This window comes from Lolium perenne, chromosome 5 (genome assembly GCF_019359855.2).
Source record: "Lolium perenne isolate Kyuss_39 chromosome 5, Kyuss_2.0, whole genome shotgun sequence".
NCBI lineage: Eukaryota > Viridiplantae > Streptophyta > Magnoliopsida > Poales > Poaceae > Lolium > Lolium perenne.
In genome coordinates, this window is record NC_067248.2 from 448014 (window position 1) to 592192 (window position 144179).

The window sequence follows — 144179 nt, forward strand, 5'->3', positions numbered from 1 at the left end:
AATCTCTTCGACTAGGTGAAGCAGGAGGTGCGTCATAATATTGAAGAAGGATGGTGGGAACACCAACTCGAAACTGACAAGACATTGGACCACATCGTTCTGTAACCGTGGTAGAACTTCTGGATTGATTACCTTCTGAGAGATTGCATTGAGGAATGCACATAGCTTCACAATGGCTAATCGAACATTTTCCGGCAGGAGCCCCCTCAAAGCAATCGGAAGCAATTGCGTCATAATCACGTGGCAGTCGTGAGACTTTAGGTTTTGGAACTTTTTCTCCGCCATGTTTATTATTCCCTTTATATTGGACGAGAATCCAGACGGGACCTTCATACTGCTCAGGCATTCAAAAAAGATGACCTTCTCTTCTTTGGTCAGAGCGTAGCTGGCACGACCTTGAAACCATTCCGGATGCCGGTCATCAGGGTCTTTCAAACGTTGCTGGTCCTGCCGTGCTTCCTTTGTATCATTTATCTTCCCATACACGCCCAAGAAGCTTAGGAGGTTCACGCAAATATTCTTCGTAACATGCATCACGTCGATTGCAGAGCGGACTTCTAGGACTTTCCAATATTCTATCTCCCAGAATATAGATTTCTTCTTCCACATGGCTGCGTGCCCGTCAGCTCCCTTCGGAACTGATTGTCCGCCAGGACCCTTTCCAAAGATGACTTTCAAATCCTTGACCATATCAAATACCTCAGCACCAGTGCGTTCCGCAGGCTTCGGCCGGTGATCTGCCTTGCCGTTGTAATACTTGCCTTTCTTTCTTACTGGATGAATTTTCGGAAGAAATCGACGATGCCCAAGGTACACGTTCTTCTTACAATTTGGCAAATGTACACTTTCAGTCTCATGTAAGCAGTGCGTGCATGCATTGTATCCCTTATTTGATAGTCCCGAAAGGTTACTAAGAGCAGGCCAATCGTTGATGGTTACGAAAAGCAACGCTCGTAGGTCAAATTCCTCTTCTTTGTGCTCATCCCACACACGGACACCAGGTCTGCCCCACAGCTGTAAAAGTTCATCAACTAATGACCTTAGGTACACATCGATGTCATTGCCGGGTTGCTTCGGACCTTGGATGAGCACTGGCATCATAATGAACTTCCGCTTCATGCACAACCAAGGAGGAAGGTTGTAGATGCATAGAGTCACGGGCCAGGTGCTATGGCTGGAGCTCTGCTCGCCAAAAGGATTCATGCCATCTGTACTTAGACCAAATCTTATGTTCCTTGCGTCAGCTGCAAAATCTTTGAACTCTCTGTCGATCTTTCTCCATTGCGTTCCATCTGCGGGGTGTCTCAACTCCCCGTCCGACTTACGGTCCTCTTTGTGCCATCGCAACAACTTGGCATGCTCTTTGTTCCTGAACAGACGTTTCAACCGTGGTATTATAGGAGCATACCACATCACCTTGGCGGGAATCCTCTTCCTGGGTTTCTCGCCCTCAACATCGTCACCAGGGTCATCGCCTCTGATCTTATAACGCAATGCAGTGCATACCGGGCATTCATTCAAATTCTCGTATTCACCGCGGTAGAGGATGCAGTCGTTGATGCATGCATGTATCTTCAGAACCTCTAAACCTAGAGGGCAGACAACCTTCTTTGCTTCGTACGTACTGGCGGGCAACTCGTTATTCTTTGGAAACATATTCTTCAACATTTTCAGCAAGTTTTCAAATGCCGAGTCAGCTACACCTGCCTGTGCCTTCCATTTCAGCAAATCCAGTGTGCAGCCCAGCTTTTTCAGACCATCATCGCATCCGAGGTACAGCGACTTTACGCGATCCTCTAACATGCGATCCAAATTCTCCCTCTCCTTTTCAGTTTCGCAGCGTCTCCGTGCATCAGCAATGGTCCGACCAAGATCATCAACGGTCTCATCACGTGCCTCTTCTTCACCTTCACCTTCCCCTTCACCTTCAGCATCCTCCATGAAAGTATCACCGAAATGAGCAAGATAGCTTTCATAGATGAAATCATCCCCTTCTTCATCTTCTTCCATTATAACTCCTCTTTCTCCATGCTTGGTCCAACAATTATAGCTTGGCATGAAACCGTGCCGAAGCAGGTGCAGGTGAACTTCTCTTGAGGAAGAGTAACCCTTCTGATTCTTACAGTCAACACATGGACAGATAACAAAACCCTTCTGCTTGTTCGCATTAGCCACTACGAGGAAATCTTTCAAACCCGTAGTGAACTCGCCGGAGAGTCGGTTACCGTACATCCATTGCCGATTCATCTGCATTATTATAATAGTATAAAATATATAATTAACCATCATGCATTTGTTAAACTAACTAACTATAAACAATAGAAATTAAACAATAAACTACACACATGCATATTTTATCAATGACACATATGAAAGGTTCAACTTGCTAACCGCGATCGAGGAGGAAAAAATAAATGAGGAAGCTCAAGTGTGGCTCCGACACTTCATATCATGTTTGTTTCATGCTCTTGGGGCATTTCATCAAACACTTTGTGTGCATAAGAGGAGCCAAAAGCAAACCTAACACCCCCTTGTGAAGTTTGTGAAGAGAAGTGGCACCAAATAGCTAAGTGAGTGTGCTGAACTGGTATATATAGGGGAGGAGCTTTAGTCGCGGTTGGCCTGGCCAACCGCGACTAAAGGCCTTCGGGCACCTTTAGTCGCGGTTGGCCAGGCCAACCGCGACTAAAGCCCCTCACGTGCACCAGCTGGCCACCGAGCGCCCTGGGCCCAGGCCTTTGGTCGCGGTTCGCCTGCCGAACCGCGACTAAAGACTTCATTAGTCGCGGTTCCTACAGTTTCGTGACTAATGGGGCTGGACGGAAGCCTCTTTTTCTACCAGTGCTAGCTGTCACACACAGAGGACACAACTCATGTGCCCTGTTCACACACAACCAGCACACAACCTATGTGTGCTATTCACACTACAGCCTGCACACAACCTATGTATGTTGTGTGCTATTCACACTACAGCCTGCACACAACCTATGTATGCAGGTCACACCATGACAAGATTACATTTAGGCTAACATTTACCATATTGCTTATTTGTTTTTTAGAGGAAAGCTCCTATATTGTCCTATTATATTACTACAATTTAGATGGTCATTTCCTTGTAGAGTTGTTGCGGATTTTGCTAGAGATAGACTCCTAGGAAATCGCCACGGCGTGGACTGCAGACTCTTAGAGAAGGCATGCTGGAGTTCATATCTTGTCTGTAGAGAAGCAAATAAGGTAGCACATACTTGTGCGCGACATTCTCGTAGCCTTAGTGCTCCTGTAACTTGCTTCGATACATGTCGTGGTTTTCTGAATGAGCATGTTCATTTGGAAGTTGGTTGCCTTTGGAATAAAATCTAGGTTCAAAAAAAGGAGAGATAGGATCAAATGGAACGTTCAAAAGACCATACGGATGAGAAGAAAACGAATGTAATCACCTTGAAAAAGTTTATCTAATTCATTGTTCCCCTTTTAAAATATATGGCAATTATCTCATGAAATTTTAATCATTTTTATAATGTAAGTATGCATGATCGAAGTGTCTGTACCAAATTGTTTAACAAGAATAAATGTCATTTCCAGATGGTTTAATAACATCGCATATTCTCATGCTACTTTTGCAGACTTGTGCTTGAAACACTAACTCTAGTGCCACCTGCCATTTCTATTTTCCATAAACTACATCTATGGTGTCTTGAGATCGTTCAAAACCACGGAGATAGCTTCCGGCATGGAGCACCCATCACTCCACCGCCTGGGTGTGCACCGCTGCCACAGCGGTACAATCCCTTCAAGGGGTTCTATAATCTGACCTGTAATGCACAAAGCGAAAAAAAGGATAGTCATGATCTGTAACACCCCATTGCTACCGGAGATCGCCGGAGCGTGAGGAGGAGGATAATGCCGCTTGTGGAGAGCGGCCACCAGAGGAGATTGCTGCTTGTGGAGCGCCAAAACAACAACTTAATATGTATGTCTCCCCAACATACCATCCCTTGGCAGGCCTCACTATGAAGAGAGAGTCCAAGCCCATTGCGCCGTTAAAGATGTTGCCTCCTCGGAAATATGAATATAGTCTCTGCTTAGCTAAGTTTTCAAACTGATAGAAAGGAAGAATACAGGATAGTATCTGGTCTGCGCGACTTACAAAAGACAATGTACACACAGTACGGAGAGAGTGATTACCTGTTAAGCCAAACTCCCTTTCAAGATCAGGTGTGGTCAACATATCACGAATGAGCTAAAGCCCGGTGCATTCTCATCGATTAATGAGAAGCACCTTTCAGCAAATGATTTCTTAAAATTGGTGTCAATCAGAATGGTCAATGATTGGTAGGTGGCCCCAAATTCAGACAAATAACTTCCTTCGTAGATAGTGACTGATCACAATGCCCAAGGGCTAAGGGTATCATCATCTATTCTGTTCAGGCATGGGTAAACAATATTTACGGGGCAAAGATTAAATGTACAGTGCATCATTAGATCAAAATGTAAGAAGGGTCAACTTACTCTTAACAGTAGAATCCTGCCAACTGCCTTCTGAAAGTTTGTAGGGTGTGTACTGAACAAAAAGATTTATAAGATGCTGACCTATTCGAAGAATAAAGTGAAACAGGGAATTTGAGTCAGTCCATAACTCCACGTGAAGCACACAATATGTGAGATCAAAACACTAAAAACATCCAAAATAACCTTGATGCATGAACTCAAAGTTGTAAATATAGTGTATATGGAGCAGGTTCCATGTACATTTGTTGCTCCTTTGTGATATTGAAATTAAATATGCCATAATAGTAAATTTACACAACTGGAACTATGGGAAGCAAAAGAAAATGGCCTACCTGGAGGAGAGATAATCTTATCTAAGACTGAAGGAATCGTCATTTCTATTAAAACCCTTGTGGATGACACAGCGCCTGTAGCTTCCTTGTAAGCTACATCGATTTCCTCAATGCTGAAGAGCAAGTAAAGTTCCATACAGAAATGTAACAAGAATTAATACTGAAAAGGTGATTGCAGAACTCTACAAGCTTTTTCCTAAGGCTAGTCTACAACTCAGGCATCTCATATCATACTTTTAGCATGGCCATGCTATTTACTATCCTAAGTTACTAGCAAAAATATAGCTACTTCACCCTATAGATGTAAGTTAACAAATTGGAGTATCAAGTTGGCATGACAAGCAAGGAACAATAAATACAACAGAATTTGCTACTGAAGAGTGAATTAGGAGATCATTTTCCTTGCCCTACTTTACATGAACAGGACAGAGATTTAAAAAAATAGTGTCTCACGGATTTTTGCTTGTCCACAGTTATGCAGAAGAAAGATAAACACAGTTGAATAAAATATATGCACAAGTAGGAAATGTTCCCTAACTTAAGTACTTTTCAGATCCAATGTGTTCTGGGAGACCTTCACGGATGATGTTTGTGCAACAGTGAAACTGTGGCAGACTATCAGGTATCAATAGCAATAGTTATCTATGTTGTTGCCTGTTCCCCAGAAAACATACTTAGCAATCAATATTAGAAGTTAGTTATTGAAAGTCAATGTGTGCCATAGATAGCTTTGCATGTAAGAATTTTCATTTGCTATTTAGCATTGCTATGAATAGTCTGTTTCCCACAATCATGACTTCTTGTTACTTGAGAAAACTTTGGCATCAAAGCTAATGTACACAAGGATAATGGATAAAGTATACAAGAAAATAAACAAGGTTAATTATCAGCACATAATGCATGCACACAAATATGTAAGAATACTGCACACCACCAATGTAGTTCCTCTGTTTCAAGTCTACTGTATTGATACCTGGAGAAACTCCTCTAGAAGAGTATTGGCAGACAAAGATCCTTCAAAAGAAATCATTGGAGAACTTGCCGATCTTCGAGTGGTTCTGCTCCGTCTCCGGGCCAAGAAGCAGGTACCTGCCGTCGATGCACGGCGTGAACGACGAGGGACTCAGTGGCAGGAGCTTCAGCCCGTGCCTCTCCAGCTCTAGCTCCCTGAATCATCAGTAGCAGACAACAGTAGCATCAATTCTTCAGTACATAGGAGCGACAGAACAGCGCATTCATACAAAGTTCCAGAATGCAAATCTGAAGGAAATGGAGGGCGTGGTCGTAGAAAGGGGACGGCGATGGCTTACCGGCTGAGGGCGGGACGGAGGAGGCTGAGCAGGTACCTGCAGTGGGAGAAGCGGAAGCCGGGGAGAAGGCATTTTTTTTTTTGAACAAGGGGGAGAAGGCATTGGCGACAAGAATCTTTCGGGACGGATTTGGGTTTCAGTTTCAGTTTCAGTTCAGTTCAGGGTAGACAGTAATTTCAGCTGGCGCTACTAGGAAGACGGATTTTGGAAGTACGTGTGTCTCCTCTGGTATTTGCCTGAACAAGATGCCTGCCGGACGAGACTGAATAAGATTTCCAGTTCTCAGCCCTCCCCAAAATTGACTGATTGATTGGTCAAGCATTGCTGATCGGGTTCCCAGCAGAGAAGGGACACCTCACTGACTGATTGATTGACAAAGTTGTGACTGATTGTTTCATCCGCAAGATTACAAAGAGTGCAAGTGTAAAGAAGGCGTCCTTCAACATCTATCACAAGAAAAATACATCAAGTGGCACGGTGACACCTCACTAGATGAAAGGAACTCTTAACCTAACCTGCACTGGGATAGATCGGGACACGCCCAAGTACGCTGTACAGCTGGGAGTATGCCGCGCAGTAGGCGGCCGGTGCAAATAAACTTTTTAATAGTCAACTACTATATATGTGTTAATTAATCCCGTTCTGCTTCTGCACCTCAACAACTGGCCGTGTCACAACGCTCGGTTCCTTCTTAGCCCAAGACCGAGATAGTGCGTGCTCATTCGGTTCCCAAGGGCGTTGACGAGCCATTGCTTCATGCTGCAGCCCTCGATCTTCAGGTTCACTCTCTTGACATCGATCTCCTCCGAGCTGTTTAGATCCGTGATTCTTTGATCTTCCAAGATTCTTTACTTCGCGCTACTAATATATTCTTTTTATCGAAAAAAAAAGATTCTTTAGTTTTTCAAGCAAATAGGGAGGTTTTTTCCGGATTTCTATGGGAGCACACAACTGTCTCCGGCGAGTTGTTAGATCTGGCCTTGTGTCGCATAGTTGTGTGAGACTATCTGAACGTCGTTTTGTTTCTGGACTAAGAGACTGGGGTGCACCTTGTCGTGCCACCTCGCCGGTCATTTGCAGTCCAAATTTTGACATGCACGATGCCATTCTGCTGTTGAATTGTATAGAGTAGAGGCACGGTGTCAGCTGTTTGATACTTTGATCTTTAAGCGCGATCTAGCGAGGTCTATCTGGAAGGCTTGGGCGCCGCTGCGATGCAAGGTTGTGGCGTGGCTGTTCATCCGGGGGAGGGTTTGGACAGCTGATCGCCTTGCAAAGCGTGAGCTACCCCACAACGACAGTTGCGTCTTTTACAATTCGGCCGAGATGGATTCGAACCATCTTTGTATGGGATGCGCAGTTATAAATATAATATGGAGTTCTGTTCTGATGTGGGCTGACATGCAGAAAGTTATCCCTACGATTGATCTCCCTCAGTCCCTCTCCGTACCTGGTGGGAATAGGCTTCTTCAAGACTACAAGGTACAAACAAGAAGAGATTGAACACCCTAGTTATGTTGACAACTTGGAGTATCTGGCGCGAGAGGAACAAGAGGGTTTTTGACAATATATACAGACCCATTCAGTCAGTTATAGATCAGACTAAAACAGATGCAAAATTCTGGGCTGTTGCAAGCAAGGGCCGTTTTGTATTGCCAGCAGGTTGATTGAGGGGTGGTCTTTCTGTTGTAGCTACACCTCTTAGTGCAGGTTGTTGGTCGCCTGGTTTTTATTTCAAGATTTGGTTGAGGTCGTTTTAATCCTTTTGTAACTTCTCATGTACTTTGCCACTTTGTTGGCTTTCTCTTCTTCTTAATATACACATGCAGTTCTCCTGCATGGTTCGAAAAAAAAATATATATTAGTATACATTTTCTGCCCTGATTACATTTTGTGAAAAAACACTACCAGTTTGGCAAGCTATGTTCAACTCCTTCCTTGCCGCTTTTTGTGTTCCGAGCCAATCTTCACCACTTAATCTCCTTGCATGCAGTTGTGCAACCTGGGTTGTTGGATAGTGGTTGATTGCCCTGGACTGATAAGTACCACCCCCTCCGATCCATAATAAGTTTCGGGGCATTAGTTCAAATTTAGTGCCAAATTTGCCACTTTCTATTTGATCTTCTGTCTTAAGTTTCTCCAAGCTCAACTTTCACCGGTCTAGTGCCTCCACTTGCTTCTGCGTGTATCTGCATTTAGCCATTTTTTAGGTAACATCTTTCTTTTCATTTATTACCAGAGAAGGCAGTAACATGGACAACGCGGTGGGGCATCCCAAGCTTATGTCGCTCCATTTATTAGAAGAAATTACAGCTGGTTTCTCTAAGAACCGGAAACTTGGAGGGGGTGCGTATGGAGATGTTTACCTGGTATGATTTAAGACATTACATATCATTTAATACTTTTATACACAATATCCTATAGTTAGATAAGGCGTTTCCACGTGCATGTAAGTTGATTGATTGACTCTCGCACTTCATGTATACATTGAACAACTTATTATTTACTCCGTTATTAATTTTGTCTACACTTTTGTGGTTCATGTTAGAATTAGTGCCGAATATGTGTATTGGGATATAAGTTGAAATTGGAATATATATGCAGAGGGTTAGATGTTGTAGTCGAAAGCAATTACGCCGAGCCTCTATATAAAAAACACAGAAGATCATGATGTGGCTCCGATGGTCTCGGTAGGCTATGTTTTCAGTTATACTAGGATTTTGTACATGGGGAGGAGATATGTATCGGGTCGATTACATCATGCATATACTCTTTTCTGCTTTATACATGTTACATGTTTCACTAAAAGTAGAAAATTAAAGCATGCATGTGAGATGTTCAATAGGGAGAGCATAAAGATGGAGTGAAGATTGCTGTGAAGGTGCTTAAAGACGTTTTAGACCTTGACGATGAGCAATTTGAAAAGGAGTATCGCAACCTTGAAATTCTAGAGCACAAAAATGTTGTCCGGTTAGTTGGCTCTTGCAATGAAACCAAGGGAGAATATGTACCTCACAAGGGAAGGATGGTATTTGCTGAAAAGGCTAGGAGGATGCTTTGCTTCGAGTATATGTGCAACGGAAGCTTTGAGAATTTTATTTATGGTATGATACGTGGTGCTCTACTTGTATTAGGAGGTAGTAAGTTAATAATTAATTAATTTAACCGCCACAAACTTGTGGATGCTCTTTGTTTGTTGATGCAGATGAATCTAATGCATGCAGTTGGCATACACGCTATGCGATAATTAAGGGGATATGTGAGGGCTTGGAATACCTTCATGAGAAGCTAAAACCTGATCCTATGTATCATTTAGATTTAAAACCAGCCAATGTACTGTTGGACGAGAACATGTCACCAAAAATCGCAGATTTCGGCGTGTCAAGGCTGTTCTTAGAAGAAAAAACAAGAAAGACAAACAGTGCTCTAGGAACACTGTAAGCCAATATTTTCATGTGAACTTACATTTTCTGTATGATAAAGGCTGCATTGTCCAATTAGTATAACACATTAACATATATGGTTTCTCGTGCAGTGGGTACATACCACCAGAGTACATAAACGAAGGTTTGATCTCAATTAAGTTTGATATATTCAGTTTGGGTGTCCTGATCATAAAGATAATGACCGGGCGAGATGGCTACTCCAGAAGTGCTGAAATGTCTTCCCAACAGTTTGTTGATCTCGTAAGACAAAGTGTTGCCTTTTATCGATATCAATGTTACACATTTATGATTTAGTTGTTGTTTGAATTTTTAGGTACATATGGACTGGATGAATAGGCTACAAGCGCCACATGCGTATTCTATACAAGCAAGGAGGTGCATCGAAATAGCTCTATCTTGTGTTGAGACTGATCGACACAAAAGGCCAAGTATTGGGGATATCGTCAGTAATCTGAATAACACAGAGTATGGAATCCGGATTTTTGACGCATTAAGAAACGGCTCGGACCACCAGGTGTGATCTCTAATTAATGACAAAATTTCTCATTTTTTTCCCATATCGGATAATTATGTACACGTGAGACGAGACAGTATAGTACATTTTTATCACGTGTTAACAAAACTGTGATCACAATTGTAGTGATGTCCACCACACATAGTAGAGTGTGTTTCATGTTGTTATTTATGGTCATGTGTACCTCAATTGGCACGGTATCAAACTTCCAATCCCACCTGAGTACCTTACTCCTTACTTTATACTCCGTCTATATCGGTTTATTAGTCCTGCGCGTATCGATAGATTATCAATTTGGCCAACTTACAAATTGACAACCTAAGTATACGCGCAGAAATAATAAACCGATATGGAGGGAGTACCAATATATAGCACATAAGATGGATATTTGATCTGGCTCTCAGGTGCAAATGATCCTCATATGTGTACTGCTGTTTAGTACTGAGGTTAATGCTAGTGGTTGTCTTCCCACCTGTATTTTGGGCTCCAGAATTATTTATGCATAGTAGCATGGCACACACACGTGAAATGATAAATGAGGACATCCCCGTTCATGTGTAACCGCAACACCATGTCCCCTATGCATGCACCATCTTCAAGCGCCTACGTAGACGTAGCAGGCTAGTACCAACCAACTACCTCATCCATTGGCTCATCGAACAAAACACATCTCTAAATTCATGTGTCTTCTTCTTCCTGGTCTTGAGTTTTTTTTCTCAGAATACGTCACCTTAAATTGATTAACTTACTTCAATATACGGAGTCTCGCGAACGGATGGAGGGAACAAATAAACCAAAAATAAAACCTGATCTGGTCCATCATCTTGGGCCGCTAGTCCACAAATGGTTCCACTAAACCTCTGTGATTATTTGGCGCATGAGACGACCCAATTCAAACGCTTGCATCCCTGAGCGGGCAGCCCATTGTACACTGCGATTGTGAGGCAATACAGCCAAAGCAATACCCAGATTTCTGCGCGATTTTTTTATTAAAATAATACAATTTTTTTATATTAATTTCGGAAGTGTCCGGCCGATCGGCTAGCTATCAGCCGATTGCAGGCCTCTCCCCCCCCCCCCCCACCCGGGCCGACTGCGGCTGTCGGCCAGTGGCTAGCCGATCGGCCAGCTGGCGGCCGACCAGGGGGGGATAAGGGGGTTAGGGCGGGCATGCGGCCCCTTCTTCCTCCTCTCTCCTTTCCTCTGGTTTCAGCTCGAGTCCTCCCGACGAACTTCTCTCAGCAAACACCTATTAGCTCAGATTCAACCGATTTATCCAGCAAAACTAGCCCATTTTGGTGGTACGAGTTAGGGGAACCCCGATCTACAGATGAGTTAACTTTTGGAGGCGATTAGTGGTGCTGTTTTGCAGCAATAGTGATGAAGAGGTGGATCTTGGAGGTGGTGTAAGGAGCGGTGTGGTGGAGCAGGTGAAGGATTGGTGGTGTTGTTGCTGCGTGGTGCTGCTGCGGAGAGGCTGCTCACGCTACAAGGGTAAACCCCAATCTTTAGTGACATGTTGTAGTCGATCCGGTAGTTGTTGACGCTTACGTAATTTTTTTTAGGTCAACAGAGATGTCGAATATAGTGAACGTAGTATTTTACTATGGTTTGGGTTCTGTCCGAACAAATGAGATGGGAGTTGATCTGAGTGAGTTCAAGTATGTAGAGATGGAAATGACTGCCCCTAAAACATGGACATTGGAGCAGGTGAAGGATTGGTTGACATCATATTTCGGGCTTAATCCTGAAGTTTACACAGTTGGTGTGCATGCATTGTGGACCAAGTCGTTAACAAACATTAGCTGGTATCTCAGGCCGGTAGATGATAGTTCTAAGTGGGTGAGTTGGTTAAAAGGGTGTGAGAAGAGAGGAACTCACCCGGTGGCCTTAGTGCTTCCGGTGGCCAAGGAGGTTGCATCTCCTGAAGAAGTTTATGATGGAGGGGGTGGTTACGAATCAGGGCAGAGCAGTCAGGCACCCGATGGTGGCGGTGGTTACCAGCCAGGACAGAGCAGTCAGTCACACCATGCAGAAGATGGTTATAGTGGTGAGTCTGATGGTTACAGAGGTGAAGATGGTTACAGTGGTGAGGTTGATGGTGACGAGGGAAATGAGCACATGCAGAACCAGATGGAAGAGGAAGATACCGATGGTGAAAGTGATGCCGATGCGTCCGATGATTCTGGTGAGGAAGATAATGGAGAGGAGTTTCCTATTCCAGGTAGTTGGAATCAGGACTTTGCGTCCGCAATGACAATAAACGATGGCCACAATTCTGCTTGGGAGTATCACATGAACAATGTTACGAAAGGAGCCACTTTTCAGTCGAAGAGACATATGCAGGAAGCAATTATTAAGTGGGCAATGTCGACACAGAGACAGTTCAGGACGAGTGTGTCATCATCAAAATACCTGACCATGGAATGTATGGACATCAATTGTCCAGGAAGGGTGCATGGCTATGTTCCTAAGTATGTCACAACATGGAAGGTGAGCGATTATGTGCCGCACACTTGTGTTATTCCAAGTATCAGGCAGGATCATCGAAACCTTTCGTCCACTCTCATTGACATAGGCATCCCCAATGGGCCTGCCGAATATGGTACCCGGGATTTACTGAAGGCCCACGACTTGAAGTTTATGAAGCTCGGAAGCCCAGTTAAGGGATAGTTTGGAAAGATAGTTGTATTAAGAATACTCGACTTGTAACTTTTACGGGACGAACTCAAAGAGTCTCCCGGACTTTGTAACTTATACATCACGAAACCCTAGGCTCCGCCTCCTATATAAGGGGGAGTCGATGAACAAAGAGAGGATCGATTCTATTGTCAACACAACCCTAGTTTTCTAGCAGTCGAGTACTTTTCCGGCTGAAACCCTCGAGATCTACTTGCCCTCTACTTCCACGAAAACCCTAGTCTACAACTTGTAGGCATTGACAAGTTAATACCTTGTCAATTGGCGCCGTCTGTGGGAATTAGAGGCGACAAGGAGCTAATCTCGATGGCACGTTCAACATCGTCGGCATCTTCGGTGGCAAGCAATGCGATGGACGGAGGTAAACAGATCGAAACTGGTCTAGTTGATTTTGTTCCTCACCCTCCCGCCCGTTTGGATGCATATGCCTATCTGGAAGAGCCAATGGAGATGAAGTTCGGGAGCTTCTACTTTCGCGTCGGGAGAGAAGGATCACGTCGTCTAGCGGCACCGATCCGTTCGGGACCGTTAGCGGTTGGTTCTGATTTCTCGGGATCATCGTCGTCAACAAAGTCAAGCGGGAAAACCTCGTCGACAAGCAGCGTCACGCCCGCCGTCGGCGGAGATCTCGCCAATCTGTTCGGCGGGATGTCTTTCGAGTCCTTCACGGATTCCGATCTGGACAGCGACTCGGAAAGCATCAACAGCTTCATCTTCATCGACAAATCTACCCTCATTCGGGAGGTCTTCGCCGATCGTTACGACGGTGTCACCGACCTTGAAGAAAACCACTCAAGGCCAACATACCATCAAGTATACGTGATTGGCGAGTCCAGTCATCCGGAGAACGAAACATCAGAGGCTTTCGATGATTTGGGTAATCCATACGTCGATCCCGCTGATCTCACGCGCGGTTTAGGCACCAAATATGTTGGGACTACACCACGCCAGAAGTTGCAACTACCGCAAGCAGCCTGGGATAGAGCGACAACAGCCTTGGACGGTACTAATCCATTGACCACTGCCGCTACGGTGGAGGAGCTGCAAGCGTATCAATATAGGCTTGCGCGTGCTAGTCGAGAACTGGAGAAACAAAGGGTGATACTTGAGCAGAGAAAAGCGGCAGCTTCCGCATCGAGTAGGCGAAGAGCTGAGCTGAGTCGACAATCAGGAACTTCGGGAGATAATCACAGGGAAGCTCGTAATAGAGGAAGATCCTGGCTCCAGCATATACCTGAGAATGAGAGGGAGCATCTGGTCCAAAACCTCGACATGTCTTTTATGTCGATAGACACAAGAGGAAACATTATTCCCAAAACACCGGAAGCTGGATACATGGCAACCCAGGCTTACATACTGGCATCTAGGCCACCTCCCGGAGATCCAAGAGAAGCGTTGTACAATACGGCTATGGCAGGAGTTGGAGTCATGGGAACAGCGTTTACGGGTACAAGTACACCTCCCGAAGGTGCTCCAAGGCAAAATAGTCCACGACCCGCGGCGGTAGTACAAGATCCTCCAAGAACGGGTGATGCAAGAAATACAGCGACACAGGCGCGGATCGATAGAGCGCGACAAGAAAGAAGAGAACGTCGACATTCACCAGAAGTAGATGAGGAAGATATGTGCGGGCTCCCTTGCTTCACTCGACGAGTCCGTAAAACTCGAGTCCCGTCTGGGTTTAAATTACCCGACAACTACAAGAAATTCGACGGTTTGCAAGATCCTGAGGACTGGTTAGTCGACTACCTGGAGACAGTAAAATTGACGGGTGGAACCAAAGCCACTGCCATGCAGAGTATTCAGGTACACCTAAGTGGAGCAACGAGGTCGTGGATAAAAAAGTTACCACCTGGATCCATCGATAGCTGGGAAACTTTTGAGGACATGTTTGTGAAGAACTTCTTATCCACGTGCAAGAAACCCGCGTCAATAGAGCAGCTGAGGGCCTGCAGACAGAAGTACGATGAGCCAATGAGGACGTACATCCAAAGGTGGAACATCATCAAAAATTCGGCAGAGAACATATCTGATGAAAGGGCAATAGATGCGTTTGTTGCTGGTATCAGAAGGAAGGACTTAATCGAGGATTTGGGAAGGACCAATCCGAAAACAATATCAGCACTCATGGAAATAGCGAATCGCTGGGCAGATGGAGAAGATGATGTTCAAAATAAACGGCATAGGTCGCCTAAGGACGACCACAACCGAAATAATCAAAATAGACGATGTTTTTCTCGACAGTTCTCAGATTATGACGGTCCTGGCCAAATATCGGCTGGCTTCCGAGGAAACAATGGAGAGAATCATCGAGATGATTATCAAAGGAGTAATGAACAGCATAGCGACTACAGGGATGCTCCCCGTTCTAACAGACAAAATAGTGGACCAAGGTTCCAGAGACCGTATGTATCACCCGAGGACCTTCTGAACGGACCGTGCCAGATGCATTTCTTTCTCGATAATAATGGGAAGAGACATTCGGGTCATCTTCAGAAGGACTGCCGAACTTTCCTAGCATTGCATAGATATGCGGGACACGCCAATACACAGGCAGCAAACAGAAATCCCAAGGGGCCAAGGAGTGAGATTCACCTTCCACCTCCACCCGCAGTTACAGACGAAAATCGACATCAGTTGCAATTGGCGGCAGCTCCAACCAACGGTCCTTATATCGACACCAATGGGACAGTCTCGATGATTCAGAAGGGCAGGCCTTCCAATAGAACTCAAAAAGTGATTTCGCGACAGGTTTACATGGCGGAGAAAATGCCTCCACCAACGATTGAGTACTTGAATTGGTCGGGGCAAGACATCGGCTTTACCATAGCAGATCACCCGCAGCAAGTTCCATGACCCGGGCAATCAGCTTTGATCCTGCTAGCGGTGATTGCAGGATTCGACGTTTCACGGGTGTTCATAGATGGAGGCAGCAGCTTAAACCTCATGTATGCAGATACATTGAGGAAGATGAACATATCTTTGGCGAATCTAAAACCAACTGACACGCGTTTCCATGGTATCACCCCGGAGAAGCCAAGTTATCCATTGGGAAAGATCAGTCTCGACGTTCAGTTCGGAACCCGAGAAAATTACAGAAGAGAGAAACTCGAATTCGAAGTTGTGGATTTTCCGTCAGAGTATCATGCTCTGCTAGGGCGACCCGCTTACGCCAGATTTATGGCGGTACCACATTACACATACCTATTGTGGAGGCTCCCCGGACCCAACGGCCCAAACCGCAAAGCTATGCTGTCGGAAATTAATCGATTTCGAGAAGCAAACTTCATCAAGGAGCTGCACACAGAGGCCACATGGGTCGCTAACCCAGTCCTGGTCCCGAAGAAAAACACTAACGTCCTTCGCATGTGCGTCGACTTCACGTGTCTCAATAAACATTGTCCAAAGGATCACTTTCCCCTCCCGAGGATCGATCAAATTATCGACTCTACAGCGGGATACGAATATCTTTCCTTCCTGGACGCGTATTCTGGTTACAATCAGATCCGCCTAAAAGAAGAGGATGAGGTCAAAACAGTTTTCATAACACCTTACGGTGTGTTCTGCTATAAAACAATGCCTTTCGGGTTGAAAAACGCGGGAGCTACTCATCAAAGGATGATGCAAAAGTTTCTTGCCGCGCAGATCGGCAGGAATGTTCAAGTATATATTGATGATGTCGTGATTACAACAAAGCAGGGGTTATCTTTAATCGATGATCTTAGGGAAACCTTTGACAACCTTGACAAGTTTTGCCTCAAGCTAAACCCGACGAAGTGTTCCTTTGGCGTTCCTGTGGGAGAGCTCCTCGGATACATGGTATCAGCTAGAGGTATTGAGGCGAATCCTGAGAAGATACAAGCAATTGTGACAATGAGAAAGCCCACGAAGCTTAAGGAGATACAGCAGCTGACAGGACGTGTCGCGGCTCTGAGCAGATTTGTCGCCAGGCTAGGAGAAAAAGCGCTACCCTTTTACGCGCTGATCAAGCAAGGAGAGAAGTTCGAGTGGAACGAAGAAACAGATAAGGCGTTTGAGCACCTCAAGCACACAATCTCGACACCTCCAATACTGGTGGCGCCAAAGGAAAAGGAACCTCTCCTGTTATATATTGCGGCTACACCTCAGGTGGTCAGCACAGTACTTGTGGTAGAAAGAGAAGAAGAAGGGAAACTACACGGAGTCCAGAGGCCGGTATATTTCATCAGTGATGTTTTATCGCCTTCAAAACAGTGGTACCCGCATTATCAGAAACTCGCATATGGAGTATTCACAACAGCAAGAAAATTACGGCACTATTTTTCGGCACACCTGATCATAGTAGTCAATGAGGCACCTCTGTCGAACATCTTGAACAATCCAGAAGCTACAAGCTGTGTCTCCCTTTGGGGAATAGAGCTTTCCCCTCGGGACATCACGTATAAAAAAAGAAAGGCAATAAAGTCACAAATCCTGCCGGGCTTTATTGCAGAGTGGATGGAGTTGCAAAGTACGAGACCCCCAGATTTGTCGAGTACCTGGACTATGAACTTCGACGGGTCCAAGAGGTTAGAAGGAGCTGGAGCAGGCGTGATATTAGTATCACCTCAAGGAGATAAGATGAAATATGTGCTACGGATGTCGTTTCCCAATGCATCCAATAATGAGGCGGAGTATGAAGCACTCATACATGGAATGAAGATGGCGAAGACTTGTGGAGCAACCCGGTTAAAAATCTTCGGCGACTCCCAATTGGTGGCTCAACAGGTGATGAATCAGTGCGATGCAGTCAATGATAGCATGATAGCATACAAGGAAGTATACAATGAACTCGAGAAACTCTTTGATGGGTGTGAAGTGAACCACATTAGTAGACTTAGCAACGATGAAGCCGATGTTTTGGCAAACATCGGATCGCAATGCTTAGCCATACCACCTGGCGTATTTTGGGAGGAGATAAGCGAAAGATCAACTAAGGCGAAGAAAACATCGAAACAACCAAAGAAGAAGCTAGAGAAAGACTCCGGGGCTCTAGCAGAATCAGAAGCAAAAACATCAGAAGAAGAAGAGGAATCGCATGAGGTGATGATGGTTCAAGTTCCTTGGATGCAGGTTTACATCGCATATATCCTAAGGAAAGAGATACCCGAAGACCCGGTAGAAGCAAGGCGAGTTATTCGACGATCCAAAGCTTTTACTATGGTTAAAGGAGAGCTGTATAAGCGAAGTATATCGGGAGTATTGCAGAGATACGTTACACACGAAGAACGAAGAATTATCCTGAAGGAGGTACACGAAGGAGTGTGTGGACACCATGCAAGCAGTCGAGCAATAGCAGCCAAAGTCTTCAGGGCAGGATTCTATTGGCTCACTACAATAGAAGATGCAAAGGACATAGTGCGCACCTGTGATGCGTGCCAAAGATTTGCGGCAAAACCTCATTCTCCGGCAGCAGAGTTGATGCCAATACCTTTGTCATGGCCTTTTGCACAATGGGGCCTTGATATGGTGGGAAAATTACACAAGGCATGGCCAGGAGGGTACGTATATATGCTCGTGGCTGTCGACAAGTTTACTAAGTGGATTGAGGCAAAACCAATAACTTCGCCAGATGCAGCATCGGTGGTAAGCTTTGTTAAGGGCATCATCTTCCATTTTGGTGTCCCTCACAGCATTGTCACGGACAACGGCAGCAATTTTACCTCTAAGGAATTCAAGGCATATTGTGCAGAGGTAGGCATCAAACTACATTTTGCATCAGTTGCGCACCCGCAAACCAATGGTCAAGTTGAGAAAGCAAACGGTATCATCTGCAATGGTATCAAGAAACGATTGCTGACACCCTTGGAGAAAGCTCGACATACTTGGCCAGAAGAGCTGCCTAGCGTATTGTGGAGTATACGGACAACACCCAATACAGCAACTCAGGAAACTCCATTCTTTTTGGTCCATGGGGCCGAGGCAGTGCTCCCGATAGAAATAGAACACAATTCCCCGAGAGTGGTGGAATATGATGAAGGAACTTCAAGAAAAGCACTAGAGGACGATGTCGATGCACTCGATGAAGCTAGAGATGAGGTGATGTCAAGAGTTACCAAATACCAGCAAGACCTGAAAAACTATCATAGTCGACGTTTGCGTCCAAGGTCTTTCCAAGTTGGCGACCTAGTTCTTCGACTTACCCAAGATAGCCATGAAAAGTTCGAGTCACCATGGGTAGGACCATACATCGTCACAGAGGTGATCGCAGGAGGAGCGTACAGAATAAAGGACAAGAAGACAGGGGTCGCAGAGCCAAACCCATGGAACATGGCGCAACTTCGGCGTTTTTACGCGTAGAAGTCAAAATAGAGATATGCATGTAAACATACAATGTACTGAAAAGCTCGCGAGTTTTCAGACGCACTCTTTTCCTTTTAGGACACCGAGTGGGGCTGGAAGGTTTTTAATGAGGCGGGCTCGCGAGGCTGCAATATAGTAAAGATATTGGTGACATACATCTTTTTCTTCGACAGGCTCGGGGGCTTGCAACCCGCGAGTTGAACAATATATACTCGGTCCTTACAATATAAACTCAATTATTTGCTTTGGTCTAAAAACCTCGCAAATAACATACATACACTCGGGGGCTAAAGGAAAAAATACATAGTTCTAAAACTTACAATATATTTCTCGCAATATACAAGATATCTCTGTATTTCAGGAAAAATTCGACAGAAGGAAAAGAACTTCAATCACCTCCTATAAGGTCATGTATGTTTACCCTTTCCTCTCCTGCAGAGGTACCCATGGAGTCAGCATAATGATTCTCCGTGAAGTATGCAGCATCCATCCGAAGAAGATCTTCAATCATCTTTTCGGCTATGGGTGTTACCGCCTCGTTGATTTTGTCAACGTTCCTCCTTCGTTTTCTTAATCGTTCATGGCAAAGAGTCACAACATTGGACATATCAAGTTTCGGGTAGCAGATCTGGAGCATGATCATAGAGAACCTAGCACCAGCCATCAATTGAGCCTTCACAAATCCATGAATTCACTGAACACTTTTAAACTTGTTCATCAATTCAGGAAGAGTTTTGGGTTGCAGATTTCGAGGAAACATGGCGTTGTAAACCATGGCGAGTGTCTTTGTGCAGAAGTCGAGATATTCCCGAACCTGAGAAGCACGATCTTGAAATCATACAATTTTTCAGGTCCGGTCCGGGGAAGACCAAAAGCTGGAGTTGTTCTGCTGAGCAAGTCGAATAAGAACCTCGGCCCTCGCATCAACACGCTGGTCTTCGGCAGCAGCATCCAAGAAAGAACCTAACCGTATCAAGAAATATGAGGACCAGAAAACTTGTACGCGAAGTAAGTAAAAGAACGCATGCGGCAAGACTTACCCGCCATATCCAGACTTGCGTCAGTCAGCAGGTCAAGCATATAATTCTCTCGAGAAGTGGCTTACAAAGCCTCGGCAATGGCAGCATCTTTCAACTTTAAAGCCTCTTGAGCCTGCTGAAGAGCCATCTTTTCCCGTTCGGAAGATTTGTGGGATTGTTCCATGACAATAAGGGATTGTTTCTTCGTGGCTTGGAGTTGTTGTCGAAGTTCAACTATTTCTAGTTGATTCAGGTTCACAGACGAGGAATTATCCAGCAAAACATCGTCAGCTATCCGTTTGGAGAAAGAAGTCGCAGGGGAAGCAGATGATGGTCCAGTAGTCTTAGAGTAGTTATCAAATATCAACTGGAAGAAAGAAAATGTCGACATCAATAAAGAAACAATGGATCATTCCTTTTCATTGACAAGTGGCGATATTTACAAGTGATGGTCCATTACAAAAGGTCAGCTCCTAGTGAGTCGACAAAACTAGTCGAATATCGTAAGGATATCGACATCTACCAAAAGAAAGACAGCAAACGGAGGAGTAAGTTGGTCTACTTGACCTCCGGCTTGGCGGAACTGGAAGAAGCAGCTGGCTTGTATCCGAGGAAGGAGAGAATCTTCTTCGAATGCGGCTTGGCGGCCTTGATTAGAGACTGCCACTTCTCCTTGTTCATCCTCTTCGTCTCACCAGTCCTCGCCCAGTCGACGTTCTGCTGGCTCTCGACAACCAAAGCTATGGTACCTTCAACGCCGATCTTCAAGTTCTCCTGCCGGAAAGCCAATCCAAGATCCTCCTCAGGGATAAAATGCTTGGCAAGATCAGAGAAGGTGTCTGGTTGTTGTTTCTTCGGGAAGAAGTAGGGGAACAGGCGCGTAAACGCGGCCCGTGCATCAGCAATACTGCGGCGCGCCAGATCTCCATGAATTTCAAGGAGGGAAAGGGCGTCGAGAAGACGGTCCCCTTCAGGCTCCTGCAGTTCAAAATCTTGACCCATTTTTCCTGCTGAAACAAAGTCCGGGTTATCAACAAATATAAGGATACATCTTGAAGGAACTTGAGAAAAGTGATTAGTGAACTTACTGGCAAAACGCCGATTTTGCGATTCAAGGCGGCCGATGATAGCTTCTTCGCGTGCTATTTGTTGAGCTATTTTCTCGCTTAAGGCATTTTCAGATTGGTGGAGCCTCTTTCGAAGATCTCCAACAGAGGCAGCGTCCTGTTCGGCCTTCTTGCGAGCTTTTTCGCTCTGCTCAAGATTGGCGGCGAAATCATCGATGCGTTTGTTGGCTTTGGCGAGAGCCTCTAATGGAAGGAAACAACGCAAAAAAGTCAAGTCAAAAACTGCAATATAGTCTACTTGATGACGAGTAAAAACATCACAAAAAGGCCTACCTTTTAAGTCTTCGACAGTGTCACGGTACCCAATAAATTGAGTACCAAGACTGATGAAGTGCTTCATCAGAGGCTGTAGAAAAAGAGGTGACAGAAAGGTTGAGGGGAAAACTCGACAAAAGACACAAAAAAGCTGTAAGGATACTTACATCATCCAAGGAAGGAGTCGACGAACTCCCGGCCAAGAAGCATTGTTCTTCGCCAAGTTCAATCCTTGCTCTCTTCGGCTCGGGGGCTGGCGACAGGAGTCGACACTTCCAAGTCCTGATGAGGAGGCGAGGTTTCCTCTGTCGCACGGCGAGTCTCCGAAAGAACCAGAGTTTGCGACGTGCTCGTCGGAGCAGTCACATTGGCAGCGGGTTCTTCCTCTTCTTCGCCACTGTCCACAAAAGATAGTATGAGAATATTCAAACAATATATAAAAAGGAAAAAGAAGGCAGGGTAGCTTACGAGCTAACGAGGGCATCCTCGTAAGGATTGAAGGCATCCTCCACCTCGGGAGCAGTTTCCTTGGCAGGTGATCCGCCGAGTTTGGAGGTGCCGGAGTCCTCGACATCACCCCTTTTCCTCTTGTTACTGGGGGAAGCAGCGGAAGGGAGAGATGGCACTGATTCGGAAGCATCCGATTCAGATTCTCTTTCAGAGGAAACCGCGGATTTGTGAGATCCCGCGATTTCACTTTCAGGGCGAGAAGGGCCCTGAGCATCGTCGGTAATGACGGTTCGTTCATCGACCTCCCCACCATCAGGTAAGGGAGGCAAAAAAAAGATAACTTGGTGGTTCTGCATAACAAATACCAACAGCAAAAGGACAGTTAAGGACAGAGGTCGATAGCAAGGCAGTAAGATAGCAAGATAGCAATCGAAGTTTGAGTCAAGGTCGACAAAGCAAGTTCACCAAGATAGCAGTCGAAAAATATAAACTCGAAGGGCAAGTTACTTACTTTGGGGAGAGCGTTGGTGCCGCTGTATGGCTCCACGCGGCAGGAGGTTCGAACTGAATCCTTCTTGCTCAGCGACGAAATACGGCGGACAAGCTTTTCCAAATCCTTCACTGAAAGATCTTTGGATATGCGGTCCACGTCTTTGTCACCGGCATACATCCAGAGGGGATTTTTGCGGGCTTGCAAAGGCTGCACCCTAATCCTAAGAAAGTATGCGGTAATCTGAATACCCGATAATTCTTTTCCTCGGGTGTTCTGCAGCTCGTGGATGCGCTTCATCAGTGCATCTGTCGCTGTTTTCTCTTCGTCGGTGGCTTCAGCATCCCATGACCAGCGTCGAAGAATCTTTTCGCTACCATCAAAAGGCGCGATATTGTACTCTTGAGAGTTGATGTGCTCCTCGCGGATGTATAGCCATCTTTTGCGCCACCCTTAGACAGAATCAGGGCATTTGATATCGAAATATTCGACATCAGGGCGGACGCAGATAACAACACCGCCTACATTGTAGGCGATATTGTGGGAGCTGTTACGGCGGACAAAGAAGATGTGTTTCCACAGGCCCCAATTTGGAGGGGTCCCGAGAAAGCATTCACATAGGGTGATGAAGATGGAGATGTGGAAAATAGAATTGGGAGTCAGCTGGTGTAGCTGCAACCCATAAGCAAAGAGCATCCGTGGATTGGAGTGAACAAGCCACGGATAAGATGGTCAACGAAGGTTACCCGGTATCCGATGCGGGGCGTCGGGAAGCTTTCTTCGCTAGGGAAGATCAACGTCTCGTCCTTCTTCGCCAGCCCAAGTTTCTTGAGCATGTTCATGTCTTGGTTCGAGATCTTGGATCTTTCCCACTCAAAGAACTCCAAATGTTCCGCTGCCATTGGAGAGGTGTGCCTTGAGAGCCTTGCCCGCGGTGGCATCAACGAGAGTGGTTGGCGAAGGTGGAGAAGAGCGAGGGCGCATGAGCTTTTGCAGCAGTAATGGAGGTTTTTTTTGGAGAGAGAGAGAGCAGGAGCACGACGCAGCGAAGGGGATAACAGGAGGAAGAAGAAGGTCATTTATAGCAAGCAAGCGAATCGCCGCGCCGTTGGATGGGGGAGAATGGATTCGATGCCCTACACGTGTTTTTAGGGGTAAAAAAGGTCTTTTTACTGTGAGGGAACTGGACAGGCGCTACAGCGCGCGTGCCAGGAAAAGCGGAGGACGTGTGTCCCCCACTTGCGGAACACGTCAAAAACTACAGTGATCTGGGCCCACAGGTCAGCGACATGGCATCTTCCGTGCCTTCCCAATACAGTGATCGTGGCTATCGTCAGCATTGATGTCATCAATTGGGAATTTCGACTTCAGTTCTTTGAAGCTTGGCGACAAAGGAGTTCTTGTGGCAGACAAAATAATTTCGGGAGCCTTTGATCAAATACAAGTTTTTTGTTCAAATGCTCGGGGGCTACTTTTGGAAGAAAGTTTGATATGGAATATTTGGCAAATATAGAAAAGTTGAGCCTACAGCCAAGTATAAATACTCGACTGTAGCCTCGGGGGCTACTCCCATCGGGAGCGCTGGTCGTGCACCTGATAAAGATGGAAACACTGGAAAAAAGTCGACAATATAACAATGGTGATACTACAAAGGTGAGCCTACAACCAAGTACAAGCACTTGGCTGTAGCCTCGGGGGCTACTCCCATCGGGAACGCTGTTCGCGTACCCGAAGAAATTGAGAACGTCGTGATGATCATATTTCGAGTTACGATATAACTCTTCATATACTCCCATCGGGAGGACAAGGTAAAAAATATATATATACAAGTCATCTTATGACTCGCATAAATGTGCTATTCCAGTAGCCGAAAAAGGCACTCGACAATATATTCTCAGAGCGCACGGTATCACACCAGAATGCGCTCTGCTACTTTTTTCCGTATCAACAGATGCGAAGAAAAATCCTAACGGACGCGTTAGGTACCCGATAAAACGCAACTGGAGTTGGGCATATGGTAAGACCTTAAGCGGCACATGTTGAAACTACGCCAGTATACCGAGATCATGTCCAGGGACTTGATCTTGAAGTAGGTATTTGTGGGAATGCCACGAGAGCAGTTAACTGGTACCTGATCCGTCAGATGAACCAGCCCCAATTACCATTATCCCTGTACAATGTATGATAGATTTATGAAAGGCATTTGGTAACTCGAAGAAATCAGATGTTAAATGTAATGATGGAGATTTTTTCTGATTCTTCGATTCAAGCAAAATCTCGGGGGCTACTGACATAGGCATCCCCAATGGGCCTGCCGAATATGGTACCCGGGATTTACTGAAGGCCCACGACTCGAAGTTTATGAAGCTCGGAAGCCCAGTTAAGGGATAGTTTGGAAAGATAGTTGTATTAGGAATACTCGACTTGTAACTTTTACGGGACGAACTCAAAGAGTCTCCCGGACTTTGTAACTTGTACATCACGAAACCCTCGGATCCGCCTCCTATATAAGGGGGAGTCGAGGGACAAAGAGAGGATCGATTCTATTGTCAACACAACCCTAATTTTCTAGCAGTCGAGTACTTTTCCGGCTGAAACCCTCGAGATCTACTTGCCCTCTACTTCCACGAAAACCCTAGTCTACAACTTATAGGCATTGACAAGTTAATACCTTGTCACTCATATCTCGGTTGTTGTACACAGAAATAGTGGAAGGTCAAGCCATGGGAGTAACTGCTATACAGAAAAATGTTAAGAAGCATCATCAGTACAATATTTCTTATGGCAAGGCTTGGAGGGCAAAGCAGAGGGCGCTGGAGATGAGATTTGGTTCGTTCCATGACGCTTACGACTCTGTTGTTCGTCTATTGCACACGCTGCAGGCGAGGAATCCAGGCACATATGTGAACATCCAGGACATGGTCTTGCCAGAGCACCCAACTCACAGGGTTCTTCATCGAGTGTTTTTCTCGTTCGGTGTATGCATCGAATCATTCAGGCACTGTCGACCCGTGTTATGTGTGGACGGCACGTTTCTCACTGGGCAGTACAAGGGTCAAATCGTGACCGCCATTGGAATGGACAGCAACAATCAAATCGTGCCCCTCGCTTTTGCTTTCGTGGAGAGCGAGAACACTGAAAGTTGGTTATAGAACGCGGCGAGGAGATTTGGCGGGAAATTTAGGCGGGACAATTCTGGCGGGCAAAGTTTGGTGGGTAGTTTTTGGCGGGAAATCTTGGGCGGGAGAATTAATTTTGGCGGGAGAATTAAGTTTGGCGGGTAGTTTTTGGCGGGATATCTTGGGCGGGAAAACATAGCTAAGTTACAACTTCATGGTAGCTAAGGGTGAAACGCCAGGAAGAGAAGAGGTAGAAGTCTGTGTGAAGTGAAGAGTGTCAAACCCTGCATTTATAGAATTTTTTTTGATAACATGGCGGGAAAACGTGATGCCGAATTATGGCGGGAGAGCGATGGCGGGAGAGCGGTGGCGGGAGAAAATTAGGCGGGAGAGGGGTGGCAGTACAGAAAGGCGGAATTTTTTTTGCGTTTGCGCCGAGATGAAACCCTAAACCTAATTTCGGGCGGGAAACGGAGCCGGTCGGCTAGCTGCAGGCCGATCGGTCAGCAGCAGGCCGATCGACCTGCTGCCCACCAACGAGCTCATCGACGTGACGAGGGGCCAGGCGCCAGCGCGGCCGACGGCCCAATCGGCCCAGGGCCGGCCGATCGGCCAACTGGTAGCCGACCCGGTCACACTTTCGCAAATTTGACAATTTGCGTGACACTTCCGAAATTAATAAAAAAATCGTATTATTTTAAAAAAATCGTATTATTTAAAAAAAAATCGTGATTTCTGCACGCACGTATGTCTCTAGTAATTGATTTTGGCACAGATCGTTTTGAAAACTTTGGTGGTCCAGATATCAGAATTAGATGGACAAAAGAACCTGATATTCTTTTTCCATGATAGTAAAGTCGTATGGCAAGCAGCGGCCAACAGTAAAACACGGTAGCTTCCTGTGCAAAGATCAAACTAATTTATTTATGTTTCTCTAGTACAAATTCCCACGCAGAACCTGTAAAATGTATACATGTCGGTATAGAATAAAATTCTGTATACATATATGTTTATACTTCTGTCTGTATACGCTAATTAATTAACAGCTCTTTTGGAATCATCTTGTAGATGTGCCCTTGCATTTGCAATGAGAATGTGATGCTGGATATCCTGGAAAGCAAATCGATCTCTTACCCACTCCATGTAACTGACAATAGAGGTAGGGTGCACGAAGCAACAATAACGACTGCTGGTAACACGTCAACATTTCAGGTCCGTTTTGTGTTATAGGCAAACCAACTTTAACTTGACATGCTCTAGGTCAATTACACGTGCATCTGGATAACATCTGATATTTGTTGCTTTGTTTGATCTTTTGTTTTACTTACTGGTACGGGTGCTTATTGTGTTTATTATCCAGCAGCCTGTCAAACCGAGAATCAAGGTATTTCTCTCTTCCATAAATCTTGCTTATCTGTGGTGAACTACTTTACAAATTACGATTTCTGTAGATCATAGACTGCATGGAGGGTATAGACTGCATGGAGGGTTCGAGCCTCATTACTACAATAGATACGCATTCAACAGAGCCTTGGTAAGTTGATGCCTGTACCAGGTATTTACTTTACGATTTTCATGTCATCTAAGCAGATATTTTAGCAAAACTTTTCTATAGTAAATTTAACATACATACATATCACTTGCACCATGATTATTTTTGGGATACGATAGCCTAGACTCCAAGTTGCATCTCCTTTTTTTTAATTTCTAGCTGGATCACTTTTAGGGGTTGACTGGATGAGGTGTATATGTGCAAATCATTTGAACCAAAGTCAAGTTGAGCCTGATTATAGGAAAATTCAGCATATGTCACCAGCAGGGTATATAGTCAAAACATTACTCGTAGTGAGTTTACCAGAAATCAGAACTTTCTAGACTGGGCCTTTTTTTTTTCATGACGGGCATAATTAAAATCGTCAAAAAATAATTTCAATTTTGGACATGGAGAAATCGTGTGAAAATAGCATGTAGTCTTGTCGGCCGTGAGAAATTGTTTGCATAATTACGCAATCCTCTAGTCTCGACATCGGAGAAGTTTCATACGACTCGCAGTCGCGAGTCGAGTGTCAAGTCCTTGTTGAAGGTCTGAACTAATTTTCTCCACCTCAATCCCATCATAGGAGTAGGTCACATTTGACGAGACAACCATATATATTTTAATACATCACCGTGACATACTATATGGAAATCAAAATATGGGATGACTGCTTTTTAAAAAACCCACTAATTAACACGCCAGAATCTATGCCTCAACCAACAACCATTAATTAACACTCCACAATCTACTACGTATGTCTTTTCAAAAAACGGCAACATTCATGAAGATGCATGAGAGTATACTCAACCACTTATTTCCAATCATGTTCTTAACTTTCACTTGGGATTTTTTTGTGCCACGGAGAACTAACTAAATTACTAAAAAAGTCACAATCAACAATGAAATGCTTGAATATGGGGATAAAGAAGCAATCACGGTATGAATAAAAAGATTAAGATTATAAATAGTCTAGAGTAAGATTACCAAATATTGGTAATTCCGGAGATGAGTTTAGGACAAGCACCAAATAAAAAAAATTAATAGAGGTGTTAAAAACGGTAATGAAGATGTGTGTCTTCTCGCGGAGATGTTGATCGCTATGAACTATTATGGACGAGGTCGAATAGATTGATTTTCCCTTTTATATTTGAGAGGAAATACTTTACCTCATGTCTCTGGATCCGGATTCGCTTCTCTTGAAGTACCAGGACGAAAAAGATATGTCGAAGGAACTTGAAAGACCGAGGTTTATCGATTGGCCTTGATGAAGAGGATATTATCAAAATCTAAGAAATTTAGAGCTAACTAAAACTAAAGCAATAAATGAACTTGCAAGGACTAGCCCAAATAAAAACAAAGTAAAACCTGAAAGTAAGTAATGAGTTAGAACCAAAGACACTGGATGTATCCGTAAGTTCACGTCTTTGGCGCAACTCCATGTCTCTATTGGTGAGGCTTAGGCACGTAGCCTAGAAATCACTTGCACTTCACATTCTTCTGTTTGAGCTAAGTTAAAAAAGAACTTACCCAGTCACTCATGGTGGATCTTGAGGTGATCCTCGGACCTTCACAAACTTCTTAAGGAGGATCCACAAAAATGGAATCTCCTAATCAACTCCTAGACAACTAGGAGATGCTAAATATTCAAGAGAAATATATCATCATCTCTAGGCTCGAAGATGCTCTTGCTTGACTCTCAACTAAACCTCAATCGCAATCACAAAGGTTTCCTCTCTTAAGATGGGACTCAAGAACAATAAGTGTGAGAGTGTAGATGAATAACTCAAAGTTCAAACCGTTGACGCTATGATTTGATTGACTAGTGTCTTATATCCGGCCAATATAAAAGAGTAGTTTCTCAACAAGATTCATCATCGAAGGCATTGTCTTCCGAACCATTCACCCTGGGATTAGACTCAACTATCTGATCTTTGAAGTCTCCATATCCATAATGGAAATGATTTTCTCAAAGTCGGTTGCTCTTAAAGGAGCATAGTCACACCAGGATTGATGACTTACTTTGTACATCCATTTCGAGAACTATTTCCCCGTGTTGCCTACTGGAGACCAGATGCTACCGATGTTTCAAAAATCGGGTTTCACCATTCAAAGGAATCCAATCACGGAAACATGGGAAGCGAACCATGACCGGTGCTCATGAAATGCACAAGTCCAGAACCGAATCCAGGTACCACCGAATCAAACTAGTATAACCGAGAACAAAAAATATAATAATCCAACAAAAGTAGAGTGAATCCTAGAAGGAATGAATTATACACCATCAACACCTAATTGGAAAGCATAGCACCCATGACAACCTTTGAGGATATGATTCCTTTAGAGGCCATTTTTTGTAGCACAACCTTCAAAATCAGTCCATTGAAGCTCTATGAGCCTAAAGTAACTTAACCAAGCAAAGTTTCTAGACCTCGCGATATAGGACAATCTCGGTACTTCTGGCTTCAAGCTCGTATCAGTGGATATATGTTGGTTAACGATTTAGTCCTAACTGAGCAGCAAGTTTCATCTACCAGATCAGGTATCTTATCCCTATTTAATAGTATGACTATTCCTATTCTTGGTGTGATTCTTCAAACAACTAAAAGGACTTGGAAACTATCTCTAATCTTGTAGATCCAAGCCATCCTCACACACTAACTTTGTATGGATTGGCAATCCTTGGTTAAATTAATATATTTGGGACTACACACATGTATACACCTTTTTTGCGATAACACATTTATATACTTAGTAAACAATTGGTACTGAAAAGAAAAGGGGGAATCATAAGGGTCGGCTTAACTGCTCAAGGGCTGACCCCTTCCATCTCCCACCTACTGGTGAGCGAGTTCTCCTCTGTCTTTAGGATTTTCCTTCATTTTAATGCATGATATCTTCTTGAACTGTTGGACAATCCGCTACTTCTCAAATCACACAATATATTCATTTTTTAATTCCACGTATGTGATAACATCATCTGTGGAAATACAAGATAAGTAAAGTGAATAGAAACAATATGGAAACAATAATACACAGATGTCATGCAAAATGCACACATAAACGAAATGCCGCCTAGAACACATGTCGTTATATATTGGATGCATTTGTTAAAACAACTTTAACATAAATTTATGTAAAATTAACCATCTACTAATTATGTACATAAATACCATTTTCTTGTAGCAGTTGTTCTACTTAAAATATAAAATCAACAAACATTATTCCATGCACAATGGCACTTGTGGTTACACCATACGAATTCACTGAAATTTAGCAATTGGAACTAGCCTATAATATATCCTTAAAAAGCCACTAAAATCATAAAATTTTAGGTCGCGCGTATCTGCAACTAAAATGAGTTTGGCACGGATCCCACGTAAGAAAGTGCGGTCTAGATATCAGGATTGAGCACTCGAGCACCAAACGCCACACCCCATATGTAACTAATTAAAAAAATCATTGGCATAATTATCTACTAAATCAAAGATAGTTATTTAACAAATGCAATATGCACTTCACAAAAAACATTAACAAAGTCAAGTCAATGAACATCAACACAGTTGAAAACAGAACTACAACCAAATAAAATTGAAAAAATATCCATACCCTTTAACCTTCGAATCAACAAAAATTCATGGGAGATACTCCCTCCGGTTTCATACACGTTGTCGTTTTGGACATCGACATAGTCTCCAAATCTCAACTTTTAGCACTTGTTTCTTCCGCGGTGTATTTATAAAGCCGAATAAAACATATATACATATGATTTCCAGTATATAATCTATATATTTGAAAGGTATTTCTACACAATTTTCTCAAAGGATGAAATTCTCTATGTCCAAAACAACCACCTTTATAAAACTCTAGGGAGTCTATTTTGCCATTCAATAGCCAAGGTAAACTAATTTATATAAAAAACAATAACCTTTCAGATTTCCATTACGAGTTTTGTTTAATTCATCTAAACTTTAGCATACAACGAATGATTCATATTTTCTTACATATATGTGTTATACTTGTTGCTCAGTCAGGAGTAAGTGTGGATGAGTAGTTATTTAATTAACATATAGTGGTAAATGACAAAACGAGTAATTGGTACAATAATTGTGTAAACACTCTTGTATCATGTATTATTCTACATTTAAGAATCCATATGTGTCGCGCAGGATATTGGTTGGTCATTCCAGTGGGAAGGTCTCTATTTGGAACCATCAAAACCAGGTATGTAATATCATCCCTCTATCATCCCCAGCACAGTGTGCAATGAAAAAGAGATGCCAATTATTATACCATTCTTTCAAAAATACTTCAAAAAATATGGAATGTTACTCACGATCTACGTCAAAAAATGGCAAAGAAAGATAATCATCTCCGTAGTCGATATCTCAGGCATAAAACCAAATTGGTTTTTATTGACATTCATCTTTGACCCCAAGCGATACTCGACAACTCTCTCCCAAAGCTTCATAGTATGGATCATCAGCTTAATTCCTCGGTAATTAGTACATATTTGAATTTCTCCTTTATTTTTGAAGATAGGTACTACTATTCATTTCATCCACTCTTCGGGCATCTTGTTTGACCAAAACATATGGTTGAATGGCTTAGTTAGCCATACTATAGCCACGTCTCCAAGGCATCTCCACATCGCAATGGAGAGATCGTCGGGGCCAAGGGCCTTTCCTTCTTTTACCTTTTTATTAGGGCCTCCTTCACATCAAGATCTAGGATCATCTACGCGAACAACATGTTGGTGTCATCAAAGGAGTCATCCAGCTCGGGTATAGTGCTCCCGTTCCCATCATTGAATAACCCATCAAATTAATCTCTCCATCTTTTCTTAATCTCTTCATCCTTCACTAGAAATCATAGATAACTGACATAAAAATATAATCTATTTTCAAAGCATAACAACACGAGCCACATAAATACCCCAGGGTGCAACACACAAGCGGACTGTGGCTGCCTCTCAAGGAGAGGCCGGTTGGGGTAGACTGGGCCAAATTGAGCCACTGGGCCAATTATTGTTGAGAAATTAATACCTTAATGAACCCGATGGCTCAAAATGCCTTACTAATATATTTTTTTAGTTTTGAAAGACCGTTCCATGGCCTGGTATGGCCCCCAAGAGGTTCCGCCGGTGGAGGGGGTAATCACTGGAGAAAGCAACTGCCCAACAGTCTTCCAAACCAAATCAACATTAAAATATCAGTCTATAAATATTGCACCAGCAATTCTTTCCATAATGTCCCCAGTACATGTAAAACAAACACCAAAAACAACTTGATAACTTCAATGTATAATGTTGGCCGGGGAAGAGCTCCATAGAGAAAGAGCCATCACAGAAACAATAAAAGCACAAAAATTGAGAAGTAGGCTCCTAAGATAAGGAACACAAGTAAAACTATGTTTCTAACCTTAGGTACTTTACATGTAGCATGTTGAAGGAATTCATTATCCTTCCCTTGGAAGTTGCCGCTCCAAATTGGACCTAAAATATTCTGTAATTTTATCTAAAAGTATTCTAGACCCATGTTGCAGATGGTTGTGAATATTGTTTCTTGCAACAACTTGCCCAAATTCTCATTACTAACCAAAGTAGAACGTAAGTCTATTAATTCTCTAGGATCAACATAAGTATGGGTAACATAGAGATGCCGTGTAAATAGTAGATCAAACACAGAATCACCCAGAAATTCCAAATGCTGAAATAAAAGGCAGAGTTAGAAAACAACTAAAGGACAGAAGACGTGGATATATCTTTTTTTAAGAAATTTCTGATTGAAGTGAAATAAAATAATGGTAACTTCCGTACATCAGCAACAAATACTGAAATCTGCTGCTGCACAAACCTGGTATCACGGTATCAATAGTCAACCCCTAATTCCTAAAGAGATGGATGAGTTATGGTTTCCACCATTTCACCTGGCCAAGATGTACGCGGAACTTCTAGTGGAGGCCGTAGAAGAGGAGGGCGATGTCGTTCTGGGGGCGAGAGATGGCAGGGGTGGAGAATGAGGTGGCCCAACCGGCGAAGATGTAAATTTTGGCCGAAACTATCCTCCTTTTAATAATATATTATGACTACAATCATTGTATTAGGTAGAGATAAATAGATGAGGACACACAATGCTAACTTGAGAATATTTTTTTGAAGGAAAGGCAAAAGATTTGCCTTCATTCATTGATTAAGAAGAAGATAGTAACATCAGTTTTTAAGCCTGAAGGCAACAAACCCAAATAAATAAAACAATAACCTCCCGGCAACAAGTGACCCAAGTGTTTGCCCTGGCAATGCTCCAAGACCTCGCCTCCAATTCGATACGTGCGATGATTACCATGGACATAGTGCTCTTGTTATTGAAGACTCTAGCGTTGTGCTCGTTCCAAAGCTCCCAAGAGACTAGCATCAAAAGAGTGGCCATCTCCGAAGGCTCAAAGGAGTGGAGCCCAAGCCACTCTTTAACCATGTACCAAATTCTAATGGTGAATCGACATTTCAAGAGTAGGTGAGCCGCCGTCTCTGAAGCCCGGTTGCAAAGGGAACAATTTCCACAATTAGGCCAACCCCTATTTTGGAGGCGGTCCACCATCCAAACACGGTTTTGGATTTTGAGCCAAGAGAAAAAATTGCATTTAGGGGCAGCCCATATCTTCCAAACGGTGCTATTCATGTCCTTGCGCGTTAAGCCAACAAAATGCGCCTTGTAAGTGGAAGCCGAAGAGTAGGATCCCGAAGGGGTGAGCTTCCAAATGATCGAGTTGCGAGAATCATCATTGGGTTGTACTTGCGAAGTGAAGTGCCAAAGACGCACATATTCCTCAAGATGTTGAACCGAAAGTCCATTGGAGAAGTTTATTTGTTTCACCCAAGCGTTCTCATGAAGGGCGGCGCGTACCACCCACATTTTCTTCTTGGAAAGCTTGTAGAAGGCGCAATGGTCTTGGGGCTGATCCCATCGACCGAAGGGGCATCCAAAAAAGAGGCCTTTTTCCCATCCCCAATGGTCACTTTTTTCATGGCATAGAAAAACTCCATATCCTCCTTGTTGCAAGGGAACTTGGTGCCCACCCAAGGACTGTCCGGCTCCGTCCAATCAAGCCAAGGCCACAGAAGTCGCAAAGCCCGGGAGAACATTTGAAGATTGATGATACCAAGACCACCAAGGGAGGTGGGGCGGCAAACGGAGGTCCAACTGACTTTGCACTTCCCACCCGTGGCCTTATCGGTTCCCGCCCAAAGCCAAGCGCGTATCAACTTTTGGATTGCAAGGAGGAGCTCAACTAGGACATCGAGGGCAGTGAGAAGGTAGATGGCTTGAGAAGTGAGAACCGATTTGGCCAAAGCGGTCCGACCCGTGATGTCAAAAGATTTCCCTTGCCAAGGAACAAGTTGACTGGCTATCTTATCTTCATGAAATTGTAGGTGAATTCGCTTTAGCTTCTTGAGAGCAAGGGCTAGGCCGAGGTAACGCATTGGGAAGGTAGTGCGGGTGGCCGGAAGATCACTCAAAATGTCGGTGAGGTCAATGTCGTTGCAATGGATCGGGGCAACCAAGCTCTTGTTGAAGTTTGTGGAGAGGCCGGCGACATTTCCAAAGTTGCTAAGAATTTGCGCAAGCATGGAGATATCCTCTTTGATGGGCGCCATAAAAATCGCCGCGTCATCCGCGTAGAGGGAGGTGCGGAAGTGGGCATCCTTGCCGGCAAGCCAATGGAGCCGTCCTTGGGAAGTGGCCACCTCAAGGTTGCGTTGAAGTGGGTTGATAGCAATGTCAAAAAGAAGCGGGGAGAGCAGGTCGCCTTGACGCAAACCGCGACCGTGCTTAATAGGATCGCCCGGAATCCCATTGAGAAGGACCCGTGAGGTTGAGGTAGAGAGCAGACCGGTTACCCAATCACAAAACCTCGGAGGGAATCCAATCCATTGAAGGAGATCTAAAATATAGTCCCAATGGACCGAATCAAAGGCTTTCTTGATATCAAGCTGGAAGAGGAGGGAAGCTTTTTCCCTTTTATATAGCCATCTAGCATAATTGCAGATGAACATGAAGTTATCATGATGCTTCTTGATTTAATGAAACCACTTTGGGCGATGAATACAATGTCTTTCATCCGGGGGCAAGTCTAGTGGAAAGGATCTTAGCAACAATCTGTGCAAATCCGTGAATGAGACTACTGGGTTGGTAATCGGAGATTTTCTTCGCACCATCTTTCTTCGGGATGAGCACAATATTAGCGGAGTTAAGCTAATGAAGGTTGGATGTTTGAAGGTTGGAGAAGCGGTGCATCACCGCCATAACATCAGCCTTGCTGATCTCTCAACAAGACACAAAGAATTTTCCATTGAAGTTGTCCGGTCCCGGCGCTTTGCCAGAGGGCATCTCCGCGATAGCCAATTTGACTTCCTCCTCCGAGAAAGGTGCATCCAAGTCCTCCAAGAAAATGGTGGGTAGGTTCAGGGAATCCCAATTGAAGTCCAAGGTTCTAGGCTCACATTTGCCTAGAGCGGTCTTGAAGTGGTGTTGGGCCACAGATTGCTTCTCCAAATGAGAGGAAACCCAACCGTTATTGTGTCTCAACTTGAAGATAAAGGTTTTCCTCCTCCTCGCATTAGCTCTCGGTGAAAAAGCGAGTGTTGGCATCCCCATGCTTAAGATTGTTTATCCTAGCATTTTGCTTTTTCTGGGATCTCTCCAAGGCCGCAAGGCCAACAACCCTTCTTTTAAGCCTAGCCCAGATATCCCGCTCATCTTGGGATAATGCTCTATTCCCCATAGCCAAGTCGAGGTGATGAGTGACGATGAGGGCCATGTGAAGTTGGGTCTTGTAGTTGGAGAAAATGGTTTGGCTCCAACGTTTCAGATGTCTTCCGATGGTGAGAAGCTTGTGGTGAAGAATGTGGTAAGGCTCCGAGTGAGTGGAGGGCTCAGCCCGAGCGCTTTTAATCACATCCAAGAAACCAGGCATTTGCTTCCAAAACTCCTCAAATCTAAAGGATCACGGCCTCTTTGGACCCCGGCAACTAGCAAGGAGGAGCCGACAATGGTCCGAGAGCGAGGAGGAGAGCACATGCAGGATGTAGCCGTCATGACTAGAGTTCCACTCATCATTGCAAAAGACGGCGTCGATCTTGCTTAAGGTCAGGAGCTCGAGCTCGTTGGATCAAGTAAACTTTTGATTTTGGAGAGGGATCTCAATTAGCTCACATGAATGGAGAGCAGCCCGGAACCTTGTCATTCTGCTCCTATTGATATTTAGATTGCTTTTGCCATGGGCACGGTGGATTTGATTGAAGTCGCCAAGAACGATCCACTTAGTGACGCTCTCCGGCTTTAGGTCGACAAGTTCTTGAAAGAAGGCATCTTTGAGAGCATAGTCAGTTGGGTCATAGACAATGGTAATCTTGAACTTGTCATCAGATCTTCTTGTGGAAACCATGGCCGAGAGGGAGAAGGTGAGGGCGTCCGTGTCGGTGATATCCACAAAATCTAGGTTCCACATTAGGAGAATTCCCTCGAACAAAAGTGTCTATGTCAATTCTTTCAGGCATTTGCGGACAGACGAGGCTGCTGAACAAGTTTGGAGGAGTGCTGCCCCTCTGAAGTGCAAAGTTTTCGGATGGCTTGCCCTGAAGAAGCGTCTCCCGACCAATGAACGCCGGTTTCGCCACTGTCTCAGTACCTCTGCTACCTGCCTCTCCTGCTCCCAAGATGAAGACACCGACCACATGCTGCTGCTCTGCCCCCGGGCCTGGGAAGTTTGGACCTTCTTCTTTCCAGACTTCAGCACGGGGAGGCCCTCCAATCTCGCCGACCTCCGGACCATGCGGTGTAGGAATTTTGAAGAGACTACAATCGTCGCAGCCATCACCTGGAATATCTGGAAGAGAAGAAACGCCAAGACTTTCAGTGGCGTGAATGAAGACCTAAGTCTTGTCTCCCATAGGTGCATTGAGGACATTAGGTTGTGGGCGCATCGCTGTACTACCTCCTCCCCCTCCCTCACTCTTAATAATTGGTGTAATGGGTTCGAACCCCCTTGAAGGTTTCCCCCCCCCCCCCCCCCCCGCCCTCTCGCTTCCCTCTGAAAAATTGTAAGGATCCCATGTACTCTTGTTGTTCTTGATCAATGTTCAGGCTGGCGTAAGCCCGCCGTAGACCCGGTCAAAAAAAAAAATCCCCCACGGGTGCCATCAGGAGGACGGTCGGCAAAGCGATGGCCCCCAATCGATGCAGCAATGAAGGAGTCAATATGATCAAGCTTTGTCTCTTGAAGACATACAATATGACAGGAGGTATCGGAGATCGTTTCGTTGATAGTTTCACAACGATCATGATCGTTGAGCCCACGCACATTCCAGATTGCAATCCTAATGTCGTCATCATCCATTGGTAACCCAAGCAGGCCCAGAAAACAGAATAGCAAGCAAGCAAACAAACTTGTCCAAAGCAAAGATTCACGGTACAATAGCTGGGAACAACTCCCAGAAGCAATACAGCCAGAACGATCCCTGATCATCAGGGTAAACAGCGGCAGCGGCCGCACTGGCAGACTAGAGTTCTTGATTAACATGATTAACGAAAATGACCCATGGAGAGAGGTGCAGGGGCTCAGGCAGCCAGTGCATACACCGTGCCAACCGATCCTGCTGCAGGGCTTGAACCAACATCTCCGTCTTTAGTGAGTGGTCCAGCCTCCGGCTGATCAAGGGCCGCCGCTCCACCTTGAGCGATGAACGTGTCCTCGATGGCAGTAGCGAGGTCGCGGTCTAGGCGGAAAAGTGCAGGCAGCGCCACGACGGTGATGTCTGGAAGTTTACCCTGAAAGATAGCAGCAAACTTGGTGATTGCAACCTCTATGAGCATCTCTCCGTCATTGATGATTCCAAGCCGCTTGAACGGCACCCTCTCTGCCAGCTTCGCCATGGGCGCCTTCCGGTTCTTGAGCTTGATGCGCGGGCTCGCGTGCGGCAGGTCAAAACATGTGACGCTAGCAAGCGTCTTGCGCCAGGTCGTGGGAGGTGCAGGGCGCGGCGACTGGATGGGCAGATCAGCCAGCAAGGGAGCCTGGCGAGGGAGGAAGCCGTGCCCTCGAGCAGCTTGTTCGGGACAGCGTCAAAGAAATGGCCGAGCCCCGTACTGGGAGGGGTGCGCGCGAGGTCGTTGTCGTGGCCATGCACAAGAGTGCTAGATGAGAGCCCGTCAGCAGGTTCGATGGCCATCTGGGAGGTGGTGCTAGCGAAGTCAAGGAGCCTGGCGCAGGAGAGGGCATGACTGGTAGAGCGCGGGGTGGATTGGCGAGGCGGCGCGTGAGACACTAGACCCGATGGCGCATCACGGAGTGGATGGCGCGCAGTGCGGCCTACACGCGCACCCCAAGAAGGACTGCGACTTGCCGAGCATCCACGAAGAGCCTCCCGAGAGAGCATCAGGCCACCACAGTCAGGTACGACGCTGCCGTCGTGGAGACGCTGATGGCTGGCCTGGTCAACGCGACCAAGCAGGAGGAAACCGTGTGTCGCCGGTCGTCGCGGCATCCATCATCGCGGCGGTCACCACGCCGCTGGTCACCATGACTGTCTTGGCAGCGTCGATCGTTAGCAGCAGGAGCACGAGAGCGGCTATGGAAGAGGCGGCCAGTCCAGCTCTGCGGGCGGTCATCATGGCGGCCTCTGCAGTCATCTTTATCGCCGCGGTCGCGGTGGTCATTGTCACGGCGACGGTGGCTATCGTCGCTGGGGGCTGGGGCGCGCCAGTCCCGGTCCCGGAGCGCACGCTCGCCAGCAACATATCCCAGTTGCCAGTCGTGGCGCTCCCGCGGCGGGTGATGAGGCGGCCGGCCTTCGGCGTCAGGCGACAGGTCTTCGTGGAGATCCAGGTGGATAATGACCCTGCTGGTCAGTCCCTTTTTCCCTTGCAGCGGCGTGTCGGCATGAACGTCGATGACCGGCGACGGGCCATCAAGGATTGTCACCCACATGACCTTGGGCAGGTCTAAGGGGCTGGAGCACCAAGCCCAAAGGCTCATGGCCGAGACGTCCTCCTTCATGGTGGTGGCAACATCGAAGTAGTTGACCACACAGTTCTTGCCGAGGATGCGGCCGACGACATCAAAGTTCCAGGCTTGGAAAGGCGCCCCTTCAAGGCGCAGGTGCACGTGGTGGTTGAGCGCTGCAGCGCCGGCGTTGGCGAGGCGGCTCCATCGGCTAGTTCCCGGTGATGCTGGAAGGTGAAGGAGACGAAGAAGTCATCCGGGTAGAAGGGGACGACACGGAAGAAGTCCGGCTCCAGCTTCTCATGCTCGGCAATGGCCATGGCCACCTCCGCGTTGTTGACGTGCGACCTGGAGCCACCAAGGCAGATGAAGGCATCTTGGTTGACGAGGCTGTCCTCCACTTGCGAGATGGCAGCGTTGGAGGCGATGACAACGTGGCCCTCGGCCGGGCGCAGCTCTGGATCCCCGAGACGCGGCATGGCGGCTCGGTCGGCGGTGGGTTGGGGTTGCTAGGGAGCAGCAACGGTCAGAGCTTGGGGCCGGAAGCAACAGAGGTGGACGGTCCTGGCCTTGATCTTGCCTGGGCGGTGGGCCGGTGGTGGGGGAGGAAGCTCCTCTAGCATGGAGGAACTGGCTTGAGCTTGCAGGTCCCGGAGTCTTCTGCGGCAAACTCTTTCACTATGCCCCAACTTGAAGAAGTAACGGCACCTGATGGGGGGTCTCTGCAGTGCTTGGCAATGTGCCCAATCGCAAAGCATTTGAGGCATTCGCGATCTCTTGCGCGCACTCTGTCTCCCTTCCTTTCTCTGTGAATGAATGAGAGCCTGAATTTGCCTTGAATGAGCTCTGGCGTCGCCACAAGTGAGGTGGGCGAACAAGCTGCCAGCTTTGCCCCGGGCTCCTCCTGAGCAAACGCAGGCAGCGCGGCATGGGCAGCAGTTGCTACCGCGTCCCAAGTGACCGGCATTTTGCATTTGCTACATGTTGCTTTAAAATAGTGGAGGAGGACATGTACTAGACTAATCAAGCATTTTGCATTTCTTTGCAGACAAGAGTGATGACATTCCGAGTTAAAACAGGCATTTGTACAGCTAAATTCGTCGAGCCGTTAATGTGTTTTGTGGTCGGCAATAATCTAGGATACATCCACGTATATTCATATATAAAAATGGACAAGCTGCGGGTTTTTAGAGCTCACGAGGGTCGCATAACCTCACTGGCGGTTCACTCCGGCGAGCCATTTGTGCTCTCGGCATCTCGTGACAAGCTCATCAAACTTTGGAACTGGGAGGCTGGCTAGCAGTGCATAAGGACATTCGAAGGACACTCAGACTCTGTGGTTCAAGTCAAGTTCAACCCGCAGACTGCAGGAACCACTTTTGCTAGTTGTTCAAGTGACTCCACGATAAAGGTTCATTAATTAGTTCGTGAAGATTTTTTTGGTACACGAGCAGTTTCCATATCAATTTCCCTAATAATTTCATACTCATGCTTGAGGTTGACAGATCTGGAACATGATGTATTCTCCTACTCCTGTCGCCTCATTGGACTGCAATTTCGGATATGCTACTAGTCTTGATTATTTCAGCCCGGGTGGTGATTTGCAGTATTTGGTTACACGCTGCTCTTGGTCTGGGAGTGCACGGGTACGACATCTTCAATATTGTTTTATAGTAACATATGCAGAGCTCGCGAAAAAATAAGTAAAATACTCCCTCTGTCCTGAATTACTTGTGGCAGATTTGTCTAGAAGCGCTCTAGTTGTACATGCGAATCTCTACAAATCTATGACATCTAATTCGGAACAGAGGAAATAGTACTAATGTTGCATGCGTAATTTTTTTTGTTGTACACGCCTCAAGCTCCATGTTATTACCAGATCTGGGATTTGGAAACAAATACAATTATTAAAGATATCGAGGGACTCCAACGTGGTTGCCCATTGGCTATTGCTGTGGTTGAAGGTCTCCTAGGTCGTCCGATTTTGCTTACAGTGTCAGATGACCACACTGTTGCTTTTTGTGACTCAGTTACTCACAGGTAACATTTTTATTCCCCTACGCTAGCCAACATCTTTCACTCCGACATACAATGCAACTGCATTTCCCATTCCTTCTTAATGACGCCATGCATCAATGGTACAAATATATGGCAACGGTGGATGAATACATTGCTTCACAATTTTGCAGGTATGAGAACAGGGTTAACTTTAATATGGGATATGTTAATGGTTTTGCATACGTTCACATGGCAAAAAGGTAAACGAATCTCCCATGAATCTGGTAGTTACTAGCATCATTTAATTTTCTAGATTCTATCTCTCTTTCTCTCTCTAACGGGGGCATCATATGTGTGTAGCATCGCCGTCCTATATACTCACAGAATTGGAATAATGGAAATCGATTGATCTTCCCACAAAGATTCGCATTTAATGAAGGTGACAGCGGTCGCTTTTGACGTTTACTCGGTTCAGTATACTGTATGATGCCATCCTTGGCTGTCTTCGTGGATTGTTTTGTACCAGTCACCATGTACATTTTTGCGGTGCGCATTGGAATTTGTGTGGATACCATCATCTTCGTAATGAAGGAGCCAACAAATTAATGTTACTATTCTTTGTCGATTTTTATGAGTCACCACATTTTGCATGCGTTGGAATGTACCGTAGGTGCAACCTAGCTACCATCTATGTGAAAACTAACTAGTGTTACCGCCGTTTAAACTGTACTTTCACAATTTGTTCTGCACTCGAATGTCTTCTTCTGCGTGCGTAGAGAAATAACCAGGCGGGACAGCAGAACTTATACAGAAATGATTGGCAAAGATAAAACAAATTGGGTGTTTGAAGACTCGGTATGTCCATGCCAAAGCAATTCACCCTATGAGACTCGGTAGTGCCATTGCATTGTGTTTACGTGAGTCTTAGGCTTCGAAGGCATCGACGTGTACTTTATAAGGATGACCCAGGGCTGCGTACTTGCCTTGGTGCAGCGCGTCGTGAAACAGCTCGAGAGAGACAAGAGAACAGCCTCGGCGAGTGCCTATTCATCTTCTGCCAAGGCGGCCGCACGCTCCACGACCCGGAAGCATCGTCTACCCGCGTGGTCCTGCATCGTCTACCCGCGAGTAAGGTGTCAAGGCGGGATCCCGGTGGGATTTCATTTTGTTCTTTCTAGTTCAAATTTTGGTGTCAAAATTTGTACTAGAAAAATCAAATTGTACTACAAGTGGGACTTAGATGGGATCCCACCCGCGAGTCCGTGCAACTGGTCCCAACACAACGCGCTTTGGCACGGATCTTATGCGTCACCGCATTTTGCATGCATTGGAATGTACCGTAGGTGTCGAAATCTGGAATTTGTGTTTTGAAGATGGGTGAACAAATTCGCTGTTCCTTTCTCATGTCTCGGCCGATATGTGCGAGTCATCGGAAGCTGCGTGGTGTGTGCGTTTCTGGCTTCTAATTGCACGATGTGGTATTCTTCAGTGTTCAGTCCGGTACAGGGAGTTCAGTGTTCAGTATTTGAGGGTGTGATTTTGAACAACGCAGGGGCTTGAGGGTCTTATCTTCAGGATGAACATGGAACACCAATAGACGCCCTTCACTGTGTAATCTCAAGGTGCCAAGTTTCTCTGTTCATGTTCTTGTTCCATCTTGCCTTGTTACATATTTCCGCTTGCTTTTAAATTTGAATCACTCCGGTCAGTATCTACTGAAAACAAATCCACTGTAATCCATATCAAAATATTTCTGACCGCTCCTATCAACATAGCGCTCTATGACAACGCTAAATTAGTTAAAACAGCACGCCGTTGAATATTTCCGTTGAAACTTAACTCCGAAAACCACTGAAAACAAGTTCATCAAATCTCACTGGGACAGTGCAGCAGCTTCCACTGATATTTATGTCTAGGAGAGCATTGCAGTTTAGATTATACTAGCAAAAGATACGTGCCTTCCACGTATATAAGAGTTGATGCGTTGCGTCCTTGTATTGCATACTAGAATGCGGCCGCGCGGCGCACGCCGCGGGCAAGGAATTGTGCATGTGAGGTTGAACATACAAAACAACTACTGTTATTACAAAAGATCTTTAGTACATTGTACATGCTACTTGAACATTTGGAAGCTAGTTTCACAAATACGCGAGGAGAAAGATTAAGGTGAGCCACCAACATTATACAAAAAAAACATCTGATGCCCGCACTGAAATTTACCATAAAAACAAATAAACAGATATTATTAATACGATCGTCCAGGCCAAGTAGCTAATAACATGTTTTTGTTTTCAGATGCTGACTGGACTTGATATGTATTGCTACGCCACTTCATCATCGTTACCTGAAAATTATGCAATAGCTCAATGAATCCTATCAATTGAGCACTAAAGAAAAAACAGAACTGGAAGATCTAAAGACATATTCTCTAAACATTGCAGGTTCAGACGGCCTCTAAGAAAAATATGTGGCCTAGCGTCGCGGAACTGTAATCAGCTAAGCAACCACAACAGGACTGCACCAAGGAAAAGAATCAAAGTTCTATGTAGACAATATCGCCACTTAACACATTAGTTTGGAAATGCACTGGCCAAGAAGTTGTCGACAATTAAAAGACTTTTGAAAGGAAACACTTGCATACTGAAGCAACTGAGAGTAAGATGAAATACTCGAATATCTGAATAAGCAAAACCGTCGATTGACTTATGTAAGCAAGACAGTGGTCCAATGCATATTTATGTTTTAACATATGAAGTTGTGAACCTGTGTAGTAGTTGCTAAAAACAACTGGCTATTTCAGAGTACTGATGGGCATTCAAAGTACTGGTATACAAATTGTAAACCATACCTTGCATCAGTAAGATGAATATTTCTTCTTGGGTCTTGATTTTCCTTTGATGGTACAATGTATATTAGCCTCATTACTAACCCAACAACATGGTGTGTTAAGTAGGAAAAAAGGACCACATCAGCATAACATGTAAAAAAGGGTACTAATAAGGCAATAATGAAAAGAAGAAGGAAAAAGGAGAAAATAGAATAGGATGTATAATGCAAGCAGTGGATCAAACGTGGTATGGATTGAGCACCTGATAGGACTGCATTGTTTCCTGCTGAACGACAAACGGTTCTGCATTATATGCAACCAGAGGAAAATTGTCAGGCTGTGGAACAACTTCATGCACTTTTATTTGTCCAGTAATCTTAATTATGAATAGATGTTCTGTCCTCTTGTATTTTTTAGTGCGTCATCAACAATGAAAAAATCTAAGGTGTAGACTGAGGCTTCATTTAATTACTCCTTGAACTGATCAATACGATCTGTTGGTATGCATCTGTCCATTGTGTTTCCCTATGAAGAAAACAAAATCTTAATATTATTTTGATGCAAAAAATATCAAAAAATGTTAGAAAGGTGTAAAAATGTGAGCACCTTGTTTATGTTGGTTAGTCCAAGATCTAAACAAAGTATGATTCAGGAGGTTCAGAATGTTGCTAGATTAGCTTCTGCGACAATTATTTCTTCATAATATCGGAAGCTTAAAAAATTGATTCAAAATGAGTACAGATTTAAAACATTGCAGTATCAGCATTATAGTAGTGGTTTCTTGATAACAGTGGAAAGAAAAATAATTTAAACAGAAGGAGAAGTTTCAGTAAGTTGAGGCAGTGTACTGCACTTACTAATAAGTAAATAGGAAAAATAGATGTAATACTCAAGGTTCTGAATAAATACCTCGTGGTCAGCGACGATGAAGTCTAACCCATATATGTTTTCTTGTGTTTGCTGATCTCTACATTGCTCAGATATGGGAACGATGCTTGAATTTCCAACAAATCGACCACATTTACGCATACAGCTACATGTCTTGTGCAGCCTAAACAAATAATTTGAACAGAAGGAGAAGTTTCAGTAAGTTGAGGCAGTGTGCTGCACTTACTAATAAGTAAATAGGAAAAATAGATGTAATACTCAAGGTTCTGAATAAATACCTCGTGGTCAGCGACGATGAAGTCTAACCCATATATGTTTTCTTGTGTTTGCTGATCTCTACATTGCTTAGATATGGGAACGATGCTTGAATTTCCAACAAATCGACCACATTTACGCATACAGCTACATGTCTTGTGCAGCCTAAACTTGTTGCACTTTGCAGAAAACGTCCGAAGTAGAGGCCTCACGGAGTCATGGAACAAAAATTTCGTCTGAGTTCCAGTGACCTGATCACTGATCAGAACAACCAAGCAATTGTATGAAGCTCTATATTAAAGAACCCGGGACAATGAAATCAAACGAATCTGAAGTCTAAAAATAAATGAGTGTGAGCACACAACTTAGTAACTAGGTTTGTGATGGTAACATAATTTGTCAACACCTGGCAAGACTATACAACTTGCAAATCATGAAAAGGATTCCATCAAACAGGTTTTGGACAAATAGTGTGGTTGCCACTTACCAACACGCAAGAGCTTGCACAAATGCCATTCGTGCGCATGGCTGACAGAAGTTGCGAGCTCTTCCGGTCCGCTGGCCAGAGCAGCAGATAGCACGACCCTGTTGCGTACAACTGACAGCTTTTGCAAGCGGGTCAGACACACACAACGACGGGCCAACAAACCAGAAAGAATCAAGAACAGCCTAAAGATGATGTACCACAGAACTTCAAGTTACTTGAATACTCTTCCTATTTAAGCGCATTAAGCAGATACTCAACTGTTCTGTTTAATCGTTAAACTCTCCGTTAAGAAACAAAGAATCTGCCTTAGTCCCTCTAGAAATTTCTGTTACCAAATTCATTATTGTTGGCCTGGTCATGACAAATATGTCCATTTAATCAACAGAACTGAACTTGGAAAAGGAACCTCTTTCAGACAAAAACTAAGGTAGGTAGGCGAGCAATACAAATCAGATGGTATATTTGAGGCTTACTGCTCGCCAGAGCTTCAGGGCCAAACCACAGTACCTTCAACAGCTACCCTCTCTAAAATTCAGTATAAGTAACCGAGTTTTTTGGCTGCATTATCTATCTAAAAATTAATATAACACCATGATTTGGGAAATTAATATTTCACATAGATTACCTTGTCATATGTAAATCATCCATAATAATATGGAGAACAACTGTCTCGCCAGCCTCATTAAAAAGAAAATGGGCGTTGGAAGTAAAAAAAATGTACTTTGAAGGTGCAGGTTTGTACATCTGCCCTGAAAAATCAACCCCAGGAATAGGTGGCCAGTACTGAGTACAGTCAAGGAGGGTAACAACCCAAAACCCATTCTAAGATACTTCCATGCATTCCAATACAGATATTACTGCACATGACAAAGAACATTAGGTAATTACTGAACAGAGCGTGTATGTCGCAGACAAATGAAAATTAATGAAAACTGAAAATGATAGTCAAGAACACCTTTTAGTAGCCTCTGAACACATATGATTTGCGTAGATTTCAGTTTTATCCTTCTCTAAAAGGCTCTCTAAAATACCGCTGTTACGAAAAAAGAGAGGATATACTATCAGATATTGAAAGGATGCCTCCTAAGCTCTACTTACAGATCATGTTGCATATTGTATGCCAGCACAGAAGCAGCAAAATTCTCCAACGAAATGGATGGTACAACATGTAGGTCAGTTTGGCAATAGATATTGGCAATCTTCTGTTGGCCTCACGATTCCTAAGGCACATGTATCTTGTTGAGCAATATCTACAGCAGAGAACTATTGAGGTTAATATTTACATGAAACTAAGCCATATGCATGTAGAACCAATATTTGAGGTAATCCATGGCAGGTGTGTCATCTCTAAAAAATTCCCTGATCTTCCATCCACCAATAATGACTTCGCATATACCCAGATCCTCGAAAGGAAATGAGATGAAAAAACAGCGAGATGTTGTTTTACTGAATTGAACTTCAGCAATAGCAGATCAACAAACAGACGTTGCAACTTCACAAACACCAAATTTCCTATACTTCTAAATGTAAGTATTAAGACTCACTGCAAATTCAGAAATTTGGGTGTAGAAAGGACATCACATAATAATTTTGGTGATCCCATCTCTTAACCAAAAGGAGCTTTATAGGGATGATTAATTCATTTTCTTGCAGGAACTTGTACTGCAAACAAAAAAAATCCTAATTAGCAGTTATAGTGACACATATATGAATTAATAATAGGGAGGTGCCAAAGAAAAAATCATTAGTAGTTTTAGTTTTGGCACTTGGACCTATAGGTACGACATATCCTCACATGATTTTTTTTTCTTCTGGAGCAAAGAAGAATCATTTCAATAGCTATGATCGGTGCGGAACACATCAGTATAATTTCAGTGGCTAGAAGTGTCAACCTAGAAGCAATGGAGGAATCAAGTATCACTTGAATATATATACCTCAAGAGGACATCAGGATAAAGGAGGTGTTTCTTTCTTCCATTAGCCTAAGCCACCCACGAGCCAAACTAGCTGACATATCCAGCTTCTACCCTGAATAACATAGAAGTTCAGAAATGCGACGGAGTAGACATTAGCATCGCTGCTAAAGTTAGTACTTGTGGATGTCACCAAACAGCACGGATGCAAAGAAAAGATGGAGATGACCAGAGTGGCACAACTTGATGTTGGGTCCCTAGCGGTAGCTGAATCAGTTGGAGACCATGGAGAGAATTCTACAGCTCCTAGTACAAGCTCTCATCCAGGGGATCAGTGCAGCTCGGAATAGGCAATGTGGTCTTTGGAGACGGACAGTCTGTGGATCAAGTAGGCAATCTTCGACCAAGAATCATGTATTGCTGGAAAATTCAGAGATGCGTTGTACATAATCAGGATTCAGAATAACACATCCAGTACATGAACACGTGATGATTCAACCAGCAGTTTCTTTTTTCTCGCCATAACCATTGCCAAACTAGCTTGCATATTCAGTTTCTACCCTGACCTCGAAATAGGCTTTTGTCCCGCTTTATAAATAAAGCAACCACATCCATACAGAGTTCGAACACAACAAGAGCAAGGATAAAACATCTGCTGGGGCAACAACACAACATGCCCGAAAGATAAAACAAGTGATACAGCCCTAGGACATAGGGCTCCTCAACCGATGGAAGGCGTAGAAAAGCGACGAGCCGCCACTAGAAAATCCTCCAACATGCCGTCCAGCCGGTCTCTATCCCGCTGCCTACATAGCGGGTACAACTGCTACAAAAAAAGCCAAGAATTTGAAGATGGAGTCAGAGGCTCGTTGCAGAAAGATACGCTCGATCCCCATCTTATTACGCACATTCCATAAGGTCCAAGACATAGCCGCAAACAGTAACCAGAATAGGCTCCTCCTACTTCCAGTAAGGTACTTGCAGCGCAGCAGCAGTTAGTTCAGCATGACCATTTTGCAAAGCTGCCGAAAGGAGCTCTAAATTAGACCACTTAAGAATTTCTGATCATAACTGTTTGCTATGACCATACTTTGGATCTTGGCACAGCTTGACGATGCTGGTGTGTCCCTAGCTGTAGCTGAATCAGTTGCTGTCGTGGAAACAGACAGACTGTCTGATCCTGAAGCAAGCAGCGACGGGCAATCTTGGACCAATAAATCACGGGTTAATGAAAAATTCAGAGATGCGATGTAGATAACGGGAACGCAGAACAACACATCGTGATTCAATCAGCAGTTTCTTTCTTTTCACCATAACCATCAGCCTAACAAATCCACACGCCTATTTCCATGAATTGCTGACAAGGTCAGACAAGTGATGCATATAATGCGACTCCAGAAGAACTCATCATGACCCAACAAGCAGCTTCTTTCTTTTCACCATAACCATTAGCCTAAGTATTACTGTAGCTGAAATCCAAATTTGGCTCACATGTGCATATGATTCAATTGCTAAAAAATACATTTGAAAATATCAAAAAAATTATAAAAAATATTCGCCATGGGCGGACGAGCACAGCACGATGTGTCGGGTCAGCGGCGACCCCAGCACCCTCCACCAACCAGCCGACACAAGCCCACGCCGCCCGCCGCCACGACCGCACCTGGGGATGCCGCCGCCACAAGGACGCCGCCTGGAACGCGGAGCCGCCGCGCCCTCCGTCAGTGGGACGCCCACCACGACCGCAGAGACCCGCGCCTACACCGCCGCGCGTGGGAGAGAAAAGGCCCCGCCGCCGCGGGCCCCGCACGGGCTTTGCCCGGCGGCGCCCTCTCGCGGCGGCGAGGAGAAGGGGGGCTGGGGAGGGCCGAGGGGAGGCGTCGCCAGAGAGCTCCCGGTCGCTCGCGGGAACGACGCGGGAGCTAGGGTTTTCGTCCGATCGATCTGATCAGGTTCGTTTATTTTGATAAAAAGAAAGTTCCATAAACTAATTTGACACGGGGTTCGTACTGGGGTATGTGAATTTTAATTTAGTGTCTGCAATATGAATGCAATTTGGAAACCAATCTGTCATATTGCACTGCAGATTCTGTTCCCAATTTGGAATGCATAGTTTCTGTGCACATTCTGTTTCACTGCATCTAACTTGGAGAGGTCAAATAGATAAGATACTCATAAGGTGTATGACAATGAAATGAAACAATGTAAAGCTCGTTCCAGTTCACCGAATATACAAATTCAGAACCAATGTGTCAGTACGCAGTACATCTATAGCAGGTTCAGAGTTGCTTTCTTGACAACTCACCACATCGTGTCTTACTTGGAAACATAAGGGCTTTTCCTACCAATTGATGTGTTGGTCCGTGTCTTGCACGGCATCCCGTGTATATTACGTTTGGGTAATTCCGGTCTGGTCCAATGTGGACACAAGAGTCCCGTGGCTACTACTAGAAGGTGAAGGCCAAAGACCAACAGGAACACGAACAAAATAGTCGGGAAGATCAGATAGAGACCGTACCAATGGCAGAGTTCTTCCCCACCGACGTCCTCGTCGAGATCCTGCTTCGGCTACCCTCGTGCGCCCGGCGGCGATCCCGCCTCGTCTGCCAGCTCTGGCGCGACACCGTCGACACGCGCACCACCACCGAGATCCGCCCTAGGACGGTCGTCGCCACCAAAGAATCTGTACACCTCATCGAGGACCTACCGTCATCGTCATCGAACAGTAGCCCTACCGGGAGCAGAGACCTGTGGGCCAGCGACGCCTTCAAGGGTATGCACCTAGTTGGCACCTGCAACGGCCTCGTCTGCATGTGCGACAACCGATTCAGACACCGGCAAAAGCCCGGTGGAAGCATCACCCTGGCCAATCCGGTCACCGGCGAGGCGCTGGCCATACCACCGCTGCGGCATGCCAAATACTCCTGGTGCTCGTACCTGATGTATGGCTTCGGATACCATCCCGCGATGGGTCGGTACAAGGTCGTGCACGTTCCCTACTTGTCCGACAGGGTCTCGGTCTTCACCCTCGGGGAGGCGGCCTGGAGAACTGTCGCCACAGGCAGTCCAAAAGAGACCTACGACGTTAACACGGGCATCGTGAGCATCAACGGTGCAGCGTACTGGGCTGTGAAGGAACCTGCTGCAAAGGTCGTCTCCTTCGACCTCGGCAACGAGCACATCACATACATCCGGCCTCTCCCCGACGAGTTGTCCAGACCAGGCTGCTGGCGCCTTACAGAGGTGCGCGGGAGGCTGGGCATCGCCTTGAGCCAGGATGACAAGACGGAGGTGTGGGTCATGGAGCAATGTACATGGAGCCGCTGGTACAGCGTGCAGATGAACAAGCATCAGCTCACACATCCAAACTTTACTTACCACGGCGACCACGTCTTGACGATGCAATGGCAGCCAGGGAGAGGTTTAGTACTACACAAACACAAGCCGAGCGACGGAGGAAACAAGACACAGCGCGTTGTGGTAGAGATAGACGAAAGGAACGAAGGGACGGTGGTTGCCGAATTCAAAACAAACTACAGCAGCCACCAAACCTTCGCCTACGTCGAGACCACAGAACCTTTGAGTGTGTATCAACCAAAAAAATAGCGCGCTATTTTAGCGTTATAGCGGCGCTATAGCGTATTTGGAGAGTGAACGCTACGCTATGCGCATTTGGCTCGCTATGGCGCTAATCACGCTATTAGCGACGCTATGCGCGCTATTTTTCGTAGCGTTATAGTGGCGCTATTTTTATAGCATTGTAGCGGTGCTATTTTTTTAAAGGGCAATTGAGTAGCCGACTAGCTATTTTGGATCTTTTAGCCCACGAGCTTCCGAAATCCCCATTCTAACCGTAGCCATTCAACCCGTTGGAAACCACAAAAGCACATCGACAATTCTCACTCCTCCTCACACCACGCGTACATGTTGAAGAAGAAGAAGAATCAACATCACAACGAGTAAAAGCTGCTGATGCAATCTGCCTAAGAAGAAGAAGTTGCTTCTAGTTTTTCATTGTGATGAGTTGCAATATGCGGTTCTTCTTCTGAATCAGATGATGACCGCATGCATTATCCATCTAGTTCATCTCATTTTGATTAATTACTACTCCTGCTATGTAGTTGGCTCTTTAATTGTTTGCATGTTGGCAGGTTAATTAGTTATCTACTTGTCTATTTGTTGGACTGACAAATCTTTATCTTTCAGTGCCATCAGGACTTTGTCAATTTGATTTGTTGATCGTTGTGATGTGGATAATTTTTTAGCTGCTGAAATCCTTAGTATACATACTACATTTATTATTTTTTAACTTTTTGTGAAATGCTATTTTGTAAAATAGCGTGCTATTAGCACGTTATAATCTTCATAGCATATTTTGGAAGGCCACGCTATTTTGTTTAGCGCGCTATTTTTTTTCCTTGGTGTGTATAGGTGTGGGTGACTATTTTGGCATTAGGTTATTCGTATCTAGTGTTTTGTTTATGCATGGGTCTTTCCACCCTCCTTTGAATAACTAAGTTGCTGGATGTGAACTAACAGACTAGACAGGTCTGTGTAAATCTATATTCAGAAGTCGATACATCTCAGCCGATACTTGACCACGCCTCTTCAGTTATCTATATTGGAATTTTATGTTCAAATTTGGATCCTTGATTTGCTGAAGAGGTTATGACTGTACTGTGGCCTGTTAACTTTGCATAGTGATCATAGTACTACGAGCATTTAGTGCAAGGCATGATCAAGTATTATCCTGAAGCTTAAACTTATGGCAACTGTTTGCAGTGGGGGAATTGGAATCATATCTTGTTGTCTGAGACCCAATAGACCATTTTCTCTACTGCAGGATATGTGTTTGTTCATGGTGAAACACTATGAATAAAATAATATCGGTTCCTTTGCTGCTAAATTATAATTACCTTTAGTGGGCACCTAGATGCTAATTACTTGTGGACTGTTTGAGCAGAACATCAGAAGTCAGAATGTTCATTCTTTTTTTTTAGACAACTTTACCTGGAACACAGAATTACTACATCTTACTAATATTGCTACAACTTTACCTGGAACATCAGAAGTTTTTGAAGATTGAGTTCATCCATGAACCATGGGAGCTAAATACAGTAGCACATGAATTAGCTTGTAGCAAAATTCTCAAACCATTTGGTTTGGTTGGATGATCCACCACCGAGTTTAATTCCTTTGTTAGTCTCTGATGTAGCACTATTTGATATTGAATAAAGAGATTTTGAGTTGTCAAAAAAAAAAGGTGACACCTCAGGAACCAAACACGACGTCTTCAACATGATAAAACATGCGTCGATTGCTAGCAAAAGCTAACCGGGAGCGAGCAACCCATCCAGGCACTCCAGCAAGCACTTGAGATGACATGCCACTTTTCACATCAGTTTGGGGTGAAACATACCACTATCAAAAGTGAACCTAATAAGACTACCAGTAACAAACAAAAGTATTCAGGTTGCAAAAGGACCTCCAGTCAACCTCACCTTGCCCCTTGTAGTTCATGAATGATTCACCGTCCTTTAGTTTCTTCTGAAGAATCCATTTTCTTACTTTGTCTACATGAAGAATCAGAGGTTTAGGCACGACTCGTCATAAGAAAGGGTCAGAAATTCTCTTTTGTTCAGAGCAAGCTTGATTTCAAGAAACATTGCCAGATTGTTCAAGAATGATTGCTGCAATGCCGACAGTAACTAGAAACTTTAAATTTAAGCAATCAAGCACCAAATAGCACATAAAATGTATCAGGAATATCTGTGAGGAAAAAAGATCACACTGGATTATATCCTCCACAAACCTCGCAAGTGAACAGTGGCAGAAACAAATGAATAAATAGTTTCATCCTGACCACAAATTTGGCAATGCATCTTACCATTTCGTAGAAGACTATCTTTAGTTAATATGATATTTCGCAGGACAAACAAAGCAAGCACCTTGATCTTTAAAGCTAGTTTAATTATCCGTAAGAATTTATGTGGGAGCCGAAATACTCAACTTCAGCAGGTTACTCTGTCCATTGGGTGCAAAGATTTCACTGCTAAATAGAGGATAAATAACAGTTTGAAATATATTGGTCCAGAAGGACTGTGAGAATAGTTACCCATGATCCTTCAAAATGCCAAGGAGTGCCTTTTCTGATAGTTGGCCGTGTGTCAGTTCTCAATCTAGCTAGACCTGAAAAAGAGAAAAATGAGTCGAGACTTATCCAGCAACTGCCACACGGAAGAAAAGGTAAATTGATATGTTTAGCTAGACCTGAAAAAGAGAAAAATGAAACAAGATCTATATTAGAAATTGATATGTTTACAGACTTATCCAGCAGTCTACAAAAGAAAAGGTAACCTAGCTACCAACCAGAAGTAAACAGGTTGCAGGAATTCATCCAGGAAATCATAGTTGGCCACTACCTCTCCTTGAAGAAATTCCATAGCTAACTGCCTCGAAGGATCCATAACAAAATATTGCAACATGAAGAGGTTTACAGACAACCCCCCAGACACAAATAAGTCCAGTAGAACTTTCCAGATACGAGACCACACCAAACGTATGCAGTTTGTACTGTAATGTCAGCACAAACAGAGCTCTAAATTAGACCATCCTATGATCATACTTTTTTTAAACATAAGGCCTAAGCCCAGCTTTAAATTAATAAAGCCACAACGGCAGAAGCATCCGATACAACACACCCAACACAGCACTACAACTGGTACCTCAGACCACCAGGTCCTTACAACCAAGCACAACGAACAACTCCAAGCTATTGCCTAAGAACCACTAGGTAGAACTGGGCAGATACCGGGGTAGCGAGGCCCGTCCCCATCCTCGCTAGACTCCATCATCTCGTGCACATGCCCTTATCCTCGCATGAAGCCGTCTATCCTCGTCCAGCGCCACGTCCCAGAGTCTCCGGACCTCCAGTCTGACCAGAGCCCTCCAAGTCTCTCCCCTTGGCGGTGCCACCCTCGCTCTCCAGGTTCCTCTCCTGCGCCCGCTTCTGCGCCAACTCCATGATTGGTGTCCCTGCCAACGCCACCTTCCTCCCACTCTTGCGCACCGGCAACGACGATGCCGCCTTCTTCTTCCTGCTAGTGTAGGTGAACGCCTTGGAGCGTCCTTGTGCCAGAGGCGCCACCGACACCACCTCCTGCAGCAGATCCTTCATCGGCATCATCCTTCCCACCACCACCTCAGCCTCCTCCGAGGACACGCCTCCGGCTTCGCCATCAGGGTCCCAAAGAGGCGACCCCAGCACTTTGGCAATCTTGGTAGGTGGACCATCCGCCACCTGGCTGTCCTCAACCCAAGAGGCCACCGGGTCTGTGATCTGTGAAACCGTCTCCGTCGAGAGGAGGGAGCCCTCTCCCACCTCCATTGTCTTCTTTCCGTCCCCCGGCAACTCCACGTCCACCACCGAATTGTCTCGTTCCTTGTTCTCCATCACCGACACCAGGGATGCATGCCTCTCCTTATATAGCTCCAGGTTAGAGCCGTATTGGTTGAAACCGTCCCCAATAACAATGTTGCCTTGTCCCTGCTCCCGTCCCAGCAACGGAGCACTCCACGACCCCAGGTTGGCACCTGGAGACTTGGACCCTGACGGCCCCGAGCCCGCCTTGGCATTGCCCTTGCTCCCCTCCAGGGCCTTCTCATTATTCTTCTTGCGCCTTCCATGTTTGTTCCAATCCTTATCAGATGAAAGATCATCCGAGAAGTCATCATCGCGGTCGTCCCGCGGTGGCGGAGGTGGCGAACCCCCAACCCCTCCCCCTGGCACACCACCCGGTGGCCGTTCAGCTTGTACTCCCACCGTGAACCCCTCACCGTTGACAAAGACCTGCACCGACCCCTTGATCCTCTCTGGATGGCGACACTGAAACCTCATCCGCACCGGTTTAGTGTCCCGCTGCAGGACTGATAGCTCGTCCACATCGATCGCCCTGCCGATCATGGAAAACGCCGCCATCAGCCGGTCCCTGTTCATAAGGTCCTCGGGCACCCCTGTCAACTTAACCCAAGTGGAGGGCAACACCAAACTCGGCTTCGGGGAGAAGAAGCCCTCTCTGATATCTGTATCGCGCTTGCTGAGCGGGAGATGCAGCTTGCCACTCCCAATGCAGAGCCGTAGCGTCTGTCGCGATGGGAACACAACAGAAAACTCCGACTCCGACAACTTCTTCACCTGCCAGTCCCACAGCTCATCCACAAGATGCTTCAGCTCATCCGAAAGCATCTCCTCGGTCAGTGGCGCCGTGCTGAACTTGATTATGGCCGTGAACACTTCGCTGGTCCCCTGACCCGTGTGTAGCGGCTCAACCTCAATGTTGAAGAAAGCTCCCCCTGCAAATGCATGACCCATGGTCTCTAACCTCGGACCCTTTCCCCTGGTCGGGCAGCTCGCCGAGGTGTGCCCCTCCCCACTGCACAGAACGCACAAAGGCTCAAACGTGCACTCGGACTGGAAATGCCCTCCTCTACCGCATTTGAAACACTCCCCACCTGCCGGAGCCCCTGGTCGTTGCACCGCCACCTTGTTCTTCCCCTTCTGCGACGCCATCGCACCCCCTGGTGTCGGTGCCATGTGTATGCCTTTCGCCTTGGGAGGCGCACTGTGCTGCTGTCCGTCGCGGTCTCCCTGACCCGCAGAACCAGGGCGGTCCTCATATCCCTTACCGAAGCCGCCTTCGTTCCAGTGTTGCTGCTCCCACCACCACGCTGGGGGAGAGCCCCAGTCTTCCCTGCCGCGCCTCTCCTGGACGCTCGGCACCTTCTCTTGATACCTATAGCCCCCGCCGTTGTTGCCACCCCTGTCAACAAACCTTCCTCTCGCCTCCTCGCCGACGCCATCTTGCCGTCTTCCGCCCGAGATCGCCGGGAGCCGGTGCGCCCCGCCCTCGGCCTCCAAGCGCCGCTTGCGACCGTCGTCGTAGCCGCCCACCTTGAGCACCTCCGCGTAGGATCTCACTTGCGACGTCGGGCAATGGATGCGGCGCAAGAGCTTGTGCGGCGGCGCGTGAGGGTTGTTGAGGTGTTGTCTCACTTCCTTGTGTCTAGCAGGAAAACCTAGCCTTGGGTCTGCGCAACCGGATGGCAACCAAAGCCACCTGAAAAATCTGGGCCTTGGGCCATTGGTGTCAACCACCGCAACCTCCCGGCCTGTCAGCACCCCTTCAGAATCATCCTCGTGGCCCTCCTCCATCCCAGTAGGGGCGTATTGGGCCTCCACTTGGGCCACCAGCCCCGCCCCGTCAGAGACGTGGCCCAGCTTCGCAGAGGGCGAGCGGGTCTCCTCCTCCTGCCCGAACCCTAACGTCGCTGCCACCTCCGGCACCGCCGCCACCAACGGGCCAGGGAGCGCCTCCGCCGAACGACCCCGGCCTCCGCCGTGCCGCCCTGGAAACCCGGCGTCGCCCAAACGATGGAAACGGGGCGCTGCCATGCTTCCAAGCCTGGGACCCCTGCCCCCAGACGCGAACGCCGTCCGCCGCCGGTGGCGGAGCGAGCCCCCGAGCTCCTCCGCACGTTGGACGAACCCGTCGAGGGTAGCCGCCGGTGGTCGCCTCTGCGAGCACCCTAGCTCGAGATCAGACCCGCCCGCCCCCTCGTCGCCCGCCGCAGCAGTCACCTCCACCGTCTCCCCGACCTTCACGAGCGGCGCACCAGCCCCCGACCTGCCCTGGCACATCCCCTCCCCCGGGGACGGCGCCGACAGCAGCTCGCCGCCGCCCGCCTCCTGTCTCACTGCCGGGCTCCCAGCCGGAGCGGAAGGGTCACCGCCATCCGGTGCCTCCGTCGCCGCCGCCGCGGTTGCCCGCCTCCTTGTCGCGACCATCTTCCTCGCCGGGGCTCGCCGCCAGCCACACGCCGGACACGCCGGCAAGGCGGATTCAAAATTTGAATCGCCCCCCGCGTCGCCCCATACACCCTCCCACTACAGTAGTCGTTTGCAGATGGAAGCAGCATCCTATGATCATACTTTGGATCTTGGTTTCTTTGTTTCTGATGTCATTGAACTGCAAGGATGTGAAGAAAAGATGGGAGTGAAGCGGCACACCTTGATACTGCTGGTGTGTCCCTAGCTGAACTCCAGAAGCTTCCACAAGGCTGGAAACCTGAAGCAAATGCTGCCTTCGAGACAGACAGACAGACAGACTGTCGGAACCTTAGGCTGAAATATTCAGAGATGCGATGTGGATAATGGGAACTCGGAACAACACATGACGATTCAGCCAGCAGGTTCCTTCATTTTACCATATATAACCATCAGCCTAGCACATCCATATGCAAAACTAGCTTACATATCCAGCTTCTACCCTAACTAACAAGCACCAGAAAACCTATATTCATCTACCCTGACTGACTGATAATCTCAGACGCCGGTGGACCCGAAGCCGCCCTCCCCTCTGATGATGCCGTGCTTCCACGCCAGCCCCAACCGCGCGCTGCACACAGGCATTCCGTCGAACATACGTGGCATGAGGAGGAGGGAGCAACGAGGAGGAAGTAGTAGGGTGGTTACCAATGCCGATGCGCCTTCGGGGACGGCTTCGGCGTTGGGGGGCGCGTAAAAAGATTAGCAACAGTAATTATAACATTGATGAAAAGGGATGCGTAAAAAAGAAGAAATGCGCGCCAGGTAGGGGTAGAACCTACGGCCTTCCGCTTAGGAAACGGACGCTCTATCCACTGAGCTACAGGCGCTGATCTGGCTAACCAGTGGTACGAGGCATCATAATCGCCGACCACCGGTAGGCTTTTATAGTTTGCTAGCCGACTGAAAAGCAAACCTAGCATGCATAGCACTAAAAATACCTATTCCCTGAAAAATTTCTGGGTGTATAGGGAACAATGCTTTGACAAGTTCCTTTCTCATCTTTTTCTTTTTGGCTCTTTCTAATTATTATCTCCATTGTTAAACTCCATACTAGTGCATTTGTGAAAACCGTAAATTTTAACGACACGTTATGGTCCGTGCCAGCATCGGCACAGCGAAAAAGAGGGTTGGAAAGTGAAGAGTGGCGATGTGGGTTGGCTCGGGGCTTCAACCGAGGGCTTTTTTTTTCATGCGGGGAGATACGCAATGAGATACGAAACATGCCGACTATATGTAAAATTTATAGACTAGAAGAATAGTTTTTACGGAAAGATATGTAAAACTTTTAACTAACGCGTTATTTTAAGGAATGTTCTAGAGCAAATTCTCTTTCATTCTATCTCTGATTTATAAGACTACTCATAGTGGGAGTAACAGAGGTAGTACTTCCTCCGTTTCGCCTCTAAAGGTGTATAAGTTTTCACGTATTTAGCCAAAGAAAAGACATAGGGTGAAATTTCGTTGATATCTTCCAAAACCTGCATATCTCCTTTCTATCTCCAACTATCATCTCCATCTTCCACACCCCACACAACCGAGCGAGGGGTGTTGACCACGGCTAGACCTTCCCTAGCAAGCTCCAGCCGCCGTCGAGGGAGCTCCGGCCGCCGGCCCGCTGCCCATCGAGCCCCGACCTCCCACTTTGCGCGTCGCCGCCCTGGAGCCCGCCCAGGATCCCACCACGCCAGCCTCAGACCAGCCCCGCTACCGCCGAAGATCGCCGCCGCCCCGGAGCCCGCCCTGGATCCCATCATGTCGATTTCAAACCAACCCCGCTACCGCCCGGAGATCGTCCCCGCCGATCCAACGCACCCTCCATGTGCACGATGCGAGAGGAGAGCTTGCCACCTCCCACAGCTTCACGGGCTTTTCTTGCGCGCGCACTAGCGTCGGTAGAGAGGAGGGAGGATGGGGAAGTGGGAGGTAGGGAGGCGGTGGCTAGGGTTGCTTCTCGAGTCACCCGACGCGGGGGTCGAAGACCCAATCGCATACCTACAAAAGATAGGTGGTGGGTCTGGGAGAGACAATATGTAATGTTTATTTATCCGTGATCCTTCCTTCTGATTCAGTTCTCTCTGGCATTTGCAAGTGTCTTAGTAAAGAAGAGATAAACTGTTGGCCGTTTATTTGATGCATATGATATTGAAGAATGAGTTTTTATTAAACTACATTTTAATCATTTTTTCGAATATTACGTGACTATATTTTTCTATGAATCTGAATTCGCATGTGTATTATGTTTTCATGTGCGATATGAAAAAAAGGAAACACATAGACAATACAGGGGCATTCACCTAAATATTCCTTTGGAATGCCCTTCATGGATCGGTTCCTCTTAAGTCAATCTTAGTTAACAGACATATTGGAGACTCTGGTCAATGTCCAATTTGCACCGTGGCTGCTGAGGATGTTCACCATTTACTTTTTTCTTGTCCGGTGGCTAAGGAAATATGGGAAGAGCTAAGGCTGGACTCCATTATAAATGAGGTAGTTGGTGAAGATAGATCTGGATCAGTAGTTCTGGAGACACTGCTGAGACAACCAGCTAGTTCTATGCCAAATATGCCTCAAATACGAGTTCAAGAGTTGATTGGTGTCACATGTTGGTATCTTTGGTGGTTGAGGAGAAAAAGAACTCACGGTGAACCTGTTCCGCAGGTGAAAACATGTGCTACATCCATACTTGGACTGACTGCAAATTTTATGAAATCATACACGTGTGACGCAGGTCCGAGTACGGTGAAGTGGTCTCGTCCTCTCTCCAAATTTGTGAAAGTGAATGTGGACGCTGCTTTTCAAGTTGATATCCAAGCTGGTGCTACGGCAGCTGTTATTAGAGATACGCAGGGAAGATTTATAGCTGGCTCCTGCTATTATTTACAACATATTGATTCGGCAGCGGCAGCAGAAGCATATGCCATGCGCAATGGTCTTGCTCTAGCAGCTAGTTTGGGTTTTAATGCGGTCCAAGCAGAATCAGATGCATTGGAAGTGGTGAATGCTTGCAATGGAGAAGATTTCTGGTGGAGTTGTTCAGCTGCTATCTTCGCTGAGTATATGGCGTCTGTAGCGGCTATAGGAAAAGTCGAGTTTAAACATTGTCCACGGGAAATTAATGTAGTTGCTCATACTCTTGCTAGGTATTGTATTGAATCTCAAAATTCTTGTAATTGGGTCGATGAGCCTCCTAGCTGTATAGTGAGCAAACTACTAGACGATGTAATTGTGGTTTAATTTCTAATAAAGTTGCCGTGGTGGCTTTCCCTCAAAAAAGGTATAGATTGTCTTGCCACGCCCGCCAATAGAATTTCGGTCTTGCGTTGTCCATCATTGCAATTCAAGCGCGCGGTACAGATTTCGAAAACATGATTGATAGATCCAAATTCGATCGAACTAGTATATATTTTCCCATATCCCACGTCTTTTCCTACTGCCTAGCTAGATAGATCTCCACCATGCTTGGAATGTAGGGGATTACATCGTAGCCATGAACAACTTCTTCTGTGTACTCAACAAGGTTATTTTTGTCAGGATGGTGATATTTCAAGTGATCCATATCCTTGTTGGAGATATGCCCAAGAGGCAATAATAAAGTGGTTATTATATATCTTTATGTTTATGATAAATGTTTGCATACCATGCTATAATTGTATTAACCGAAACATTGATACATGTTTGTTATGTAAACAACAAGAAGTCCCTAGTAAGCCTCTTGTATAACTAGCTTGTTGATTAATAGATGATCATAGTTTCATGATCATGAACATTGGATGTTATTAATAACAAGGTTATGTCATTAGATGAATGATATAATGGACACACCCAATTAAGCGTAGCATAAGATCACGTCATTAAGTTCAAATTGCTATAAGATTTCGATACATAGTTACCTAGTCCTTCGATCATGAGATCATGTAAATCACTTATACCGGAAGGGTACTTTGATTACATCAAACACCACTGCGTAAATGGGTGGTTATAAATGTGGGATTAAGTATTCGGAAAGTATGAGTTGAGGCATATGGATCAAGAGTGGGATATTGTCCATCCCGATGACGGATAGATATACTCTGGGCCCTCCCGGTGGAATGTCGTCTGATTAGCTTGCAAGCATGTGACTTGGTCACAAGAGATAACATGCCACGGTACGAGTAAAGAGTACTTGTCGGAGACGAGGTTGAACAAGGTATGGAGATACCGATGATCAAACCTCGGACAAGTAAAATATCGCGTGACAAAGGGAATCGGTATCGTATGTAAATGGTTCAATCGATCACTAAGTTATCGTTGAATATGTGGGAGTCAATATGGATCTCCAGATCCCGCTATAGGTTATTGGTCGGAGAAGAGTCTCGACTATGTCTGCATAGTTCACGAACCGTAGGGTGACACACTTAAGGTTTGATGTCATTTAAGTAGATATGGAATATGGAATGGAGTTCGAATGTTTGTTCGGAGTCTCGGATGGGATCCAGGACATCACGAGGAGGTCCGGAATGGTCCGGAGAATAAGATTCATATATAGGAAGTCATATTCCAAGTTTGGAAATGATCCGGTGCATTTATGGAAGGTTCTAGAAAAGTCCGGAAGAAATCACCATGGAAAGTGGAGTCCCGGAGGGACTCCACCTTGCATGGCCGGCCAAACCCTAAGGGGGAGGAGTCCCAGGTGGGCTCCACCTTGGTGGCCGGCCAACCCCCCCAAGGAAGGGGTGGGAGTCCCACCTTGTATAGGATTCCCCCCTTGGGTAGGTTTTGTCCCTTTGGTAGGTTTTGGTTTCGGGTCTTATTCGAAGACTTGGATACCAACACTTGGGGATTTCCACCTATATAATGAGGAGCAAGGGGAGGGGGCCGGCCACACCAAAGCCCTCTTGGCCGCAGCCCCCAAGTGGCCGGCGCCCAAGACCCCCCTCTCCCCAAACCCTAGCCGCCTCTCCTCCTCCTCCACCTCTTCCGCATACGCTTGGCGAAGCCCTGCCGGAGATCTCCACCACCACCGCCACCACGCCGTCGTGCTGCTGGGATTCCGAGGAGGATCTACTACTTCCGCTGCCCACTGGAACGGGGAGGAGGACGTCGTCATCAACACCGAACGTGTGACCGAGTACGGAGGTGCTGCCCGTTCGTGGCACCGTCAGGATCTTCTACGCGCTTTTGCAAGCGGCAAGTGATCGTCTACATCCACCACGAGATCTGATCTCGTTAACACTTTGTGATCTTCAAGGGTATGTTGATCTTCACCTCGTTGCTACCATCTTCTTGATTGGATCTTGGCTTGTTCTTCGTTTTTGCGATAGGAATTTTTTTGTTTTCTATACTACGAATCCCAACAGTGGTATCAGAGCCGTGTCTATGCATAGATTGGTTGCACGAGTAGAACACAATGGTTTTGTGGGCATTGATGCTTTTGTTATCTTTAGTTCGTGTACTTTGCATCTTGCGGGATGAAGCGGCCCGGGCTAACTTTACATGACCGCGTTCATGAGATTTGCTCCACGCTTGACATGCAACTTGGATTGCATAAGTGGCTTTGCGGGTGTCTGTCTCTCCCTCCATAGTGAAGATTCAATCTACTCTTTCTATTGACAACATTAGTATCACCGTTGTGGTTCATGTTCGTAGGTAGATTGGATCTTACTCGAAAACCCTAAACCACGTAAAATATGCAAACCAAATTAGAGGCGTCTAACTTGTTTTTGCAGGGTTTGGTGATGTGATATGGCCATGATATGATGATGAATATGTATGAGATGATCATTATTGTATTGTGGCAACCGGCAAGAGCCTTATGGTTGTCTTTAAATTTCATGTTGAAGTATTATTTCAAAGTAGTTGTAATAGTTACTACATGGGAGCACAACCATGAAGACGGCGCCATTGACCTTGACGCTACGCCGACGATGATGGAGATCATGCCCGTTGATGATGGAGATCATGTCCGTGCTTTGGAGATGAAGATCAAAGGCGCAAAGACAAAAGGGCCATATCATATCACATATGAATTGCATGTGATGTTAATCCTTTTTATGCATCTTATATTGCTTAGATCGCGACGGTAGCATTATAAGATGATCCCTCTCCCTAAATATCAAGATAATAAAGTGTTCATCCTTAGTATGCACCGTTGCTAAGACTTGTCGTTTTGAAGCATCACGTGATGATCGGGTGTGATAGATTCTACATGTGCATACAACGGGTGCAAGCCAGTTTTGCACACGCGGATACTAAGGTTGCCTTGACGAGCCTAGCATGTACAGACATGGTCTCGGAACACGGGATACCAAAAGGTAGAGCATGAGTCATATGGATGATATGATGAACACTTTGAGTGTTCGCCCTTGAAACTACATCTTTTCTCGTGATGATCGGAATTGGTGTAGTGGATTTGGTTCGTGTGATCACTAAGACAATGCGAGGGATATTGTTTTGAGTGGGAGTTCACCTAGTTAATTTAAGAATTAAAATTTGAACTCAATTTTATCATAAACTTAGTCTAAACTCTTTGCAAATATGTTGTAGATCATGGCGTCCCCCTCCATCAATTTTAACCAGTTCCTAGAGAAAGAAAAGCTTAAAAGCAATGGTAGCAACTTCACCGACTGGTTCCGTCATGTGAGGATTTTCCTCAATGGTGGAAATCTGCAATTTGTGCTCGAAGCACCGCTAGGTCCCCCACCACCACCTGCAGTATCCGAGGACGAAAAGAATGTTTACGAGACTCGGGTAAATCGGTACTCTCAAGTTCAGTGTGCCATCCTGTGCAGCCTAGAGGCGGAGATCCAAAAGCGTTTTGAGCACCACGACCCTTATGAGCTGGTCCATGAGCTAAAAACTATCTTTGAAACTCATGCGGCCGTGGAAAGCTATGAGGCATCGAAACACTTCTTTGGCTGTATGATGGAAGAGGGTAGCTCCGTTAGTGAGCACGTGCTCGCTATGTCCGAGCATGCGAAGAAGCTCAGTGACTTGGGAATAGTGATTCCTAACAAGCTGGGTATTCATCGTGTACTCCAATCACTGCCACCTAGTTACAAGAACTTTGGGATGAACTACAACATGCAGAACATGAACAAGGAGTTACCTGAACTCTTCTCCATGCTGAAATCTGCTGAGGTGGAAATACAGAAAGAGCACCAAGTGTTGATGGTCAACAAGACCACCAGTTTCAAGAAGCAGGGCAAGCCTAGGAAGGGCAACTTCAAGAAGGGTAGCAAGAAATTTGCTGCGCCTCCTGAGAAGCCTAAGGCTGGCCCTAAACCTGATACTGAGTGCTATTACTGCAAGGAGAAGGGGCACTGGAAGCGGAATTGCCCCAAGTACATGGCTGATCTGAAGAGCGGCCTTGTCAAGAAAAAGAAAGGTATATTTGATATACATGTTATAGATGTCTATCTTACTGGTTCTCGTAGTAGTGCCTGTGTATTTGATACTGGTTCGGTTGCTCATATTTGTAACTCAAAACAGGAACTACGGAATAAACGAAACCTAGCGAGGGATGAGGTGATGATGCGCGTTGGAAATGGATCCAAGGTCGATGTGATCGCCGTCGGCACGCTCCCTCTACATCTACCTTCGGGATTAGTTTTAAACCTAAATAATTGTTATTTGGTGCCTGCGTTGAGCATGAACATTATATCTGGATCTTGTTTAATGCAAGACGGTTATTCATTTAAGTCAGAGAATAATGGTTGTTCTATTTATATGAATAATATCTTTTATGATCATGCGCCTGAGATGAATGGTTTATTCTTGTTAAATCTCGATAGTAGTGATACACATGTTCATAACATTGATGCTAAGCGAATTAAATTAAATGATAATTCTACTTATATGTGGCACTGTCGTCTTGGTCATATTGGAGTGAAGCGCATGAAGAAACTCCATTCTGATGGACTTCTTGAGTCACTTGACTTTGAGTCACTTGATAGATGCGAAGCATGTCTAATGGGAAAAATGACTAGGACTCCATTCTCTGGTACAATGGAGCGAGCTATAGACTTATTGGAAATCATACATACCGATGTGTGCGGACCAATGAGTGTAGCATCGCGCGGTGGTTATCGTTATGTTCTAACCTTCACGGATGATCTGAGTAGATATGGGTATATCTATTTCATGAAACATAAGTCCGAAACTTTCGAGAAGTTTAAGGAATTCCAAAGTGAAGTAGAAAATCAAAGTAACAAGAAGATTAAGTTTCTGCGTTCTGATCACGGAGGCGAATATCTGAGTTATGAGTTTGGCATACATTTAAAGAAATGCGGAATACTTTCACAGTTGACACCACCGGGAACACCACAGCGCAATGGTGTGTCCGAACGTCGTAATCGAACTCTCTTGGATATGGTTCGATCTATGATGTCTCTTACTGATTTGCCGTTATCATTTTGGGGTTATGCTTTAGAGACAGCCACATTCACTTTAAATAGGGCACCATCTAAATCCGTTGAAACAACACCGTATGAATTATGGTTTGGCAAGAAACCTAAGCTATCGTTCCTTAAAGTTTGGGGTTGCGAAGCTTATGTAAAGAAGTTACAACCTGACAAGCTAGAACCCAAAGCGGAGAAATGCGTCTTCATAGGATACCCTAAAGAAACAATTGGGTATACTTTCTATCACAGATCCGAAGGCAAAATCTTTGTTGCTAAGAACAGATCCTTTCTTGAGAAGGAGTTTCTCACTAAAGAAGTGACTGGAAGAAAATTAGAACTCGACGAGGTTACTGAACCTTCTCTCGTAGATCAGAGTAGCGCAGTACCGGAAGATGTTCCTGTGCAGCCTGCACCGATAGGAGAGGAAGCAAATGATAATGATCATGAAACTTCAAACGAGAAAACTACTGAACCTCACAGATCGACGAGGGAACGTACCACTCCTGATTGGTATGATCCCAGTCTAAATGTCATGATTGTGGACAACAATGATGAAGACCCTGCGACGTATGAGGAAGCAATGATGAGCCCAGATTCCAACAAATGGCATGAAGCCATGAAATCCGAAATGGGATCCATGTATGATAACCAAGTATGGACTTTGGTAGACTTACCTGATAGCCGCAAGGCTGTCGAGAATAAATGGATCTTCAAGAGAAAAACAGATGCTGATGGTAATATTACTGTCTATAAAGCTCGACTTATCGCGAAGGGGTTTCGACAAATTCAAGGAGTTGACTACGATGAGACTTTCTCACCTGTAGCGAAGCTAAAGTCTGTGAGGATTTTGTTAGCAATAGCTGCATTTTTCGATTACGAGATCTGGCAGATGGATGTCAAAACGGCGTTCCTTAATGGTGACATTGAGGAAGAGTTGTATATGGTACAACCCAAAGGTTTTGTCGATCCTAAAAATGCTGACAAGATATGCAAACTTCAGCGTTCCATTTATGGACTGAAGCAAGCATCCCGGAGTTGGAACCGACGCTTTGATAAGGTGATCAAAGACTTCGGGTTTATACAGTGTCATGGAGAGGCATGTATTTACAAGAAAGTGAGTGGGAGCTCTGTAGCATTCCTGATATTATATGTAGATGACATATTATTGATTGGGAATGATATAGAACTATTAAGTAGTGTAAAAAGTTATTTGAATAAGTGTTTTTCAATGAAAGACCTTGGTGAAGCAGCGTACATTTTAGGCATCAAGATTTATAGAGATAGATCAAGACGCCTAATAGGGCTTTCACAGAGTACATACCTGGACAAGATTCTAAAGAAGTTTAGAATGGATGAAAGCAAGAAAGGGTTCTTGCCTATGTTGCCAGGTAAGGTCTTGAGTAAAACTCAAGGTCCGGCTACGGCAGAAGAAAAAGAGAGGATGAATCAGATCCCCTATGCCTCGGCAGTAGGCTCTATCATGTATGCCATGCTGTGTACTAGACCGGATATCGCTCATGCTGTTAGTTTGACCAGCATATATCAAAGTGATCCGGGAATGGAACCCTGGACAGCGGTCAAGAATATCCTGAAGTACTTGAAAAGGACTAAGGATATGTTTCTTTGTTATGGCGGTGACCAAGAGCTCGTTGTAACCAGTTACACCGATGCAAGTTGGAAGTGCACGGTGGCGAAGTCTTCAACTGAATCTGAATACATAGCGGTTTCGGAGGCTTCATCGGAAGCGGTATGGATGAAGAGGTTCATTGTTGAGCTTGGTGTGGTTCCTAGTGCATTGGACCCATTAGTCATCTATTGTGACAACATGGGTGCCATCGCCAATGCACAAGAACCAAGGTCACACAAGAAGCTGAAGCATATCAAGCTACGTTTTCATTCGATTCGTGAGTACATCGAAGATGGTGAAGTAAAGATTTGCAAAGTACACACAGATCTGAATGTGGCAGATCCGTTGACTAAAGCTCTCCCTAGGGCAAAGCATGACCAACACCAGAATGCCATGGGTGTTAGGTACCTTACAATGTAATCTAGATTATTGACTCTAGTGCAAGTGGGAGACTGTTGGAGATATGCCCAAGAGGCAATAATAAAGTGGTTATTATATATCTTTATGTTTATGATAAATGTTTGCATACCATGCTATAATTGTATTAACCGAAACATTGATACATGTGTGTTATGTAAACAACAAGGAGTCCCTAGTAAGCCTCTTGTATAACTAGCTTGTTGATTAATAGATGATCATAGTTTCATGATCATGAACATTGGATGTTATTAATAACAAGGTTATGTCATTAGATGAATGATATAATGGACACACCCAATTAAGCGTAGCATAAGATCACGTCATTAAGTTCAAATTGCTATAAGCTTTCGATACATAGTTACCTAGTCCTTCGACCATGAGATCATGTAAATCACTAATACCGGAAGGGTACTTTGATTACATCAAACACCACTGCGTAAATGGGTGGTTATAAAGGTGGGATTAAGTATTCGGAAAGTATGAGTTGAGGCATATGGATCAAGAGTGGGATATTGTCCATCCCGATGACGGATAGATATACTCTGGGCCCTCTCGGTGGAATGTCGTCTGATTAGCTTGCAAGCATGTGACTTGGTCACAAGAGATGACATGCCACGGTACGAGTAAAGAGTACTTGTCGGAGACGAGGTTGAACAAGGTATGGAGATACCGATGATCAAACCTCGGAGAAGTAAAATATCGCGTGACAAAGGGAATCGGTATCGTATGTAAATGGTTCAATCGATCACTAAGTTATCGTTGAATATGTGGGAGTCAATATGGATCTCCAGATCCCGCTATTGGTTATTGGTCGGAGAAGAGTCTCGACTATGTCTACATAGTTCACGAACCGTAGGGTGACACACTTAAGGTTTGATGTCGTTTAAGTAGATATGGAATATGGAATGGAGTTCGAATGTTTGTTCGGAGTCTCGGATGGGATCCAGGACATCACGAGGAGGTCCGGAATGGTCCGGAGAATAAGATTCATATATAGGAAGTCATATTCCAAGTTTGGAAATGATCCGGTGCATTTATGGAAGGTTCTAGAAGGTTCTAGAAAAGTCCGGAAGAAATCACCATGGAAAGTGGAGGGACTCCACCTTGCATGGCCGGCCAAACCCTAAGGGGGAGGAGTCCCGGGTGGGCTCCACCTTGGTGGCCGGCCAACCCCCCCAAGGAAGGGGTGGGAGTCCCACCTTGTATAGGATTCCCCCCTTGGGTAGGTTTTGTCCCTTTGGTAGGTTTTGGTTTCGGGTCTTATTCGAAGACTTGGATACCAACACTTGGGGATTTCCACCTATATAACGAGGAGCAAGGGGAGGGGGCCGGCCACACCAAAGCCCTCTTGGCCGCAGCCCCCAAGTGGCCGGCGCCCAAGACCCCCCTCTCCCCAAACCCTAGCCGCCTCTCCTCCTCCACCTCTCCCGCATACGCTTGGCGAAGCCCTGCCGGAGATCTCCACCACCACCGCCACCATGCCGTCGTGCTGCCGGGATTCGGAGGAGGATCTACTACTTCTGCTGCCCGCTGGAACGGGGAGGAGGACGTCGTCATCAACACCAAACGTGTGACCGAGTACGGAGATGCTACCCGTTCGTGGCACCGTCAGGATCTTCTACGCGCTTTTGCAAGCGGCAAGTGATCGTCTACATCCACCACGAGATCTGATCTCGTTAACACTTTGTGATCTTCAAGGGTATGTTGATCTTCACCTCGTTGCTACCATCTTCTTGATTGGATCTTGGCTTGTTCTTCGTTCTTTGCGATAGGAAATTTTTTGTTTTCTATACTACGAATCCCAACAATCCTAGCTAGAGATACGACGCCTTCTATCCCCCATCTTTCGGAGCACTCGAGAATGCAGGATCCCCTCTGGAACACTACACCATCATTGTCGCCGCAATCATATGAATGCAGCTTGGAGCGTCGATGGCGTGACGTTGCACCATCGCACGCCCATATCCAGACTATGCGGCTAGCTAGCGTGAGTAGTAGCTGGTGTTCCATGGTTGGGCGGACAAAGGTGGGCAAGACACAGCTCCCCGCGGATCTCCGCCAATTGGACTTGGAGTACCAGATCGAGCTCCGGGCACCCAGGAGGCGCCGGGATGACGCTGAAGGACTCATCCTCCAAGTTGAAGCGGAGCAAACCTCGCACGGCCACATCGCGGTTCCCTAGTGTAACATCCCAAATTTTAAAACAAAGAAGAAAATGAATTTCACATATTTCAAAAATTGGAGCCAACAATTTTTTTTTGGATTACTTTCTCTTATGTGCATAGTGTTCATACATGTGTGTGGGGTTTTTAACCTACATGTTTGTTTGAAGTATTAAACAAGTTCAAAACCCTAAAACCCTACCCTTTTCAAAACCCAAGGGGAACAAATAAAAAGAAAATAAAATAAAAGGGTGAGGCATATGTGGGCTTATGGCCATATTTTCAAATAATGGCCTATGCCCTATTTACCTTACCTAAATGGTTGTGAACCATTATCAAACCTAACCTAACCCTCAATAAACCCAAAACAAGGACCTAGGGTCAAAGAAAAAGAAAACAAGACAAAAAAATGGAATTCACATATGAGGCTATGGCCATATTTGCAAATCTTTAACCTAGGCCATTTTACTTTGTGCCAATGGTTTGGAAACATAACTAAACACTAAATAACACATTTTGGATCAAGGAAAAACAAATCAAATCAAAGGAAATATCAAAACCAAGTTACATGTGATAATGGTCACATGTGACAATTTTAGCATCTTACCCACTTTGAGCCCCTGTATTAAGAAATTCTTAAACTAAACCCTCCCAACTCTTTGCACCTCATCCAAGACCACATCAAGGTGAACACTTTTGGTGTTGACCACTTTGACTAGTTCTTTCTCAATTGATTAATATAAGCAAGCCAAGATGCAACATCAAATCAGATTTAAGATCATGTCACATTTGGATTATCACAAATCACCTCCATTTTGCAAACCAACACCATCAATGGATGCCAAACATTATTTGAATCATCTCCATAAAATATTTTGGCCAAATTCAAAAATTTGCTTCATGCGGCCATTAACACAAACACCTTGTGTGCATAATTCATCTATGTGCAAACCCTCTTATATCCACTGGATTTTAGACTAAACTATCACCACCTTTGTCATCATTGACTTCTCCTAAGACCTCTTGGACAATGCCAAGCATTGGTACCTCTTGTATTTGGATAATTTTGACAAAACCACACCATGCCGAGGCATCATGGAATCACCATGCCACTCATCCTCACCTGCCCTCTCCTTTCCCTCTCACCATGTCTACTGGCTCGCCCTCACTCTATTGAGCACGCCTGTACCCGCCGTTGGCCAAGAGAAGCTCTGCCCAGCACAGAACAAGACGTGCCCAGACATGCCCAGACGCGCCAGGACGCGCACGGACGCGTCATTGGACACGCCAGAGCATGCCTTCGTCCCATCGACTGAGACCACCTCATGTCCTCAGCCTCCGCCAGTAGCATCGCCGAGACACTAGGAAGACGCCAGACACGACCACTCCCTCTCCCCTGCCCTGTCGCCATTGCCATCATCGTCGATCTCCGCCGGACCCGTGACAGGCATCATCTTCGCCCACAGGCCCCCGTCCCCCTCCTGCTACGCCATGATGCGCGTGATGATCGCCAGGCCATGCTGCATCGTCCTCGCACCTCGCCTTGCCCCTTCGCAGCCCGTAGCGCCGTCGCCACCATCCACCTGCCCGCACCCCCTCGGCCACCTTGCGACTAGTGAGTTAAACGTCGCTGACGAGTGGGGCCCGTTGTCAGGCCGCCCGATCGTGCGAGACACGTAGCTGGGCCGGCCTTTCTCCCCTTTTCTCTCTCTGGCCCGTTAACTTTTCCGCGCGAGCCCACGTTTTCAAATTTGAATAAATCAATTTGGTTTAAATTCTATACTGGTGCCCAATTCAAATTTGAATAAAACAAAATCCACTGAGCCAAAATTTATGAACTTTATATCTCTGGAAAGCTTATGAAATTCTCTGTCTAACCCAATTAGTCTCAACCCTTGAACCATTGTGGATCACTTGCAACAAAAATAACAAGGCAGTACCTTTTCAGAATTCAAACAATTTTAGAAAATCAACCATGACGAATTTTGAGGTGTTTCCACCTCTCATAATTCACATTTCAAATACTCTAATTGTTTATGCAAAGATATGACATGGTTGTTTCACATGATCATGGGCTAGAGCAAAATAATGGCTATGTGGCCATTTCTAGTCCATTTAAATTACCCAAAATTATTTATTAAATGGTATGAGAGGTTGCCTCTCATTTAAATCATTGTCTCAAGTAATTCAATATGAGGAAAAACTTTGGTATAAAGAACCTCATATTTAATTACTTGGTGATATTAAATTGTTTCATAGTAGTATTTAAATTGCATGAGGTGTAATACCTCATTTAAATCATGTTTTCCCAAATGATAAATGTGAAGTGTTGACCTTGGTCAACATAAGTTCATACTTTATTATTTGAGGAGATTAAATCTTAAAAAAATTAAATGAGAGGAAATTATTTTCCAAACACTAAAGAAGAAAACCCTAGTGTTATGTGAGGGATATTTGGGATGATGCTAGATCATCTAGAGTGGGCCATTAGGGCTAACTAGTCTACTTAAGTATTGATTGGCGTTTGTTACCTCGTATCCATTTATAGACGCTAGTACCGAAGACTACCAGAAGGAGGAGGTCTTCTACGAGGAAGAGGAAGAAAACTTTGATCACTGTACCAATCAAGGCAAGCTATACTCTTACAAGCTACCCTAATGCAAAGCTCTACTAGAGCAAGGCACCCTTGCACTTCTATTTTATGTTTAAGGATCCAATCCCAAGTCTTTATTCTTGCAAGCTTTTACTTTGATTATCAAAACTTACTTTTATAGTTAACTTTGGTCTAAGTATAGAGTATTGCAAGAGCATCAAAATTAGCCTAGAGAGCAACAAGTAGTTAGCACCCCTCATGATTAGTTGCTAGTGCTAGAACTAAAATTGACTACTCTAGATGGGAAACATGTGAATCAAATGACTTTGAAAACCTTGGAATGATGAGTCATTCTATTGAGAGATTTTGAAGGTGAATATGACTTGTGAATGACATGGTGAATTTTACAAAAACTGATGGTTGGGTTCGGATGCGATACCTTTCCAATTTTAAAGTACCCCCACAATACCTGATCATGGGTAGGGCTTAACTAGAAATTTATGTGCTTTAGTATGGGTTCCCTCTAAACAAGCGTCATAGGGGTTATGCCGAGGCTGCTTCCGTTGAAAGTGAAATGACGTGAAATGAGGTGAATGTCCTACCCAAGCCCTGTGCAGTTCCCAGGATGGCGGTTTGCCATGGCTGGGAGGCCAAGCTCATGGGGAGAGGTGCCTATACTAGGGTATGTAAGTGAAAGGTTATGGTTGGTAGTCCGCACACTGAGTGTGATAAATCAGGGCCAGTTACCCCTGACGAATTATTGCAAATATTGTGGCAAAAGTGTGCGACCTATGCAGAGTGTAAAACTATTCGAATTGCCGTGTCCACGGTTATGGACGATTGGAAAGGCCATACTGTTCCGTCATCAGACCATTTTCAAAATGTGACATATGACTGGTGACTTGTGACTTGAAAGGTGAATTTGACTTGATCACAACAGAGTTGTGGGAATGACACTAATGTTTCCACTTGAGTTAGTTAGGCAAATAAGAGTCTTTTACTACTAAGTGCTTATGAAATAAAACTGGCTTTATGCAAATGAACCTAGAGCTTAGAACCCCCTTACTATACTTGATAGTGCTTACACTAGTATTAGTTTGCAAGTACTTTAAAGTACTCATGGCTTTGTCTCTGGCTATTCAAATGGCCAGACTATGAAGAGGAGAACCAGTACCAAGAGGATGGACAACAGGACGTCTATGATAACTAGGACTACTCCTGACGTCAAGCGTTGCCTGTGGAATAGATGGACCGCTACTACGTTTCTTCCGCTGTGTGTTTTGTAATTGATCATTAGATCAACTGTTATTGTAAGACTGGATCATGTGATCCTTTGATGTAAGACAATTATGGTTTGTAATGAATGATGTTCTGTGATATCGATCTATTATGTCTCGCAAAAACAATATTCCTGAGATTGCGATGTATGGCATAGTAGGCATCTGGACTTAAAAATCCGGGTGTTGACACCTAGAATCAGCGACTCGTTGATCATCCAGAGCAAGGAGCCATTGAAGTAGGTGGCTGTTTGGCCGGCGAAAACAGGGTACGGCGGCTGCACCGCCGTCTCGCGCGCCACCGCTGGTCTCTCCCGATGGAGAACACCCCCATCCCAAGACTACTGGGGTAAACACCCGTGAGAAGGGAGGCTCCACCAGAGCGGTAGAAAAAGCGGGCAACTTTGTAGGTACCTGAGCGAGAATCGTGTCCTAGACCGAACGCCCCCTCGAAAGGCGCGCCAACACGGCGCGCCACCGCGTTGGCTCTCAGTCGGGGGGAGAGTGAGGAATCGGCGTGTGGCCGGGTTGAGCACGCGCACCCGGCAGCCGTTCGTCTGCACCAGCACGAGACTGTCGCAGTGCGGCAACTTGTGCCGCCGTGCTTCGTCCTCAGGAAGGGAGTCCATGGCTAACTAGTAGAAAAATGTCTTTCGTCCAGCATCCATGGAAGCTTTAGTCCCGGTTTAAATAGAAATCAGAACTAATGAGTGTCATTAGTTTCGGTCCAAACAACACAGGCTTTAGTCTCGGTTCGTTTGGAACCTTTGCCAACCGGGATTAAAGGGGCGGTGACAAGATGCAACCTAAAGGCTTTTTGTTGGTTTTTTAGCTTCCCACGCACCTCCACCCATTCTTTGATTGCTTTTTTTTAGCTTTGTAAAATATAAAAGAAAATAATAGAAAATTAAATCTTTTGAGATTTTTTCTGTCATGCAACCTACTATTAGGGGAAATTAACAAATTTGAATTTCGAATTTTTTTGCAAAAAAAGTTTAGAAAAGGGTAAAACGGCTTTTCTGGTTACACACGACATCGAAAAAAATGTATAATATATCAAAATGATCGTGGAAAAAACTTACATCCGAATTCACCAGGTCATTCGCCCTGGCACGCGCCAGCAGCCCTACAACCAGAACTAAAGGGGAGTGCCTTTAGTTCCGAATGACTAGTCCCGGTTACAAAACCGAGACTAAAGGCACTTATCAACCGGGACTAAAATCACTTTTCCTACTAGTGGCTTGAACGAGGGTCGCGGTGTCCGGCCGGCTCTTCCTCTCCCACCGGTTTAGCCGGGGCTGGTGTAACGAGGAGCGTGTTCGGCCGCGTGGCTTCTGATCCGAGGCCTGATGAGCACGCGCGCCTGGCTCTTGGAGGAGGAAGTGGTGGCCCTGGAAACTCCGGTCGCCGGTTATGGTGTCGTGCCACGTCCGGGAGACGGAGGTGAACCGCAGCAGCGATCCGATGGGGAGGTGAAGCAGGATCTGCAAGACGAGGTCGTGCGACAGATATTGCGTTTTCTTCTGTGCCGGTGGCCGTGCCGGTTTCTCTTCAGCCATGGCCTGCCGGACAGATTGATTCTCTCGAGCTAGGTCATGTGCGCACAAACAGGGAGCGGCTAGGGAAAAAAACAGAGCACAGAACTAACCTGTCAGCCTATACGATCTCATCATACCGTTACGCCTAATATTTCCTAACATATACGATCTCATACCTTTACACCACAGACCCCACACCAGGCCTATAGATCGAGGACGCCGATTGTTCTCCCATCGTCCACCCGGCCCCATCGTACGTCACATCGTACGTCCTCCCCATGGGATCTCACGCGATCTTTTCAGGTGGAGCGCTGCTATACACACGACGTTTTACATCCGATATTTGTACGATCTGGGCTACCCTGTGTGCCTACTCGAAAATTCAGCCTAGCGCCAATCCAAACCTCATAGCTCAAGACAAAATCCATCTTCTCCATCAGCATTCTTCCTTTGCTGTGACTCTAAGAGCATCTCCAGGGATTTGATGTATTTCAGACCATATAAATGACCGTGCGTGTCCGTTTGCATCGGGTACAGTTCGACATATTTTATTATTGTTTTTCATTGATGAGATAGAGATACATAGTTTGCAAAACAAAACATACGAAATCTAATAACACATCGAAGTCTACTGGCGTCTAGTCGTTGCCGGTGAGGTCGACGACCTCCGTCATCTCCCATGGCATGTGCGGCACTAGTGGTCGCCAGCCTCCTCGTCATCGGTGAGATCCTAGCAGAGCTACTGGCACGCCTCACCTTCAATGCTCTGCCGCAGAAGCCGTAGCATCGCCGGATGTGTGCCACCTCGCTAGAAATCGAATGAAATCCGTTGTCTTTTGTGTTTCCGAATTTTAAACATTTTTGGGGGTTCGCGTTTGGGGTGCGCCGGTGTGGGGAAACCTTCCCCAAATGCAGGAAGGTGTGCCGGTGGCCCCTATAGTGCACTGCTCGCGCCAGTGCCGGCACCTATTTGAAGAGCGCCGGTGTAGATGCTCTGACATATTAGCATAAGAGCATCTCCAACGGCGCGACGCATTTCGCCGCTCCCCTCGTAGAGGAAAGTGAGCTGCCAGCCGGGCTCGAGCACGAGGTCGCGGGCGAACTTGTCCCACCCCGTGTGTAGGTACATCTTACCCTGCCCGTCGAACAAGACCTGGACAGGCCACCGATAGAAGTTGCAGGCGACGGCGAGCGTGGGGCTGTAGCTGCTCCACCACGCCGGCCCCTGCCCCGGCCCCGGGGGCGCCCAGGCCCGTGGCCTCGAACGCCTCGCCGGCCACCAGGACCCGCCATGAACTTCCTCGCGGCCTGGCTACATCGCAGAAGAGCTAGGTGGCGCTACGGTGGAGCTTGTGGCGGCTAAGGTTTATGTCGAGGAGTGGATGAGGAAGAAAAGCGCGCGCCCTCTTTATATAGGCCGAGGCAAGCGACGGTCGCGGGACGCTTGGCGTCGCCATTACTGCGTTGGCGGAGGTGGGCGGCGGCCGCTTGACAGGGCGCAGACTACCGAAGCGACGCAGCGGCGCCAGTCGCTGGCGCACCTGAGAAGACGCATCGAAGTAGGGTCGCTGCCAGACGGGCCCGATGAAACGTCCGCCAGACTCGAGCGGACACTTTGCGCGTCCGCGCAGCGTTCGCAGAGACGCATCTGAGACGCATATTTGGGCCAGGTTGGCATCGCCGTGGACGGCTCGGTTACTTTGCGTCACCCCGCTGGAGCAGAAATCCGACGTATTTTTCGGCCCGACGAACGCAAACGGTCGCTCAGCGGACGATTGCGTCGCGCGGTTGGAGATGCCCTAACATTGCTATGTAAGTGTGTATTTTCCATGAGAAGTTCGATAGCTTGTCAATCCATCAGCTTGTGCAGACCAAGGAACTCAGCGGAAATAAGCCAAGGCTAGAACTTGCATAGTGATTGATGAGTGATGATTAATTAGCACTGTGAAGAAGCATTGTCGGACAGAGATCTTACATAGATTGTCGTGTGTGGAGCAATGGCGGCAATGGCGGCGGCCAACCCACCACCCATCGTACACGTCCGTTCCGTCGCCGACATCGAGGAAGAACTGGCTATAACCCAGCTCACGCCGGGCGAGCTCGAGTTCAAGCTGTTCGGAAACGCTCCCTTGGGCGCATCAGACAGGATGCAGGAGTGCGTGCGCGTAGGCCACTCCGGATACAATCTCACGAACCCGCAGAGGCTCTACTGCAAGGCTAGGATGAAGATGGCGGCTACGGAAGGCGTCGACGCGATGATGAACCAGTTCCACGACGACATCGGCAAGCAGAAGGACGAGGTGGAGGCCTGCATCCGCGTCCTGGAGGCGCGCCTCGCGCTGCCGGACGCCGCCATCCCGTATGCTGGGCTGCCTCTCAATCGCAGGGGCCGACACATGCGCCATTGCGTGTATCCTCCTAGCCGAGTAAGATCTGGATCTTCTCCACCTAGCTACCTTTTATCTCCCTGCAGGTTTACCCTAGAATCTTTTCCTCTCTAATTTGGTTCTTCTCCTTTAATTTTGCCTGCAGTTTGGGCATGTTGCACCTTATGATACCAAGATTATTGCGAGCCAGACTGTTGTTGAGGTTCCTGATCAGGCGAGACAGAAGCGGTACCGTCAAAATGACATGGACTCCACGCGCGCGTGGTGGAGGTTCAATCTCAGGATGCTCGAGGCCAAGAGGAGGGTGCTAGTTGAACACGAGCTATCAATGATCACGACTCTCAGAGAAGAACTGGAGGACGTGATGAACAAGCCTACCATGATTCACTACGGGAAAGCATGGCTTTGCCGTGCTCCACTTTGCACGGCAAAGACCCCTATACGCAGTGTGGTGCAAGGTGTAATTGTGCAAAAGTAGCTCACCTAAACCCTAGACCCTAGCCCTAACCCTACGCCGAACCCTAACCAGTAGATCAGGCACACCGTCGATCGTGTGATAATGGCTCGAGCTGCGGGTGTATGTGCCAAAGGGTCCCAATCTTGGTTCTCCATGTGTATATGTCCTAAACAAACCTAAAAGAATGAAAAAGTACATTGGAGCACCCTCGCGCGGAGAAATCTAGGGGGGTAGACCCGCCGGGGCACATGTTCCGCTGTTTTGGGGGGAGGAGGGGGAGAACGACCGCCGGAACACCGGAACCCCACCAAATCTTGCATGTGGGCCTATGATATGTGTCAAAGTGTGGTGCAAGGTGTGATTCACCAAATGGTGCATGGCATGGATCCCCGGTCTGACATCCCTCACCTTCGGGCGATAACACTTAACAGATTCCTGGACGTGTACGGTGAAGTGTCCCGCCGCCGGTATATCGGGGGCTAGACTGTGCCAAAGGGTCCCAATCTTGGTTCTCCATGTGTATATATCCTAAACAAACCTAAAACAATGAAAAAGAACATTGGTGCACCCTCGCGCGGAGAAATCTAGGGGGGTAGACCCGCCGGGGCACACGTTCCGCTGTTTTGGGGGGAGGAGGGGGAGAACGACCGCCGGAGCACCGGAACCCCACCAAATCTTGCATGTGGGCCTATGCTATGTGTCAAAGTGTGGTTCAAGGTGTAACTGTGCAAAAGTAGCTCCCCTAAACCCTAGACCCTAGCCCTAACCCTACGCCGAACCCTAACCAGTAGATCAGGCACACCGTCGATCGTGTGATAATGGCTCGAGCTGCGGGTGTATGTGCCAAAGGGTCCCAATCTTGGTTCTCCATGTGTATATGTCCTAAACAAACCTAAAAGAATGAAAAAGTACATTGGTGCACCCTCGCGCGGAGAAATCTAGGGGGTAGACCCGCCGGGGCACACGTTCCGCTGTTTTGGGGGGAGGAGGGGGAGAACGACCGCCGGAGCACCGGAACCCCACCAAATCTTGCATGTGGGCCTATGCTATGTGTCAAAGTGTGGTGCAAGGTGTAATTGTGCAAAAGTAGCTCCCCTAAACCCTAGACCCTAGCCCTAACCCTACGCCGAACCCTAACCAGTAGATCAGGCACACCGTCGATCGTGTGATAATGGCTCGAGCTGCGGGTGTATGTGCCAAAGGGTCCCAATCTTGGTTCTCCATGTGTATATGTCCTAAACAAACCTAAAAGAATGAAAAAGTACATTGGTGCACCCTCGCGCGGAGAAATCTAGGGGGTAGACCCGCCGGGGCACACGTTCCGCTGTTTTGGGGGGAGGAGGGGGAGAACGACCGCCGGAACACCGGAACCCCACCAAATCTTGCATGTGGGCCTATGATATGTGTCAAAGTGTGGTGCAAGGTGTGATTCACCAAATGGTGCATGGCATGGATCCCCGGTCTGACATCCCTCACCTTCGGGCGATAACACTTAACAAATTCCTGGACGTGTACGGTGAAGTGTCCCGCCGCGGGTATATCGGGGGCTAGACTGTGCCAAAGGGTCCCAATCTTGGTTCTCCATGTGTATATGTCCTAAACAAACCTAAAACAATGAAAAAGTACATTGGTGCACCCTCGCGCGGAGAAATCTAGGGGGGTAGACCCGCCGGGGCACACGTTCCGCTGTTTTGGGGGGAGGAGGGGGAGAACGACCGCCGGAGCACCGGAACCCACCAAATCTTGCATGTGGGCCTATGCTATGTGTCAAAGTGTGGTTCAAGGTGTAATTGTGCAAAAGTAGCTCCCCTAAACCCTAGACCCTAGCCCTAACCCTACGCCGAACCCTAACCAGTAGATCAGGCACACCGTCGATCGTGTGATAATGCCTCGAGCTGCGGGTGTATGTGCCAAAGGGTCCTAATCTTGGCTCTCCATGTGTATATGTCCTAAACAAACCTAAAAGAATGAAAAAGTACATTCGTGCACCCTCGCGCGGAGAAATCTATGGGGGTAGACCCGCCGGGGCACACGTTCCGCTGTTTTGGGGGGAGGAGGGGGAGAACGACCGCCGGAACACCGGAACCCCACCAAATCTTGCATGTGGGCCTATGATATGTGTCAAAGTGTGGTGAAAGGTGTGATTCACCAAATGGTGCATGGCATGGATCCCCGGTCTGACATCCCTCACCTTCGGGCTATAACACTTAACAGATTCCTGGACGTGTACGGTGAAGTGTCCCGCCGCGGGTATATCGGGGGCTAGACTGTGCCAAAGGGTCCCAATCTTGGTTCTCCATGTGTATATGTCCTAAACAAACCTAAAACAATGAAAAAGTACATTGGTGCACCCTCGCGCGGAGAAATCTAGGGGGTAGACCCGCCGGGGCACACGTTCCGCTGTTTTGGGGGGAGGAGGGGGAGAACGACCGCCGGAGCACCGGAACCCCACCAAATCTTGCACGTGGGCCTATGCTATGTGTCAAAGTGTGGTGCAAGGTGTAATTGTGCAAAAGTAGCTCCCCTAAACCCTAGACCCTAGCCCTAACCCTACGCCGAACCCTAACCAGTAGATCAGGCACACCGTCGATCGTGTGATAATGGCTCGAGCTGCGGGTGTATGTGCCAAAGGGTCCTAATCTTGGTTCTCCATGTGTATATGTCCTAAACAAACCTAAAAGAATGAAAAAGTACATTCGTGCACCCTCGCGCGGAGAAATCTATGGGGGTAGACCCGCCGGGGCACACGTTCCGCTGTTTTGGGGGGAGGAGGGGGAGAACGACCGCCGGAACACCGGAACCCCACCAAATCTTGCATGTGGGCCTATGATATGTGTCAAAGTGTGGTGAAAGGTGTGATTCACCAAATGGTGCATGGCATGGATCCCCGGTCTGACATCCCTCACCTTCGGGCGATAACACTTAACAGATTCCTGGACGTGTACGGTGAAGTGTCCCGCCGCGGGTATATCGGGGGCTAGACTGTGCCAAAGGGTCCCAATATTGGTTCTCCATGTGTATATGTCCTAAACAAACCTAAAACAATGAAAAAGTACATTGGTGCACCCTCGCGCGGAGAAATCTAGGGGGGTAGACCCGCCGGGGCACACGTTCCGCTGTTTTGGGGGGAGGAGGGGGAGAACGACCGCCGGAGCACCGGAACCCCACCAAATCTTGCATGTGGGCCTATGCTATGTGTCAAAGTGTGGTTCAAGGTGTAATTGTGCAAAAGTAGCTCCCCTAAACCCTAGACCCTAGCCCTAACCCTACGCCGAACCCTAACCAGTAGATCAGGCACACCGTCGATCGTGTGATAATGGCTCGAGCTGCGGGTGTATGTGCCAAAGGGTCCCAATCTTGGTTCTCCATGTGTATATGTCCTAAACAAACCTAAAAGAATGAAAAAGTACATTGGTGCACCCTCGCGCGGAGAAATCTAGGGGGGTAGACCCGCCGGGGCACACGTTCCGCTGTTTTGGGGGGAGGAGGGGGAGAACGACCGCCGGAACACCGAAACCCCACCAAATCTTGCATGTGGGCCTATGATATGTGTCAAAGTGTGGTGCAAGGTGTGATTCATCAAATGGTGCATGGCATGGATCCCCGGTCTGACATCCCTCACCTTTGGGCGATAACACTTAACAGATTCCTGGACGTGTACGGTGAAGTGTCCCGCCGCGGGTATATCGGGGGCTAGACTGTGCCAAAGGGTCCCAATCTTGGTTCTCCATGTGTATATGTCCTAAACAAACCTAAAACAATGAAAAAGTACATTGGTGCACCCTCGCGCGGAGAAATCTAGGGGGTTAGACCCGCCGGGGCACACATTCCGCTGTTTTGGGGGGAGGAGGGGGAGAACGACCGCCGGAGCACCGGAACCCCACCAAATCTTGCATGTGGGCCTATGCTATGTGTCAAAGTGTGGTGCAAGGTGTAATTGTGCAAAAGTAGCTCCCCTAAACCCTAGACCCTAGCCCTAACCCTACGCCGAACCCTAACCAGTAGATCAGGCACACCGTCAATCGTGTGATAATGGCTCGAGCTGCGGGTGTATGTGCCAAAGGGTCCCAATCTTGGTTCTCCATGTGTATATGTCCTAAACAAACCTAAAAGAATGAAAAAGTACATTGGTGCACCCTCGCGCGGAGAAATCTAGGGGGGTAGACCCGCCGGGGCACACGTTCCGCTGTTTTGGGGGGAGGAGGGGGAGAACGACCGCCGGAACACCGGAACCCCACCAAATCTTGCATGTGGGCCTATGATATGTGTCAAAGTGTGGTGCAAGGTGTGATTCACCAAATGGTGCATGGCATGGATCCCCGGTCTGACATCCCTCACCTTCGGGCGATAACACTTAACAGATTCCTGGACGTGTACGGTGAAGTGTCCCGCCGCGGGTATATCGGGGGCTAGACTGTGCCAAAGGGTCCCAATCTTGGTTCTCCATGTGTATATGTCCTAAAAAAACCTAAAAGAATTAAAAAGTACATTGGTGCACCCTCGCGCGGAGAAATCTAGGGGGGTAGACCCGCCGGGGCACACGTTCCGCTGTTTTGGGGGGAGGAGGGGGAGAACGACCGCCGGAGCACCGGAACCCCACCAAATATTGCATGTGGGCCTATGCTATGTGTCAAAGTGTGGTTCAAGGTGTAATTGTGCAAAAGTAGCTCCCCTAAACCCTAGACCCTACGCCGAACCCTAACCAGTAGATCAGGCACACCATCGATCGTGTGATAATGGCTTGAGCTGCGGGTGTATGTGCCAAAGGGTCCCAATCTTGGTTCTCCATGTGTATATGTCCTAAACAAACCTAAAAGAATGAAAAAGTATATTGGTGCACCCTCGCGCGGAGAAATCTAGGGGGGTAGACCCACCGGGGCACACGTTTCGCTGTTTTGGGGGGGAGGAGGGGGAGAACGACCGCCGGAACACCGGAACCCCACCAAATCTTGCATGTGGGCCTATGATATGTGTCAAAGTGTGGTGCAGGGTGTGATTCACCAAATGGTGCATGGCATGGATCCCCGGTCTGACATCCCTCACCTTCGGGCGATAACACTTAACAGATTCCTGGACGTGTACGGTGAAGTGTCCCGCCGCGGGTATATCGGGGGCTAGACTGTGACAAAGGGTCCCAATCTTGGTTCTCCATGTGTATATGTCCTAAACAAACCTAAAACAATGAAAAAGTACATTGGTGCACCCTCGCGCGGAGAAATCTAGGGGGGTAGACCCGCCGGGGCACACGTTCCGCTGTTTTGGGGGGAGGAGGGGGACAACGACCGCCGGAGCACCGGAACCCCACCAAATCTTGCATGTGGGCCTATGCTATGTGTCAAAGTGTGGTGCAAGGTGTAATTGTGCAAAAGTAGCTCCCCTAAACCCTAGACCCAAGCCCTAACCCTACGCCGAACCCTAACCAGTAGATCAGGCACACCGTCGATCGTGTGATAATGGCTCGAGCTGCGGGTGTATGTGCCAAAGGGTCCCAATCTTGGTTCTCCATGTGTATATGTCCTAAACAAACCTAAAAGAATGAAAAAGTACATTGGTGCACCCTCGCGCGGAGAAATCTAGGGGGTAGACCCGCCGGGGCACACGTTCCGCTGTTTTGGGGGGAGGAGGGGGAGAACGACCGCCGGAACACCGGAACCCCACCAAATCTTGCATGTGGGCCGATGATATGTGTCAAAGTGTGGTGCAAGGTGTGATTCACCAAATGGTGCATGGCATGGATCCCCGGTCTGACATCCCTCACCTTCGGGCGATAACACTTGACAGATTCCTGGACGTGTACGGTGAAGTGTCCCGCCGCGGGTATATCGGGGGCTAGACTGTGCCAAAGGGTGCCACACATGGTTTTCCATATGTCCATGGACTAAACAAACCTAAACCTATGAAAAGGTATATTGGTGGAACCTCGCGCGGAGAAATCTAGGGGGTAGACCATCCGAGGCCCACAGACAGCCGTTTTTAGGGGGAATGACCCCCGGATTACCGGAATGCCACCAAAACTTGCAACTGGACCTAAAACCTAACCCTAACAAACCTAAAAGAATGAAAAAGTACATTGTGCACCCTCGCGCGGAGAAATCTACGGGGGTAGACCCGCCGTCCCGCTGTTTTTGGGGGAAGGAGGGGGACGGCCGCCGGAGCACCGGAACCCTGATATATGTGGGGGGATGAACATGGAGAGTAATTTTGTATTGCACATTGTCTTAAGTAACACTAATGAATAGTCATCAAAAAGTAAAACTAATAAAAAAATAAATATAAGTATTAGATGAAATAAAATAGAAAGAAAAACAAATAAAATGAAGTATTGCGCACGGCAAAGAAGGAGTGCACGGCAAAGGCGTCTTTGCCGTGCATTTTATCTGGCCGCACGGCAAAGGGAAGCCCACGGCAATGTCCCAGTCCTTTGCCGAGCACAGTTTCTTTGCCGTGCGGCCTCTGTTGGCTTTGCCGTCATGGTTTCTTTGCCGTGCGCGTTTGAGGGACTTTCCCGTGCGAGGGGACGTTGCCGTGCGGCACGGGTGAGGTTGCCGTGCTCTGTATCTTTGCCGTGCGCCACCCTGTAACTTTGCCGTGCACATATTCTTTGCCGTGCGTGCCTCTTGCGGCGCACGGCAAAGAAGTCTTTGCCTTGCGGTGCCTCACGGCAATGATATGCTGCACGGCAGCGCCTGATTTTCCCGTAGTGCCCCTCCTCCGGTCGGCTTCGCCGGCGTCGGGAGGAGTGGGGAACCCGATCTATGCGAGGAGTTTCCAATAAAAGTATTGTTTTTATTAGATTATGTTAGGATTTTGGTAGCCGTCTTCTTGTTGGTTTCTCCTCCATGGAGATGGCATCGTCTGCAATAAGTGATCTTCGGCCTTTCGTTCGGCGACGAGATCTTCTTCCCGGCGTCAATGGTGGTGTTGAACGATTACAATTTTCTAGGTATGGGCCTTCAGATCTTGCTTCGCCAGATCGATTTTGGATCTTTTGTCGTTGCTGCCGCGAGGAGGATTATCCTCGCAGTTTTTGTCCCGGCTGCTACGTCCTCGACAATGGTGATTCGTACTCTCGGCTCTCCATCGATGACGACAAAGCTAGTCGGTTGTTATTTCCTGACATATTGGTGTTGGTACTCTTGCCGATGTTGAATGACTGCTTTAATGGTTGCGTGCGTGCACGCAGCCTTGGCATTGCGGCTCAAAACATTATGGGAGAACTTTCGTCGGTATTTACAGGTATATGGTTCGTTATCGATCTTTGGCTGCCTTCAGAAGAGTACAAGATTATGTTCTGGAAGAAGAAAGAATTTGAAAACCTCGAAGATTTGCTACTATCTTTTAGACTTTATTTTGTAATCGTTGAAGTCAGTTCATGTATCTCTACCATATTACTATAAATATATGTGGTATTGATTGTCAAAAAAAGAAATACAAGAAAACAAACCTCCCATTTCCACACAACATGCTTTGGAAAATGCTCTGGCCTAGTACAAAAGGCACGCATATGAAGATATTCCAATTCCTTTGCTAACCAATCTTTAAAGTGAACAGGCATGATTTTTGTGACTTCCCCTTCACCCACCGTAACCTGATAAAAGTACATATGTATATGTGGGATGGAATTAAAACGTCTGATAGAGCTAGAACTCACTTGGAAAAGGAAAAACTATTACAATGCAACACAAATTTCGATCAACTGCAACTTCCACATCATAACCCTTCATCTTTCACTGTATTTTAGATATTACACCATTGTTCTACGTTAACATTTCAAAACTACTCTTAAAGTTCCTCAAGGCCAATCGAACTATCTTTGGCTTGAGGCAACGACGCAACTAGTGAGGTAATACCGAGGCGCATAAATTGCAGGTTGGAAACTGTCTCCAAACCCCCTATGCAGCCCACCGGGGCCGCAGATAAAGCGAACGTCCAGTGGGAGCAGCATATTGTTCATATAATTGGTAGCAGATTTTTTATGCATCTCATGCCAAGCATACTATAATACGTTGGGCTTGCGAAATGTATGAAATAGAGATGCAATGTTGAGAACTTGATATGCTACTTCTCCTGTGCAGTATACACAAAACAACCTAAATTTGGTCCATTTGCTGCCAGTATTCAGCAAGATAAATTGATATTAAATAGCATTATCATCCTAAGGAAACATTGGACCTTGCAACCACCATGTCCTAGATAGAAACTTAAGAAATGTATCTTGGCATAAACTAATTAGGAATAGGATTCGGAACTGCAAGTGGCAAGTACAAAACGCAACATAGAAGTAGCATTTTTCATATTAATTTGAGCACGCGGTTGTCACCCTTGAAATCACAACTAATTACAAGTACAGAATAGAAAGAAATAAACTTGATGACTTGCCTGATTATCTATTTTTTTTCGAAATGGGGGTATCTCCCCAGCCTCTGCATCAATCGATGCACAAAGCTGTTTTATTTCATCGTTTCAAAATTCAAGATTCACACTAGTAGAAAACTGGGCTTCCGTCTAGGCCATTTGTCCCGGCCCAGTCTGGAGCCGGGACAAATAGGCTGGCCACGTCGCCCCCAAATCACCGAGAAGCCAGGGGGCCTTTTGTCGCGGGTCTTGGGCCTTTTGTCCCGGTTCGAGGCTCCGACCGGGACAAAAGGGTCTGAGGCCATTCAAATTCTGCCGGCACCCCTTATGTCCCGGCTGGAGACATGGGCCGGGACATAAGGTCCGACGGTTCGTTCCCGCGCGCGTGGAAATCGATCGTCTCCATTACTGCACACGGAAACAGAGAGAAGATCGCCGGCGCGGAATTTGCATCGCCGCCGGCGCCATGACCGGCGCCTTTTCACCTCCCTCTCCCCTATATATATGCCTTGTTCTTCCTCAGATCTCCATAGCCACCAAAACTGCACCATTAGCCCCGGCCAACCCTCATGGAACCCGAAATGGTCAAGCTCGCGCGCGCCCTCGACTTCCCTCGATCTGAAATCTACTATAATGTCATGGAGAAGATGAATTTTAAGATCACGTACACCCTCCGTGCGAAGAGGGTGGAGAGGTGGATCCGCGCCGTTAGGAGGGATTTCCTCGACGCCGCGGAAATCAAGGTTAGTTTTCCATGGCTTAAAATTTAGAGATATCATGCATATAAAAGCATCCAAAATTCCAATGGTGTTTTTTTTTGTGTTTGAAGGTCGTGGGCTTGGACTCCGAGTTCACCGACCCTCGCAAGGGTAACCAACGCGCCACCGTCCTGCAACTCTCCGTCGCGCAACACACTCTGGCGTTCCATAGTATGCATGCCGATGAAGTGCCACAAATGCTCATCGATTTCCTTGCGGACAAGAACATCAAATTCTGTGGAGGGGCTAATAATATTCCATATGAATGCCGATAATAATATTAATAAAGGAATAAAAATAAAATTATTCCATATTCAAATTCCTCGCACTTTTCTAATAGTTATGCATATGTTATTTGTCCACTTGCGGTTTAAAGATTGAAAGATATTAATTATTTGGCAATATTATATGAATAATGCAAATATTATTTGATAATAATATTAATAAAGGAATAAAAATAAAATTATTCCATATTCAAATTCCTCACACTTTTCTAATAGTTATGCATATGTTATTTGTCCACTTGCGGTTTAAAGATTGAAAGATATTAATTATTTGGCAAAATTGTATGAATAATGCAAATATTATTTGATAATAATATTAATAAAGGAATAAAAATAAAAGTATTCCATATTCAAATTACTCACACTTTTCTAATAGTTATGCATATGTTATTTGTCCACTTGCGGTTTAAAGATTGAAAGATATTAATTATTTGGCAATATTATATGAATAATGCAAATATTATTTGATAATAATATTAATAAAGTAATAAAAATAAAATTATTCCATATTCAAATTCCTCACACTTTTCTAATAGTTATGCATACGTTATTTGTCCACTTGCAGTTTAAAGATTGAAACATATTAATTATTTGGCAATATTATATGAATAATGCAAATATTATTTGATAATAATATTAATAAAGGAATAAAAATAAAATTATTCCATATTCAAATTCCTCACACTTTTCTAATAGTTATGCATATGTTATTTGTCCACTTGCGATTTAAAGATTTAAAGATTTTTAAATTTCTCACATTGGAATGCTATATTATTATCGTATGATAGTATTGACAACAAGGTACAACCACATTCGCGGGAGCACGGCAGGAAAGAACCGAGAAGTTAAGCGTGCTGAGGGTGGAGTAGTGTGAGGATGGGTGACCGACCGAGAAGTGACCAAGTCTAAAATTTGAATATGAATTATTTGTAATTACCATTAACAATGGTCCAAGTGAGAGAGTAAAGAGTAAAGATTAAAGAAAAACAAAAAAACGAAAATGAAAAAAGATAAATACAAAAAGAAAAAAAACTTTTGTCCCGATTTTTGTTACGAGCCGGGACATATGGTCCTCCAGCCTAAACACCTACATCGCAGCCACGTGGTGGACTTTATGTCCCGGCTGGTAACCGGGCCGGGACAAAAGGCTGGACCTTTTGTCCCGCCTCCCTTGTCCCGGGTGGCCGGCCGGGATAAAAGGGTCTTACGGCCCGTGACATTAGGCCTATTTTTCACTAGTGTCATACAACTCATGGATCATACAAGGTGTACATAAAAATTAACCATAGAAAAACAAAAAGGATGTGACTCTTATGCATGTTGTAATCTTCTATTGAGCTGCCAACCACCCTGGTTGTAGATATCCCGAGCGACCGTCTCCAGACGGGTACACCCAGAATCCATATGTGCACGTTGAGACTCCGGTAGAAGATAAGACCACTCGTGGATCCAATGTGTAACCACTCGGATAACTTGTAGAAAATGAGAGTTTGTGCTTTTGTTAAAAACCATATCATTACGACAATTCCAAATAGCCCACATCAAAACACAAATACCCCTACGTATTTGTTCCTTTGATTTTTTCTCCACTCCATTTAGCCAATTTTCAAACATATTTGTAACATTAGCTGGTGGAGGAACATTAAAAGTATATTGAATGGTTCTCCAAATAAGGTTGCGAAGGGACAATCAAAAAATAAATGGTTTATTGATTCATTAGCATCACAGAATACACACTTTTTACATCCATTCCAGTTTCTTTTAGCAAGGTTATCCTTCGTAAGAATCATTGTTGTAGAGAAACCACATGAAGATCCTAATCTTCAGTGGCACCTTTATTTTCCAAATATATCTACGTAAGAAAACCGTATGACCGTTCATCATATTCGCATACATGGATTTAACCAAAAAAAGACCAGAAGATGTTAACTTCCAAACAAAAACATCTTGATCATCCGACAAGTTAACCGTAATTAAGCGATGGAGCAATATTAGCCAAACCTCAATTCTATCATTCAATAAAGTCCTCCTGAATTCGATATTCAGCGGATTACCTGTTAAGACATCCGATACCAGAACGTTTCTCCGGCGTACAATGCTATATAATGAAGGGTATTGTTCAGCTAAAGGCCTATCACCTAACCATATGTCCTCCCAAAAGCGAGTACTTTGACCATTTCCAACCTTAAAGGAACCCCAGGAAAAAAACTCGTCTTTAACTCCCATAAGTCCTTTCCAAAAAGGAGAGTCGGTGGGTTTAGCTGTCACTTGTGACAGAGTTTGAGTTCGGAGATATTTGTTATGCAACAGCTCCTGCCAAACCCCTTCCTCATTTAAGAGCTTAAACAACCACTTACTGAGTAAGCATTTATTTTTGATATCTAACACCTCCACCCCGAGACCCCCTTGGTCTTTAGGTCGACAAATAATGTTCCATTTAGTGAGCCGATATTTACGCTTATGCTCATCATTCTGCCGAAAGAATCATGACCTATAGAAATCTAATCTTTTTCTTACCCCTTTAGGTATTTCTAAAAAAGATAGCATAAACATCGGCAGACTAGTAAGGATGGAATTAATAAGCACTAGTCTGTCTCCGTATGAGAGTAACTTGCTTTGCCAGCAACCTAACTTTCGCTCAAAGCGGTTCTCCACTGGATTCCATTCCTTGTTGAGAAGTTTTCTATAATGTATTGGAATACCCAAGTAACTAAAGGGAAGAGAACCAGCTTCACAACAAAAGATTTGCTTATACTGGTCCTCATGGTCCTTAGCCTTTCCAAAACAGAAAATTTCACTTTTATGAAAGTTAATCTTGAAGGCCTGATAATTGCTCAAATATGCATAGAATTAATTTCATGTTGACCGCCTTTTGAAAGTCATGTTCCATGAAAAGAATGGTATCATCTGCATATTGTAGAATGGAGACCCCCCCCCTCAACTAGATGTGGGATGAGACTACCAACTTGACTATCCTCTTTAGCCCTTGCAATTAGGATAGCCAGCATATCGACCACGATGTTGAAAAGGATAGGAGAGAGAGGATCTCCTTGCCTCAGCCCCTTCCTAGTTTGGAAATAATAGCCAATATCATCATTGACCTTTACTCCCACTGACCCTCCCTGAACAAAACCAACTAAATCACACCATTTAGGTGCAAAACCTTTCATGCGCATAGCTTGTTGAAGAAAAGGCCATTTAACTTTGTCATAAGCCTTCTCAAAATCAATTTTGAAAAGGACGCCATCCATTTTCTTCCTATGAAGTTCATGAATGGTCTCATGCAAAACGACTACTCCTTCAAGTATATGTCGTCCAGGCATGAAAGCAGATTGCGTAGGATTAATAACTTTGTGTGCGATCCCAGTTATTCTATTAGTACCTACCTTTGTGAATATCTTAAAACTTACATTTAGTACGCAAATAGGCCTATAATGCTGAATCTGAACGGCATCTTCCTTCTTAGGAAGTAAGGTAATGACCCCAAAGTTAAGCTTACATAACTGGAGATCACCTTGCTGCAATTGCGCAAAAATATTTATTAGATCAAGTTTAATAGTTTCCCAGAATTGTTTATAAAACTCAGCTGGGAACCCGTCTGGTCCATGAGCTTTATTGTGTTCCATCTGAGAAATAGCTTCAAAAACTTCTTCATCAGTGAACCCAGCTATGAGAATAGAATTTTCCTCATGAGAGAGATGAGGTATATCCTCGGTCCTATCTTCTCTCATAGTAAAATTGTTTCTACTCGGCTCTCCAAAAAGTTTCTTATAATACTCTGTGATAAAGACTTTGAGATTTTCCTCGCCTACGATTGTCCCTTCGTCTTGCTCTAATTGAAATATTTTCTTTTTCTATGTTTTCCGTTTGCAATTAGATGAAAATATTTCGTATTGTTTCCACCTTCTTGCACATGTTTGACCTTTGCTCTCTGAGCCCATTTGGCTTCTTCCTCCCTTCGGAGTTTAGCCAGACTATCATTAGCATTACGTAAAACATCCCGCTCGGCTGCCAGAAGGGGAATTGTTTCCGCCTTTATGTCAAGCTCATCGATAAGAGAAAGTAGCCTCTCCTTTTCTTTTTTATAAGCCCCACTTCGATTCTTTGCCCAACCTCTTAAGAAACGTCTTAAGTGTCTGATTTTATTTTGCCAAATTTCAATTGGGCTGCTACCCGACACAAATGCATTCCATTCTCTCTTAATCATTTCATGGAAACCACCCTCCCGAAGCCTTGATAGTTCAAAAGAAAATTGTGCCTTATTACCAAGGTGAGCTTGTTCCCCTGAGTCAATAAGGAGAGGAGTATGATCAGAGCCCGAGCGTGCGGGTGCTAGAACTGATACAAGAGGAAATTTCTGCTCCCAATCAACACTAGCTAGCACTCGGTCTAGCTTCTCATATGTCGGGATTTGTCTTCTACTCGCCCACGTGTATTGTCTCCCAGTGAGTACGATTTCTCTGAGATTATGGCTTTCTATAATCGCATTAAAAACAAAAGGCCAGCAGGCATTATAATTGTTATTATTCTTTTCGTGCGGAGATCTGATAATGTTGAAATCACCTCCGATGAGTATAGGCAAAGTTTGTTTCTCACACATACGAACAAGCTCCGCAAGAAAAGGTGGTTTCTGAGCATCCTGAGCAGCGCCGTATACTGCTATGAAGGACCATTCAAAACCATCCATTTTAGAACACAGATGAATCTTAACACAAAACTCACCAACGTCAACGTTTCTGACAATGAGAGCCTCAGTATTAACCCCAACAAGAATACCGCCGGACCTCCCCTGAGGCGGTAGACAAAACCAAACAAAATTGCATCCTCCTGCTAAATCTCTTAAGAAAGAAGTCGCAAAGTTAGATCTCCCTGTCTCCAAAAAGGCAACGATATCTAATTTTTGTTCTCTTATAGTCTCTTTGATAAAGAGGTGCTTACATGTATCCCGCAAACCCTCACTATTCCAAATCAAAGCTTTCATTTTATGATTTTTGCTTCTGATTCTTACTGATTCTTGTACTACGTCTCACCTTAGCTTTTTCAACTTTAATAGGCTTCTTCCTACACACCCGGCTGGATTTTACCTCTTGGCAAACTTGATCCGTATGATCATCCAACCCCATCTCAACATCTTCGATTAAGTCCTCACAAAGACCCGAAACCTTAGATACAAACAGATTATGAGGATCATCCTCACCTATTTTTTTGTTACGCACTAAGATTGTAAGCTCTCTTTCATTTTCAACATCTTTAAGGTTTTTAATAGATGCCGCTACTTCATTAGCAGAATTTCCAAAGGAGGCCCCTAACTTATTGGCCCGCGATAAAATCACAACATCGGGAAGAGAATTAACCGATAGCTTTGATGTTGAGATATTACCTTGATTATTACGCTGCTGAGCTAGATGCATCGCCCTTGCCATCTGAGTGTCATCTGAATTCGGCTGAGCGCGAAGACGATCACTAGAACGTATCCCATTAATTGACGCTTCAGATATACCCCCAAAAGAGAGAAGCTCCTCCCTAGTAGGTATTATAGATTTCTTCGTTGCATTAGCTAACATAGAAGAAGAAGGCAATAAGGTTCCAAAAAATTCATCACTCCCGTATGGAATAGAAGAGAAAGTGTTGGAAATAGAATTACCATAAGAAACTCCATCAGAATTAAAGTTCTTGCCCGGCCCCTTGTGGACCATCGAAGATGATCTCGGAGAAGCTGCAACTTTAGGCACAACAAATGGTACCGAAAGCTTGCCATCTGACGCCATCCCTATGCCCTCACCCAAGGCAGAAGCGCCTGGCGCGACAGCTTGCTCTTGAGATATTTCAGAAGCGGCGGAGATCGGGACACCCAGTGTATAAGCACCTATTGCTGCAACCCCAGATGTCTCTGCTACTGCAGCTACCTGTGACGGGGCAACAATGCCGCCAACAGCCTTGTCCTTACCAAACGGAGATGCAACTTTCGCCTTTTCAAAAGTGGCATCAGCCGGCAGCATCTCTCACAGTACAATCAGCAACCTTCTCGGATGTATCTGAAGAATTTTTTGTACTCCCTAAAGCACCCACACTAGAAACATTCAGAGGTGAAGAGGGAGACTGAAACAGCTGTCGGCGCGCTGATGGTGAAACATGCTCAGTAGCAAGTGGTGAGATAGTTTTGTCTCTGGAAAATGAACCAAAAGAAATAGATGTGTCCATTGGCACCGTACGTGCACCAGGAGCACTAATGATCACACCACCACTCTTATTCTTCGTCGGCCCATCAGTTTGTTTTTCATCAGATTTGTCACTTTTAGACTTATCTAAAGTGGAATCAGACTGAGAATCCTTGCCGTTCTTATCAGCACCATCTGTTCCATCATCCTTATTGGAATCATCCTTAGGCTCCTCACTGTCAATTGCCATATCATACTCTTCTAGTTCAAAAGTTAGGACATAGCACTCATCCTCATGCCAAAGTTCTTTCTGATAAGGTATAAGAGAGATATCTACTACCTTCACCAAAGATCTCACAACCCCATGGCATCGAGTGTATGCCATGTCGACCTCCTTTGTCTTCCCAATCAGACCACCCAGACCCCATAGAGTCAAGTAATTTCGCAGCAAATCATCAGGTACTCCAGATATTAAAACCCAAACCTCTTCCAACCGCCTAGTTGGTTTAGTAGCCGATTTCCATTCAGTAAATTCCATAGAACAAGCCGTCCCTTTTACTTGGAAAAGACCAATACTAGTAGCCCTTGCTAACTCCACCTTATTTGGAAATTGTGTCACATTGTTTCCTAGAGGTTGAACATACCACTGAAAAGTATCGTCCACAATCCACCTAAGGCGTTCAACAATTTTGTCCACCGTAAGATTTCCTCCTGTGACTGTAATCCTCCCCATTATCCCATTGTCACACTTGGGTCGAAAAGAAGGCATCGGCTGAACCTCCATGAAAACTAGCTCCTCTTGTCCATAACCGTAAACAGACAATAATGGCTTAGGCGCTGAATGAAGATGACAATCCTTATTAGCATGATCAGGGGACTCACAGAAGTCACATATTTCAGCCGTGCAATCAATAGAAAAATGGCCAACAACGTCGCAACGAAAACACTTCACTTTATCTGGATCTTTGTGTTTCTTCTTGGTCTGCTTAGCCAGCCCTCCATTTCCTCCCAAAACTGCAGACCCAACACCATCCTCCTTTTGTTCAACGGCCTTTTGCTGCACAGTTTTACCAGGTGGCTGCTGACCCGCTGCAGTCTTGGCGTTGATCTTCTTAGGCTGGAAAATGACCGCACCCGCCTGAGAGCGCTGAACCACAGCAGGTGGTTGCTGCTGCTGCACATTGACCGTGGCACCAGCCATCTGCTGCACCACAGGCCGATCGAGAGCCTCTTGAAGTTGACTATCATTGTTCCTATTCCTATCACCAGTTCGTCCAGCGCCTGTTCCTCCCCCTGGCCTATTTCCTCTGAACTCATATCGGCGACGATTACGGTATCCGGGATAACCATTACCTCCGCCATAGAACTCATCAGCACCACCATTGCCTGGGTGAAAATCTCCGAAACCACCTGACTGCACTCCACGTTGGAAACCATTGAAATTGTTGAAGTTACCCTGATTATTGTAGTTCCCCTGGTTGTTAAAGCTTGCCTGGTTATTGAAGTTGTTGTTGAAGTTTCCCTGGTAGCCACGTCCACCACCACTCCTTGGATCTCCAAAACCTTGGTGGCCTCCTTGTTGGAAATTCCCCCGGCCAGCAAAACCACTAGGACCTGCACCAGGATCTCCTCCACTAACAAACTGCCTTGGACCTCCGCCTTGACCATCACCTCTACCACCGCGATTCGCCATGGCGAGACAAGAACGTCGGCGCCAGTCTTCCTGGCCGCGAGAAAGAGGAACCCTAGTCGCGTCTCTACTGGACTGCCTCCACGTGAATCCGAAAATTCCACGCAAGCCGTATCCGGCCGGGATTTCCTTAGGGCCCGTATGGCCCATATTTGGATTGAACCCATGTAAGCCCGTATGGCTATCATAGGATCTAGGTAAATTTGAAACCTCCGACCGACGAACGCCGATGATCCCCGGATAGATCGACGATGATCGACGATGAGTAACAAGAGTCCAAGCCAACGCCTCAAGCTCATCTTCCAAGTTGAAAACTGATGGTTCCATTATTGGTATTTTCAATCTTTCTCGAGCTCTGATCTTGGCAGCCGGACTTCTCTTGAAATCACCTGCAAAAGAAACATCAGTGCTTACCGATGACAGTGACGAATCCTGCAGCAAAAGAGCTATCCGCTGCTGCTCTATCCTTTTCTGCAATCTTCTCTTCATCCTCGAGGAGGGTTCATCGAGGTTCCGCCTAGGATCAGACTCAGGAGTATCCACAAAATACTCCTGCCCCGGACCAAAAGCCTCGCCATGGATCTCCCCAACCTCAACCTCTGCATCCTCGCCGGAATCGGATGACTCGTCGGTATCCGTAGACAGACCGTCGACTGGCGACGAGGCGATCGGCCAGAATCGCCCTCCAGGTCGCCCCAACGGTCGCCCGGAAACCTCGCTCATCGCCCCAACGGCTATCTATGTAAACTTCATAGATTTTCTGACAAAGACGAGTAACGTCGTTCCTAGCATCTTCTTTTGTGGTTGAATTTAACGATGAACCACTGGTAGAAAAAGAGGCTTCCGTCCAGCCCCATTAGTCGTGAAACTGTAGGAACCGCGACTAATGAAGTCTTTAGTCGCGGTTCGGCAGGCGAACCGCGACCAAAGGCCTGGGCCCAGGGCGCTCGGTGGCCAGCTGGTGCACGTGAGGGGCTTTAGTCGCGGTTGGCCAGGCCAACCGCGACTAAAGGTGCCCGAAGGCCTTTAGTCGCGGTTGGCCAGGCCAACCGCGACTAAAGCTCCTCCCCTATATATACCAGTTCAGCACACTCACTTAGCCATTTGGTGCCACTTCTCTTCACAAACTTCACAAGGGGGTGTTAGGTTTGCTTTTGGCTCCTCTTATGCACACAAAGTGTTTGATGAAATGCCCCAAGAGCATGAAACAAACATGATATGAAGTGTCGGAGCCACACTTGAACTTCCTCATTTATTTTTTCCTCCTCGATCGCGGTTAGCAAGTTGAACCTTTCATATGTGTCATTGATAAAATATGCATGTGTGTAGTTTATTGTTTAATTTCTATTGTTTATAGTTAGTTAGTTTAACAAATGCATGATGGTTAATTATATATTTTATACTATTATAATAATGCAGATGAATCGGCAATGGATATACGGTAACCGACTCTCCGGTGAGTTCACTACGGGTTTAAAAGATTTCCTCGTAGTGGCTAATGCGAACAAGCAGAAGGGTTTTGTTATCTGTCCATGTGTTGACTGTAAGAATCAGAAGGGTTACTCTTCCTCAAGAGAAGTTCACCTGCACCTGCTTCGGCACGGTTTCATGCCAAGCTATAATTGTTGGACCAAGCATGGAGAAAGAGGAGTTATAATGGAAGAAGATGAAGAAGGAGATGATTTCATCGATGAAAGCTATCTTGCTCATTTCGGTGATACTTTCATGGAGGATGCTGAAGGTGAAGGGGAAGGTGAAGGGGAAGGTGAAGGTGAAGAAGAGGCACGTGATGAGACCGTTGATGATCTTGGTCGGACCATTGCTGATGCACGGAGACGCTGCGAAACTGAAAAGGAGAGGGAGAATTTGGATCGCATGTTAGAGGATCACAGAAAGTCGCTGTACCCCGGATGCGATGATGGTCTGAAAAAGCTGGGCTGCACACTGGATTTGCTGAAATGGAAGGCACAGGCAGGTGTAGCTGACTCGGCATTTGAAAACTTGCTGAAAATGTTGAAGAATATGTTTCCAAAGAATAACGAGTTGCCCGCCAGTACGTACGAAGCAAAGAAGGTTGTCTGCCCTCTAGGTTTAGAGGTTCTGAAGATACATGCATGCATCAACGACTGTATCCTCTACCGCGGTGAATACGAGAATTTGAATGAATGCCCGGTATGCACTGCATTGCGTTATAAGATCAGAGGCGATAACCCTGGTGATGATGTTGAGGGCGAGAAACCCAGGAAGAGGGTTCCCGCCAAGGTGATGTGGTATGCTCCTATAATACCACGGTTGAAACGTCTGTTCAGGAACAAAGAGCATGCCAAGTTGTTGCCATGGCACAAAGAGGACCGTAAGTCGGACGGGGAGTTGAGACACCCCGCAGATGGAACGCAATGGAGAAAGATCGACAGAGAGTTCAAAGATTTTGCAGCTGACGCAAGGAACATAAGATTTGGTCTAAGTACGGATGGCATGAATCCTTTTGGCGAGCAGAGCTCCAGCCATAGCACTGCCCGTGACTCTATGCATCTACAACCTTCCTCCTTGGTTGTGCATGAAGCGGAAGTTCATTATGATGCCAGTGCTCATCCAAGGTCCGAAGCAACCCGGCAACGACATCGATGTGTACCTAAGGCCATTAGTTGATGAACTTTTACAGCTGTGGGGCAGACCTGGTGTCCGTGTGTGGGATGAGCACAAAGAAGAGGAATTTGACCTACGAGCATTGCTTTTCGTAACCATCAACGATTGGCCTGCTCTTAGTAACCTTTCGGGACTGTCAAATAAGGGATACAATGCATGCACGCACTGCTTACATGAGACTGAAAGTGTACATTTGCCAAATTGTAAGAAGAACGTGTACCTTGGGCATCGTCGATTTCTTCCGAAAATTCATCCAGTAAGAAAGAAAGGCAAGCATTACAACGGCAAGGCAGATCACCGGCCGAAGCCTGCGGAACGCACTGGTGCTGAGATATTTGATATGGTCAAGGATTTGAAAGTCATCTTTGGAAAGGGTCCTGGCGGACAATCAGTTCCGAAGGGAGCTGACGGGCACGCAGCCATGTGGAAGAAGAAATCTATATTCTGGGAGCTAGAATATTGGAAAGTCCTAGAAGTCCGCTCTGCAATCGACGTGATGCATGTTACGAAGAATATTTGCGTGAACCTCCTAAGCTTCTTGGGCGTGTATGGGAAGACAAATGATACAAAGGATGTACGGCAGGACCAGCAACGTTTGAAAGACCCTGATGACCGGCATCCGGAATGGTTTCAAGGTCGTGCCAGCTACGCTCTGACCAAAGAAGAGAAGGTCATCTTTTTTGAATGCCTGAGCAGTATGAAGGTCCCGTCTGGATTCTCGTCCAATATAAAGGGAATAATAAACATGGCGGAGAAAAAGTTTCAAAACCTGAAGTCTCACGACTGCCACGTGATTATGACGCAATTGCTTCCGATTGCTTTGAGGGGGCTCCTGCCGGAAAATGTTCGAGTAGCCATTGTGAAGCTATGTGCATTCCTCAATGCAATCTCTCAGAAGGTAATCAATCCAGAAGTTCTACCACGGTTACAGAACGATGTGGTCCAATGTCTTGTCAGTTTCGAGTTGGTGTTCCCGCCATCCTTCTTCAATATTATGACGCACCTCCTGGTTCACCTAGTCGAAGAGATTTCTATTCTCGGTCCTGTATTTCTACACAATATGTTCCCCTTCGAGAGGTTCATGGGAGTATTAAAGAAATATGTTCGTAACCGTGCTAGGCCAGAAGGAAGCATCGCCAAGGGCTATGGAAATGAGGAGGTAATTGAGTTTTGTGTTGACTTTGTTCCTGACCTTAAGCCGATTGGTCTTCCTCGATCGCGGCACGAGGGGAGACTAAGTGGAAAAGGCACGATCGGAAGGAAATCAACGATATGTATGGACGGCCATTCTCTGACTGAAGCACACCACACTGTAGTGACCAATTCCAGCTTGGTGGCTCCGTACTTTGAGAAACACAAGAATATTTTACGCTCGGACAACCCGGGGAAGCCTGAATCCTGGATTAGGAAGGCCCACATGGAGACATTCGGCAGTTGGTTGAGAAAACATTTAATGAATGACAATGATGTTGTAGATCAGCTGTACATGTTGGCCAAGACACCATCTTCGACTATAACGACTTTCCAAGGGTACGAGATAAATGGGAATACATTTTACACGATCGCCCAAGATAAAAAGAGCACCAACCAAAACAGTGGTGTCCGCTTTGATGCAGCAACCGAGAATGGGCAAAAGGTCACATATTATGGTTACATAGAGGAGATATGGGAACTTGACTATGGACCCTCCTTTAAGGTCCCTTTGTTCCGGTGCAAATGGTTCAAGCTAACAGGAGGTGGGGTAAAGGTGGACCAGCAATACGGAATGACAATGGTGGATTTCAACAATCTTGGTTACCTTGACGAACCATTCGTCCTAGCGAAAGATGTCGCTCAGGTTTTCTATGTGAAGGACATGAGTAGCAAACCGAGGAAACGGAAATATAAGAAAACGATCAGTACATCATGCGATGATCCAAAGCGCCACATTGTTCTTTCAGGGAAAAGAAACATCGTGGGAGTGGAGGACAAGACAGACATGTCAGAAGATTATAATATGTTTGCTGAAATTCCGCCCTTCAAAGTGAACACCGACCCAAGCATTAAGTTAAATGATGAGGATGCTCCATGGATACTGCACAATCGTAAGCAAGCAGGGATACAAGGGAAGAAATGATGTGTAATAATTTATTGTACCAAACTTTGTTGAATGGATCATGTGAATTATATTACCCGTGATGTGTTTGGTGTCCATTTTCGAATGATTCGAGATACCATTGATGATACATGAAATTTGGAGTGATTTAGTCATACTCCTGCCTAGGCGTATAATATGCATACTCGTAGTCTTCATAGCCGCCGCCGTTGTACTGGTAGTCGCGCCTTCTAAGTTGCCGCCGTCGTCGTCGCTGCTGTCGTCGCTGTCGTCGGGCAGCGCTCGTGGCTCGAACTGAGGGTAGCGCAGGCGGGGGATATCGCCGGCCGTGATGTAGTCCATGACGCTCTGCAGAGTCCGGCCGTACCACCATAGCCGACGGTCGGCCTCGTGGAAGTTCCCAGGAGGCAGACCGTCCTCCTCATACCTGGCGAGCGCCCTCTCACGCCGATTGATGAAGAAGGCGTCCCAAGTATGCTGGTTATCGGGATGCCAGCGGGGATTCATCCGCTGCTCCGGCGTGAGGTCGAGGTAGTAGTGGTTCGTGATGGCCGCCCGGCGCGCAGTACCCTGAGGGACGGGAAGGACCGGCACGCCGCCGGCGCTTAGGCTCCAGCCGGTGGGGACGCGGTAGCCCGGTGGACAAGGGTAGTTCGAGGCGCAAAGCTCCTCCACCTGTTGGTAGGTTAGAGTGGGTGCGGTGGAAGCCATGAGAGAGTGATGAGAGATTGTAGAGATGTGATAATGCTGGCCAAGCCGGGCTACATATATGTAGTGAGAAATGGCGGGAAGAAAGTGGCGGGAAGAAAGAGGCGGGAAGACAGGGAAGAAATGGCGGGAAGAAAGTGGCGGGAAGAAAGAGGCGGGAAGACAGGGAAGAAATGGCGGGAAGAAATGGCGGGAAGAAAGAGGCGGGAAGACAGGGAAGAAATGGCGGGAAGACAGGGAAGACATAGGCGGGAAAGAACTAGCGGGAAGACTGGCCGGGAAGAACTTGTGGGAAGACAGAGGCGGCCGGGAAGAACTTCTCTGAATTTTTTGATATATTATTTGTATTTTTAACATTTTGAATTGAATTAGTTTTATTTTTCTGAATTTTTTGATATATTATTTGTATTTTTAGAATTTTGAAATGAATTAGTTCTATTTTTCTGAATTTTTTGATATATTATTTGTATTTTTAACATATTGAATTGAATTAGTTTTTTTTTCTTAATTTTTTGATATATTATTTGTATTTTTAAGATTTTGAATTGAATTAGTTTTATTTTTCTGAATTTTTTGATATATTATTTGTATTTTTAACATATTGAATTGAATTAGTTTTTTTTTCTTAATTTTTTGATATATTATTTGTATTTTTAAGATTTTGAATTGAATTAGTTTTATTTTTCTAAATTTTTTGATATATTATTTGTATTTTTAACATTTTGAATTGAATTAGTTTTATTTTTCTTAATTTTTTGATATATTATTTGTATTTTTAGAATTTTGAATTGAATTAGTTTTATTTTTCTGAATTTTTTGATATAATATTTGTGTTTTTAACATATTGAATTGAATTAGCTTTATTTTTCTGAATTTTTTGATATATTATATGTATTTTTAAGATTTTGAAAAAGAAAAAGTATTTTGAAAAATACCTTTAGTCGCGGTTGGCCTGGCCAACCGCGACTAAAGGTCGTTGCGCGCGGGAACGCAAAAACCCGCCAAAAAAGCCTTTAGTCGCGGGTCGCCTCCCCAACCGCGACTAAAGGGGGGGCTATAAATACCGTCGCCTCCATTCTCGTCTTCTCCGATTCTTCTCTGCCGCGCGCCGAAGGCTCGCGCCGCCTGTCGCCGCTCGACGCCGCGCCGTCGCCGCTTGCCGCCTCGCTTTGCACAATCGCGCGCGCGAGTCGTGGAGAGAGAGGGGCGCCGCGGCCAGAGGCCACCGGATTTTTTTTTTTGTTGTTCTTTTTAATTTTAACTAGTTAATTAGTTTAATAAAAAACGGTAAAATAACTTAAAATTTGATAATTAACAAAAAAAACCGTAAAATTTGATAATTAACAAAAAAAACGTATATAAAACTTGATAATTAACAAAAAAAAACTTGATAATCAATATATATACAACGACCCCGCGCGTCAATGTACAACGATATGATCCCGCTTTAAAAAAATGTACACGACCCCGCATATACGGAGAGGGCGGCGGGGGTGGCGATGCGCCACCCTCGCCGCCCTCCGTATACGCGCAGGGTTTTTGTTCGCGGCGCGTACTGCTCGCCGCCGTGGAGAGAGGAGAGAGGCGCCGCCGTGTAAAAAAACTAAAATTTCACTTAAAATTAAGTTTGTCTAAAAAATGAACTAATTAAAATTTCACTTAAAAAAGAACTCAAATTTGACTTACAAAATTTGACTTAACCACCGCGCGTATACGGAGGGGGGAGCGAGCCCCTCATCGCCCCCTCCGTATACGCACGGTGTTTTTTTTGGGATCGAGAGGGGGCGGCGAGGGTTATACATGTGTGTTGTCCTCGCCTCCCTCTCCGTGACACCGTCGTCTGCCGCCCCGTCTCGCGCTCTACCGCGACACCCTCTCCCACCCCTTCCTCGCCCCCTCCTTTTGCCACCGCCCTTTCGCCACCTCCACCGCCACCGCCCCCCTTCTTCACTTAATTAATTTGTTTTTACTACATGTTTTCAGGACTGACATAATGGCGGACGATAGAGCTGACCCGATTATGGACAACTATGATCCGGACGGTGAAGCCCATATGTTCGGCATCATAAACGGCGATATTCTATATGTGCCGACCGGACAAGAAGAAGATGATATCTCTTCTTATCTGAACCTTGACGGTGAAGATGAAGGGCGCCGTCAGCAAGATGATGCCGAACAAACGTCGATAAACGACGATCTTCAAATGGAAGTAGCAACCACCTCCGGCGCCGAGGTATATATATACATTGAGCCTCTGGTGATACAAACTAACTGATTTGAATAAATATGTGTGTACTAATGCGCGCGACTCTCTTTCTTATTTTAGCCCTCGGCCGGATCGTCGAAACAATCGAGTACGTCGTCAAAGCGTGGCGCAACCAAGACGATGAAACAAGGAGAAACATGCACCATCGAGGTTGTCGACAGTGCAACCGGCAGGCCGCTGGAGCCCCGCAAGAACGCCACCAAGTTTGTCAGCCAATGCGGAGCCGTTGTTAGAGACAACGTCTCGATCACCGTCCAGGAGTGGAATAAGCCAAAGAAGGCACGAATTGGTTTCACTTTTGTCGATAAGAGAACAAAAAAAGATTGCTTCAAGAAGCTTATGGAACATTTCGTTCTACCTCCGGAATACAACAAATTCGATGAGGAGGGTAACAAGATTGAGGAAAACAAGGAGAGGAGGAGGCTCGTCAAACAGTTCGCTCTTCATAAGATGGCCGACGCATTCCGGAAATTCAAGCAAAATCTAGCCCATGACTTTGTCAAGCAGAACAAGACTCCGGATTTCAAAGGACAATATGAGAAACTGAAACATGATTGGCCAGAATTTGTGAAGCAAAAGAAATCGGAGCAGTTCATTCAAATATCGAAAAAATAAGGAAAATGCGGCTAAGAAGGAGTACAATCATATTATGGGGCCAGGAGGGTATCGCCTTTGGGAGCCTAGGTGGGAGAAGATGGAGAACGAGCTGAGGGCGCGAGGAATCCGTCTGTGCACGGAGGGATGGGACCCAAGGGCCAAAAGCTGGTGGTACGGGCATGGGGGAACGCTGAACCCGGAGACAGGGGAGTGTGTTTACCGGGGCAAAATAATTAAACCCACCCAAGCCCTTATTGACGCAATGAGGGATGCTCAAGAGGGGAAGATCAAGTTCAACAGAGAGAACGACGCGCGGACAAAAGCCCTCGGGAATCCTGAACACGGAGGACGTGTACGAGGCATGGGGCACATTCCGTGGAAAATAGGGTTCCCCCAGAACGATGACCCGTACGGTTACAGAAGCCGTAAGAGAAAGATGGATCGGGAAGCAGATGTTGTGGCGCGGTTGGCATCGGAAATGGATGTGATGAAGAAAACCGTGAGTGTACTAGTAGCCGAAAGAGATGCAGCTCGGGCGCAGCATGAAGATCATCCAGCGGATCTCGGAAGCCAGCAGCGGAGAAGCAGCGTGGCTTCCACGGAGGCCCCACCGGCTGGTGCAGATGCACCGACGATCGAAATTACTGCACCGGAGCCTCTGGTGGTCGAAATTACTGCACCAGAGCCTCCTCGCTACCCCGTGGACGATATAAAGGAGATGAAAGAATGTCATCTGTATTATCCTATCGGGAACATGTCCATGAAGGTAGCCATCGGCAGTGCTTTACCATGTTTACCTGGAGCACTCCACCACAACAACCCCATTCAAGATGGCTATGCTCGTGTCACGGTGGAGGACATAGTCCAAGGGTTTGAGGACCTGGAGATTGACATTGCTACACCTGAAGGGGAGAAAAGACTTGGAGATGTCAAGCGCCATTTCATTCAATGGCAAAAGAAGTTTACCAAGTTTCGAGGCGAGGCGCCAAGGACAACAAGTTCACCTACACCTCCGTCACGTCAGCCGACGCCGCCCCCCAGTCCACAACGTCCGGCGGGTGATCAGCCGCCGCCCCCCAGTCCTCGTCCGGCGGGTGATCAGCCGCCGCCCCCCAGTCCTCGTCCGGCGGGTGATCAGACGCCGCGCCCCAATCCACCTTCGGCAAAGAAGCAGAAGCAGTCCTGGATTATTAACCCGGACCCTTATGTACCTAAGACCACAAAGGTACCGGAGCCATCACTGAAGCCTCTCCCCACAAGGCCTTGGGAACGTAGTGCCGAGGAAACTGCCGCGGCCGCGGCTGCTGATTATGAGAAATGGAAGACGGACTGCAAGAAGAAAAGAGAGCCCGAGCCCAAGCCAGTATTTTCTGATGACCAAAAGAAGTGGGCTAAGTCATTTTTGAGCACACCGTCCCAAGCCGCGAAGAATCTGCCTGACGACTATGCACGTGAACTTCGTAGGCAGGCACTCATGTTGAAGGAAAAGAAGGAGAAAGAATTAGCAAGTAAAAAAAGCGGGAAACAAGTTGCACAGCTCGGGGAACAAAGTAAACAATCGATTGCCCCGCTCATAGTGGAAGCCGCCGGTCCGGATGCCCCCGATATCATAGCAGCTGCGGAAGCACAGGGATTGACTGTAACGAGTGCCAGAGAACAAGCGGCCAACTTAGGTATGACTCTTCGTGCAGTGTTAGGCCTTGAGGAGGCGCCAATGAGTGAACCAGTAATTACATATGTGCTGAATGGGCCCCTCGTCGAGCCTGCGCAGGAAGAGGATCTACCTCAACATATGAAAAATCTGCTAAATTGTTACAAGGGTTACATAAAAAATAAAAACGCCAAAGAATATATTTATGCGGAAGTTAGACATGAGCATCACTTCAAACATTACTATGTAGCAATTCATATGAGTGAATTGTTCCAGCTTTTCAATCTGCGCGAGCTCGACAAATCTATTATCAGTTGCTACGTTCTGTAAGTGATTTATTTCTACCCCATCTCGTTCATTGCCTGCACTATATATATATGTCCTAACTATATTGTTGTGTACGCTATTATGCAGAATGAAGATTGAGGAATGCAGAGTAAAGAACATCCATGATGTTGGGTTCATTGACCCACACATCGTTAATGGATATGTGTTAGAAAAACACCCCGCCGACGTGGAGGAAGACCTGTGGCGGTTTCTTACAAAGCAGGAACTCAAAAGTGATATTCTATTTCCTTACCATTTTGGGTGAGTGTTTCTGTCTTGAGCACATTCTCTTTTGTTTACTCCATGCATGGTATGTGGCTAATCGATGAGTTATGCATGACTGTGCATGTATCGTGTCCGCAGTTCCACCGGATTCTCGCTAGTAATTCAATTTCACGACTCCAGAGTTCTCATCCACGACTCTCTGAATATGGATCCAAAGCTTTGGGCCAACATTAGAAAAATGATGCAGAAGTAATTATTTTCATTCATTTGCGCTCTATATCGATCGGCCTATTTCGTTCATTTCCTAATATCAAGTAACTAATAACTCTCTTGTTCATTTAATTTTCTTTGCCTCGTAGGGTTTGGAGACGGTTCGTAAATGAAAAGGTCGGTGAATTCAAAAAAGAGCTACAATTTAAAAGGTCAGTGGCTGGGGCTGGGGATATTCAGCCACCGGGGACCAATCTATGTGGATACTATGTTTGTGAGATGATCCGGAGATACACCTCTGAGCGGGTTCCGACTGATAACAATGTCAAGAGGAATAACCTCCGGGAGATGCTTAGTCCAGAAGCTCGCTTTCGACCACTTCAAGAGGAACTAGCTGGATGGTTCAGGAGGGAAGTCGTCGATCCTAAAGGAGAACACTATGTAGAGGACGTAGAACTTCATATGCATTAAATTATGTATGGAAACTTGTTCAAAATTGTATATGGTCATCCGATGATATTGAATATATATTGTATATTCCTCTTGAATTCTTTTCGGTTCTAATTTCAAATTTGATTGAAATTGTACATTCATATGCATGTATTATGTGAAACTCCTTCAAAATTAAAATAAAACACAAAAGAAATAAAACAATACAGGTTTAGGGGGGGGGGGGGGGGCTAAAACCCTAAACCTGCGGCGGCCTTTAGTCGCGGTTGGCCAGGAGAACCGCGACTAAAGGTCCTCCGCCCCGACGGACTGTTGGCGGCCACGTGGATGTGCCTTTAGTCGCGGTTCGTAAGAAACCGCGACTAAAGGGGGGGCCTTTAGTCGCGCTTGCGCAACCGCGACTAATGGCAGTTGCGAACCGCGACCAAAGGCCCTTTTTCCACCAGTGAACTAAGCCCAGAGATTGCACTTGGGAGATCACCAAGAAGTAGGATAATAGTTGGAAGCATCTCATTAAGAATAAACTGGTTCAGACTCTCATGATTAGTAGCGATTGCTAGACGGATCAAAGCATAGCAAAATGGCAATGCTTTCTTTGCTGTTTGATAATCCGCCAAACACCCAAATAGGTACATGCTCAACCTCCCAAAGCAATTATGGTGTAAAAGATACCTACAAGTAATTATACGAAAAGATAAGTAAATGTCTAGAAACCACACTGAACATACAACTAAATTCATACCCAATAAGGGAGCTGGAAGATATGGACTTCAAGTCTTGAAAATCAGCCTTTGTGCAAATTTTTTTGGGTCGAAAAGGCAACTGTGCAAGCCCACTATTCAATCTTTCTGATGCTAAAACCTCAAGCAGGTCAGATACAGAACGAGTAAATTTAAGCAATAGCTCCTTTTCAAATTGGTTTACTATTTCATCTGGTCCATTGAGATTACCAAAATAAGCTGGAACTTTAGCCCGGCCCTCATGAAGAAAAGTGAACCATGCATAATAAAAAGTTTCTTCACAGTGGCTAAATATAGGTTCCAGCAACTTGACCATCCATTCGTCCCAACATTCTTGAGGGCAATACTTAACCAATGGAATGAAGACAAGCTGCATGAGCTTTCCCAAATGATTAAATTCCATGGATCTCAAATTTTCCATGAGAACATTGATGATAAATGAACGGCCTAATAGTCCATAGAATGCTCCGTCAAGAGAGGCGCACAAACCAATAACATTGTACCTGTAACATTATACAAAATAACTTGTGCTCAAATACATAACAATTCAACCAGATCCCAACCATTAAGACTAGGACTAAGTGCACAGTACTTTCAAAACTTTTGTTCTAGGGCATCTAATAGTTATTAATGCACTGCTTAATGTTATTGAAGAATGAATAAACACATGTTTTAAACACACATGGAAAAAAGATTAGAAAGCTTTTAATTGAAAATGCACCAAGAACCAGCCAATTGCCCTACGTGTTTTAGATCTTTTTCTTTTTCTCTTTATGAGTGGGAGGATGAATGGTGGTTTCCAAGACATGTATCTATAAATCTTGCTTAGTGCATATTTCTATTCATCTGTTGCTTAGCAAATCTGTGATGCTTTTGATCTCCCTCCTGGGAAGACAAATAAAGTGTGCATGTCCACCTTTCCGGAGCCGAACGTGGCTCGCGCGCATTATAACACGCCTGCTCACGCCGTTGCGAAGGGTTACACGTCCCTCGCGCCTGGTGTGAAGCTCCGCGTGTCCGACGGAGACGACGTCCGATGACCGGTCTCACGCCGAAGGGGCGGCCGGGCTTCGCGCACCCCATGAGCTAGAGCAGCAGTGGCGGCCGAAGATGTATCGGACCTTCGGTAGTCGGAGGTCGACCTTCCTGTGTCGAGCCGAAGCCCGACGCGGGGGCGGAGCTAGCAATAGCATGCATGTCCGAAGGCTGAGGTACGGCGCCGAAGGCCCACGTGTCCACTGGAGGGTGCCAGAGTCGCTGAGCGCGAGGACACAAACGATCGACCTGCCCTTCTAGCTGGGCATCGGGAATGGTGTTGCTCTCCCTGGACGTGCAAGTGAATGGTGATGCTCTCCCAGGCTAACTAGCAACTGAGCAGCCACATCTATTCTATTATATACTAAAAGCAAAATAAGGATGTTTAATAGAGCCACCATGTTAAGCCACATCATCTAAATTATATTAGCAGTTAGATATAAATTAAGTGGCTATGATCTATTATATACTAAAAGCAAAATAAGGATGTTTAATAGAGCCACCACGTTAAGCCACATCATCTAAATTATATTAGCAGTTAGATATAAATTAAGTGGCTATGATTTAACGAATGATTATTAATTACGTAATCGTCAGTAGTTTAGTTTGATACGTTCAATATAAATAGAAGACCTATATCCAGATCTTCTTTTTCTCCCGTCCGTAGTAGACTTTTAAAGTATGTGGACTCTCCTAATTGATTTGTTGCCGGAGCATATCTATTCGGGTAGGAGACTCCACTCATAAAAATAAATGTACGCTCACCCTAGCTACGTGAGTCCGTTTAGGAAATAAATAAATAAACAGAATAAGAAGCCATGTTTGTACAGATTATCTGAGATCGAACATACGAAAAAAAGTGTACATGAACAGGCTTAGCTAGCTAAAAGTTGAAAGCATGATTTAGTAGAATTTTTTTGCTATAGCTTAAACTTATAATATAGTGAAGTATAATTGTACGTGAGTGAGTGAGTGTATAGATATATGAATGTGCATGGTCAAGTATATGGATCCCTCTGTCCAATTAAAGATGTCTCGGATTCTTTTAAATTTAGATGAGGCAATGTTATATAATAAAATAATACAAAAACTGTTTTTGGAGGTACCAGGTTGATCCACATGTACTAAAAAATATAAACCAATGATTTCAATTTTAACGTCTAAAATTACACATGTACAGGAGATCGGCAGTGACCAACATTGCGTTGGTAGAATCAGTCAATGGATGGGCTGCCGGTCGCTCATCGATTCATTGGTTAAGTCCGGATGTTACACGCAAATCTTTTTTCTACCTGCCGCTAGGCCCTACAAAAAGAGCAGCACATCACCCATATTATTTGCAGTAGAATTAGTATAAAGTTGTATTAAATCTGCGACAAGTAATATGATTCAGAGGGAATATTATTTTTTTGGAAAAAATAAAAATTAAATATTTACCGCACATGTGATATATTATTCATGACCAAAGAACCACATTATTTACTACCCAAAAATCAAAATTTGAATATCCACAAACTATAAAATTAATTCTCGGTCACTTTCGAAAAATTAAAGATGTCGCCCTCGCATTGTGAGGGCCACAATGCTATCACGTTGGGCCACCATCTTACATACATTCACCCGATAGTTTGTGAACGCACACACGACGCCGTCACCCGAGCATATTGGTAACCGCTCCGATCAAGTCGGCACCTGTCATACTTGAAGATGGAGCCTCCGAGCATACACACGGGTGTCCTATGATCCGTCTGATGGCTCCAACTACGGAGATCCCTAAGAAGGCAATGAAGTAGTCGATCAGGACGAGTCCGGGGTGGCCGGGCATATAGTGCTGACACGCCAGATTCGTGGTTGGTGGTAAGTTTTTAGTCGACCTTACAAGTAGCGTTATTATGATCTACTAAATCTATATATTGCATTATGCAATATTATGATACAAATACTAATGGACAAGGTGGAGATGTTTAATGGTAAAATAATAAGATAATATCAAAAACAAAATTTATAATGACTATTTGTTATTTCTTAGAATCACAATCATGCACAAAGTTCTCAAAGGTACATATTAGGAATATATATGTATCCATATTTAAAACATAGAGTATTTTTCAATGATAAAGAAGATAAATTTGATGGAAAGAGTTTGTATAAGATTAAGAATAAATATTTTATATTTTTTAAAATATTAAAGGTGATGCCCTCGCATTTGCGAGTGCCCATGTGCTATCAATTACGTAACTGTGTAGGTCCGATTGACACATTATATAGACGTACCATGGAATCTGACTCTAAAACTGATCGGTGATTACAAAATATGTTTAAAGCTGATACGTGATTAAAATCTTGGTCACGTTTGGCTCTCAAACAGACTTGCATGGCTTCACGTTTGGCACTCCCGTGAGAAAAAAAAGAAAGATTTAAATGGAGAACCATGAGTCCAGCTACAACAAAACACACAAACGGACTTGGCATGGCCCACCGGGAAACAGATAGATTCGCATGAGATGTACATACATGGTACACTAGCTCATCTATGAAATATTTACGTTTGGATAAGACATGCATGGATTTCACTAGACCCCTAAATGTGGTACCTAAAAAGATAATGGTTGCTAGGACACATCGTACCTATTTTTAATATGATTTCTATTTGTTTAGAATCTAAGTTAATGATAAACAAGTTGAATACGATTTTTTTAATGGACATATACCAATATTTGTGTAGCGACGTGTATAACTACTCCTCCACCCACAAATAAGTATACGCTTAGCTTTGTGTTAAGTTAAATTTATTAGCTTTGACCAAGCACCACAGGATATTACGATCGTACAATAGGGAGTTGAACGGGAAGCAGCTGTGCAATCTTTTCATGACCCCATCGTACACGGATCGTATGAAAAAGATCATACATATAGTATGTCTGGAAAATAAATACACAAGTTTTCTGAAAATAAATATAGCTTTACATTCAATCTAATTACATTTTTTTAGGGAATGCCTGGTGGCGCTTTGTTAAACTTTAAATATAGTTACATCATCCATTACAAAAGGCAAAATGAAATCAGGGGGATCACCGTCCCAAATTAAAGTTTGCTTCGAGAAATAAACATGCCTTGCTATTTCATGCGCCACCTTATTAGCATCCCTAAGACAATGGTTAAAAGAGATATCCGCCATTGAATTAACCTTCAGGAAGCACTCAACCAAAATTGCAGAGTAAGGACTGCAGATATCAGAGTTACCCGTACATGCCTCAATGAGCTCCAGGGAATCCGACTCGATGCAAACTGCAGATGCACCCAGTTGCTCCAGGAATTCCAATCCCTTAAACAGAGCTAGCGCTTCCGCAGTAGCAGCACTAAGGACATTTTGCAAAGAGACACGGCGTGTTCAGGAAGACCATCGTGGAGTCCTCCCGAGAAGGGTTATATGCTTGTGGAAGTGTTTAGGAAGTCACCCGTGTGGGCACATTGAGTTGTTGTCAAGCGTCGGGTACCTAAGACAACTGACTAGACACGAACCTGGCAGAGAACAAGTTCCAGAGTAACCTCAAGTTTCTCGGAGCTGAAGGTGCTCGACCGGAGGTATTTCTTCCAGATGGAGAACACGGTGATGCCGCATAGTCGACAGTGCGGTGATGTGTGTTAAACCAGTCACGTGCTAGCATTGTCGAGAGGTCTTTGCCAAGGGCTTCAGCGACAAGCTCCATGTCTTCTCCACCGACATCAGCGACGGCGACTTCGTCAAGACATGTAAGGCGTCAATGGCGCCGCGTAAGATCGACGGCTTCTCTAATTTAAGGAATTTTAAGCATTTTTGGCAACAAAATCCTGTAGTCCTTTCATACATGTAAGACTTCTTCGACATATAATTTTGACCAATCGATTTAGAAACGGAATATGGATTATGTGCCACGAAATAATGAGTCCTACTATACATACAAGACAGTTTATCTGATCTTTGTACGACAAGAAGATCCATCCATCCGTCGGTGGCAGCTAAGTGCAGAGTACCACCAGATTCAGCATCGTACATGGGTCGTACCAGAGAACGGCGTACGTGGAGTACTTATGCAAAAAGAGATATCACTTGAAACTTCCTTCTAATATAAATCAACAAATATTATTTTTTTATAACATGGACCATTGTTCGAGCAATTCTTGGTCAAAGATTATTAGTGAAAAGTATGCACAATTTCTTTTCGGGAACATAGGAGTATAATTTTGTATATCAAGCCATATGCATCACTGCAATTAATATGTTATATCACACATTGATGTCTAAAACGAGCAAACAATTAATAGAAAATTTTGCAGGGAAACCCAATTAATGGTGTTTCATCCATAGCCACATTTTCCCAACTGTTTTCATCGATTGTTCAAATGATACATCAATGCTAATTGTGCAAAAAATAAAATCGAATAACCTTCGGCGACATACAGGTATAGAAAGCAAAATTGTATGCAACATCATAAATACCAAGCTATGAAAAGCGCGAGCAGGAGAGAGTGTATATATTAACAAATAAATCCGGATAAATTATAGTAGCTGCGAAAATCATGGGTAGGTCTAAAGTACAAAACTAAGACAACTGTAGCTTTAAAAACGGGTATAATTAAACGTTCAGCTGATGGACATATTTTGCCTAAACTTGAAATCATAAATAAAATATTAATAATACTTTTACCATGACATGTCGGATTTAGAAATCGTGAATGTTGTCTTAGATATATACCCACACATTGGTTTGTTGGAAAAGATGTCGATATGTGAACAACAGAGACATGCACAACAGGACTTCCTGACGCCCGAAGGCGACAGAGAAGTGATAGATATTTGCACTTGCTCCAGGAATTTTTCCGAAAGTCGATGTATACCATAACAAATGGCACAATAACATTTCAAGATAAATATTTCATAAAATATCTCCAAATCTAGATGTGCAACGCGGAACACTACCACATATGTCATATTTTTACCTAGCATAGTATTCGTGGTAGCTATGTGTCTGCTATACACTAATTACACCACTAAATTATCTCATGAGTAGATTTGACAAGGTATAGATGATGCCCTCGCATTTGCGAGGGCCACCATGCTAGTTTATATAAAAAACCGAAGGCATTAATCATGTTGACAAGACCACATGTATAAATAAACACTACAGGAAAGCTGAAAGGCGAGCCGTCGGCACAGCCTGAAATGCTGTCGGCACAGGTTGTGCCAACGGTGGCCGTCGGCACCTCCCCGTCGGCGTAGCACGCTCTCGGCACAGCTCCAGTGGCCGTCGGCACAGCAAAACGCCGTCGGCACAGTAAGAAGGTGGGCCCGGCGGAGGAAGAACGCCGTTTGCCCAGAAGACGGTTGTGCCGACGGCCAGGCCGTCGGCATAGCCTCGTCCTCGTCAGGCCAGCTCTGGGGCTGTGCCGACGGTAATGCCGTCGGCATAGACCGTGCCATTTGGCACAACGCAGGGTCTGTTTTTTTTCAGCAGAAAAATTGGAAATTGGTTGAATGGAGTAACATAGAAGGATAAAGACCACGTCACAGTAAAATGGCAGTAGAATCACAGGCATCATTATACATAACAAGCATCGTCATAACAAGATGATCCTTATACATAGCAAGTATACGAAACCCGACGGCCACAAGATCATCCTCATATATAGCATACGGCCACAAGATCATCTAGCTACCTAAAATGAAGCCATATCTCCCGACGTCAGAAAAGGGGCACGGGGGTCGTCCGGGGAAGGGGATCCACCACCAGAACCACGAGAAGAAGCACTAGGAGAACGACGGGCTTGGTGCATCAGTGTGGCCTCACGCGACGTACTCGGAGAAGCGCGACCAAAGGCCAACGCGTTCCCGGAACGATGTCAGTTTTCCTTTGTTAAATAAGAGGGAGAAGAAGCTCGACTACTCAGAACCTTTAAAAGGGGATAAGAGCGCGATATCTCTATCTCTATTGATCATCATATTGTATCCACCAATCTTCATCATCTCGAACCACTATCCTCGGATCACCCCCTCAACACCCGGAGAAGGTATCCGTTAACACACAGTATTTGCCAAGTTTTACGATCAGGTTAAAGTTCTCTATGATCTCCACGTCCGTTCCCAAGTCGTCCATAACCGTGGACACGGCTTTTCGAAAAGATTCATAACCCTGCAGGGGTGCACAGCTTTACCCACACGTACCAACCGACTCTTAATGCCAGATCATAAGCTCTCTTCCTTGGAAAGCCGGCAGAGGGTGGTTGACCACGACCTTTACCTTACTGTCACCTAGACCATGAGTCACGCGATAAGGATTGTTCCGCCGTAACGGGTCAAGTCCCGAAGTCGGTCCTTAAGGATGTGAGCCGAGGTGGGTTTCACCAGAGGACGCAACCCCCAGCCACCACGACCACGCTTACCTACCTGTTATGCTATGCACATTTTCACAAACGTTTTCGATGCATATGTCCAAATAACGCGCAGACTATGTGACTCATGGAATGGACTAGGCAAGTTAGTGAGTCGAGAGGGTACCATAATAGGGCCTCGTGTGGTTGTACGCTCGATCTTGGTTCAAGAGGCGAGAACTCGGATCCTAGGGTCGGCAGAAACGAAACAACCCACCACATCCCAATGTGGCCTCTCGTTTGAGCCTTTAGTCATGTTTTACCAAACATCTCCATACTCACCACGTTAACCTGTCATGCTAGATTCATTTCATTGTAAGGCTCTAGTCCGAAGACCGGAGTAGTAGCGTAACGAACTAAGCATGGCTAAGCATAAAGATATAAAGGCTCTATCGATTCACACATGCCAAACCTAGTTATGCTAGGAGCAGTGGATCAGGGATTTGAGGCTACAAGGGTGGAACATGCAATAGATAGGATAACTCTACCTATCGAGAAAAGACAGTTGAATCGTATGCAATATGTAGGATCCAGAAGTAAAAGCAGTTCGAAACCATATATGAACCAGGTTAGGGCTTGCCTTTGTCCCTGACAAACCGAAGTGGATCTTCGATAGTCTTGTACTTGACTTGTTTGTCGGTAGACAAATATTGAACTTCGGTGCTGTCGATCTTCCTCGTCTAAGACTCGTGCTCTATCGATCGCGAAGAAGCAAACACTAGAGATAGAGAAATATCATTCAATACATGGCATAATGCAATGCACATTCAAAGATGATGACATGACAGGTTAATTAGGTACTGAACTAACCCTAAGACATCATCAGATTAACTGGGGTTCAACGGGACTAGGGTTAGCAGTTCCGGAACCTTAGAGGGGTACAATTAGTTCTTCTAAAACAACTATGGTTCAAAGTTGTTTAACAATGCATGCTTTTGATAGCAAAGTGTAGATCTCATTTTTCTGAAGATTTTGATATATTATACACATTTTTCTGATTTAAAATGAATAAGTTATGAATTAAACAAGTTTTACTCATTTTCTTCAATTTCTGGAAAATATTAAATCTCTAACACACGTGGCCCATTGTCAGGATTTTATTAATTAACGAAATATTTCAGAAATGATTAAATTTCTGACGAGGGGGACCCACCTGTCAGGGATTTTTCTTTTATAAAAAATTAAAACAAAATAAAAAGAAAATGCCACATGGCTACCGGGTCCCACCGGAGTCAACCGCCGGTGGTTGACCACGGCGGTCCGGCGCCAGCGGCGAGCAGAGCAGGCGCTCCAGGGCGTCCCTGGATGCGTCGTTTGGTGTGGCGGACGCGCACGAGCGCGGGTGACCGCATGGTGGCGGCGCCGCACCGTTTGGGTCGCCGGAGCGACCGTGGCGGCGAGCAGCGCGGCGGCCCGAGACGGCGCGCGACGCGGCAGCATTCGGGAGGGGGGAGAGGAAGGGAGCGGGTGCCGGGGCACCGGGAGCTCACCACGGTGCTCGTGGAGTCGACGGCGGGGCCGGAGGAGGCCTGCAGGCGCCGCTGCGGCCACGGCGAGCTCGGCCGCCTGCGGAGAAGAACAAGGCGATGGCATCGATTCCGACCATCCCCCGTCGATTCCTTCGACGAGGAGGCTCAGGGAGGCGAGGCGGAGCAAGTGGTGGTCGTGGCTAGGCGCGGGGAGGCCGGCAACGGCGGCGATAGAGAGATGGCCGGGGTTAGGGTTTGGCCTGCGGGTGGAGAGAGGGGAAGAGAGGAAGAAAGGGTGGCGTGCTGGGGTTGTCCACAATGGCGCGACGAGCTTTATAGGCCGCCGGGGGCGGCGGAGAGGATCCCGGCCGCCGGCAGCATCGGGCGGCCGTGCGTGCGCCACCGAGGTGCTTCCAGTAGACGAAGAAGAAAAGGTGATTTTATGAAAACCCCCCTGGTTTTTGGGGATTTCCCTGGAAATTAAAAACAGGGCTAAAAACCATAGTATTTTGCTATTTCGCAAACTTTTAGAGTTCAAAAATAACTTTAGACTTCAAGTAAAATATTTATTGGCCCTTCTAATTATATTTGAGGGTCCAACTATTTGGTTTGAAACATTTTGAGAGGATTTTAAATGGAGGGGAAATTGCACACATTAGGGTTTCCACTTTATTTTAAAATGCTAATTTTTTCTTAATGCATTTTAGATGATGCTCATGAATGCACAAACAAATCCCTAATTAGGGTTTGCTAAAACAAGGATGTTACATGGCCTCACGCGACGAACTCGGAGAAGCGCGACCAAAGGCCGACGCGTTCCCGGAACATCGCGTTCCCTACATGTTTGAGCAAGAGTTAGCAACTTAGCCATGTAACAGGAAAGCGGTAACAAGTGGTTTGGCACAGAACTTACCAGGGTCTCTACGTACTATGTGCGAGCGAATTCTTCCCTCGATGGAAGAAAGGGCGGCATCACCAGCATAGGTGGCTCGGGCTCCGTCACTGGCTCCCTCACTCCAGTCTGCATAAACCTCATGATCGACGGCAAGATAGGTTAGATATATGTGCAGGCGTTGCAGAAATGAAGGTTCAAACTAGGGAAAGTGGGACTTGTCATGTTTTGCAACCATAAAGATTGAAACTTACTGCATTCTGCAACACCGTCCACCGGTTGTAGGCATGTTGCTGAATCATATACTCCTGATGCACCCAGGCATACTCCGCATGAGCGGCATCGTAGGTCGCCTCGAAAGCATGCTACAATTTCAGAAATAATGAGTCTCGTCAACTTAGCCATTCAGGAACGAATGTCAGAAAGAGGATGAAAATGAGGAAAACTTACATCGCAGCGAACCCGTTGAGAAGGCGCGATAGGAGGGCTGTCGGCGGTGAGGGTAGCCTTGATCTGCGTGAGGTTCCTCTGTGGCTTGTACATCCCACTAAGGCAGCGCGTACGGCCATGCTCATGGCCGTGCCCCGCCACCATCAATGCCACCTCGTCGGTCTCCTCCCGAATGGGGTCATCCACCATGGGATGAAGACCCGTGAACGCCGAGCAGTACTCCCCTAAGTCCTCTTCGGTAGTGCCGAAGTACTCGGGAAGCGAGGGCTGAGGCTGGCTCAGATGGGGCGCCTTCAGCTTCATCTTCTGCCACCCCTCCATCTCGCCAAGAGGCTCCCCGAGCACATCCTCCGGCATCGCCAAAGAAATGTTATGCGTATCAAGTGGGAACATGAGGGAAAATAAATGGAGGTTGTTTCATGTATATATGTACCATGTGCATCCTGAAGTGATCGGTGTTGCGGCTTCCCTCACTGTGTGTTCCCCCGGTGCAGCGGTTTGCCTTGTTCCGCTCGCTCATGGCGTTGAACTCGGCGTCTTCGCCGAGCCACCTCGTAACCAACGCCGCAAATGCCGCTTCTTTCTGGTCACACCACTGGGGCATAACCTGAAAAATCAATACTCATTTGAAGAACAGATAATGCAATTGCAAGTTAGCAGCAACATAGAATCTCATTGACAATTTACTTACCTTCATGTAATCATCCATCGTCATCTGAGGGGCTAACCGCACAATCTCAGCCTTCGTGATCTTCTTGCCCTGCTCAGCAAAGAAGTGAGAGATGCACGTATGCTTCTGGTTGTACCACTGCTGCCGTGTCAACCTCTGACAAGCCCTAGCCAGGACCACGTTCGCCCACTCCCGATCCTCGGCCGCCACCTTATAATGGTCCTGCAATCAAGCATAACAAAAATTGTGAGAGGCATGAGTTAGCACGGTGGGGTCATCAACTATGAACGAAACTCGAGAAGTATGCCTTACCCAAAACTTGGTGATCACGGTGTTAGAAGCTTTCCCAAAGCCCGGGCAATCCGCTAGCTTACAGTCCTCCCAATAGTAGGCTAGCTTCTCCTCGCCGCCGGGGACCGCAGCGTACATGCCCGGCCAATACTTCCTAATCAGAGCTCCAAGCATGCTCGATGGCTGGCGGACCCCCTTACCATATGTAAAATTGCTGCACAATAATCAAACATTAGTACAAGCCAAATTGTTATGACCAAAATGAAATTACATGTTCAAAATTAAACTTACTCTGTCTTGTTAGGGACAATGAGGGCTTTCGCATCCTCGCTAGTAGGTTCCCTAACCGCGTCAGGGACAGTCGCTTCCCCATGAACCCGCAACTTCTTCGGCAACATCGCCCTCTCCGCCTACTCGTCCATAGGCTCTGCCTCCGTCTCCACCTCCGCATCGTCATCCCATGACTCCGCCTCCTCGTCCATAGACTGGGAAGCCACGTCGCCAGAAGCAGAGGGTATTTCACCTAGAAGGAGCGGTGTACCTAGTCCTCCCCCTCCACCTCGTCCGGACCCTCCACCTCGTCCTGGTCCTCGTCCTCGTCCTGCCCCTACACCTCGTCCTCCCCCTCCTGCCTCGATCGCACGCGAGCTGGGACGAGGCAGTCTTCCACTTCTGGTAGCCGTCACCTTCTGCTGCTTCATCGTATCAAGCAAGGAGGACGATGATGCCTTGCCTTGGCTCATATTGGGCAATCACCTGCATTGAGAAAGAGTAAACAATTAAGCATAAAAACATAATAAAAATGTAGACACTAAGCATAAAGACGTAATAAAAATGCAGACACTAAGCATAAATGCAATGAAGAAGCATGTTGAAAAATAAATACAAAGCATAAAGACATAAAAGACCCTCACCACGAATTATCACTCTCATAATTAGGCATTGGGTTCTCAGCTTCACTATCAATATCACTATCACGTGAGTACTGAGGCTCAGTATTGTCGCATGGTGGAGGCTCAGCATTGTTGCCATTGTCCGCATGGAACTTGGTGAGCATGTCTATGTCCTTTAGGTTCACCACTGTCTCACCACGAATTTGTGCATCGTTCTCGAGGTCCTCAAGACCTGTCTATTTCAAAGTCCCTGAAGTTCTCTTCCTCTTGATAGAAAATTCCCTCGTATGTTACAGGGTCAATGTTGTTGTAATCGTCGTCGGAGGGCATGGGTAGCTTACCATGTGGCGATACCTTGAAAACGACTTCCCAGCCCTTGAGTTCCGCTTTCTGACATGGGTAGGGCAAATAATAAACTTGCTTGGCTTGGTGAGCCACAACAAAGACATCGGCTCCGCTATAGGTGGTCAAAGGCCTAACTTCAACTAACCCAATGGAAGGGGTGCTTCTCTGTCCACCGTGTGGGTCGATCCAGTGGCATTTAAACACAACGAGCTTGAGTTCTATGTTTGTCATATTGAACATCAGCTCGTATACGTTCTCTAACCTTCCGTAGTAATCAGTGCCAACAGCTCCTCTGGTGAAGACCCCGGTATTTATAGTTTTTGGATTAGGCCGGTTCTTCTGGTGAAACCCAGACGAACCATACTTCTCATACGCCAGGACTCTACGGTTACAACCCTGGGAAACACATCTCAACTCATCTGTCATCTCAACGTTGCGATCAGCCCCCTACAAGTTCAGTTCAAATTATTTTGTGCATTAGTTACGTGTAATAAGAGGTACAAGTGACGGATTGCAAGGTAAGAGGGACAGGTTAGAAATTACTTTTTCATGGAACCAGGCCGCGAAATTTTTCTTTAAGGGTGGGGCACCCTCTTTCAGAAGAGTGTCCAACTGCGCGGCATCGGGATCCGTCGTTCCTGACCACATTTCATCCTTGAATTGGCTAAAAGGAGAAAATACGTATTAGACCAAAACCGAGTTACTAGTTGCAAAGTAATTTGTTCACCACTTTACCTGATGAAACTGACCACTTCATTCATGTTCATAAGCACATAGAGCATTATGCAATCCTTCTCTTCCTTGGTCAAGAAATACTTTTTTGAGGCACTGGACTTGCCACCGGGACATTGGAAGAGGACGAGCTTGGGGTCATGCTTGTGCTCGTCGACATTGTACCGAGAAACCAGGTTATGCTTAGTGGGAACATCATCAGCATAGTACGTTGTCGTGGCATCTGCCATCTCCCCGATGATAGTTGCCTCAGCTATGCATGCTTCAATCTTATTTTTGTTTCCACATTTGTTTCGAATATACTTAAACTCTCTCTCAATACAAAACAGCCAACGATACTGCACCGGTCCACCCAAGAGTGCCTCGTTAATGAGATGTAACATCGGAGTAAAGAAGCCTGGCCTCGTATAGAGGCCTCGTAGCCGAGGCCATCATATCAAGGAAGGCCTTCGCGGTTCGCTCCGGTTCCTCCGGTTCTGGCGGTTCCTCCAGTTCTGGTTGCTCCTCCAATGTAGGTGGCAAATCTGGCATGTCGGCATCACGGAGATCATCTAGCAAGCATCTAATCCCATGGTCCTCATTGTTATCGATCCGCTGCCGCATCACCTCACCTCTGTCACGTTCGTACTGAGCAAAGTCGACCAACGTGACGAAGTCAGGCATATACCCATGCCTCCAAAGGTGTTTAGTCATATCATCCTTTCCCTGACGATGACGCCTCCTGCAAAGAGCGCAAGGGCCACTGTACATCCACACATTATCAGGCATCCTCAGGCCTTTGAACCACGAGCTAACTCCTTCACTACAAAAATGGTCTTCCGTTTCCACTCATCTGTCATTTCAGTCATACTAAGACGGCCATTATACATGTAACACCCCAAATTTCAAAATAAAGAGAAAATGAATTTCCTTTTTCCAAAAATGAGAACCAACAAAAACTTTTCTTAAATAGAGTGCTATGCTTAGTACTCATACCTTTTGCTTGTGCTTTTTGCCTTGATGAGTGTTATTATGCTTATGTGATAAACCCTAAAACCCTAAAGTGATCACGTGAAGATCACAAACCAAATGAAATTAAAAGAGAAAGAAATCAAATAAGAAAAACCCTAAACCCTAACCTTCTCAAAAATCATTTGGATCTATTTTGAGAAACTTAAACTAAAGAAAAAGCCATATGTGGGCCTATAGCCTTAATATGTAAATCTTGAACCCTACCTTTTCTTATTTTGCAAAATGGTGGTGAACCATTGCAAAACTTACTCAAACCCTAAACCTCATCCTTCCTGTCATCAATCTTTGAGAAATAAAATAAAAAGGAAAGATCTTATTTAAGAAAGAGGCATATATGCCTATGGCTATTTTGTAAAACTTTACCTTAGGCCTTTCTACTTTATTTAGAGGATTGGAAAACCTTCTTAAACCTTATCTAGTACTTCTCCAACTCAATCCAAAATGAAACCAAAGATTTGTAAAAAGAAAGTAATAATGCCATAGAGGCATATGAGAGCAAAATATCAAATTTGTGAAATTGAGGATCTTGACCCTAAAACTTGTAGTGAATGGTTGGATCACTCCTATATACCATTTCAACACTCAACAACATCAATTGGGTCAAGCCTAGTTAAATTAAAAATCAAATGCCACATATGCATAGAGGCATATGTGACACATATCCATTCTCACCAATTCTTGTCCTATGCTCTTCTACTTTGACCAAATGGTGTGAAACCATCTCTAAACCTAATCTAACCCTAAATTGACCCTCAACCTTGCTCAAGTAAAGCAACGGGAGCACATTACAAGAATAAGAAAAATTGACATGTCACCTCTCATGCATTATGGCCAATTTTACAAATCTTTGAGCAAGACCGTTTGAAATGGTTTCAATGGTTTGAAAATGTGTCTAAACTAATGAGAATCACATTTGAGTCAAGAAAAGTCAATCAAATGGAGAGGAATCAAATAGTGAGATAATTCCATTTTCACTCACATACACATAGGGCCAATTTATCAAATCTTTACCTAGCCACCTCCATTGCCTCAAAATGGTTTGAACCTTTCACCTAACTCTTTCTAACACCAAACCAACCTCACTCTTGTCAAAATGAAGCAAAGAGGAATAAAAGAATAAAAGTGAGAAAATCACAAAACCCTCACATATGGTTTATGCCATTTTTATCAACCTTGACCCTAGACCATTTTGGACTTCACCATAAATTGTAATCTGATACTAAACACTTATTACAACTTTTGGAATCAAAGAAACCCAATTCAAATCGAATTCAAACTCAATTGGGGATCACATGTGATATTGGTCAAATCTGCCAATTTTTGCCTGATCACTACTTTGAGCCCTTGCCATTCAATTTTCTCAAACTAACTCTTGCTAACTCTTTGCACCATTTCAAAGTCAACATCAAGGTGAACACTTGTTGTAAAGACCACCTTGCCAAAATCATTTTTGATCATTTGCTATGCTCATCCAAAGTTGGCAGTTTTTGTTATGGGGAACAATCTCCCACTTATCAAATTTTGCCATTCTTTGAATTTCTAAATTCCACCACCACACATAGTTATCTCTGGTCAAATACAACCTATCTAAACACACACAATTCAAGTTGGCCAACTATTTGAATTAAACCAAATTTGGACAAAATTTGTGAAATACAAATAGGGAACTATTTGACACTATTTGAAATAGTGTCCTAGCTAACCCTACCCTGCCCCAAATCTCTCCACCTTGTTCCCTTGACCTTTCTCACCCTAGCCAACCCACAGAAAACCTAAGGGGACAAGAAAACCTAGTGTGTGCATGGCCATGCCGGCCATGTCACACATGGACATGCATCCCTCCTCTCCTTCCCTCACCCGCCGTGCCCACCATGTCCTGGAGCTCCAGCTCACCTCCCTAGACCTCCCTAGCCACGCCCCTGTCGAGGTGAACGACGACAGCAGCCGGAACGCACGCGCCCAGGAGTGGCCCAGGCCATGCCGATCACGGCGTGGGCGCGCCCACAGACGCGCCACGGCCACCTGCTGCCCCGACGACCTGTGCAACCCCTGGCCCCCCTCTCTGCACCCTGAGCATCGCCGCCGCGACCAGAACCCGCCAGACACGTGCCATTACTCGCGCGAGGACCACCGCCGCCGACATCGTCGCCCCTCCTCCGCACCTGTGCCGCCAGACCTCGGCGTCGCGCGTGCCAACCAGGACGTCCCCCACCTAGCTAGCACACGCGCTAGCCTCGCAGTAACGCCACCTACCTCGCCCTGCTCCCTCCTAACCCTCTCCATCGCCGGCGACGCCGCGCGCATGTCGCCATCACCACTGCCCCGCAGACCTCCCTGCTTCTATAAATAGAGTCGTCCCCGCGCTATCTTCTCCACAGCAAAGTTCCTCCCCTCCTCTCCCTGATCCTCCTCGACCTCTTCTCCTCTTTGATTAGCCACCGGAGCCGCCCAATCGAATGCCGGAGCCCGCGGCGGACCTGAGATCGCCGCCGTCGATTCAGGCCACCATTCGAGCCGCCGTCTGCGCCATCTGCTTCCTCGTCCTCGACAATGCCGCCCTGCACCGTTGCTGATCCTCGCCAGAGTCCCAGCTCGCCGCCGACCCCCTACCTCCGCCGCGGTAGCAAGCCCCTCCCCTCGACGGAGATGACGAGCCTCGGCCGCACGATCTTCTTCTGATCCTACGTTCCACGATCCTCCATACCGTTTCGGTAAGCCTCCGTCGCTGACATGCGAGTCCCCCTGTCAGCTGGCCCGCTGCGCTGGATGCACTGCTGGGCCGGCCCAACTCCTCTGTGCCGCGTTTCAAACAGTTTCGGCCCAGATTCTTTCCCGCCAGCCCGCCTAGTAAATTTGATTTAAAATCAATTCAAACAATTTCCAATACTGAACCCCACTTGGAAATTCAATAGTTTCAAATCTACTGAACCAAAATTGATGAATTTTATACCGTTGGAAAGCTAGTGAAATTATCTATCAAATGCCACTGGTCCCATCTCAAAATTATTTGTAGAATTAATCTGACAAAAAGAACAAGTCAGGGACTTTTCTGCCTTAGAATAGTTCTTAAAAATCAACCAAAATAGATATTGAGTCAATTCCAACTCCAATAGCTCACATTTGACTTACACTAATTGTTTATGCAAGAAAATGGTGTGGTCACTTTACATGATCATGCCCTAGTTTAAGTAGTGGATAATATGGCTAGTTTAACTAGTTGATATTGTCCAGAACTATTAAGTAATTCATATGAAGTCTTATATTTCATTTAAATCTTGTCTCAAATGAATTCATGTGATGTTTGGACCCCTGGCAAAACTCACTTATATGAATTACTTAGAGATTTAAATCATATGTAGTGTTATTAAATGGTATGAGGTACTCTACCTCATTTAAACCCATTTCCCAAATAATGATGATAAATGGTTGACTTGGGTCAACATGACTTCATGTATGATTGTTTGAGAAATTAAATCTTAAGAAGATTTCAATGAGAGAAAAGTATTTCTCAAACACTAGATGGAAACTATCATTTACATATGTAAGAAGAGGAAATTATCTTCCTCAAGCAACACAACCAATGCACCCTAATTGTAGTATGTGTGTGAATAGAATAATTGGTGTGAGTACAAGTAATGTTAGAATAGCCAATGAATTGTTGATGATGTTGAATCACCTCAATGGTAGTTGTTAACCTAGTTACAACTATGGGTTAAATCATATGAGAGGTTTTCCTCTCATTTAAATCTTGTTCTTAAGTAATTCAATATGAGGTAGTGACCATGGTCTATATAATCTTATATTGAGTTATTGGGTGACATTAAATCACTACCATGTTAGTATTAAATTGTATGAGGTATGGAACCTCATTTAAATCATTTTCTCAAATGATGAGTATGAAGAGGTTGACTTTGGTCAACCTAGGTCATATATTATTCATAAGAGAAATTAAATCTTAATAAGGTAATGAGAGGAAATTATTTCTCTAAGTAATTAAAAGTAACACCTAAGTTAGTATGAGAGGAAATTATTTGTCTTAAAATAAGAAAGGAACACATCCACCCACTAAATAGTAAGGTGTGATGCTAGTTTAAGTTGGGTACATCATGTGTGTGCTTAGTTTAGTATGTAAGTTTGGTATGATGATTGTGTACCCCGCATTCGTATTTTAGACGCTAGTACCGGAGACCATCAGGAAGAGGAGGACTTCTACAAAGAGGAAGGAGAAGAGAACTTGGACCCTCACTTCAACCAAGGCAAGCCAATACCAATGCAAGTTATAATGTTGCAAGCTGATATTATTGCAAATGCAAGCTAATATTCTTGCAAAGTGCAAAGCCCCCTTGGGGCAAGGCACCATGAATCTTACCTTTTCTTACATAAGCCTATCCCGAGTTTATACCCTACAAGTTTTTACTTGTTTTCTCAATAAGTTGCTTTTATAGTTAACTTTGGTCAAAGTAAAGAAGTTTACTAGAGTAGTAAAGTTAGCAAGCTATTTCCAATGCAAGCTAGATTGATGCAAACCATTTTGGTTGCAAGATAATACTCTTGCAAAGTGCAAAGCTCACTATGAGTCAGGCATTATCCTATTTATTTTATGCTTATGATCCTATTTCCCCGTTTTACTTTACAAGCTTTATTTACTTTTGTTTTATCAAAGTACTCTTTGATTCATGATTCACTTGGTTAGTATTGGATTAGTACAAGAGTATCAAAGTTAGCCTAGAAGCAAAGCAAAATACTTAGCACCCCTCATACATAGATGCTAGTGCTAAATTGAACGTGACTACTCCATTTGGGAACTTGGGAATTGAAATGACTTTGAAAACCTTGGAATGATGAGTCATTCTATTGAGAGATTTTGAAGGTGAATATGACTGGTGAATGACTTGGTGAATTTTACAAAAAAAACACTGATGGTTGGGTTCGGATGCGATACCATTCCAATTTTACAAGTACCCCCACAATACCTGAATCTGGGTAGGGCTTAACCGGAAGTTTGTGTGTCTTAGTATGGGTTCCCTCTAAACAAGCGTCATCGGGGTTATGCCGAAAGCTGCCTCTACCACAATAGAAATGATATGATATGATGCGAAACGAGGTGAATGTCCGGCCCAAGCCTGTGCGATTCCTGTGCTGACTGTCTGTCTTCACTGGGAGGCCAAGCTCATGGGGAGGGGTGCCTATACTAGGATATGTAAAGGAAAGGTTATGATTGGTAGTTCGCGTACTGCGTACGATAAATCAGGGCCAGTTACCCCTGACGAGCTATTGCAATTGTTGTGGCACAAGTGTACAACCTCTGCAGAGTTAAACCTATTCGAATAGCCGCGTCCTCGGTTATGGACAGTTGGAAAGGCCATAATGTTCCGTCATCAGAACTTTTCGAAAACTATGAATGGTGAAGGGTGACTTGTGAATTTGAACTTGAAAGGTGACATTGACTTTGAATCACAACGGAGTTGTGGGAATGACACTAATGTTCCCACTTGAGTTAGTTAGCACAGGAAGAGTTGTTTACGAAAATGTTGGTGAACTAAAATTGGCTTTATGCAAAATAAACTAGAGCTTAGCACCCCTTACTAGAATTGTTAGCACTTACCTTAGTATTAGTTTGCGAGTACTTTAAAGTACTCACGGCTGTGTCCCTGGCTATTCAAATGGCCAGACTATGAAGAGGAGCAGAACTATCAAGATGACGGCAACCCGGATGTCCACGACAACTAGGAAATCTTCTGACGTCAGACGTTGGCCTGTGGACTAGAGAGTCCCTTCTATTTACGCTTCCGCTATGAAACTATGAACTTGGTGTATGTTGATCGATAGATCAACTATTTGTGTAATATGGATCATGTGATCTCTATTTGTAAGACGACTATGGTATGTAATGAATGATGACTTATGATATTCAACTGTTATGTCTCGCAACAACAATATTCCTGGGATTGCGATGTATGGCATAACAGGCATCTGGACTTAAAAATCCGGGTGTTGACAAGTTGGTATCAGAGCCATTGTTTGACCTTAGGAGACCCTAGTTAGAATGGACGTCTGAAAAACTAGTTTCCCAAAAACCAATGAAGTGAATATTTGTGAAAACTTGTTCTTACTCTTATCCTTGAGATCTTTTGCAAAAATGAGAAATCTGTACTCTACTTTCTTTGCAAGCCTACATAAAATTTGGCACACTTGACTACTTCTTTAACTTACTTATCCTAATTGCTCACAGATGAAGTACCAATGGGAGTCCTATCAGCTTGGTCCCGGAGGCGACCTAAGGTTCGAAAAGGAGTTGAAGCAACTAGTGGAATATCTAGGACATCCGTATCCCGAATTCTTCGGGATACCCCTCAAAACTCAGTTAGGAGAACCACCTCGGTGGGACGTTTCTACTGATCTACGAAGGAAGCTTGATGCCCCGGTATGGGAAACCATCTGGTTTTCCGTAACGGGAAACACTTGGAAGGAAGGACTTGTCAAAGCTATGCAGGAAGCCATTTCCCGTCTGTGTGGACAAAATGAGGACAAGATCAAGAACACTCGTTTCATCTACTACCCAAGACATGACTCCATGGGAAGACCGATGACCATGCCCCCACCCCCGGAGATGAACCCCGATGTAGCACATCAGGACTTCAGGCAGTACAAAACCCGCAGGGATTTGGACAACGCCCTCGCCTCTCGCCAAGCACCTCACCCGTGAAGAAGAAGAATCCACCCGGAAGAGTAGTATCACCCCAGCACTTAAGTAGGTGTGAGTTGTATCAGGATCCCCTTGTATCGTAGAGCGAATGAATGGTTCTTCAAACCAACGGTGTGTTAGATTTGTAATGTGTGATGTTTGGTATGAATGAAAAAGTGTTGCTGGTTTTTACCCCCTCAACACTACTCAAGTTTTCAAGTTTTGAACTTTTGAACTTTAACTCAAACAAACCATAGAAATTTCCCTCTTATCTTATGATCTACCCCATTGTTCAGATGGCCCCTCCTACCCGCAACAACTCCCGTGCCCAGGCCAACCAGATGCACATTGAGCACGCCAAGATTACTGACGCCATCAAAATCCTTGCAATGGAGCGCAAGGCACTTCGCCATCAGCATGCCAAGAAGGACTACCTCGTTGCTCGCCTCCGCGTAAAGATAGCATCACTGGAGCAGCTCATCCCAATACCCAACCATGCCCCCAGAGGAAAGTCCAATGTGACTTGCTATGAATGTGGTGTTACTGGTCATTACTCTAATAAGTGCCCGATGAAAGCCGCCAACAACGCCCCAAGGACTGGAAGCAATGCTGTACCCATTGCCCAAAAAGACAAGTCAACGGTAACCTGCTATGAATGTCGAACTGTGGGTCATTACTCCAATGAATGCCCCAAGAAGCTTGCCAAGATTGCCGCCAACACCGCTGCACCTGCTCAGCAACAGCGCCGCTTCGCAACTAGAAGAAAGTATGCTCCAAACTACCCGAACAACCGCAACGGTCGCTACTACAACATGACGGCCACCGAAGCGCAAGAAGCACCTCAGAACATGCCAAGTATGTTTCCTGCTAAATCATATCACCCAATCTCTCTTAGGAACCTAACTCTTCTTAAAATCTCGGGACGAGATTTGTTTAAGGGGGAAGGGTTTGTAACACCCCAAATTTCAAAATAAAGAGAAAATGAATTTCCTTTTTCCAAAAATGAGAACCAACAAAAAAATTTCTTAAATAGAGTGCTATGCTTAGTACTCATACCTTTTACTTGTGCTTTTTGCCCTGATGAGTGTTATTATGCTTATGTGATAAACCCTAAAACCCTAAAGTGATCAAGTGAAGATCACAAACGAAATGAAATTAAAAGAGAAAGAAATCCAATAAGAAAAACCCTAAACCCTAACCTTCTCAAAAATCATTTGGATCTATTTTGAGAAACTTAAACTAAAGAAAAAGCCATATGTGGGCCTATAGCCTTAATATGTAAATCTTGAACCCTACCTTTTCTTATTTTGCAAAATGGTGGTGAACCATTGCAAAACTTACTCAAACCCTAAACCTCATCCTTCCTGTCATCAATCTTTGAGAAATAAAATAAAAAGGAAAGATCTTATTTAAGAAAGAGGCATATATGCCTATGGCTATTTTGTAAAACTTTACCTTAGGCCTTTCTACTTTATTTAGAGGATTGGAAAACCTTCTTAAACCTTATCTAGTACTTCTCCAACTCAATCCAAAATGAAACCGAAGATTTGTAAAAAGAAAGTAATAATGCCATAGAGGCATATGAGAGCAAAATATCAAATTTGTGAAATTGAGGATCTTGACCCTAAGACTTGTAGTGAATGGTTGGATCACTCCTATATACCATTTCAACACTCAACAACATCAATTGGGTCAAGCCTAGTTAAATTAAAAATCAAATGCCACATATGCATAGAGGCATATGTGACACATATCCATTCTCACCAATTCTTGTCCTATGCACTTCTACTTTGACCAAATGGTGTGAAACCATCTCCAAACCTAATCTAACCCTAAATTGACCCTCAACCTTGCTCAAGTAAAGCAAGGGGAGCACATTACAAGAATAAGAAAAATTGACATGTCACCTCTCATGCATTATGGCCAATTTTAAAAATCTTTGAGCAAGACCGTTTGAAATGGTTTCAATGGTTTGAAAATTTGTCTAAACTAATGAGAATCACATTTGAGTCAAGAAAAGTCAATCAAATGGAGAGGAATCAAATAGTGAGATAATTCCATTTTCACTCACATACACATAGGGCCAATTTATCAAATCTTTACCTAGCCACCTCCATTGCCTCAAAATGGTTTGAACCTTTCACCTAACTCTTTCTAACACCAAACCAACCTCACTCTTGTCAAAATGAAGCAAAGAGGAATAAAAGAATAAAAGTGAGAAAATCACAAAACCCTCACATATGGTTTATGCCATTTTTATCAACCTTGACCCTAGACCATTTTGGACTTCACCATAAATTGTAATCTGATATTAAACACTTATTACAACTTTTGGAATCAAAGAAACCCAATTCAAATTGAATTCAAACTCAATTGGGGATCACATGTGAAATTGGTCAAATCTGCCAATTTTTGCCTGATCACTACTTTGAGCCCTTGCCATTCAATTTTCTCAAACTAACTCTTGCTAACTCTTTGCACCATTTCAAAGTCAACATCAAGGTGAACACTTGTTGTAAAGACCACCTTGCCAAAATCATTTTTGATCATTTGCTATGCTCATCCAAAGTTGGCACTTTTTGTTATGGGGAACAATCTCCCACTTATCAAATTTTGCCATTCTTTGAATTTCTAAATTCCACCACCACACATAGTTGTCTCTGGTCAAATACAACCTATCTAAACACACACAATTCAAGTTGGCCAACTATTTGAATTAAACCAAATTTGGACAAAATTTGTGAAATACAAATAGGGAACTATTTGACACTATTTGAAATAGTGTCCTAGCTAACCCTACCCTGCCCCAAATCTCTCCACCTTGTTCCCTTGACCTTTCTCACCCTAGCCAACCCACAGAAAACCTAAGGGGACAAGAAAACCTAGTGTGTGCATGGCCATGCCAGCCATGTCACACATGGACATGCATCCCTCCTCTCCTTCCCTCACCCGCCGTGCCCACCATGTCCTGGAGCTCCACCTCACCTCCCTAGACCTCCCTAGCCACGCCCCTGTCGAGGTGAACGACGACAGCAGCCGGAACGCACGCGCCCAGGAGTGGCCCAGGCCATGCCGATCACGGCGTGGGCGCGCCCACAGACGCGCCACGGCCACCTGCTGCCCCGACGACCTGCGCAACCCCTGGCCCCCCTCTCTGCACCCTGAGCATCGCCGCCGCGACCAGAACCCGCCAGACACGCGCCATTACTCGTGCGAGGACCACCGCCGCTGACATCGTCGCCCCTCCTCCGCACCTGTGCCGCCAGACCTCGGCGTCGCGCGTGCCAACCAGGACGTCCCCCACCTAGCTAGCACACGCGCTAGCCTCGCAGTAACGCCACCTACCTCGCCCTGCTCCATCCTAACCCTCTCCATCGCCGGCGACGCCGCGCGCATGTCGCCACCACCACTGCCCCGCAGACCTCCCTGCTTCTATAAATAGAGTCGTCCCCGCGCTATCTTCTCCACAGCAAAGTTCCTCCCCTCCTCTCCCTGATCCTCCTCGACCTCTTCTCCTCTTTGATTAGCCACCGGAGCCACCCAATCGAACGCCGGAGCCCGCGGTGGACCTGAGATCGCCGCCGTCGATTCAGGCCACCATTCGAGCCGCCGTCTGCGCCATCTGCTTCCTCGTCCTCGACAACGCCACCCTGCACCGTCGGTGATCCTCGCCGGAGTCCCAGCTCGCCGCCGACCCCCTACCTCCGCCGCGGCAGCAAGCCCCTCCCCTCGACAGAGACGACGAGCCTCGGCCGCACGATCTTCTTCTGATCCTACGTTCCACGATCCTCCATACCGTTTCGGTAAGCCTCCGTCGCTGACATGCGGGTCCCCCTGTCAGCTGGCCCGCTGTGCTGGGCGCACTGCTGGGCCGGCCCAACTCCTCTGTGCCGCGTTTCAAACAGTTTCGGCCCAGATTCTTTCCCGCCAGCCCGCCTAGTAAATTTGATTTAAATTCAATTCAAACAATTTCCAATACTGAACCCCACTTGGAAATTCAATAGTTTCAAATCTACTGAACCAAAATTGATGAATTTTATACCGTTGGAAAGCTAGTGAAATTATCTATCAAATGCCACTGGTCCCATCTCAAAATTATTTGTAGAATTAATCTGACGAAAAGAACAAGTCAGGGACTTTTCTGCCTTAGAATAATTCTTAAAAATCAACCAAAATAGATATTAAGTCAATTCCAACTCCAATAGCTCACATTTGACTTACACTAATTGTTTATGCAAGAAAATGGTGTGGTCACTTTACATGATCATGCCCTAGTTTAAGTAGTGGATAATATGGCTAGTTTAACTAGTTGATATTGTCCAAAACTATTAAGTAATTCATATGAAGTCTTATACTTCATTTAAATCTTGTCTCAAATGAATTCATGTGATGTTTGGACCCCCGGCCAAACTCACTTATATGAATTACTTAGAGATTTAAATCATATGTAGTGTTATTAAATGGTATGAGGTACTCTACCTCATTTAAACCCATTTCCCAAATAATGATGATAAATGGTTGACTTGGGTCAACATGACTTCATGTATGATTGTTTGAGAAATTAAATCTTAAGAAGATTTCAATGAGAGAAAAGTATTTCTCAAACACTAGATGGAAACTATCATTTACATATGTAAGAAGAGGAAATTATCTTCCTCAAGCAACACAACCAATGCACCCTAATTGTAGTATGTGTGTGAATAGAATAATTGGTGTGAGTACAAGTAATGTTAGAATAGCCAATGAATTGTTGATGATGTTGAATCACCTCAATGGTAGTTGTTAACCTAGTTACAACTATGGGTTAAATCATATGAGAGGTTTTCCTCTCATTTAAATCTTGTTCTTAAGTAATTCAATATGAGGTAGTGACCATGGTCTATATAATCTCATATTGAGTTATTGGGTGACATTAAATCACTACCATGTTAGTATTAAATTGTATGAGGTATGGAACCTCATTTAAATCATTTTCTCAAATGATGAGTATGAAGAGGTTGACTTTGGTCAACCTAGGTCATATATTATTCATAAGAGAAATTAAATCTTAATAAGGTAATGAGAGGAAATTATTTCTCTAAGTAATTAAAAGTAACACCTAAGTTAGTATGAGAGGAAATTATTTGTCTTAAAATAAGAAAGGAACACATCCACCCACTAAATAGTAAGGTGTGATGCTAGTTTAAGTTGGGTACATCATGTGTGTGCTTAGTTTAGTATGTAAGTTTGGTATGATGATTGTGTACCCCGCATTCGTATTTTAGACGCTAGTACCGGAGACCATCAGGAAGAGGAGGACTTCTACAAAGAGGAAGGAGAAGAGAACTTGGACCCTCACTTCAACCAAGGCAAGCCAATACCAATGCAAGTTATAATGTTGCAAGCTGATATTATTGCAAATGCAAGCTAATATTCTTGCAAAGTGCAAAGCCCCCTTGGGGCAAGGCACCATGAATCTTACCTTTTCTTACATAAGCCTATCCCGAGTTTATACCCTACAAGTTTTTACTTGTTTTCTCAATAAGTTGCTTTTATAGTTAACTTTGGTCAAAGTAAAGAAGTTTACTAGAGTAGTAAAGTTAGCAAGCTATTTCCAATGCAAGCTAGATTGATGCAAACCATTTTGGTTGCAAGATAATACTCTTGCAAAGTGCAAAGCTCACTATGAGTCAGGCATTATCCTATTTATTTTATGCTTATGATCCTATTTCCCCGTTTTACTTTACAAGCTTTATTTACTTTTGTTTTATCAAAGTACTCTTTGATTCATGATTCACTTGGTTAGTATTGGATTAGTACAAGAGTATCAAAGTTAGCCTAGAAGCAAAGCAAAATACTTAGCACCCCTCATACATAGATGCTAGTGCTAAATTGAACGTGACTACTCCATTTGGGAACTTGGGAATTGAAATGACTTTGAAAACCTTGGAATGATGAGTCATTCTATTGAGAGATTTTGAAGGTGAATATGACTGGTGAATGACTTGGTGAATTTTACAAAAAAACACTGATGGTTGGGTTCGGATGCGATACCATTCCAATTTTACAAGTACCCCCACAATACCTGAATCTGGGTAGGGCTTAACCGGAAGTTTGTGTGTCTTAGTATGGGTTCCCTCTAAACAAGCGTCATCGGGGTTATGCCGAAAGCTGCCTCTACCACAATAGAAATGATATGATATGATGCGAAACGAGGTGAATGTCCGGCCCAAGCCCTGTGCAGTTCCCAGGCTGACTGTCTGTCTTCACTGGGAGGCCAAGCTCATGGGGAGGGGTGCCTATACTAGGATATGTAAAGGAAAGGTTATGATTGGTAGTTCGCGTACTGCGTACGATAAATCAGGGCCAGTTACCCCTGACGAGCTATTGCAATTGTTGTGGCACAAGTGTACAACCTCTGCAGAGTTAAACCTATTCGAATAGCCGCGTCCTCGGTTATGGACAGTTGGAAAGGCCATACTGTTCCGTCATCAGAACTTTTCGAAAACTATGAATGGTGAAGGGTGACTTGTGAATTTGAACTTGAAAGGTGACATTGACTTTGAATCACAACGGAGTTGTGGGAATGACACTAATGTTCCCACTTGAGTTAGTTAGCACAGGAAGAGTTGTTTACGAAAATGTTGGTGAACTAAAATTGGCTTTATGCAAAATAAACTAGAGCTTAGCACCCCTTACTAGAATTGTTAGCACTTACCTTAGTATTAGTTTGCGAGTACTTTAAAGTACTCACGGCTGTGTCCCTGGCTATTCAAATGGCCAGACTATGAAGAGGAGCAGAACTATCAAGATGACGGCAACCCGGATGTCCACGACAACTAGGAAATCTTCTGACGTCAGACGTTGGCCTGTGGACTAGAGAGTCCCTTCTATTTACGCTTCCGCTATGAAACTATGAACTTGGTGTATGTTGATCGATAGATCAACTATTTGTGTAACATGGATCATGTGATCTCTATTTGTAAGACGACTATGGTATGTAATGAATGATGACTTATGATATTCAACTGTTAAGTCTCGCAACAACAATATTCCTTGGATTGCGATGTATGGCATAACAGGCATCTGGACTTAAAAATCCGGGTGTTGACAATACATCCACCCATTATCAGGCATCCTCTGCTTTATTGAGAGACAAACAACAAATAATAGCATGAAATTAAATGCATCATATTTTTATTTTTCTACCGGGCAAAACGCGTGCATGAACCTACATCTCTACTAGGTGGGCTCCTAGCAGCCGCCGGATCCGTAGATTGAGTACGTTCTCCATGCTCTACCCCGGTCCGAGACAGAATTTCGGCAGCACCTCCCCGCTGCTCTCCCGATACATGTCTCGGCAAAAAGCCGAGATGATGTGCATCCGGAGAACAACGGGGAGGCGCTGCCAAAATCCTGTCTCGGACTAGAGCACAACATGGAAAACGTACCTAACTACGCATCCGATGACTGTCCCGTAAATGCTGCAAGTTTTACGGTTCAATATATTCTGACCACTAATGCATATTTATCCGCGTAACGCTTGCGGACGGGAAATGACACCTAGGTTACGCGACTTGACGGGGAAATTGAATCTAGTGACATAAAAAATGCGGAGATGGAGTCGGAGATTTTGCTCACCCTCGGCTATAGAGGAAGTAGTCGAACAACCGAGTGTCGAGGTCCGCGGCCGTACAGAAGCACGTCAAGATCCGGGGTCTATTTGCATTTCCATTTCAATAAAAAAAATCACATTATTAAAAAAGGTTCACATTTCCATGTCTATTTGCATCTCGAATAAAAAAAATCACATTATTAAAACAAATTCACATATTCTAAGCAGACATATCACTAATACATCTTGAATAATCCAGTTGCAACAATAATATCAGATAATATCACTAATACATCTCGCCCAATCAAACTGGACCTCGACTCGTGGGTTCTAAGCTGCGGGCGGTGAACACCCAAAGAGAAGGAACCATCACAGGAGCATAGCTCGGGTGAGAATCCTAAAGAAACTGCCAGGTATTGGAGAACCTGACGTCCAACGCAACCATATAGCGACGGACGTGCTCGTCCTCCTCCCTGACATAGCGACGTACCACCTCCTCGGGGGCCGGCTCCCTCTGCACCAATAGTGGCCCATGCGACCGCCACCAAAGAAGCTTCGGGTCGCCGACGGGACCCCGATTCCTCACCAAGCTGCGCGCCACGGAAGGTAGCACCTCCCAGTGCCAGCCCGGCGGAAACAGATCATCGCCGCCGAGTCGAAGACGATGATGCGGGATGGGCATCGTCGCCGAGAAACGATGATGATTATTCATATTCCATTCATTTCTTTCTATTTCAATTCGATTTCAATTATATCTACAACAATTAGTTAATAGAAATGCAAAAAAATAAGGAGGGGGCGGCGACGGGGCCTATTTCCATTTCAACAAAAACAAATTCACATTATCTTCATTTTCATTTTCTCTATTTCTATTTTCATTTCTATTTACTCTATTTCCATTTTCTCTATTTTCATTTTCATTTTTCCTATTTCTCTATTTTCATTTACACAGTAACTAAATTGAATTAAAAAAAAGGGAAAAAATCTTACGGAGGGTGGCCGATGACGGGGTAGGGAGGGGCGGCCGACAAGAAGACGGGGTGGGCCGGGTGGGACAGAGGAGGGCGCGGGGTGGGACGACCGGCGACGGGCGCGAGGTGAGGCAGAGGAGGGCGCGGGCCGGGGAGAGGACGGGGCGCGGCGCGGGGGCGGTAGCGGCGGCCGGCGACGGTGCAGAGATGGGCGGCGTGGGGAGGGGAGGGGCTGCGCGGCGGCGGGGCAGAGAGTGGCCGCCGACGGGGCAGAGAGTGGCGGCGTGAGGGAGGAATGGGCGCGTGAGGAGAAGGTCGCGTGGGCGCGGTCGGTTGAATCGATTCGGGAAGCTGTACCGACGGCTAGGCCATCGGCATAGAATTTTTTTTTTGCAAGTTTTTTCCATTAGCTTTTTTTAAAATATATAAAAATACTACAATATATTTAAATGGTATTTTGACTATAATATACTAAAATATATTAATATAGGTCCACATGATTTTTTTTGGGTGGATTCCTGCCTGCGGTGGTCGATTTCCAACGAAACCCTAATTCCATTGACCGTGCGGTCTACCCCTTTGACAACATCCCACCGGCGGTGCCCCGGTGGATGTATGCCTTCATTTGAGATTGGTTAGGTCATAGGGACATGTGGTGACAAGGATCAGCCCATATGCTCTCAAGGTTCCCTCCGGTTCACCCCACGACTGAGTTCCCCACTATACGTCCAGAATGCCTAAGTGTCGGAACCCCATGTGCGTGAAGCCGGACACACGCAGGGGTTCAGCATTGGATCCAACAACATCCCACCACACTTGTGTACACACCATGTGGACACACACAAGTTTTGGGGCCATTCCCACCCTACGGTGCTCGATTTCCAACGAAACCCTAACCCGTTGACCGCGCTTTGTACCCCTTTGACTAAATCCCACCGGCGGTGCCCCGGTGGATGTATGCCTTCATTTGAGCTTGGTTAGGTCATAGGGACATGTGGTGACAAGGATCAGCCCATATGCTCTCAAGGTTCCCTCCGGTTCACCCCACGACTGAGTTCCCCCCTATACGTCCAGAATGCCTAAGTGCCGGAACCCCATGTGCGTGAAGCCGAACACACGCGGGGGTTCAACATTGGATCCAACAACATCCCACCACACTTGTGTACACACCATGTGGACACACACAATTTTTGGGGCCATTCCCACCCTACGGTGCTCGATTTCCGACAAAACCCTAACCCGTTGACCGCGCGGTCTACCCCTTTGACTACATCCCACCGGCGGTGCCCCGGTGGACGTATGCCTTCATTTGAGCTTGGTTAGATCATAGGGACATGTGGTGACAAGGATCAGCCCATATGCTCTCAAGGTTCCCTCCGGTTCACCCCACGACTGAGTTCCCCCCTATACGTCCAGAATGCCTAAGTGCCGGAACCCCATGTGCGTGAAACCGGACACACGCGGGGGTTCAACATTGGATCCAACAACATCCCACCACACTTGTGTACACACCAGTGGACACACACAAGTTTTGGGGCCGTTCCCACCCTACGGTGCTCGATTTCCCAGTCCATTATTCAACCCTCGCATGGAGAAAGCTAGCGGGGTAGATCTGTGGGGGCCATGGCCACTAGTGGAAAACGGGGCAATAGGCCCGGTCCATTTGGGCCTTTAGACCCGGTTCCCGAACCGGGACCAACTAGGCGGGACTAAAGGGTACCCCCTTTAGTCCCGGTTCAAAGATAAACCGGGCCTAAAGGCCTAGACACGTGGTGCGGCCAGGGAGCTCGCGGTGGAAGGGCTTTGGTCCCGGTTCGTGGTACGAACCGGGCCTATGTTTCTCTGCCGCGGCAGAGAATTGCTATTTCTCTGCCGCGGCACAGATTTAGTCTGTACCAGCGTTTCTCTGCCGCGGCAGAGTTTCAGCAATGCATATATATATCATTCAAGAACCCACAAAAAATCGTCATGAATATATATAGACATCATCAACAGTACACGACATAGTCAACACAGTACACGTAATGCATGCATATTTACAATACAACATCTCCTGAACGAATATCCTCCGCCGTCACGATCTTCCGATAGTGCTCTCCACCTGGGGTAAGGACCTTGTTCCTGCCTCATACACTTTACGAAAAAATAGTTCGATCAAACTAATAATCAAGCATCGTATTGAAAGTAAATATCATATATAAAGTTTCACGGACATAGCTATATATATAGTACTACTTACAGGGTAATCTCTAAATGTAAGCTCCGGTTTCCATTCACCCGGAACAGTATTGATGAACCGTTTCCAAGCCCTGCCCGGCAAAAAATAATGAGTAAATGAGTAATTGATTAGTTGATGATATCTTCGAATTAGAGCAGATGAAGATGCCAATACGAAATTGATTGAAACTACCTCTGGAGGATGGCAGCCATGTCCGCCCATTCCGCATATTCTTTACGTTTCGAGTCCATGACGTTTACGACTCCAAGGTGAAGATCAATGATTAGGAGAATAAAGTGGAAACTGCACAAGCATAGCTCAATGATTACGAGAATAAAGTGGAAGGTGCACAAGCATAATGTATGTTATGTATAACACTCACTTGAAGTTGTAGGGAAAGAATATATCCTCTTTGTCTGCTTGCTTCTCTAAAAACATTACGATGTTGTCCTCTGTGTCCTTGGGGTACCGTCGAACCGTAACTTCATGAACTGTGTTTGGGTCTATGAACCCCAGCGGTAGGAGCTTGCCTCTTTTGTATTCCAGCTTCTTCATTCTGCATAATTAAATGTATAGCGTACACAAAGAATATAATGAGGATAATTGCTAGTGCAAATGAATGAGCTACAAACTTAATTACATAAATAAATCACTTACAGGCAGTAGCAACTGATGACAGCTTTGTCGAGGGCGTCTTGATTGAATAACTGAAACAGTTCTTCTAACTCAAGGTTTATCTCGTCTTCCCCCCGGAAGTAATGCTCATCTCTAAGATACACCGTGATGTAGCTTTCACATCTTCGACAGGCTTTCAGGTACCAGTCTTGCAACCTTTGCATCTGAGTCCCTAGACGTGCGAGCTCGCCAGGTTTGACGAGATCAGATCCGTATCTATACTTGTTTACCACTTGAGCCGTTGAATAGTAATCTTCGTACTCAACTGATGCTCCCTGAGCTCTAGCCGCCCGTTCGATCATCGATGCCGTCTCTGGATCATGATATGGCTCCACGATGAAGTGGGGTGCGGCCTGAATGTCCTGCTGTCCAAGCTGGGCGACTTTTTTTTGCTTCTTTGCTCGCTCTAGAGGACTGTCCAAGAGAGCGGTCATAATCAGCTCTCAGCTCAGGTCTCTTCATTCTCGTCTCGGCAAAGTGCTTCACTGTCTGCGGTGGAATAAACATCTTCTTCGGCGCAAGAAACGCCTTTTGCTCTTCAGTCTGCTCATGTGGTAACAACTCTGGAGTCTGTGCCCTCATTGGAGTTGATGATCTCTTCGGAGCTGTAGGAGGTGCCGCGGACCGCTTCCTCTTTTGCTTAGGTGGAAGCGGCGGAGTCTCCTGACGAGGAGGAGGAGGCGGCGGAGTATTTTCACGCGGAGGAGACTGGTCATGGATAGGGGAATCATCATCGCGCGAGAGGAGAATCATCACGCGGAGGAGACTGCACAGGTGGCGGAGGAGGCGGAGGTGGCCTGCTTGTTGGCTTCTCACCTGGAAACACAATGTTCTCCTTCCGCCATTGCACGGTGGTTCTACGGGCTTCTCCCAGTTCTTTGATTTCCCCATCTTCACCTGCAGGGTGCTCAAGCACCAACCCCTCATACTCTCTCAACACTTCATCCACCATCACAACAGCAAAGTTGTCTTGGACCGGACGGCAATGGTAAGACCTTGTAGGTAAGAGGATGCCGACCGCCGCCTTGAAGGATAGGTTGAAAACTTTAACATGCAGCTCACAAGGACGGCTCTCAGTGAGATCATCCACGGGGGTAGCGAGGAGGCTCGACCACCTGGTCATCATCATCATCATTATCCACCTGCCGAGAGGAAGCCACGCTGCTTTTCCGGTGTGGTTGAGATTGCAGCGGGCGAGGGCATTGAGCAGTGCAGATCTACAGCCTGCCCCGAGCCATCCGAGATGTAAGTACTTGGGTTACCATGGTTAATTGGGCTTGCATGGTGCTCATACCCTCCTCTAAGTTAGCCGGGCGGTCTGTTTCCCTTGCCTTCCTCCTCTCATGGCTTTTATCAGAAATCTCTTCCTTTCCGCAGGAAAGCCATACTTCCACGGAACGGAGCCTGCGTGCCTCGTGTTCGTCCGCCGTGTTCTTTGTTCCCAAGGGCGCGTGTCAGCTCATCGTTCTCTCTTTCGGGCTGGAACAACCCCGCCTCCACGTCCCTATGTGCTTTTTCCAGGGCATCAATGGGAACCTTCAGATGAGCTTTCTTATTGATGCACTTCCCTGTTTCTGGATCCAACGTTCCCCCAATCCCGTAGAACCACTCCTTGCACCGTTCGATCCAACCGTGTGTCCCTAATCTGATCCCTTTACTGGTCAGTTCCGCCTCAGCTGCCTGCCACTTAGGACGGTTAGCCCTGTATCCACCTGGACCCAGAATTTGGTGATATAGCTTCAACGCAGCATTTGCCTTATTTATTTCCGACCTTCTCTTAAATTCTTCTGACTCCGTGCTGTACTTCACGAATTCGTCCCAGTGATTTTTTACCTTCTCACTGTCCGGAGTCTTCTTTAACTTGATAAGGCGGCGCAATCTTTTCTTGTGGCTCTTGAATAGTTCGGCCATCTTCTTCTTGCCAAACTCGCGGAGGGCCTGCTCCATCTTGGCCTTTTCAGCGTCACCCCCCTCTTCGGGTACTATGTTGAAATGTGACATGAGCTTGTTCATAATGCTGTTTTTGGCTACATCATCGATATAAAGACCTTGAGCTTCTTCCTCTGCAGACAGCACTAGTCCCTTCGGCTTGTGCCATTCTCGAACGGTGATCGGGACGTGGTCCCTAACAAGCACTCCGCATTGAGCTATAAATGACTTTGCACCTTTCTCTGGAGCAATCGGTTTACCATCCTTCTCGATGTGGGTGATGTCGTGCCTAACACCGTCATCCAACTTTTTGGCCGGGCCTCGCTTCCTCGACTTTACAGAAGAAGTGCTCGATCCGGAGGGCTAAAAAAGAAATAGTTCATAGTCAGTACAATTTCATTAGTTAATGCATCTAGTCGATCAACAGCGCCTTAATTAATTTATATACCTCGGTGATAACTATAGTTCGGGAGCCATTATGATGATCTTGTTCCTCACCGGCGCCACTAGGATCTTCTTCCTCAATATTCTCCGCTCCCTCACCGGAGCCATTCTCCGCTCCCTCACCGGAGTCATTCCAATAAGTTGCGGTGACATCGTCACCGCCATCATCTGGAATAACGTCGTCATCACGATAATCCAGAGTACCGTTTGCTATGAGTTCCTCCATGAAATTTTCTTGAATTTCATCCCTGTCCATGCTTTCTACAACGACCTGCAAGCTATACATAGGAACCATCATATGATCAAATTAAGGATAATGCAGAAAACTGAAAATGGAGTTACATATGTGTAGTTCTTAACTAAGGATCGATAATATAGTGCTGAAAGCAGATACTGCAGTTACATGCATACATAGATCGGGTTCATGTTTACTTAACCCTAATACATATCAATCACTACTACAACCACTCAACCGCGCAGACCGGGTCCTAGAGGGCGCCGACCGGGTCCTGAGCCGCGCTGGGTGTGCCCCCAAAGCCACGGAACAACAACGGGAGCATAGCTAACATGAGATCCCCGCATAACGCTCCATCCGGTCCTATACATGTTGTCTAACGCGTACATGTAACGGCGAACGTGCTGGTCCTCCGCTTCAATGCGCTGAGCTACCTCCTCCGGCGGGGCTGGCTCCCTCTGAAACGACCGTGGCCCATAAGACCTCCACCAAAGAATATCCGGGTCGACAACGGGACCCGGATTCCGCACCAAGGTGCGCGACCCGGAAGCTAAGACCTCCCAGTGCCACCCCGGCGGAGCCCAGTCCCAGACCTCCCCCATCTGCTCCATCTCCTCTAGAAGAGTCAGACCACGGCGCGGCGGCTGTCGCGGCATCGTAGCTACGAAAACAAATCATATATGTATACTGATATAAATAAAAAACATGATATTGTGCTAAATAAAAAACTTCACTACTTTTGTACTAACGCCGCGTTCCACGACCCCGGATCGATCGATCCGGATCGGGGGTCGGGAACAACAGCGGGAGCGGTAGAGGGAATTGAACGACCGTATTTTGGGGGCGCCGGCACTACCGGCATCGCCACGGACTCGGCGCTCCTCCTCTCGCTATTCTCTCTATTTCACGACCCTAACTCTATGTCACGGCGGCGCCACCACGGACTCGGCACCGCCAGGGGCGCCGGCAGGGGCACCGCCACGGACTCGGCACCGGCAGGGGCTCCGGCAGGGGCACAGCCACGGACTCGGCACCGGCAGGGGTGCCGACACTACCGGCGCGCGCGGAAGAGGTTGTCCGCGCGGGGGGTGGCGTCGACACAAATTGTAACTTTTTTTCTAACTATACTAATTTAAATCTAACTAAATATTTCTAACTTTTCTAACTAAACTAACTAATCTAACAATCTAACAATCTAACAAAACTAACAAAACTAACTAATCTAATAATCTCACAAAAAAAAAAAAAAAAGAAGAACTTGCCGGCCGCCGGTCGGTCGGCCGGAGGAGGGAGAGGGAGAGGGGAGCACCAACCTGCGGAGCGCGGTGGCGGGCGGCGGCGGAGGGCGATGAGCGCGGTGGAGGAGGCGATGTCGTCCGCGGCGGCGGCGGGCGGCGCATGCGCGGGCGCCGTACGCGCGTGCGGAGAGGGCCGGGATGGAGGGGCGGCGGCGGAGGCGGCGGTGGACGACGGCGTCGGCAGCGACAGCGCGGCGGCGGCGGCGGCGGCGTGGGCGTGGGCGCGCGGCGGAGCAGCCTGGCGGCGTGCGGCGGAGCAGCCTGGCGGCGTGCGTCTGTCAGTCGGCCGTCTCCGCGGGATTGATCCCCGCGGAGACGAAGCGGTTCCACTTATACCAAACCCCCTTTGGACCCGGTTTGTATTATAAACCGGGACCAAAGGCCCCCCTTTGGACCCGGTTTGTAATACAAACCGGGACAAAAGGCCATTTTTGCTGCGTTTTCGCTGCGCGCGCAAAAAAGGCCTTTAGTCCCGGTTTGTAATACAAACCGGGTCCAAAGGCCACTTTTTTAAAAAAATTTCATTCCCGCCTTATTTCAAATGAAAAAAAGCCA

At 45.8% G+C, this 144179-nt stretch overlaps 3 protein-coding genes, 1 long non-coding RNA gene and 1 other non-coding gene across 6 annotated transcripts; 3 read left to right on the forward strand and 2 right to left on the reverse strand.

Moving 5' to 3' along the window:
• Positions 1-3471: 3471 nt before the first annotated feature.
• Positions 3472-6420, reverse strand: LOC127319772 (uncharacterized). The gene is made up of 6 exons (XR_007862671.2): positions 6152-6420; positions 5815-6008; positions 4842-4954; positions 4510-4590; positions 3990-4420; positions 3472-3812 (listed from the first exon to the last, which is right to left on the reverse strand). It is a non-coding gene; the product is annotated as an uncharacterized lncRNA (long non-coding RNA).
• A 349-nt stretch (positions 6421-6769) lies between these two features.
• On the forward strand, positions 6770-41747 carry LOC127319746 (cysteine-rich receptor-like protein kinase 44). 2 transcript variants are annotated; one of them, XM_051349712.2, is made up of 15 exons: positions 6770-6930; positions 8391-8520; positions 8997-9255; positions 9357-9588; positions 9687-9837; positions 9911-10111; positions 26661-26804; positions 26953-26976; positions 27044-27126; positions 31296-31350; positions 40175-40537; positions 40632-40772; positions 41006-41166; positions 41316-41384; positions 41485-41747. In XM_051349712.2, exons 1-11 carry the CDS (start codon positions 6908-6910, stop codon positions 40424-40426), a joined length of 1554 nt encoding a protein of 517 aa, XP_051205672.1. In that variant the 5' UTR covers positions 6770-6907; the 3' UTR covers positions 40427-40537; positions 40632-40772; positions 41006-41166; positions 41316-41384; positions 41485-41747. The 2 variants fall into 2 exon arrangements, with proteins under 2 accessions (XP_051205672.1, XP_051205673.1); XM_051349713.2 differs by having other exon boundaries at positions 26956-26976.
• Positions 41748-50014: 8267 nt separating this feature from the next.
• Positions 50015-51100, forward strand: LOC127319762 (F-box protein At5g65850-like). The gene has a single exon (XM_051349741.1). The coding sequence runs from the start codon at positions 50015-50017 to the stop codon at positions 51098-51100; it is 1086 nt and encodes a 361-aa protein (XP_051205701.1).
• Positions 51101-58134: 7034 nt separating this feature from the next.
• Positions 58135-58207, reverse strand: TRNAR-CCU (transfer RNA arginine (anticodon CCU)). Its single transcript has one exon. It is a non-coding gene; the product is annotated as a tRNA-Arg (tRNA).
• A 28948-nt stretch (positions 58208-87155) lies between these two features.
• On the forward strand, positions 87156-87607 carry LOC127319761 (uncharacterized). Its single transcript, XM_051349740.1, has 2 exons — positions 87156-87317; positions 87404-87607. Exons 1-2 carry the CDS (start codon positions 87156-87158, stop codon positions 87605-87607), a joined length of 366 nt encoding a protein of 121 aa, XP_051205700.1.
• The last annotated feature ends 56572 nt before the right edge of the window (positions 87608-144179 follow it).

Excerpts from the sequence above, each read along its gene's own strand:
- LOC127319746 (XM_051349712.2), top strand. The coding sequence starts at position 6,908 with ATGCTGCAGCCCTCGATCTTCAG. Across the intron at positions 6,931-8,390 it reads CTGCAGCCCTCGATCTTCAG|AGAAGGCAGTAACATGGACA; the intron begins GTTCACTCTCTT and ends ATTTATTACCAG. Across the intron at positions 10,112-26,660 it reads GAAACGGCTCGGACCACCAG|ATGTGCCCTTGCATTTGCAA; the intron begins GTGTGATCTCTA and ends ATCATCTTGTAG.
- LOC127319762 (XM_051349741.1), top strand. The coding sequence starts at position 50,015 with ATGGCAGAGTTCTTCCCCACCGACGTCCTCGTCGAGATCCTGCTTCGG.
- LOC127319761 (XM_051349740.1), top strand. The coding sequence starts at position 87,156 with ATGGTCAAGCTCGCGCGCGCCCTCGACTTCCCTCGATCTGAAATCTAC. Across the intron at positions 87,318-87,403 it reads TCGACGCCGCGGAAATCAAG|GTCGTGGGCTTGGACTCCGA; the intron begins GTTAGTTTTCCA and ends TTGTGTTTGAAG.